The sequence below is a fragment of the Mytilus galloprovincialis genome, chromosome 8 (genome assembly GCF_965363235.1).
Source record: "Mytilus galloprovincialis chromosome 8, xbMytGall1.hap1.1, whole genome shotgun sequence".
In the NCBI taxonomy this organism is placed as follows: domain Eukaryota; kingdom Metazoa; phylum Mollusca; class Bivalvia; order Mytilida; family Mytilidae; genus Mytilus; species Mytilus galloprovincialis.
Window position 1 is genome coordinate 33169898 of NC_134845.1, and position 131192 is coordinate 33301089.

At 31.0% G+C, this 131192-nt stretch overlaps 4 protein-coding genes across 11 annotated transcripts; 1 reads left to right on the forward strand and 3 right to left on the reverse strand.

Moving 5' to 3' along the window:
• Positions 1-5042: 5042 nt before the first annotated feature.
• LOC143085595 (uncharacterized) lies at positions 5043-81059 on the reverse strand. 6 transcript variants are annotated; one of them, XM_076262052.1, is made up of 21 exons: positions 80702-81059; positions 68231-68304; positions 65909-65978; positions 60326-60435; positions 40616-40661; positions 33945-34637; positions 29604-29743; positions 26513-26702; positions 25023-25400; positions 23599-23723; positions 19750-19904; positions 16957-17489; positions 16311-16397; positions 15543-15765; positions 14520-14815; positions 13720-13886; positions 13138-13196; positions 12602-12750; positions 10517-11462; positions 9298-9462; positions 5043-8174 (listed from the first exon to the last, which is right to left on the reverse strand). In XM_076262052.1, the coding sequence occupies exons 1-21, from the start codon at positions 80807-80809 to the stop codon at positions 8149-8151; spliced, it is 4740 nt and encodes a 1579-aa protein (XP_076118167.1). In that variant the 5' UTR covers positions 80810-81059; the 3' UTR covers positions 5043-8148. The 6 variants fall into 6 exon arrangements, with proteins under 6 accessions (XP_076118167.1, XP_076118172.1, XP_076118168.1 ...); XM_076262057.1 differs by lacking the exons at positions 60326-60435; positions 65909-65978; positions 68231-68304; positions 80702-81059 and adding an exon at positions 58349-58367; XM_076262053.1 differs by lacking the exons at positions 60326-60435; positions 65909-65978; positions 68231-68304; positions 80702-81059 and adding an exon at positions 54532-54807.
• Positions 81060-90004: 8945 nt separating this feature from the next.
• LOC143085597 (uncharacterized) lies at positions 90005-99108 on the reverse strand. 2 transcript variants are annotated; one of them, XM_076262058.1, is made up of 7 exons: positions 99008-99108; positions 98242-98392; positions 93860-94053; positions 93145-93203; positions 92795-92905; positions 92379-92427; positions 90005-90868 (listed from the first exon to the last, which is right to left on the reverse strand). In XM_076262058.1, exons 1-7 carry the CDS (start codon positions 99013-99015, stop codon positions 90319-90321), a joined length of 1122 nt encoding a protein of 373 aa, XP_076118173.1. In that variant the 5' UTR covers positions 99016-99108; the 3' UTR covers positions 90005-90318. The 2 variants fall into 2 exon arrangements, with proteins under 2 accessions (XP_076118173.1, XP_076118174.1); XM_076262059.1 differs by having other exon boundaries at positions 92379-92423; positions 92791-92905.
• A 10157-nt stretch (positions 99109-109265) lies between these two features.
• LOC143085599 (uncharacterized) lies at positions 109266-116524 on the reverse strand. Of its 2 annotated transcripts, none has more exons than XM_076262061.1 (7): positions 116382-116524; positions 115323-115473; positions 114450-114643; positions 112329-112375; positions 111537-111647; positions 110887-110926; positions 109266-110285 (listed from the first exon to the last, which is right to left on the reverse strand). In XM_076262061.1, the coding sequence occupies exons 1-7, from the start codon at positions 116387-116389 to the stop codon at positions 109691-109693; spliced, it is 1146 nt and encodes a 381-aa protein (XP_076118176.1). In that variant the 5' UTR covers positions 116390-116524; the 3' UTR covers positions 109266-109690. The 2 variants fall into 2 exon arrangements, with proteins under 2 accessions (XP_076118176.1, XP_076118177.1); XM_076262062.1 differs by having other exon boundaries at positions 109270-110237.
• Positions 116525-123594: 7070 nt separating this feature from the next.
• Positions 123595-130690, forward strand: LOC143085598 (uncharacterized). The gene is made up of 7 exons (XM_076262060.1): positions 123595-123807; positions 126441-126628; positions 127007-127041; positions 127446-127487; positions 128311-128400; positions 128668-129276; positions 130016-130690. Exons 1-7 carry the CDS (start codon positions 123640-123642, stop codon positions 130309-130311), a joined length of 1428 nt encoding a protein of 475 aa, XP_076118175.1. The 5' UTR covers positions 123595-123639; the 3' UTR covers positions 130312-130690.
• Positions 130691-131192: the final 502 nt, after the last annotated feature.

Genomic DNA, 131192 nt, shown 5'->3' on the forward strand with positions numbered 1-131192 from the left:
ATAACAGATATGAAAGAACATAACCCGTGTCGTGCTAACAACTTGTTTTTAAATAAATGTGTTTAGTTCCGATGCAAAGACCCTATAAGTGAATCAATATTAACGCCAAAATATGCAATCTTCAATGACCTGACAACAGTATCGTAACTATATCCCTTCTTAATAATAAAATTGAGAATGGAAATGGGGAATGTGCCAAAGAGACAACAACCCGACCATAGAGCAAACAACAGCAGAAGGTCACCAACAGGTCTTCAATGCAACGAGAAATTCTCGCACCCGGAGGCGTCCTTCAGCTGGCCCCTAAACAAATATATACTAGTTTAGTGATAATGAACACCATACTAAACTCCAAATTGTACACAAGAAACTAAAAGTTAAAATAATACAAGACTAACAAAGGCCAGAGGCTCCTGACTTGGGACAGGCGCAAAAATGCGGCGGGGTTAAACATGTTTATGAGATCTTAACCCTCCCCCTATACCTCTAGCTAATGCAGAAAAATAAACGCACATTAAAATTCAGTTCAAGAGAAGTCCGAGTCTGATGTCAGAAGATGGAACCAAAGAAAATAAATAAAATGACAATAATACATAAATAACATCAGACTACTAGCAGTTAACTGATTTGCAAGCTCCAGACTTCAATTAAACTGATTGAAAAATTATGTCTTCATCATATGAATATCAGGCACAATCCTCCCCGTGAGGGGTTTAGTATATTTAAAGGTTTTGTTAGCTTCTGAGGTGAATACTGACATTTTTGTGCTTTATAAAGAATATTTCCATAAAATATTGGATGTGAAATACCTGAACGTATAAGAAGTCTGCATGTTGAGCTATATTTATGAATAATGTCCTTATACCGATGATAAAATTTAGTAAATGTTTTGACTAGTGTGTGATATCGAAAACCCTGGTTATACATAAATTTCTTTCGTTAAAATCTAAAACATTGTGACATACACGAGCGAATCGTACAAGTAGAGATATATAAACACCGTAAGATGGTGACAAGGGAACGTCACTATCTAAAAATGGATAATTAACGATAGGAAATGAGAAATCATCTCTTTTATCATAAAGTTTAGTATTAAGCTTTCCGTTAATGATATAGATATCACGATTGAGGAAAGGGCAGTGGTCATTGTTGGTATTAGATTTATTTAAAGTGAGTTCAACAGGATACGTTTCTTTATACATATACATACTGAAGTCGTCATTATTGAGAGCCAAAATATCATCCAAATATTTAAAAGTATTATTACATTTGTGTATCAGATGTTGTTTCGATGGGTCTTTGTTGATTTAAGTCATAAATCTATTATAGCTGACTATGCGGTTTCGGTTAATGTAAAACAAATCTTGGATTTTGTATTTATCGTACGTAAGCAGACGGCAATGTAAACAGAGGTGAAAATATCAAATAGTTTATCAAACTCTTAAGTCGAAACAAACAGACAATGCCATGCCATGGTAAGAAAATAAAACCGAACAAAACAATACCAACAGATGAGAATAAATTATTATGAAAAGTATAGTGGCCCCTCTCATTTAGAAAAGTTGTTTAAAATACAATGAATATTTTCCCCTTTTAAGTTAAAATCAAAGCGCTGAAGGCAGTTAACCAAAACCCCAGGCAAACGTAATTATGAAAACTGTGGCAATGTTGCTTCAACATTTAACATTCATATTATAGTACATTTATGTTTATCATGTTTAACTAATGAATTAATTATTAAGGCAAATAATGTATATGTTATCACGGTTTCAAAAGCAATGCATATATCAATGTATATTTTTTATGTTGAGTCTGCAGTGGTACAAGTTCGCAATGGTTGAAGTTGTTCTACGTTGGTTTTAGTTGACTGCTAGTAGTACAAGTTGACTTATTACGAACATGTTATAGTATTAATGGACTGGTTTCCCTGGGAAAAAACGCAGTTTGTGTTCTATAGTACAAAGGTTATGAGACACGAAACAGATAAATGTTCACTATTACAGGAATCAAAGGTGAGGTCTGACTGACCTGCCCATAGTAAATGTAAATGATTTGTTATTTTGTCCCATACATTAATATTTATGGTTTAGGGGTGGGGATCTCGACGGTTTTCAAGTTCTCAAACAGGAAGGGGTAGGGTGACCCTAGTAACTTCCCCTATATTTCATTTTATTTGTTATATTGTCCTATACATGAATATATATGGTTTACGGGTGGGGATCTCATCGGTTTCCAAGTTCTCAAACAGGAGGGTAGGGTGAACCCAGGGACTCAACCTATATTTCATTTAATTAGTTATATTGGCCCATACATTAATATCTATTGTTTCTGTGTGGGGATGTCAAGTTCTCAAACAGGAGAGGTGGGGTGATCACAGGAACTTCCCCTATATTACATTTGATTTGTTATATTGTTCCATACATGAGTATACTAGTATATGGTTTAGGGGTGAGAATCTTGACCATTTCCAAGTTCTCAAACAGGAGGGTGTACGGTGACCCCAGGGACTCCCCTATATTTCATTTGAAATGTTGTATTGTCCCATACATGAATATATACGGTTAAGGGGTAGGGATCTCAACGGTTTTCAAATTCTCAAACAGGAGGGGGTGGGGTGACCCAAGGAACTCCCCCTATATTTTATCTAATTTGTTATATTGTCCCATACATGAATATATCTGGTTTAGGGCTGGGGATCTGGCCGGTTATAAATTCTTAAACACGGGGGGTGGGGTGACCCCTTGCGACTTTCCCTGTATTTCATTTGATTTTTCATATTGTCACAAACATGAATATATATGGTTAAGGAATGGGGATCTCGACCGTTTCCAAGTTCTCAAACAGGAGGGGGTGAATGACTCCAGGGACTCCCCCTATATTTTATTAAATTTATTATATTGTCCTATACTTGAATATATGGTTTAGGGGTTAGGATCTCGACCGTTTCCGAGTTATCAAACAGGAGGGGGTAGAGTGGCCTAAAGGACACCACTTTTATATCATATGATTTGCTTACATTCAGGTATTATATAATATAGTTGCATTATTTGTGAAAATAAAGTAAGAAACTTCCAGCTACTTTAATTGACCCTTCAAAATTGAGAAAACATACCCCTTTAAAATTACAGTAATCTGTTTACACTTTAAAATCATCTCACATGCATTATCATCATTTATCACTGATAAAAGAAAATTTATACTGTGACCATGAACATATATATTGTTAGCTATACTGTTCCCAGCTGTCACATTGTATTGGATTTTGACATTAAAATTTGTCAAAAAGAAATTTTGAGTGTCTGTATAAAATAATTTCTGCTGTTTCTTTTTTTAACATATTTTCTTTTTTTAACATATATCTTTTGGTTTTCAATTCTAGTGTTTATATTAATTTACTATGCATAGATGTATTTTGTCACCTGTCTGGATTTTTTTTGTAGTTGATCGCCAAAACCCGGAATTAACATTATCCGCTTCCGGAATCAGATCCGATTTTGTAAAATGTTGTCTTCACGGCAGCCATTTTATTGTGTTTACAATATCGTTTTTGTCAATCAGATACTCAAATTTACACATTATTTGTCGGCTATTTTCTGTATAAAGCTAGCTGTTGAACAAAATGAACATCGCTGTCATGAATTAAAATGATGAAAATAAGTTTTTAGATCGTTTATTTGGAGACTTTGGTGAAAAGGTTTGCAAAGTAATTTCTTATTTTCTTTCAAGTGGAAGGTGACTCCGTCGGGCTTAGCTAGAAACCAAATCGAATTTCCGCGTGCAAAAGTGGAAGGTCGCGGACCTCGGACTACCGCTAATTTGCAACCCTGCCTCCAAATTGAAAAGATATGAAAATTTCGTCTTCTAATTTGGAATTGCCGCCAACAGCATGAACAGTTGAAATTGTTATATAATAGACTACTGATGTTGTACTACGTATTGATGACAAACAATATTCCTACGACTTTTGTCAGTTGGGAAATCTGAACTACTTGTCTTAAGAGATTTTCGGCGATTAAATATTTCATACAATTGTTCTTTGACATCTTAGCCAAAAGCACAGGTCATAATAAACTACACAAGGATTCCTAATGAGCACTACTTCCTATGTATAACTTCAAAACTTTTGGATGATTCGACGATCATTTAGGTTTTCTGGTCATATTTTTTATAATCCAGAATAAAAAGTATTAAAAAAGTATTCAATTAGTTATATATAACATAGTAGCCAGCTAGATAATAACGATGGCAAGTACTCCAGCATTTATTGGATGGAACACAAATCTAAGGTGCTCGAATAATGCAGCTAAACTGCTTAAAAACTAGTAAATTCATCATAAGATCATTAAATTAAAACATTTAATAAAGACCTGCTGCTTTTTATGTTAGTCTCGTCTTTTTAAGTATTCCCCTTAGTATGCAATGTTTGTTTCAAACAATGGATTATTTTCCTAGTATTTCCTTTGCTGTAAATTTAAAGGGGACATCCATTTTTTTTTTGTTCAATACAACTTTTTACCTGTTTTACCCTCAGTATTAATGCAGTATTTATAATCTAGGCTTTTACTTTTTTGGGAGTTTTTTTTCTTGATACCTAATTAGATCAAGTAGCAATAGAAGTGGGATGATATGAAAGGATATATATTAACAAAAGCAAAACAATGATATGTTTAGGTCTTCTATTCTTTCAAGTGTCAGGCTTCAAAGTAGTTGGTTCACTATCCTTATGTCCTGATTTCTGTGAAAGAAGTTGCAGCCCAACAAAAAATCAAAAATTATAACATTAAGTACATCCTGCACAATGAAAAAGCTCTAGCTTGAAAACTGTAGAAGTTGTGTTAGCAAATGGATATAGAATTTTAATCCATCAGATTTCTTACAAACAAAACTCACTTTATCCCTTTGTTGAATGTTTTGATTTCAATTGTATGTTCAACAAACATATCAATAACATAAAGAAGACTAGTAATGCATAAATCCCAATACTTTGACAGAATAGAGAGTGATTGGAATCAAGGCATTAAATGATACATTGACAAACTAAATATTTTGTTTATACATTTTATTATTATTTCATACATAAAATGTATTTGATATTATTTGCAATATTTATTGCTGCACTATGTCAGCAAGCTTCTGATTGTAATTAATTATAACAATATTAATAATAAATAAGCCAATACATAAATTGTTCTATGGCAATGTATGATATATATAAAAAGATCTTGATCTTTTAAAGGAAAACTTACACTAATATGTTTGACAACTTGATGTGATTCCAGATTCTGGTACATTGACTAATTCAAAAATACATTTTTTTACGTCTGAATGCATATGAAAGTATTCTTTTAGATAATTAACTAAACATTAACAAAATGCTAAATTTAAAAGCTGAAAGATAATACATACTACATCTTTTCACTTCAAATGCTATTTATATTGCAGTGTATAGTTACACATAATCAAGTTTTACCAAAGTATCTTTGTTAAAATATATTAAAGCATCAGACTTGTAAAATGTATGTTCTTCCAAAAGATCAAAATCCAGAGACAATGACATCCTGATTCTACAGGAACAAAAGATAAATGAGCAAAAATGGATAACATTTCTACAAGACACTTTGAAATTCTATTCCAGCAACTGATATAAATACTGTAGTCTATTTCATATCTAAAGACTGAAATAACATACAACTATAGTTTGTTATGATATGGAATGAAAAATCAAATTAAGTAATAACCTATGCAATATAATGGACCCATCTTTTTTAAATAATGAGGATTTATCACCTTTAAGCAACAAAATACTTATTTTCTAAATGTAGTAAATTCATGTTGGTCATAACAAAATAAGTTAGTTCCTGACCACTGTCATAATTTCTCATATATAATATACTGATTTAATTACAATGTCATGGATACATATTCTATGTCAACTATACTGTAAATCCTTAACAGCATTTTTTTCACTATTCCATCTGTACATATATGTTGCAAACTTTCACAGATATTTAGACATTTGCAAACTTACCAATTCAACATGCATTCCTCATTCATAACACTTTGTTTACTCTTTATCACTCATACATATCTTTGGAACAATTACTTTCAGTTTTATCGAGTTCATTTAAACTGTATACCAAGTTGACAATGACAAATTCATAGGTTTACTTCTTAAACAAGATTATAACTATTTTTTATATTGGTACACATTGTCTTCATAAAGGGAAACACCTACATGTTGATTTATGGAGCTAAACCCTTCAATTTGTTCAACAACTAAATCTGAGAACTAAATCTGAGACCCCAAATCACATTTTTCTTTCACTTGCAAACTATCATCCAAGACTTAAGCACTTATATTTATTACAAAAAATATATTCTAAAAAACAAATGTCCTACATTTTTGAAATCAATTAACACATATGGTTCCACTATACAGTCATTCCTCTGCACAGACATCAAATATATGGACACAAAGTGGATTGCAGCTTCCCATTTAAACAATATATATTAAAAGGAATGTTATTTTAGTACATTTAAATATACATAAAATGCTATTTATAAAATTTACTCTATGTAAAATGGAGTTAAAATGGAGACACAATCATGAATATATTGATATATACTAAAACATTCTACAGAGTTATACATGTCGTGTAAAAAATTCACATCTCACTTTTGATCACAGCTAACAATAGTTGTCTTTGACACATGTATTTATATATGCACCACTAGTCATATTATAGGACATACCACACATTTGATTATATATTTTCTCATAATGCTGTGTATTCACAAAGTTAACATCCAACACTTGGTCAATTAAAAACACATATAGTTATCCATTAAACACAAAACAAACAAATTCAAAGATTTAGATGAAGGCACATACAATTTTTATTGCATCCATATTTATAACAATCAGATATAATTCATTGGAAATAAAGCAAGAACTGAAACTTGTATACTGTGGATCATTATTATTCATTGGATACCAATTTTCTAAGATTTGTAGGTAACCAGGAGACATGAATTCAAATGTCCAATAAAATACAAATTTTCTATAGGAATATATGCAGACTTTGACAAATCACAAGATTAAATATCCATGAAAATGTATGTTTTCCTCAATCCAATAAAGTTGGTTTTCATTGAAAATAAATGAATCCACAGAAAGTAATGTATTTTATATTTATATATCAATTTAGATAAACCAATTATTAATATATATATATTCCTGTTTTCGTCCTCATATTTATTGTTTAGCATGCATACAAAAAATAGCCACTTTCCATTTTTATAAAATAACATTCATGACATTGTTATGATCTTTTTTGTAACTTATTTCAGATCACCTTCTAATTTTTGTTAATTGTTAATGTAGTCTGAAATCTGATTGCCAGACAGTTTGAGTTTTCATAACAATACTATTTACCTAAAACAATTTAATTTCTTTAGACCATAAAACCTTATCATACAAACCCAGGAATATTTCTGGATTTCAAAATATATAAACTCCTGGTTAACTGCTATATCTAATTCTTACCAAAGCAAAACAATGGGGCAATGGGGAGTATCAACCAACAGATTATAGAAAATGTGAACTGATATAATGTAATTGATCAGATAACATGTGGGTAACTATCAACCAATGAAAATCACCATTAATCAAAATATATATTCTGAGTTTCGGTCTCTGATCACGTTTTAAGTATGCAACTCTGGAATCTTAAAATATATGTTTTATTGTCATTTTATTAATTAATATTTTATATTATTTGTAAAATGATTTTTTCAATCAATGTCTTACATATGGTTTTACTAAGAATACTGTTTCAGAAATATGAAGATGCTGTCAGTATAAATAAAAGTATTTCGAATCTGTTTCTTTTTTGATATTGTACTAATCCATGTATGATTTATTGTGTTTTAACAGCACATTCAACAACCCCATGGTGATACAACATTTCTCAAAATTGGGCTGTACATTTATTCTGATGTTTCCACAGGAATAACCTTCCAGCTTCTGATAATCCATGGATGAAGACTTTTTCATGATATTATCTTGACTGTTTCTTATAACATATAAACATGATTTATCTTATATTTTGTTCCAATGCAGTTGTCATGGTGATATGGTGTTTTCTATCAAACTTTGCTGAATTTCAATCCAGCTGAAAAATAAAATATAATTCATATAAAAGAAATTCCAAAATCAGATTCTAAATAAAATTTCCAACATACTTGTACTTATAAAACCTAACATATATTTGCTTTTGTTGTAGTTCAGTGTTTTGTTTCTGTTGTTCTGTTGTTTTCCTTTTATAGTTTATGTGGTTTTCACCCAGATTTGTGCTTGCTTTATCAAATTATAACTATTGCACAGTGATATACTACTGTTGCCTATATTTGTCCTAAGTATTTGTTTCTAATAGCTTATATTTATGTACATGATGTATAAGCATGAATTACTTATTCACATAGTAAGATACATGATCATTTTTTCATGCTTTAATATATAATTAACATAAATAGCAACAAAATGGCTTCCAATATAGACACATTACCATGACAAAAATGTATGGATCCATTGTTATTATTCATCATGTTTATGGGATACTATTGTTAGAGGAATGCCTTTATCTGTCTGATCGACATATTATCCATATCTGATTATATTCATTTTCAGTAGAGCATGTAAAAACCATGCGTGTCCTCCAAAGGGAGATAATATCACAGTTCTTTGGAACTGATTAATTTAAGGTTTTTTTTAACATTTTTAACGTCTTCCTTACATGTTTTACTTTATTTGGTAGATTAATTACATCATACACAATATCAAAGTCACTACTGTAAATTCAACTAAGGCTTTTCTACCTCAGGCATAGATTACCTTAGCTGTATTTGGCATAACTTTTAGGAATTTTCGTTCTTAATGCTCTTCAACTTCGTACTTTATTTGGCCTTTTAAACTTTTTTGGATTCGAGCGTCACTGATGAGTCTTTTTTAGACGAAACACGCGTTTGGCGTATATACAAAATTTAGTCCTGATATCTATGATGAGTTTATTCAGAAACTATTGCCTGCATTTATAATTGAGATTTTATAAATGGACAATAATGGGAGATTAATTATTGCGATCTCAGGAAAATCTGCATACAGATATATGTATCAGATAAGAATGCAAGTTCTTATTATTGTGATACTCACTCAGTCACACATTATTTGCCTTAATAAAAACCTTGCTGTAATTTCTGAATTTACAGTATTATTTGATCATGCATGGCTGACCTTACCTTCCTCATTACTATAACAATTGCGACAATGTAGCTTGTTGACCCTAACTCTGACGTCAGCCCCTTGTACTCCATTACCAAGGGCGGAGTGACATACACAACATTTAAAACACTGTACATGGTAGTATAAACCTAGAGACTCTATCACCATGGCTGCTCCAAAACCTGTAAATATTCAGAATTCAATGTTATCATTCATGTTAACTTTAATAACTGACGATAAATTGACATTAATTAACGCAAATCTAGATCTTGAACAATTGTCACTGAGCTAAATCATTAGACTGTTTATTCTAGCATATTTTAGAATCATTAAAAATATTGCATAAATTTCAAAATGTATTGCTTAAAAATATCATTATGTATGCAACACACAGTCCTGTTAGATAATTTTCTGTTTAATGATACAAGATAAAAAAAAAAAAATTCATAGCCAAGCTCTGCAATATAATCATTAACTTTTTGAAGTCATATTTTGTTACACATTTTTAAGAGCAATAATTTATGACAAAGTATTAACATGATGAAGAAAACATTCTAAATGCTTCTGCTATAAAAAGGACTTGTTTGTGTCTAGCCTTTGACTGTACATTGATTTTCTGTTAAGATTAATTATTTATTCAAAACAATGGAGTTCACATCTTGATAACGAATGATAAAAAGATATAGATTTTTTCACTATTTTTATTAAATTCTTTCAATGCAGTAAAGAATTTGTATTTGTCTTTGATAGGGTATGATTCAAAACAAACCAATGGATAAGTCTTTAAAAACTTCTAAAAATATATTAAACAAAGCTATTCAAGCCATGTAAGCAAAAATACTGTTATGTTTGGAAATATATCTGATCTATATGAATTATATTTAAATAAATATTTTTTAAAACAATACACCAGTTCAAAATGACATAAATTACTTATTGATATAAGATACATGTACAACAGAAATACAGCATGTACAGAGTATACTGTAAGTCAACTTATTTTCACGATTTTCACAAGTAAAACAATAACGAGAAAATAAATCATCAAGAACATGTAGAAATTAGATCGTTCCTTTTACAACATTATTTAAATACCTCAAATAAATTTGAAAATCACAAAATTAAATTGCTGCCAAATAAAATATTCACAAAATTAATTTGGTTTACAGTTTTTATGATAAGTATTCACAATTACATTTGGTATTCCTTTCATATTAAATATATATTCCAACCTACCTAGCTCTTGACTACAATGTGAACAAAGCTGTTTCCCACTGACTGCTACAACTTGTTCAGCGTAACTTTTTGGCGATGAAGGTGAAGTGGGTGATGACACGTTTGATGGGGCTCTAGTTGATGATGAGAAATTGCTGTTAGAATTACGTCCTGGTTTTGGGGGTACAGGAGGCATAGGTTTTGGTTTGATATTTCCAATACTAAAATTTGCTGGAAGTGTCTGATTCAATTTGTTTTGAGATTTAGCACTAAACTGTTTAACTTCGTAACTCCTAGTATTCTGAGGGGACATTGACCCAGAAGGTTGACCATGTCTGTCGTTCTGCCAACGATTAGATAAAATATCACTCTTTGGTTGAATTGGTCCTGTTTGATAGCCAGACGTGTGACCAGACTTTCTCCGTCTTTCAGCCTCTTCTATTAACCAATGTTCATTAGGGCTTTCAGATCTTGAAGAATGTTTACTTCCACTATCATTATTTTGTATCCAGTCTTGTGAACTGCGAATTTTTGGTCTTGGAGCATAGTTTAAACCATGTATATCCTCTTTTGATAAATTGTCTCTTTGAACATGATTATCATTAGCATTATTTTGCTGTTCATTTTCAGGTCGCCTACTAAAAGGCTTTGCCGTCCTATTCATAGCCAACATATCCTCCCTTGACAAATTTTCTCGTTGCTGTGGTTCCTCTTTCGGATGACTAGATCTCCAAGATGAAGAAGTATCTAATGTTCTTGGTGTGGAATTTGAATTAGCGTAGGCAGAAAAATGGTGATTTTCTGGCCTTGACCTTGAATACCTATCACTTCCATGTTTATTATCACTATATGTATTATATTGGTCACTATTCCTATTGTCATTCTGATGTTTACTTAATTCCATCTTTTCACGCTCCATTGAAGCTTTCATCTCCTCAATTCTTTGCTTTTCCCTTTGAAGTTTCTCCTGTAAAATAATGAATATAAATTTTAAAATCAGTTTTTTACTTCAATCTGTGTACACCTGGTTGCTTGAAGTTCAGGTACTTTATACAAAAGGTATATTACATATTAGAAATTTTAAATAGTCAGAAAACCATGTTAATTTTTCAATATTGTGTTTTTGTCTAGACTAAGAACAATTTACAGCTTGTCGTAGGTTGGGAGAGCTTGTCCTTTCTGAAGGTCATTCATTACTCATGTAGTGAAATAATTATAAAATTGGTTACGAAAATATTTCATCATATTTCATAAAGATAATTTCAGTGCAATCTTCCATCCTGATAACTGCATGGTTATGTGAAAAATGCACTTCATTTCATTTTAGATGTTTATTGACATTCAATATTTACATTTACCGATCCTCTGTGTTTATTGTCAGTTTAATCGTCTAGCTTCATAGAATTGTTGAAAGTCATATATCAAAAGATAGTTTTTATAAATAAGTTTGTATATAACATGTATAACAAGTAAACATTTCGGTAATTATCAATTTTACAAGTACAAAGCTATGATTGAAATACAGGACCAGGTGCTTTATGCAAATTTTGGATGCATTTATTTATTATGTTATAGATAAACTTGAATAGTTACATAACATGCATGTTTTACAAGACAATCCAGATTCCAGAGACATTCCAAAATTTATTTATTTCCCAATAAAATGTACTATTCATGACAGCACGTGCATTCCATAACAATGTCACAGCAGTGCATGGGAAAACAAACTGCAAATTTCAAGTAACTCATAATTTCATGGTTGTAGCAAAAAAGCGCAATTTAAAAAAAATGAATGTTTTTTCTATAGAGTTGTAAGAGAATGTATCAGCCAAAATGTTTAGTATCCAGTGTTCCCATGCTTTCCATGAAATGTGCATTAGGCAAATCTTTAACAGCCTAATAAAATTACTAAAATAAGCATTCAATTCTTAATCCAATTTTTTAAACATGTGGGAAAGTTGAAATATTTTCTGTGGAGTTACATTGTTGGTGAATACACAATACAGTTTCTTGCTTGAGATAGGTTCAAGGGTTATCATACAAGTTAAGAAAAGAATGGTACAAATCAGTTTTCTGTAATAACATGAATAACAAATCAACATTTACCTCTTCCTCCCTCAATTGTGCCTCTTTCTCTTGGATTCTTCTTTGTTCTTCTTCCTCCCATTGTCTCCTTTCATATTCCATCCTTTCTTTTTCTTCGTGTCTAATTCTCTCCCTTTCAGCTTCAAGGTCATATTGCAACTGGTCTTTTTCTATTCAAAGTTTAAATAATTATAAATTTATCAATTGAGCTGAAAACAATGGGCAGGTTATCTTAATTCTGCATTTAGTGCAAAACTTATGACAAAACTTACAAATTATGTATAAACAACTCTTGCTTTCCTTTTATCAAAACTGCAATCTTATTCAATAATGTCTATATTTAAAAGACACAGAAACAGTTTTTAATAATGTCAGCAACTGCTATTTTAAATAATTTCAATTTCAATTATTTCAATTAAATGAAACCGTACAAGAGACATCTGGCTTTTTGCCTAATAATTACAATTTATAACACAATATCTGTTAATGATGTCTACTTTTACTGGGTTTTTTTTTGGTGTTTCTTTGACAAAACCAATCATAAGTATTAGATTTACCTTTGGAATTATTGTCTCCTATGTTGAAATGGAAGTTGTACTGTGGAAGACTTACATCACTAAAAATAAATAGAGAACATGTATGTATGTTTTAGTAAGATACATAAACAGAATTTTCCGAGAGGGGTGAAACATTAGCTTTGAAAATTAAAGAATCTATATGAGCACGCTCACATACCCCATGCCCCCACATTGTCACTGGGCAAACACAATCTGACCAGATTCTGACATGAAGCTGAAACACTAAAAATTCCTACAAAAGTCAATGGATAAAAATTTCTTGTGTATATCTACATATTATGTCCATATTATTAACAAAGTTTTATAATATGCTGTTGTGTGTTTTCAGAAACGATCATAAACCTTGTAATGATAAACTATTGCAGCAGTATGCTTTGGCCAAAATTCTAAGTTCAAAGTGTGCTCATAGACAAACACTTTAATCATAATTTCCTGTCAATATGTACATCTTCATAGATTGCTATAACTATTTACAAAATTTCAAGAAATTCTGTTCTGTAGATACAGAGTAGTTGCTATGACAAACTGTTGCAGTAGTATACTATACGAATGTTCACATACCTTTCATCCATTCTGTTTCTGGGATCTATAACCAGTGATGAACTAGAGGCATTGTTGCTCTGAGATGGAGCAGACATGTTAAAAGACTGTGAGGAAGGTTCTTGTGTAAATTCTAATATGACAGGCTGACCAACCACTGCATGAGGTTTAGCACCATTCATATGATTCTGAAATTTATTAATACCATAAATTGATGCTCAATTGCGTAAAAATACTTCTCTCTTGTAATCTAAAATTACTATGAACTTGTACTAAAGTTTCATCTTCCTATTTACACATTTTTAGATTTTTTTCAAATTACAATTATTTCCCTTTGGCTGTTATCCATAACATACAAGTATTGAATTAGAATAGCTAATTTTTTTCTGCTTGAACTGTGGATTCATTAGTTTTTTGGAGGTATGAATTTTCTAGGATTAGGAACAATTATATTTTCATGAATATTTGAGTTCAGGGTTTCAAAAGTTGCCATTCAAGCATTACAATTTTTACTAAGTCGTGCATTGTAATTTGTGGGTAATTCTTTCCAATGAATGACAAGCAGGCCCGTAGCCAGGAATTTCCAAAGGGGGGTTCGTTGGATTCATGAACTCGATTTTAACAGTCAAAATTTGAACAAAACGTTGACTGTGCTTATTTGATTTCAAGGGGGAGTTCGCCCCGTTCAGACGAACCCCCCTGGCTACGGGTATGACAACAATTTAGTTTCAGCTGAATAATAATCAATCAACAGCATTTTATGAAACTATCAAATTTTATTATAAATGAGAAATAATGGATAATATTGTGAATACACTAACCTGTGCAATATCATCCTCAGGAAATCTGGGAGAAGATGCTGTAGAATCGAGAGAGGCAGCACTTAATCTTTTGTCATCATTATTAATACTACTGCTACTGGAATACTCTGACCGTGGACGAGGTCTTTGCCATCTTCGTAGAATTTCTGGAGGACCAAAGCCTCCTGATGATTGGCTGGGACTAAGATCTTCATGTCTATCTTCTCTGTGATTTGTATGTACAGGTAGATCTATGTGGTTCACTTCAGGCTTTGTGGCTCTGGTGACAGGAATTTCTCTTACTCTCCTGGATGTGTCTAAAAAAAAAAATTATATATATACATTATATATTACTGATGCAAAATATTTGTGAATTACTATCAAATTAGAAAATTTGTTAACAGGAAAATCAGTATATTTATTTCTGAAGTAAATATATGATCCTGCACAGGTTTACGCCAAGGTTTAAGAAGTTCAGAGCATTTTAATTGACAAAGGGATATTGGAACATTTTGCATCTATCATTCAGACTTCTGTATGTATGTATGTGGTGTGGTATACACATTTCAACAAAAGGATGCTTTTAATTCAAGATACAAGAACTGAAAATGAAATCAAGATAATTGATTTTTGGTTGTTTAGAATTTAAGACTTTGTGTCGCCACAACTCGTGCTGCTAAAACTGTGTAATGTTTTCAAGACTTACCCTTTTTCACCTTTTTTTCTTTTGGTCATTGCACTCTGTTTATCTAGTATGACTAATACATTTGTAGTGCCCTTTTGTGTTTTCAGATATTTCAATGGTGGTTGAAACTCCTCACACATAGTTAGAATGTAGGTTCAATTTTCTTTTTTAACAATGGCTTTAATTTTTTCAGGTGTTTCTTTGTTATTCAAAAGAATTATTTCATATCTGATAAAAAGCTATGCAAATGACATTATTTACCATGCATTGTCTCATATTATCAAAAAGGAGTTTTTATATTCCAAATATAATTCTTTACTTATATTTAACACTTGCAAAACACTTTTTATAACATTTACCCTCTTCTGGTGGTCTTGACCTATGAACTCTAATTGTAGGTTTTTCTTCCTCTATCTTTTCATATGATGGGGAAGTCTGTTGCAAAACTGGTTCCTCTTTTGTGACTGGTTCTTCAGTCTTATTATATGATGTGTATGACCTATGGTAGGACGATTCCTCATTAGGTTTGGATTGTGGAATAATCTGATCTTCTATCGCAGCCTCTTCTCTTTCTGTGACTTTCTGATGAAAAAAATAAGACATTATTAAACATCCATTATTTATTTGGGTTTTCAATCTATTAATACAGCCATTCTCCACATATATAAAAAGGAATTTGTAGGTTTTACAGCCAATTTCATTCAGTGTGTAGCTAAAGGTAATATCTTTGGTTAGCTTGCTTGCTAGCTGAACCATGGAGTCATTATAAGGTTAGGTAAACTACCCTCCTTTAAGAATTGACTAGTCCAACAGATAACCAATCTATCTGTCTGTAGGACTAGGCTACTTCAAAAGGAGGGTAGTAAACCTTACCAAATAATGAATTTACGGTTCAGCTAGCAAGCAAGCTAACCAAAGATATTGCATTTAGCTACATACTCAATGAAATTGTCTGTAGCCTAATTTTTATTTAAGTTTGCATATCTGTTTACAAGACATCTTCCTAACTACAACTGCATATTTTATTTAAATACATATTTCTACAAGTTATAATTAAATACAAATGAATTGCTTCATTGTTATTTTCCTAATGAACTTTTTCACAGTAAATTTATTTTAATTTTTACCTCTTCATTTGTAGATGATTTTGCCCCTGACATTTGCTCCATGATCCATTCTTTTTCACGACCTAGTTCTGTCAGTATACTTGTCTTCTGTAAACAAACAAAAATGTTTTCATAAGTTTTTAGTTTTTTTGTAAACCTATTTTACTTTTATAATTAATTGACTTGAACAAGGTTTTTTCCAAGGTAATTATTATATTAATTCAGAAATGTTGGGTTCATTAATCATAGGGATTGTTGAAAAATGGACCAAAAAATGGGATATTAATTTAATATTGCAATTTCAGGAAATGCTGCATAGGAATAATCCGATCAAAACTTTAGGGTCTTTCATAGCTGACTTTGTGGTATTGGCTTTGCTCATAGTTGAAGGACATAGTGACCTACAGTTGTTAACTTCTATATCTTTTGGTCTCTTATAGAGAGATGTCTCATCACATTTTTTTTATGCAGACTTCATATATGCTCATTGGTAATTTTTCTGCAGAAAATTAGGTTATGGTAAAGGTCTTTTCAAATGAGCAGACAGGAACGTCTAGAGAGCTGATATTTAAAGAGAACTAACTTGGCTCCCTATTAGAACAGTGCATTACTTATGAAATGAAAGTTCCATTAAAAACATATAGTAAACTATGAAATAGTTAAATACCGGTTCTGTATCTTCTTGTGTATTAAAATTATAATTCGGCCTCTGCCTCCTTCGTTGATAGGGAGGTAGTGATGTATCCATCTCAGTTGGCTTAGGTGATGATTCTGTGACTTTTGTAGCTGTTGTTGTTATAACTTCCTCCTTTGGAGGAGCACTCTCTATAGTTTTCTCTGGAGATGGTCTAGTTCTTGCAGAGAATTCATGTGTAGATCTTGCAAATCGTGGTGCTTCATCTGTGGAGGAAGACTCTGTAGTTCTAGATGCTGGTGAAGGGTCATGTGACCTTAGTGGTGACTCTTGGGAAGATGGTGATTCTGTTCTACGAGATAAAGATGATGTTTGATATGATGACCTTGTCCTCTGTGTAGTTTCAGGAGTTGAAGGAGACTCAGATACCCTTGATGATGTTCGTGAAGGTTGGAATGTTGACTTTGTAGAGAAGGAGGTTTCTGGTTCTACAGAGGAATTTAAAGAAGGATGGAAAGCATCGTCATCTTCATCATCCTCCTCATCTTCTTCATCTTCTGAGTCCTCTATAAAAAATACAATTATATTTATTATTAAATTGAGGTCAAGATTAAAAAGAGGGCCTCTGTGGCCTAAGTAGTTATTACTGTTATCACTAGCCAGTCAACACTGAGGTTGGGAGTTCTAACCTCGCTCGTGTAGGTCCACTGAACTTCAATTTTAATTGACTAGGATTGTCAGTTTTAAGGTCAGTGGTTTACTCCGTGCACTCTGGTTTCCCCCCATGAAATAGCCTAAATGTGGTGCTTAAAAATGGCATTAAAACACCAAAAAACAAATCAAATCAAATCAAGATTCAAAATTAAATTTAAGGTTTTCAAACAGTACTTTTTTTTTCTATTTGCAGAAAGATCAATTAGAGAAATAGCTAAATATAAGTCATCATTTATAAAGTGTACCCTTAATCTTCCATTGTAGCAGCACTTATAATATCACTTATCATCAATCACTTTTATACAGGATATATATTGAAATCTTCATTTTAAAAGATATATAAACCAATAAATAATTATATACAGGTTAGAGAGCTTGCGGTATCTCCTTCAATAAATAATTATATACAGGTTAGAGAGCTAGAGGTATCTCCATCAATCATAAACCTTTTAGACACTCTCACAATGTACAAGGATTATTTAGATTTTTTAATACAGTCAAGTTTTAATTAACTTTTGTGAATTCTTCCATTATGAAAAATTAACCTTATTTTTCTTTTACTCAATAAATATGCATACAAACAGATATACTTTGATTTGCTATATTTTTATTGTGAGCAAACATATTCTTATATAGTTTCTAATTTTAATTTTGAATTGACAAATATGGTTCCGGAAAAAAGTGCATGTAGACAAAAATTAAATTATGCAAATAAATTTCAGAAGTTAAGAGAATTAAATAATTGTTTGTCAAATAAATCCAACATTAACTGTTGTTAAATTTGCTAACAATTACAAAACCCACTGTTGTCAAATATGCAAACTATTACAAAACCTATATATGCACTAGACAAAATACTCCCACAATGCATTTTTATCATGTTTATTATTTGATATCAGGATTCCAACATGACATGGTATTTAACTCATCACAATCTTTACTATTGATCATTAAGGTGTGGATAGCTTTTAAAATATTTTCAACATGTAATTAACTTGTTTTCAAGTCACACCTACACATTGTTTTGAAAAGACAGCATAATTAAGACTATGTAAAATAAATTATATGGTTTGAAAATACAACACACATTTTGTTTATCGCCATCTATGAATTTATGAATTAAACCTCAATTTACAGTCTAGATCTGCAGATGTCTATAATGTCATTCTAAAGTTTGTATATTTATAAATGGAAATATGCTTAATTCCATTAAAGTGTTATCTACTTAGAGCTCCTTTAGTGTTTATAACCATCAAAATAAGAGAGGGGCTTCATAATGTTGAGCGGTCTAAGTAGTGGAATTACTGAATCACTAGCCACTATCAACATTGAGGTTGTGCTCAACTTTGATGTTAATTAACTAGATTGTTAGTTTTCCTACAGAAGGTAAGTTGCTCTCTCCAGGCACTACACAGCTTCCTCCGCCAATAAAAACTGACTACCCCAAATAAGCACACAATAGTTCCAAAAATTATGTTAACTATCAATCAATCAAAATAAGTGGAATTGTTCCTTCTTCTAATACAGCTCTAGAACAAATTCAAAAGCTATATTATGGAAAGTTGCAAGAAACTGTTATGGTATTGGATTCCTTCTTTACATTAATAATAGTTTCAATAACTACAAGAACTTTAAGCTTATTTTTATATGTAGCTAAGATTTTGTTTGTTAGTCATTTTTTCTTAAAATTTTCAACAATATTTATTCTGTCAATATTTTACAAGGAATACCATAGAATGATCATCCTCTAGATTTTTAATGTTTGTTCTTCTATTGTTAGGTTTCTGTCTCATTGGTATGACCCTTGAACTTCTTTTATCTATATTTTAATAAATTTTTAACAGCAATGACATTGTAAAAGAACCAGGTTAACTACTTCTATATATATACCCATATTTCAGGTATAAATCACTTTATGTAACTAAATTTCATTTTGCCCTAGTCATTGGTAAATATCCATTAAAAATATACACCCAAATTAATGTTCTGAAGCCAAAATATTTGAAATTTTAAAGAATTTGAGGAATCTGTGTTACTGATACCACTTTAGATTTTGTTTGAAGTAAAATATCATTTCAAACATCATCCATACATGTATCTATAGTAACAAACCTGCATTATATCTCCTAACACGAATTTCTAACTCTCCTTTCTTGTTAGCATCATCAATGACCTTGCGAACCATAGCTTGTGTCATGATGCCAATATCACGGTTATTTACAGAAATTATCTCGTCTTTGGCTTGTACTTCACATACATCAGCAGCACTACCTAAAAAGAGGAAATATTATTAAATTAAAATTTTTGTACATGTACTATATGATTTAGATATTTGTTGTCACTTGCATTTAATAGTTAAAATGGTACCTTTATTTTTTTAATTAAAAATCTTTCCCTTCAAGCAGACGGGAATAATGTATTCATACAAACATGAAAAATATTTTTTTCATTATCAAGATGATGGTGGTTATTAATACATGTATATTGAATGTCAAAGGCAACATAAATCAATGTACAGCCTAGGATATAATCCCCTTTATATGCCGTTTTAACTTTTACTATGCTCAGTACCAAAATGCTTGCCAACCAAAGTTAAGGTTACATGAAGAATACTCATGGTTTGCATGTATATCATATAGATAAGGTTACAGCTCATAGATATTTCACTTTAAGGAATGTTTATTATGAAATATATCTTTCAAGAATCAGTACTATAAACTTTCTGAATTTTCAACCAGAATGTAATTCTATTATAGAGATACAAAGTGATTGAAAAGGAAATAAACGAAAAAGGGATTGTTGGTTAAGCTTGATAGTCCCAAAAACTGTTTTCAGATTTTCATACTAGATAAAAATCTCAATTCCTAGATTAATTCCATACATTTCAACAGATGTTAGAATAGAAAGTATCATTCATGTTTTTTTTTACAAATGTGTGGATCAGACAGGTCCTCAATTTCCACAGGATATAGCACTATTTCTAAAATGGATAGATTGAAAGTTGTTTTTATATGCAAGGCTAGCATTAACATATTTAGTTCATAAATTACATTATGTCAGGAAATTTTTGTATGTTCCAGATATGCATTTTTCATTTATATAGTATACAGAAAGATGAATGTTGAATCCTGGATTTCTTTTGATTAGAGTGTTTTGCTGTTTTATTGACAATGATTGATATCTATAACTTTAGCTTCTCCTTTTATCCCTATACAAACCGGTTTTACATTTGTTTGTTATGGTTTATGAACAAATATGCATGAAAAATGTAATATGACCGGAAAAAATATTAAACAGACAGATAAATGTTATAAATATGACATGTGTTATGGGGTGGTACACAGTTAATAAATAGGACAAAATATGAAACAGAAAATATAATGTGTATAAATATTTCCTAAGATTAATACAAATTAGCTTAACAAGTATTATTATAAATGGTGTAATGTTACAATGTGTTTTAGCCAGAAGTTATGTGACAAATAATAAACTATGCCATTATTTATTGTAATGTATGTTTCAGGTCTACGTGTAAACAAGTTTGACCTTGAGAGATAACAGTCATAGGAGAAAAAGTAGAATTTAAATTAATAATTGAAGAGAATAATTATGAACCTTAATGAAACATAAAGACAAATGAGTTTCTTATAGATACAGATTCATTCCGCGTTACAAAAAGATTGAAATTTATTCCCCTTTTCAAACTGGCTTTAAAAAGATTATAAAATAAAAATTGTTAGTTGAGTATCGTCAAGTGTTAAGTGACCTGAAATAAGTGAGGTCGTGCCCTTTGACCCTTCACCTTAGTTACCAGTGTTGGTAACTATGTCTACTCACCATTTACAAATATAGAAACCCCTGAATCTGTTTTGAATAATGAAATGACAATGATAAATACATGTATGATATCGTAAATAGAGGATTTCTGGGTTGTAACATAATGATTCATCTACATCTTACAAGAGCAAAGAGAGAGGGTGGAGATGGGGTTTACAAAATAGAGATTATTAAGGTGAATAAATATAAGGATAGAGAAGGATGGGCCTAAATCAGTGAAGAAATGAAGAACCCCTCCTAATCCAGACCCTCCCATAAGGCTTTATCTAGATTGATGAAAGAATATGGAAGTGTCTGAAATGAACTTGGAATGGGATTGGGTGTAGCTTCTATGGGCCAAGAACATTTTCAAAGCTAGATGCTATTTTCAATTTTGATATATTCTACATTTTTTTAATATTATAAGTTTCTTTTACTTTAAAAAAATTGAACACATACATTATATTTTCCCCCCAAGAGGCGTTCCCTGTCAAGCAGTGTTAATACCACGACTTAAAAGGTAGTGCAAACACACCAGGAAAAGTCATTATTAACCTTGCAAATGACCTTTATTAATAATATTGACAATGTTTTTGAAAAAAAACAAGACATGGAAATTCTTTCTTTTTGGCTGACTTGTACATAAGTTATATACTGTAGATATTGTTTTAGAAGACAAGTGACATGTCTTGGTCCTTGTACCTGGTACTTAATTATGTATGATCTATTATTAACACTCATACGCAATGTTTATGCCATAAGGTAGTCATAATTTACTCGTAAATATGTCAGACAAATATTCGGTCCAGTAGAAAAAAGTCACCTATTGCCCCTAAGAACAAATTAATATCCTTTTATAACATTTTTTTTTAAAAAGCAATACTTTTTCCTGTTTGTCTTATGCCACAGTTTCTAGTTTAAATCTAAATTAATATCTTTTCTACAGACACTTTACCAGACCCCGTCTTACTTAAAGTGCCATTGAACTTTTTCTGTCTCTTTTTAAATATATATCATGTATATGTTTTTAGTAAAAATATTTATAAATTTATGAATTCCTCTCTTAAAAATATTATCTTGCTTTTTTCAGTTAAGTCTTGACTTTTCATCTTGTAGCAATTAGAAAATTCAAACAATATTCACTCATGTTACTGGTGCATGAACTATGCAAAGCTTTAATCTTCTTCAAATGGCACATCTCTTATACATGTTATATAGCTATCTATATACAAAATAGGGTTAAATAGGATGTTCACTTATTTTTGTCTGTCTTAAGATACCTTAATCAAATAAATTAATCAGTTTTTATATGTTTTTAAAAATGTTAAGATGACACAAAGGCTCCAATGAAATATTTTTCTAATGGATATTCAGTTTCTTCACCTTTGGCGAAAAATTAATATAATGATGCAGCATAACTGAATGAGGAAAGTTTTTTTAAACAAAATTTTACTTATAAAAATATCTTCATTTACCCCTTAGCTATGATTCTTAGATAGATAAAAATATTAGAGGGTTAACATTAAAGATGCCCTTTTACACTTCTCTCATCCGTTTAAATATATATGATCTTTAAATCATAATTCATTTTTTTTAATACGAAAAAACTAAATCTATATGATACTATCTTTAACCTACATTAAAAATAATTAAATAAAGCCATCACATTTTAATAAGGAGAGAGATAGGACCAGTGCTTAAAAGGCATCAAGTAAATTTCTTAAAAGGAATATGCTTATAAAATAACAGATTACCAATTTAGATATGACAAAATGTAGTCAAAAAAGGCAATCTCGATACTTCCAGTTAATTTGTTCTTCTAAAATATCTTACATTGCGTACATGGAAACAGAAAATGTTTAGATGGACAATTAAGATATGATATAATGTCAATGAACAGGAAGGGATGATCTTGGATGCTAGTGAATACAACCATATTGGTCTTGATGGGACATGATAAAACAAAATGAGGCAATAAATATGTACTTATTACATGAAAATATGTAAATAATCTCCTTAACATAACATTCTAACAAACTTACACCAGAGTCTAAATATTTTTTGGACACAAAAAAGATTTGCTGATTCATCAATTTTCAAACAAAACTCAAAATCTGATACTCTGTTAGTATTCTTTACCAATACCTACCTAAGTTAACTTTATCAATAATCACTGGCTGCTTCTTGTCTTGTCCACCAATAACAGTTATTCCAAAACCTTTTGGATTGTGTGACTTCTGCTTTATTTTTATATCCTTTTCAATATAGTTCTGAAAAACAATAGCTTGAAATGATATCATTTTCCAAATTAACCCCAAAAGTGAACAATAAATGATATTAAAACATCTTGGAGACTAAAAACACTTCCATATTTGGCATACTTGTGTATAATGTTTGTACCACCACAAAAACAATCCAGACTTGATCTATCTGGTTCCTTAATCAGATCAACATTCCAGAGAACACAGTTCTATCCAAATCACTATTTTGACATCACGCTTCAATTAAATATGTCAGTAACAAAATAATCTGGAATGAGGATCATGATTTTCCAAAGAGTTACTTGGCATTGTTTCAATTAAATCAACAACAGATTGGACAAACACAAACATCCAAAAATGTTTAAATATAAGATGGGTGGATATATTTGGTTTAACCTATTTCATACATATAACATACTAATGTTTCGATTCGAGATTTAAAATTTAATCCCCTCTCTACAGGATATTTTTCACTACTGTGATATTACAATGTTACCATTGTACGATATATACTAAACACAGTTATCAACTGAACCAACAACAATAGTTTAACAAACTCTTTATAGGGAAAATTATGTATTCTCTTGTGGGGATATTTCTAAATTAACTGTTTCACTGAATAATGATTAACCCTGTAAATAGCTGGTTCTTCGTATGCTTAGCAGTCCACTGAGGTGGCTGTCTGTGGCTACCTGTGGCTGCCTGCAATGATCTAGCTGTATAGAAAGCCTTTAGAGAGTAATTTTAAATTTTAGTAATTTTTTTTATTATTGCAAAAATTGTAACTAGATAGGTTTCATCAAATTAAAAATTTGCAAATGAAATCTTGCATAATTAATTGTATGGAGGATTTGATGAAATCCAAATAAATGATCTTGTATTTTTGCTCATTGAAATGATCAACATTCTCTATATTAAATTCCTTAAAAGTTTTATTCTACATGTATGGTAATGCAATACATTAGTTTCCGTGACTGATCGTGTACTGGTTGGTAGATATCATTGTAAAAGAATAAATTTTAAAGTTTTTAATAAGTGTAGCTACTGCTCTATTTATCTCTTGATTAATTGCATAATGTGTAATTCTACGCCTCTCGTAAATCTGATGAGGCAGCAGACAATGATGACATAATTGACCTGCAACCTTTGTTACGTGTTTATCAGTGTATAAAGCACAATTTATTTATTAGGTGATACATGTAACTATATACGTTTCAATTTCTCATAGGTCAACTTCTGTCAATTTATTTACCGTGTTTACAGTTATTTAATACCAAATAATTATAAAACAGACAAATGAAATCATACCTTAGGCCTAGTTGTCTCAGGTATCTTTTTCGGCGATAACGTAGATCTAGCAGTTTGTGTATCTAAAATTTTAGGATCCTTAACTTTATCTGATTTTGCATCAACACTACTGAATTCAAATGATTTTCTTGGTGGTTTTTCGTAGACCTTTGATGTCTCATTGTCTTCCTTACTCTCAAAACTTTTCAACATACTACTGAATTTATTGGACAATCTTCTGGCACTTTGATTTGGTGGTTTTTCAGCGTTATGATTTTCGTCTAATGTTCGACTACTTCTGTTTTCTGTTTTTGATTTATAAGATGTATCCTTCTGTTCTTTGTCTCTATCAGCCCATGCAGACACTCCTGATCCCGTGAATGCATTGCCCATAGATTTCTACAAGATAATTCATGAAATATAAATACTATTTTTAATTAAACTATACCCTTGGTCAAATTTTGTTATCAAAGACATCATGATCAAAAGGCTACTTGTATGTAGGACTTTTCCAAGTTTAAAGATATAATGCAGAATTTCAAAAGTTATGTGGCCTTTTAAAGCTTGCTATGTGGTACGGGTTTTATCATTGTTAAAGGCTGATGGTGACCAATAGTTCCCCATCTTTTCATTTCTACTGAACTGTTTATCTTGATTCTTCAAAACCACTGATTTTTGGTTAAAACTTTCAAAAATAGTCATAATAAGGACCATTCTAAAGATATCAATTATAAGAAATTGACCCCCTTTGTAAAGGGGCTGTAAAGCAAAGGAGGCCTATATTTATATGTATACATTTATTTTTAGATAATTCTGTTTGATTCTAATGTAAATTGCAATCTCCCTTATAGCTGCATATTCTGTTTTTTCAGTATTTGCACAGCTGCTGTTTAGAAAAATACTGATTGAATAACAGAATATTATGGAACATCGCATGTTATATCAAATATAGAGATTCCAGACATTTATGAAGAGTAATCAAAATTTACTGCTATACATTCCAAGCATTTGGTTTGACAACTTTTAAGTGCATTTTTGTCTGCACTAATGCATAATTTATTGCAAACAATAGCATGACGTTGTATAGTTACATATGATTACAACGCCTTCAAATTTTATTATGTACTATAAAAATTTCATGTTAAGAATTGCAATGCATTTTTGTACGTTTTGCACTGTCATGGCATGAATGCAGCCTGGACAAACAAATTTTCCTGACATTGATGTTTCCAAGATTGTATACAAAGATGGTATGTTATTTGTTTCTTCCAAAGAGTTATGTCAATGATATGTAATGAATTATTTACACAAACAAAATCATTGTACATGCATGGAGGATATAATTTTACTTCATATCATACCAACATAATGAACATCTGTGCAAATTCTCTTTGCATATCTAATTTAAACAGGAATTGGAGAACTGATCCTTGGCAGATTTTTTGCAGTTAAACTTATAAGCAAATGTTGAAAATACTTTTTTTTTGTATTTTAGCTATATATAGACTTACTGATCTGCTTTTGGCAGATAACATTGGAGCTCTTTTAGGTTCAGACTCTGTTTGATTTCCTTCTATCCGAGACATAGCATCTGAAATTCCTGAAGCTTTGGAAGGGGTCTTCACATCCCATAATAAGTCTTCATTATCTTCTATAGGATAGAAATGTACTGGTAACTGACCAACACTTTTTCTTTTCTCTCTGAAAAATATCAAAATATTGTTCTATATTTTACATACTTGAGTGTAGATCTTATTTTTATCAGCTGTATTAGAATGCATAATTTTAGAAAATGCAGCTAGTTAGCAATTTACAGTCAAAGTATTTCTATTTGTTTGTTTTTTTGCTGTATGTTTGGTTGGTCCCAAAGACTTTTCTGTAAATTCAATAGGGGCATTTTATGCTTTTTTACAGCCAGGCATTTCATTATAGATCATACCTAGATGTGTTAGACAAATTGACAAATCTTATTCTGAATTTCATTTTCCCTATGATGTCACTCATTATATTTTTCAGTAAGAATCTTTTCAAAATATTTTTTTAGACCTACTTATTCAATAAAAGATTCATTGCTTGGTTATTTTTTCTCTGATCAATACAAGACACAGGAGACGCTACCCAAAACAAATGTAAACTATTTATGACTGTCTCAATTGTTTACAAGAGTCACTTTGACATCATTGTCACTACCAAACAATTTACAACAACACAGTAATCATCCTCCATAAATATCTCTGATAGCTACTTCAATCTAACCATACTTCATGATAAACCAATCAGACACAGGGACAACCTATTTACTTAACAATTCTCAGGTACGATTATCAAATATTTCAAAATTCTTACAAATCAATTTCATGTCTGAATTTATCCTTGAGTTACTTTGTTAATGAAGGGAAAGAATTTTCTTTTTACTTCCTCTTGTCTATATGATTTAATCAGTGCAGTGTTTATCTGACAAACAATGCAACAATTGACTATAAACTTTCAGTGTTGTTGTTATAACAACTGCTGAAATGTGAAAGTCTTACAAGTTTATGACTTTTTTTTTTTTGTTATGATCACATTTCAGTCATCCTATATGTAAAAGTTTCAAAATCTGTCACAGTTGATCAGAATTGATGAATTGAAAAGTTCATTTTTGAAAAAACATCTTTAAGCCAAAGTTTCTTAACTAAAAAATTACATTTCCTAGAGTATCTGAATTAGTGGAATTTCCCTAACTGCAAAATCCACAAAAATTAGAATCCCATGTTCATTAATGAATCCAAAGTTATTGTCCCAGAAAATAAAACAGTCTATATCATTACAATGGTTCTATTCAGTATTTTAAATCAAAACCTTGAAAACCTCAGATTTTTTTATCATATCGCTCTTCAACCCGACGACAAATAACAAAAACCTTTTACACAATAATGTCAAAAGTTTACTGTGCTGTCTGTGTCGTCCCTTTGTTTATTTATAATTATTGAACACAAAACATAATATATTACTTGGTAAATATGTTTAAAAATTATCCAATATTGAATTATCTGTGTTTAAATACAGTAATACCTTTATAACAATGGACCTATGGTACTGCTAACCAACATATAATATTTGTCCAAATAATAGGTACAATATTACTCTTAGTTAGTCCCCCGATACTTAAATCACCAAGGCTGAATTGGTCAGAAACCAGATTTTCGTTATTGTGTCAGTTTTTCATATTATTTGCAAGATTTAAGTTTGCAGATTTTTTTTTAATTAAATCAGAGTTATTAAGTATACATAAAAAGACTTATAATTAAAAGATACTATATATAACTGTAAAACGGACAATCCTAAACAAGTCAAAAAGATAAAAGTCAACCCCACAGTCATACAAGTCAGGTATGGGGTCCGTAATCACAATCTAAGTGCTGACAGGCTGTGATAGAGTAGAATAACTACTTGGACCACTCGACCACCAAGGTCTCCCTATATAATCTTTAAAAGTAGGGGAAATATTTTTTCTTAATTATCATATACATGTGCCACATGCAACATTCTTAGGTCAATACAATATGTGTACAGTCTATGTTATTAAACAATCATATCATACAAGCCAAACAAAGTCAATGCTAAGTTCCTTTTGAAATACATAATTTAGATCTGTCCTGATTGAAATAAGTTCGATAAATTCTTTGAGGTATTGATTTATGTTGTACCATGATATATCATGTGTATTATTACAATCATACATTCCAGGCCATAGGTTAAAGACTATAGATAGACTGATATTGAAGTCATGAATTTAGTCACATATCATGCATATTGTTGTCATTGACAAACTCAGTAAGAAGTCGAAGACAACAGGCTCCAATAATGTGTGACAATATATTAAGGTAAACTGAACTGTACAAGATTTTATAACATGTTAATTTTGAAAATAAAAAACTATAAGCTGTTAATTTCTGGGCTTTTTGTCGTAAACCGTTACTCAGTACTTGGAGTACAACATTTGTACTAGAAACACCAAATACAGCATTTTGATTGGTTGAATTGTGATTCTGAGTAAGTTAATAGTAAGTTACCATGGTTACAATTTTTTATACTGCGAGGCCTGTTATTTCATTAAAATTGATGAAAAGGGAATTGAGGCAAGTTAAGGAAACATTAAATGAAATTGTGCTCCTAGATTTGGGTTGTGACAGTTTGCTCGAGCTGACTGCAGAAACAGAAAGACATGATTAACTATGTCAAAACAATATTCAATAACTTTGAACACTGTGTGCTAAATCTTACATGTTTATGAATATTTATAAATCTTGTATTTCTTACAATTCTCAGACATTCATTCATAATTTATAGTTGTAATTTGTGATTTATTATGACTATTGAAGATTGATTGGTTTGTATATAACATGCAGAAATTTTTATCAATCATGCCCATATACAAAGTTTGGCTCTGATCTTATTATAACTGCTTTAATTGCACATCAAAATAAATTAAACAATTACACAGTACTCTATTCTTTTGATTATACTTTGACGCTGCTTATATCAAAATACAATAAAAAAAACTCTGGAATTGGGTTTAACACAAGCTCTAAAGCTAAAGAAATGTTTTCTTTCTCTCACCTTTCTTTTTTCATTTGATCATATGTCTTTGCTGGCTTTTTCTTTTCTTCTTCACTTTTATTTATATCATCTGCTCCTTCAACTCTTTCTATGGTAGCAGCAGAAACTCTCCGTCGTCTGTTTTTCCAACTTGATAAATTCTACAGAATAGATTTTAGACATTTATAGGGGTCAAACAACAAAATATACAAAAATATACTGCACACTATTTATGATGATGTAAACAATATTTATGATGATGTAAACAATATTTATGATGATGTAAACAATATTTTGGCAAAGTATGAAATAATTCTGTCTTTTATCATGTTTTATGATTTAGTCGGCTTCTCATCTGCCTTAAAATGCCTTAAGAGGGAATAATTAGGTGATGATAACATTGAGAATGGAATAGGCGAGTATGTCAAAGAGACAACAACTCGACCAGCGCAAAAAGCAGACAAAGGCCACAAATGGGTCTTCATCACAGCTAGAAAACCCTGTTGCCTGAGGCAGGCTTCATATTTTAGTAAGACAGCATCTTAACACCGTAAGTTTTAAGTCCAGATGTCTAGGTCCAGCAGTTGTCCAATTTGCATAGAGAAACAAAGAAAGGTCAAACGTATACCATGTTAACATTGATCATAATTCGACTCCACAATTTACACACAAAAATTGTACTATACATTTATAATTTCAAAAACATGAAAAATGAACAATTTTTTTTTAATTTCAAACATCCAGAAATATGTCTTAAATGTTATTTATTTACACAGACAATGACATAGTGATGCATATAAAATGTTAGAATCCCCCCACCTAAAAAAAAAAATAAATTCATAGACAATTGACAATGATTGAGTGGACTCACAACTTTCAGTAAAAATTTCTGAAATTTTGCAATAAAAATTCAAATAAAATTAATATATATATATATATATATATATATATATATATATATATATATATATATATATATATATATATATATATGGGAAGCACTGAATAAACCTGATTTAAGTCGGCTTAACATGGCAAAATAAATCATGCAAATTTCTTCTACAGCTATTTAGGGCTTTTGTTTGCCTTGACAAAACCACTTATTTACCGAACACAAACTATACATGGTGACATGTAATGGATTATATAATACAACATTAAAGGAACGTGTTCTTAAAAGAAGCTTGAAATTAAATACTCTGTCAAAATTTATAACCAACACGAAAACACACATTCATGACATTATAAGTGAAATTGAAAATTTTAAAACTTTAAATCATTTAAAAAGTGAAAATACAATCATAACCAGTTTATCTAAAAAGATTCTTTTGTGTTCTATTTCAATGCATTGCCAAGTTTATGTTTATCATTAGAAAACGCTATTTTTTCATCTAGTTTGGAAATTTATGCAAAAGATGAACCATGTGTTTTTATATATGTCATTGGGCCAGTTTACAGCTTAGCAACAGGCCAACCAGTCCAACCTTGTAAAACTTATATGGGGTCCATGCATGTGCATGTTATAATTTGTACAATAGCTCATAATCAATATACATTACACCTGATATATTTTCCTAAATATGTGCGTAAGGGTTTTGGCTTGAAATGATCATTTTGAATGTTGGGTGGCTGTCATATTGACACATGTTTTTAGTATGATTAATCCTTAAAATCTATTTCTCATCCCATATTATTTAATTACACTTGTAAGCGAATTTGGTATAATTCCAAGGTTTACTGGTACATGGTTGAAAGTAGACCAATGAATCATTTTATTTATTCAGCTCTAGATTAATGTTATGCACAGTCAGGGGACTTACTTAAATAAGTGATTTTCTAAATCACTGATTCAAGTAACATTATTTCCATAAAGGTTGGAAGTTAGAGTTGTCTTTCTTTAATAATCACCTATTTAAGTAGTACAAATTAATCACTAAAAGAAGTGATTTAATTTTATTGTAGCTTTAAATATAGAATACTAATGATCCAGGGACTAATTATGTTTATAAACTTATCAGAACCAACATCTGTGTTGTCTAGGATGACCAGGTCATTGCAGGTGATGACCTTGTACTGAATCTCGGATAATGACATAAAAATCACTTGTTTAAGTATCAGACCTCAATTTCCTTCCCAAAAATAACTTCTTTAAGTATCATTCTTTTAATAACCCCCACTAATTTCAACACCCCCAAACAGTGAAATTTTTATCGCGAACAGTAGAATTTTATTACATAATCTGAAAGATGAAACCTTGAACTTCACAGGAAAAATACTCCCACTGCTGGGAAAAATCTTTTAAGAAAGTATCAGTTCATTATGTAAAGCCATTATTATAGCATTTTTAACCGGATTTTTGTGTAGGGCGGGCGGCAACCACAAATGTTGTCCGTGCATTTACTCATGAAGCGTTCAACCAAACCTTTTAAAATTTTAATATGTTGTTACTGACAACAAAATGGAGGTCAAGGTCAATAATGACGATTTTGACTTTTACCGTTCAGGAGTTACGGTTCTTGAAAGTTTAAAAAATGTTGTGTCCGTGCATTTACTCATGAACCGTTCAACCAAACCTTTTAAAATTTTAATATGTTGTTACTGACAACATAACGGAGGTCAAGTTCAATAATGACGATTTTTACTTTTACTGTTCAGGAGTTACGGTTCTTGAAAGTTTAAAAAATGTCGTGTCCGTGCATTTTCTCATGAACCAGTAAACCAAACCTTTTAAAATTTTAATATGTTGTTACTGACAACAAAATGGAGGTCAAGTTCAATAATGACGATTTTGACTTTTACCGTTCAGGAGTTACGGTTCTTGAAAGTTTAAAAAATGTTGTGTCCGTGCATTTACTGATGAACCGTTCAACCAAACCTTTTAAAATTTCCTATTAGGAGTTTTGGTCCTTGTAATATTGATAAATGCCAGAACACAAATAAATGTTAAAGAATCCGGTTTACTGTCATTTTGACAGCTCTTATTTCAACTAAAATAGAATTTTCAGCTAAATGATAGCATCAAAGGCATAAACCTTGCTACTTAAAAGAAGCAAAAAGTTCATTTTTTTTTTTACTTTACTAATTAAAAGATATTATTTAAACCTATGTGTTTAAAATTTTGAAAAAACTACATAATCCCAATTTGTGACAAAACCTTGAATTTCCTACTCAAATAAGTGATTTAAAAATCACTTATTTTAGTAAGTCCCCTGACTGATGCATGTTATCTATCCATCTGACACTTTACAAAGTTTATAAGCATGTATGCTCATAAAACTAAAATAAAAAGACAACCCCTTACAGCATGTTTCCAATGACAGTACTAAAACAATACATGTCTATCTGTAAAAGTACAACTAATAAATAATACTAAGTGACTTACAAAATGACTTACATTTGCTTTAAATGATCAATGTACAAGGGTATTCCTATGAATTCATTTACAATGATATATTGAATTTTATTTTTGCTTGTCAGCTGTATCCTTTCCAGGAGTGGATCCAGTTATTTTTAAAAGGAAACCCCGTTCCCAACCCAGGAAAAACAGGAGGTTCCAACTATATGTCCCCATTCACATGCATTGATCGTCGCAAAAAAAGGGGGGTTCCAACACCAGGAACCATTCCCCTGGATCTGCCACTGACTTTTTGTCAAACTAATCATTCTAATAGGTTGATGTTTGATGATTATGTGATGAAAATTGTCATTTATATTGATACAGTAACACAGTGGCAGGTCCAGAGGGGGGTTACAGGGGTTGGAACCCCTTTTTTTGACGAACAATGCATGTCCCAAGTCAGGAGCCTCTGCATGGCCTTTGTTAGTCTTGTATGATTTTTAATTTTAGTTTCTTGTGTATAATTCAGAGTTTAGTGTGACATCCATTATCACTGTACTAGTATACATATTTTTTAAGTGGCCAGCTGAAGGACGCTTACCGAAGCGGGAATTTCTCGCTACATTGAAGACCCATTGGTGGCCTTCGGCTGTTGTCTGCTCTATGGTCGGGTTGTTGTCACTTTGACACATTCCCCATTTCCTTTCTCAATTTTATTTGAATGGGAACATACAGTTGGAACCCCCTTTATCCTGAATTGGGAACCCCTCTTTTTAAAAATGTCTGGATTCCCCCCTGAAACATATGGGTAAAAAAAAAGATAGACAACCACCCTTTATTGACTATTGAGTAAAGTCACACAGAATGAGTAACAGTGAGTAAATGGCTTGGACACCTATATAGTGGAGTCAAGAGTTGAAACAAATTATTCTGTAGACTGTACCTTTACAGGTTAACCAATTGGCTTAGTCATATACCAACCCCTTTAGTTACAGATTACTAATTCTGCCTGGTAAAACACTTACAGACTGCCAATCCTCCTCATCTCTTTCTATTGTCTTCCTCACTTGTTTTTCCTCCTTAACCATTGAAATCTGTTCTACAGCTTGTTTGGCTAAATCTTTCGACGGTTTTAATTTTATAAATTTTAATGGATCCTCTGATTGGCTAACCCTACGTTGAGTTTTAGTTGTTCTTGTAGGGATATCAACACTATCAGACGATTGCCTTGAATGATTCCCATGTGAATCGTCATAACTGTCCACTGATGAAGTCCTTGTGTGAGGATTTGACAAGTCAGGGGTACTTTGATGATATCCATCGTATGAATTTGTTTCTAAATTTGAGGACAACCTTAATTCTCCACTTCTGTTTAGGGAATTAGTGCTCCCATAGCGGCGCATGTCTGATCCCACAGGCATGTTCAGTTCTTCTGTTAAACTAGATTCTCGAGAATGACCGTAAGATCCAAAAGAATCATATGAACTATCACGATTGTGTTTTCTATCTACAGAATCACCCTGTCCATCTTTCCCGTCATGTGAACTATATGCACTAGAATATCCACTACATTCCAAAGAATCATGTTGTGCAGGCTTGTCTGATAAAATATCCTTTCTATGAATATGAACAAGGGCGGAAAATGCTGACTGATCCAAGTGTGGTCCACTACAAGTGGTCTCAACTATCCGTCCTAGCCAATAGATTGTTATAGCAACCTGAAATATATAAACTCGTTTCATTAACAATATTTCATATCATAATTCTTAGAAAATCAACTTGAAACACTTCAGTTTCTTGATTTTATCATACAATACAGTGAAAGAATTATTTCCTTATCAAAAAGTAAATTTTCTTTCCTGACTACATCATGTACATGGTAACAGTAACTTCTTAAATTAAATCATCAAAAATTCAATATTGACTCATATTTTTCACCCGTATTAATTAGTCCAGAAAATTTTGTACAACACTTCTTAATATATCCTTAATTTAGCATGTCTTTTGATGTTTATCTCTATAGACAATGTCTTTTTTAGATCTTCTTGTCTACAGCCTTTTTATGTGTCTTTTTTATTAATACACTGTGAGCCATTAAGTTACAATGTGCGATATTGTAATGTGTTCAAAGTATGTAATATTCTTTCCCTTCCCTGTCAAATAGCTAGCTGCTGCAAAGAGCAATACCAACAGATTTAATTATATGATAACCTTTAGTTGATCCGTTATGGTCCTTTGTTTGAACTGACAGCAAATGAATTTCATGCTTGCATGACCATAGCTGTAGCATTAAATGGAACCACCCTCATGTGCATGACCATATATGGCAATACAAAAACACATCACCAGCTGCTTTTTCTGATGAAACTGATTTGATATTCAGTCATAATGTTTCAATGCAAGATATTATCATACATCAAAATTAAAACTTGTTTTACTGTTATAGACCCCTATGTAAGAAGTATCATTCCAGATATCAGACACAAATTTAATTTTTTTTTTTTTCAAAGTAAAGAACTCCCAAGTATGAACTTTTATTTCTGATATCAAGTTCAAACAAATATAAAGTTTTGTAGTGAATTATTCATATGTCTGTATCTGGTGAATTAATTTTTTCACTATATGTTGTTAAGTAAATTTATAGCATGGGTTAATGAGTCTATCAAGTTTCCATCAATGCCCAACACAATACTATTTACTTTTATTGGGTGTGTAATCTTAGAATATCTTGTTCAAAATTGTGCATTATAATTTTACTGAATACAACATTTCTGCATGGATAAAAATTATTACTTTTGATGTTGTTCGACATACAAAAGGTCCCGAACATTGTCTTGTGAATCAAGTTTTAAATCACTTTTATTATCAAATTTCCCCATATACTGCAAAATTTATGCAGTCAAACCAAAGTATCATTTTTATATAGAAACCACACAGTACAGTTGACACTTAAGTTTACAAAAGTGGAAAAGATAAACACATAAAATAATGTGGAATAATAATTTTTTTTATATTTTCAAACTGAAAATACTGAATTAAATTATAATATCATTTTAAATTGCACCTTATTAGTCATATAAACTTAGTATAAATGAAACATTAAAAAACTTGTCTCTCTTTGGCAATGACTGATCGATAATGGGTGATCTATGCCAAGTTTGTAACCTTACCCCGGTTTGTTAACATAATAAATCCAACACCTTTCCATTATCAAACCAATTAAAATCAATAGATTATGTTAACCTCTTCAAATTTTAAAACTTTTATGAACTTAATTTACACAAATGTTCTTATGACAGTCTGATAATACACCTAGCAATGCATTGTGGGAATTACAAAGCAAGCTTCTGATCAATCGAAATTCCTTGATAAACTGCTGAATCATGATAACTGTTTAGAAAAAAATGACCAAAATATTTATGTAACTTTTAATACTGTGTACACAAACTAGGAAAAAGTTTTCTGTTTTTGTTTTCAGTATAATAAACTTGTCAGATACGCGCTGAAACAGGATTTTACAGTCCTAAATGATTTTGAAGTTGCATGTATGAATAATTCTGGGGAAAAAATAGTGTTTTCATAAAGTTTAATGTTGACAATTACACTGATATTAATACCCTATAATACACTGTTACAACCAAGTTTGATGGTGCCTTTTTCCCATCGGCTACAGAATAAACATTTGTTAAATACATACTTTTCAGTTATTTCTTATTTTGGTTACATTGTTACCCATGTATATGTCTTTAGCTAAATCCTAACTTGTCATTCTGCATGACCTTTCTAAAGAAAAGGGCTTCAATAGAAAAAAAATTGGCTTAATGTCTGTTTCTCTATAATGAACAAGCAATTTTTGTTGTAAAACTAATCAAGTTTGTACTGTGGATGTTGTTTTTTTGCTATCAATATTATTAAGTCACATTAATGACATTTTATTTGAAGTCTGCAGGATACATAACTAAGAAAATAAGGACTAATTACCTAAGAAACGCAGTAATTTCTATCATTTTTAAGCAAAACTGTGTCTACTGATTTTTGGTCAAGGTTTAACTGTTTACTAAAAATCATAATCACATTTATATGAGTGCATCTTGTTTTTAATTTTGTCAAATATATTTGTATTCATTTTTTTATCATCATGCCTGAACATAATCTCAATTTCTGAATAAATTTATATCTATTCCAGAAAAAAACATACCACTTATAAATTCAAGTAACAAATCAGAATACATGTAAACCCTATTAGTTATAAATTTCTTTAAAATCACTAGATACAAAACAATTCACACATTTAACATAGATTTACAGTTATATAAAATGGCAACTCTACCTTTTAATGTCAAGGAAACACCTTTTATGTCCCCAAAAATCACCATACTTAAAAAGTTGTTTATTTCACCGATACACAAACCACTGAATTTACAACTACTGGTATGGTTTGGATTGTAACAAAATAAAATGGTCTGATCTCACACAGAAATAAACATTCGGTAAAATGACATAACGTAAAAATAGCCAAGCGAACTAATGAAATCAATTTACATTGAATTTCAATTTCCTTTTACACATTCCGAAATCAATGAACCAGACATGACAGAAAATATGCTGACATATAAGACAGTTACAAGTGCACTTTTTTTAACAACAGCTGCAAATAAGAATTACCTAACCCATTCAATATATCATAGGCGTGTCACAAATTGATGTAACAGTCTGAAATTTGAATTCCATTCTTAAAAAAAATATGCTGGCTTAGTTAAGTTTGTTTTGTTATGATTAGATGATGGTTTCAAGAATATTCTACAATTACATGTGAGTTTTTTTGGAACAAAGAGCTTAAATCCTTTACAAAATTCAAGATTACATAAATAATTCTTTAAAATGATGGCTACAGTTCACATGTCTCCCGCCTTGCATCTAATATTTCCAAGGGGCATAACTCTTTTAAAACAAGTTGATCCTCCACCATTTTAGAACTTGTTCGAGATATTGCTGATATTAACCTATAGTATAAGTTCTTAATGGGTTCCTGTTGCTCAGTCTTTGATTTTCTATGTTGTCTTTAAGTACCATTGTTTGTCTGTTTGTCTGTTTGTAATTCTTAAATTAATTTTTCTGCCATGGTGTTGTCAGTTTATTTTCAACTTTTGAATATCCCTCTGGTATCTTTTGTCTGAGGCAGAAATGAAAATGGGACAAACAGAAAGACAAAAAGCCAGATAGACAAGAACAGATTATCCATGGTAACATTTAATAACCACATAATAAAAAGATATCTATGATGAATGTATTGATGAGATAAAAGGCAAAAACAGTACAAATTCAAACACAATTAATGAACAGTCTTCTACACAACTAATATGTATGAACTGATAACGTGAACCCAAGTAAATAGACAAATATTAGAACAAATTAAATTTTGGAACAAAAGTATATGATTTAAAACTTAAGTTTACATAAAACACTTGTCCCCCATTTTTCAAGTACCTAATCTTCAAACTATAACCTTGAGTACTAATATTTGTCTGCATACATAAAATAGACACTTCTTGTGGTTTTGATGGTGTCAATTGCTAAATGGTCCTTTAAAATTAATTGAAATTCATGTCACAATTTCTTCATTATGTGCTTGACAGAGCAAATCTACCAATTTTCAATTTCACAAATCTTTTAATTGGACAGCAATAACTGTACCCCTGTTACGAAGGAATGTGAAAATTGCAGCCTTTTAAAATCATTCAAGCACAGCTAAACTTCTTGCATAAGATATTAAACCTTTAAAACGATTTATGATATAACTTTTTTTGAATAATTTATGATAAACACCTAATGATTACAAATAAATATGAAGTTTTTGGTTTTTCCCAATTTTTTAAAGACACACTATTTCAAGGTTGACAAAGACGTATGTCATACAGATCTCTATGGAATCGAGACATGCTTTATAATACTAATAATATGTTGTGTCTTTTATCAAAATGTACCAATGTAGGACTTCAACACAAAAAAGATGTAGTATGATTGCCAATGACACCCCCAATGTTACTTTCCACAAGAGAAGAAAGGATGTAGAAGTTAACAACTATAAGTCACTATGCAATCTTTTAAATAAAACTTTTTTGATATGATTGCCAACAAGACATTTTAACCAGGAAATATTGCAATTAAAAAGTGTCCCAAGATCCTTTCAAAACAGTAAACTACCGGTACTTATCAATTTTGACTGTTACTTTTTATTCTACTGAAAAGAACCCAAGTTAAGTACCTGCATGCGTCACCTTACATTGATGAAAGCATATTTAAGAGAATAAAAATGTTCCTAAAATAATAAATTTTGACTTACAATGCTTAAATTTGGTGGCCCATATTTATCCTAACTCATAACACTACCGATAATACAACATGTTTTCTTCAAAGGATACCATAGATATGAATAAGTAAATATATGTAAAAACTTATAATAATGTTAATATAAACATGCAATTTTGCAGTTTTTATATTCTTGAAATTATTAGGACTATATACAAACATGAACAGAAAGTAAATTTACTCAGAAGTTAATGTGCTTCTTCCTGAAGACTAATGGACAAATAATGTCAAAATTAACATTTCTATAATACAAAAGAAAATACAACCTTGAAGCTAACTTAATTTCCTACTACAAGTGCATAAAAGGTTAAGTATTAAATAATAAAATGAAAAATGTCTTTTAACTCTCAGCTATTTCAGTTAACATGTAAAATAAAATTCTACCTTAATGCTTTGAAAATTAAATAACTCGCGGACCAACAAGTTTTTATTATTATTTCTTTGGTGCAACATGCATTTTTTGGACCGACTACAAATATTACAATCACATCAATCTAAGGAGAGACAAACTTTCTACAGCCTATAGGCTATCTCTCTTTACAAAAGTGCATTCAATATACAAACAGTACAAAGAGTGCATTGGCTATCCTTCTATGTAATTAATGCATGGCTATCCTTGATGTAATAAATGCATGGCTAAATAAATTGAAATCCTGTTTGTGTCGAAAAAAAATCATACCTAATAAATTACACAGTTTTCGCACTTTTAATTCACAATAATCTTTTAAAACTATATAATGCAAAATAAAAGTGTTACAAAATCATCAGTTTGTGTACCAAAAAATCATGCATTTACAGATTACAACCTGTATTGTAAAATGCCAAATGAATAAAAAAAAAAAAAAAGAAGCTTCTAGTAATAAACTGTGCATGGACCTATAATTTATGCCAAAGGACTACATAAATTTTCTGAGCAAAACAATTGCTTCACCATCCTGTTTAAGTTTCAGTCACCAGGGCTATAAATATGTCATGGAGTATGAATATGAACACTGGGTCTTTAATAACAGTCTCTATTACTTCTGACATAACAAATTTATTTTATCAATGTTTAACGATGTGATTTTTTAAATAAACAGCTGTCTAATCCCAATTTGTTATGCAATTTCAATTTTAAGCATGCAGAGAAATTAAATGTAGTCCATTTTTAGGAATATTAAATGTTCTTCTCAAACAGGAAGTGATTATTCCTTCTGGGTTTGTTTTTTTTTTTTTTGTTTGTTCTTTTTTCCAGATGGTACTTACATGTCTCTTGGGTTTTTTTTATCTTTGAACTTTAAGGTAAGGTAAAAATGTAAAGGATTATATATACTCTAATTTCACTTACGTTAGTATTTCTTCGTCCAACTTCTTGCTGCAATGAGTGTTCACTTCTGAAATGACAAAACAAAGGTCAAATTGAGTCTAGTTGGAGAAAGCATTTGTTTTCCCATTTGTTTGACCAAAGACCTAGTATGTCAACAAATCTTTGTACAGCTCCATAGTAGTATAGGAATTTGTACTAATGGTTTCGTTTATCTAACGGAGTCATTTAAAACACGGTACATTTCAAAACCTTAACTCAGGTGACTTTCATTTTAAGTTTCGACCTTAATATGATAATCCTTTGGATTTTCATCTCTTGACAAACAAATGGCATTAGACTGACTTTTGTTGGTCAAAAATAATTAAATACAAAAATAATCCATGGATTAGGCTTGAACAAAGACCTATACTTAAAGCCTATTGTCAGTTCAATATGCTGTCATTTTTATGAGCAAGATAAAACAAAATTCTCATTTTTATCGTTCTTTCACAATGAGCTGTCCACTTTGTCAATGAAAATTGAATTTATCCAAAAATTCCTGGCAATTATTAAACATTTTTAAAGTTTCTTTAATTTTAAACTGATAATCTACACAGGATTTTGGATAGTAGCAGATGAACTAAAATGTATTATGCAAGGAAGAAAACTACAGATAACAAAGAACTGACTATAAAAAGTTTGATTTGAACTTTAGATATAAACAAATGAAACATTATGTTTAAGGAGAGACTTGGAGTCAAATGCAGCAACACATTTAAATTTTGTTGAGGTTATTTTGGGTATAATCCTTTTGGAATCAGTTTACTACTCTAACTGTTATAGTGTAGGAATATTAGAGGACTCAGAATAAGGATAAATCAACAAGAATATATGTCTATAGTCCATGGATGCCCCACTTGCACTATCATTTTCTATGTCAAAACTCTAATTTGGCATCAAAATTAGAAAATCAAATCATAGGGAATTTTAAGTTTCAAGTTGATTTGACTTCAACTTCCTCAAAAACTACCTTAACCAAAACATTAATCAAAACTGTAACCAGAAATGGGACAGACAAACAAATGAATGAATGAACAAACAGACAAACAAAAAGACGCACAGTCCAAAAAACATAATGCCATTAAGTGGGGCATGAAAACATCCAAAAATATGCAAATGTCAAGGTTTGCAGAACATGCGTCTTCCAAATGAAACCAAGATGCAATGTTCTTGTAACACATTCTGCAAGCCTCTACTTTGACTTGTCCACACTGACTGTCTTTTTTTTCACATATGCATGTATCAGTAGTGCAATATTCTATGTCCTGTAGCTAGACCATGGTGCTCCAATAACAAAACCTTCATGAGTCATATAGACAAATTAGAGACATTGTGGTCAACTTAATTACTAATGTGTCATTATTACTATTTGAACAACACAACTGTGGTTAGCCATGCCTCAGAAACTTGTGATCTGTGTGGCTCACTAACATAACAGCTTTACGTAACAACTGACCACATAGACAAACGATTATTAACCACAATTCAAATTTTACTCACATAAACAAATAAACCAGAAAAATCTTAAGAAAATTTAGATGATTATCTCAGACCTATCAGGAAAACCTGATTTGGATATTGATAAACTATGACTGGCTAAAATTCTTTATCATTTATTTACAATGAAATCAGAACAAAATGTTTCATCACCTCAGAAGGTTAAATACATGTATCTGCATGCCGAAATTCTTTGTCATTTAATTAAACTGTTGTAAAAATACTTTACGTTTGATTAAGTATTATATTGAATGCATATTATTAATTATTAAAGCATGCTTATTTACATAATTTTCACTTTACTATAAATCACACTGATCGTTACATTTTTATCCCACCGCAAGTTCAATCTTTGCATATTGAGTCAATTTTCAATTCTCTTTTGATGACAACTCTGATCTATGTGTCACATACAAAGCTTCTATTCCCAGCAATAGATATACAATAACAATACCAAACAAAGATGTGGTATGATTGCAAATGAGACAAATCTCCACAAGAGTCCCAATAGTGAGATCTATTTGTCCCATACAAGGCTTTTGTTCCCGCAGTGATTGATATACAATAAAGATACAGAAATAAGTGGTATGATTGTCAATGAGACAACTCTCCACAAGAGACCAAAATATGACAAGTAAATTAACAACTTCAGATCAACTTCCAGCCTTCAACAATGAGCAAAGCCAATACCACATAGTCAACTATGAAAGACCCCAAAATGACAAACGTAAAATCAATTCAAACGAAAAAACTAAAGGCTTTTAAATTATGTACAAAATAATGAACTAATAAACAAATATGTAGCGCAGTAAACAAATGACATGCACTGAATTACAGGCAACAATGTACATATTTATATAATTAGTCCAAAAAAACATTCAAACTAAAGTTAGTTATTATGCCCTTTACCTCTTGGAAGTTAACTGAAACTTTTTATCCACAATTTCAATAAATCAGTTTAAACAGAAAAAATGTTACTACTTGACCTCTGACAGAAGTACATTCCTCTTAATATTTCTTATCTTACAATGTCAATTTGTACAACAAAACATCACTGTCACATTCCAAGCCTGTCCATGTTATAATTTACCTAGCAGGTAGAGTGGCCAAGCCAATTAATGACCACTTCTAGTCTTTTTCACCTTTCAGTGTCCAGCTGGTAATTTAATGGTCAAGGTAATGGTCAGTTATATTTGGTCTCAAGTAAACCAAAAATATAGACTTTTTTACTATCAATGTGTCTATATTATAACATTGTTGACATATTTTGACCACAGATAGTCATTAACTATCAGTATCTTAAGTAATTAAGAAATTTATTAATTAGTAAATTATTATAATAGTGTTGTTGACAAATCAGTTTCACAATATATCATGTGACAAACAGACTAATTAAAGTAACTGATGAATGAATGTCAACTTTGATTCAATTATTTTTTTGCTGTAATGTGTCTGAGAAACTTTTTTTTAACCTTGACCACAATAATTTATTACTTTTTGTTCTCTATATAGACAACTTGTTTTTATTTTCTTTCAGATGTAAACTTGAACAAATGACTTTACATCAGTTGTATAATTAAACAAATTACAGCTTAGTCATTTTTCTTATTTTATCTTTCTGTCTTGTTATAAAATAAGTCCCTGAGTTTACCTATGTAAAATGTCACTAACAAAGTGACAGTAATTTGTAATAGGATAATTATAATAACAGAGCTTCTGTACTATAAAAGATAATTCATTAACACTATACAGTATAAGACCCCATTTTCTTTCTTCCTTTTTCCTTAGCTCTTGTTTTCTATTACAGTGAATATAAAAAACCATGAGTATGACTTTGAAGAACAGTAAGAGGTCAATTGAAAATTTCAGCTAAGTTGATTCATTGATAATATTTTTCTGGCCAATAGTTTTTACTTTCTCTCTACCTATTAATACAGTTTTTATGATCATCACCAAAAACCAAACAAAAAATGAAAATTATGGTAATTATAGAGTCGTTTTCATAATATTTAAAAGAAAGCAAAATGCAGTTATAATCCCAATGTTCAATCTTGAATATAATGTAATTAGGTTGGTTGACAGTACGAATCATCCATAATACTCTAATGATGATTGTGCAAAAGTTTGGTTCCATATGGCCCAGATTTTTTCAAGGGAAGACTTTTGTAACAGTTAACAGGCAATTACGATGACAGACAAAAGACAATGGAGGCCACTTGTGATAGCAATAAATAAATAATGGGCCAGGTGAGCAAAATCTTTTTTTCAAATGTTGCAAAATATACAAGAGCAAATAACTACAAGAATTTAAATGGTGCTTTTAAAACTGTTTATAATATACACCCCTCCCCCACTCAACACAGCAAGAAAAGTTAAGAAGTGATCCTATCCATACTTATTTTTCAATGAATTCAAAATCTTTAGACATTGAAACTTCAGTAATCTGGATTTAAAAAGTTATTAACTGTACATTTCGGATATGCTCTACATGGTCAAATTTAAAACACATCTCACCTTATCATAACAAATAACCACCTGTTTAATCATAGGTTAATCTGTAGGCTATTGATGAAATCGGTAAAAAATCAAGTCTACAAGTTCTGACAAATGTACCTGTCCAAGACATTACAATATATAAGGTTGATTTTATGTATTGATAGGTTTTAATATGATGTTTTGGTGTGACCTTATATAGTTTTATCCTCAGACATAGATCTATAGATATAGAATCAATATTGGATAGGGTTATTATGCAAGCCCACATCAATTGATCAATACAGGTAACATTCCAAACATTTTTAGAGGCCCTTAGGGGGTAATTTTATAAATTTTAATGAAGATGTCATCAAATCATTTGCAGATAGTGCAAAATCTTCTGTAACGTTCCTCTTTTAGTAAAACCTAAATAATATATACATGCTTGTTACGCCAATGAACATTCAATAATAAGTTGAAACTTTAATTACGTCGAAGCCCCTCCCACTTTCCTTGTTAACAATTTCTTCTGTAATAATTCCATTAAAAAATATAGAAATGGCAACAATATATGGAAAATTCAATATCTATGTCTTTAATGACATCAATTTCCTTACAGAAAAAAGCAATCACAGCAAAAGTCACAAAAGAATCAGTGAACCTGTAATTTTTATTTCACTTACTGATAATAGTTAGATAACACTACCCTTACCTGACAAAAGAAAGGTCCTGCCCACATTGAAAATCACTGATCACACCTATCAACACCCGATTACCAAATAAAGCCTGCCGAAAAACTATAATTAAATTTCTCCACACCTGACAACTCTACACTGGTAAAGTAATTAACAAATCTCAGGTATGATTGTCAATTCTTTCTATATTTACTGAACAGGTAAAATATATGAACAGACATACATTTCTGTTGTTAAAATCCAAAATCAAAAGAATTTTTACCGTTACCCTATATACCTATGTGTTAATTACCATACCTGTAAATACAGGATATGACATCACATGAGGATAATATGTAGATATATATACATACTTACCTTTGATAAGCATGTTTTACACTCCAATCAATGCATGTGATACAATAATATTGATCTCCAGGTAAAAAGACATTCTATATTTTCAGAAAGAGTTTGTACAAATGTAAAATTCATACCATAATTGGCTTAGAAACTTAGAAATGTGTTCAATTAAAGACATAAATCTCAGTGGACTGAAAAGAATGCTGTAAAAGTCTTTCAACATGCAAGTTACTAACAGCAATTTATCCTTACAAATATCTCGACAAGGTTATAGTTCAATTACATCACTTGTAAAGGGATCCATCTAAATATTACATAATGGCTCTTTCAATAAATATTGCTAAAAACTTTTAAAGATTTCTAAATCTAATACTAATGAAATAGTTGAGTTTTTGGTGTCCATGGATAACTTTTTCATGTATCAAACACTTGAAAACAACATGGTGAATTTATTTATTTGCATTTAATTGGAAGAGTTAATAACAACCAGACAAGATACAATTTTCTTGAAAAGTTCCATAAAGTTGCTTCAAGGAATGTCAGAAGTGTAACAGTTTTCTTGTTTACCCTATAAAGTTTTTAAATGTATATATATATAATCACCAAAAGCCCAGAAAAAGAGAGTCAAAAGATTTCCAAAAGACATTCAAACTCATTTAAGGTGGTACCCAACACTTGCACTAAAATTAATTTGACTCGTTTAATTTTCATAAAACTTTGTCAAAGTACTTACTTTGACCCTTTAACAAAAATATAAAAATTTCAAAAAATTTTAACCAACCGTTTTGTCAGAAAAATTACACTGGTTATATAGCAGTTTGACAAACACCAATTTTGATCATTGAGAAGCTTAATATTCCTTTTTCAACACAACGTAATTAAAATGTTTAGCTGACTTTACAGATTTATCTCCCTGTAGTGTTAGGTACCACGGCTTAAGTGGAAAATAAACTGAAAATGCCAATGCTAAAAAAGTTAAAGACAGTCAGACAAACAACAGTACACAAAACACAACATAGAAATCTAAAGACTGAGCAGCTCCAAACGAACCAAATCTTAAGGTGATCACAGGGGCTCTGAAAGGGTATGCACGGTAAAATGTGCCTTATATCAGAGGAATTAGATCTTTTCTCAGAATGAATGGTAAAGTTCAATAACCTTGCCCATTCACAAGTTTGTTCATTTGTAAGTCTTCAACTTTCATCACATTCTATTCAACAAACTCTGTATTTATGGCTACAATATGCTAATATACTCAATGCAGACAGTAACTCAGCACATGACCATAAATTGTTATCAAAGTGAGGTTACTTTTCTTGGTTTTGTTTTGTTTCGTCTTTTTTTCTTTAGAACATTACACAGTTCATTTCAAGGCTTACAGATTAAGTTGTCATTCTTAAATTGTAACAAAAAAAATTGTTTTCTAAAGGACTTATTTTGTGTACTAAGTCTTATTGTTTATGTCAACACAAACAAAGTCATGAAAGTACAACCTTATAGTAAATGGGTTTTAACTCGCATTATAAAGTTTTAGTACATTTTTATGACCTAATCTGATTTTAGAATCTCATTAACGGACCATTACATTTTTAAAGGTGCGTAACTTTTACTGCCAAATAGGTAATAATTTTTACTGATGTCAATTAATTTCAATAACGTTTATTATTTAGATATACAAGATAAATGCAATTTGAAATTCCAGCATTGTCAATGGTATCCAATAAATGTCTACGACCTTGATTTAAACTATTCTCCCCCAACATGACCTTATTTGGTAATCCATCTTAACTGGTATCAGTAAAGCAGTTTATAAAGTATGCACAGCATTCCAAAATACAACATTTTAAAACCCCATTAACATTTCTTTTCATGACAATAAAGTCAAACTTTTATCTTCTTTCATTTTAAAAGGATAATAACATATTAGATCAGATATTTTTTGTGTGGTCTTAATGGGGCATGTTTGACTTCCATAAGGTTTTAATGTAATATTTCCATGAAAATTTGCAATTATGCAAAATGTGACTAGGATGGAGAGTTGTCTCATAATTGTTTCTCATATTTTGTTACGGCACAGAAGGGTGGAGATTTCAACATGAATTTGACTCTTGATTTTTGAAGAAATGCAATAACCATTTCTAAGAATGGATATGTTACTTATATATATTCTAAGATTTATACATAAGTTCTTTAGCTTCCAATTCTTTTCTGTTCTACAAGCTTGCCTGGTTTAAGTTCTATAGTACTTTTAAGTAGCTTGCATAAACCTATAATGACAAAGCAATGCATGATAATTACAAATCACTTACAAAATTAGAACAGCTTATTTTCACTTCTTAAACAGTGAAAGCTTGCTTATTGAATAGGAATGTCTGTTTCAATTCCATACCACAATATGATAAGAATTAAGGAAGCTTAGCATTTATAATATCTGCAAATACTGCCTATCAAAACTACTTATTTTCTATATTTGTAGCTAATATCACTTATCATATGACTGAACAGACAATAATGAAAACATTCTGATCACTAAATGTATATTAACTTGGGATAAGTGGAATTCCCACCTGCCAAATGCGATCTTTTTTCTAGAAAAAATTCTTCAATGCAGTTTGTAGCTTCATTTTTTAAAAGTCACCATCAGGTCAAAACCACCCACATCCAACTTCAATATAGCACTACAATCAATTATTTGTTGGTTAGACAAATTTCAATAATGTGGTCAGTAGTCTTGTCTGCATACCTGTCATCAGCTGATTGCCACAGGTAACATGACCTCAATCATCACCTTGATTTACAAGAAATTACTCCTTAGCATGACATAGTCTGGTAGTAACCACCAAACAAAACATCTACTTGGCGGAAATTGTCAATAACTACAAAAATTCCAAAAGGCAATTATGGTGAATTTTCAATGGAAATGTTCTCATTAATTCATGTCCAAAATACAATATTGGTATTCATATTTTCTGAAGTATAAAATGCAATTTCAAGGTCAAGTGAGAAAGTAAGGTCAACATTGTAATTGTTAGAAGATCAAAATGAAATATTTACTCTTCAAAAGCCCCAGCATTTTCCAATTACTTCAACAAAGAACTTTTACTCATAAAAACATTTGTAAAATAAAATAAAAGCATCTATTTTCCAAAACATTATGGATTCATAGTAAGATCACAAGAATCTATTAACCATTGTTAATAAAATGTTATTTGGTTTGATACCAGTAACTAAATGTCTTTTTTCCTATGGTTATACCCAGCAAAGGACTACATTTATCAGTTAATTATAGCAACAACTTTCATCTTTCTTAATAGGGTCTATACATAGGCAGATAGTGGCCTTTGCTGTTTTTTACTCTTCGGTAAGGATTTGTCTCATTGACCCATTTACTGTTTCCATTTCAACTTTATATACATTAAACACAGCCTAATTTAGACCTTGATCACTATAGCTATGCAATACTGTAAATTCAGAAATTATTGCATGCATTTATTATTGTGATTTTATCATTTTAGACCTATGCGGATTTAATTTTTACGATTTTCAGAAAAATCCTGTTTAATTCAAATGAAATATTTCAAAATGTGAGTTAAAATAATTACGTTTACAACTCTGTCGCATTTTTCGCAATAATTTCTGAATTTACATGTATATGTTTTTCCATAATCATTGACCCAAAATCAAACAAAATTATGACTAGTCTTTTTGAATTTTTTTTAAGAAAATATCTTACTATCAAATTCCTGTAAAAGACATTTGTGTCACATTATAAAATACATTATGAAAAGTACATGGTGATGTGCAATTAAACGTCCTGTTAACCTGTCGAAAATGTCACACCTGCTTCCAAACCTAAGTAAACTGTAAACCGCAAAGTAAACAGTATTATGTCAATAGGCTAATAATGACTCACACTTTATACCATATAAAGCATCTAAAGTGTGACCTTTCACTTCTGTCAAAACAAGTTACACCAAGGTAAAACATAAAATTTAAAATGATAAAAAAATCCTATTATGTGACTGAAATGATTCTATACATAATTTTTTTATTTAATTTCCACATTTATTACCCATTGAAAAGCTGTTGTGTAATCATCCTTGGGCTTTTCATCAACTCTGCAATTTTAACACATCATTAAAATTCACTGCAGGGCTTTTGAGTAAAGAATTATGAACATTAAGATTCCTTCAACAGTAGCAATGGGCGATCATAAGATTTTTACTCAATATATAGAAACCCCAATGATCGTTTTTCTACTTAATCAAATATTTAATGTGGTACAATAGTGCCAAATATCGGGATATGATTTCATTATGTGTTACATAAAAGTGACAATCAAAGATTGATTGTTAGTTCTAAGTATTTGAGAAATATTTTCAAACCTACTTGCCAAAATTTGAGAGTGTGAAAGCTAAATATGTACACTTTCACATTAGAAAAGATTAAAGACATCTTTTTAACTGAATACAAATAGTCCAGATCTTGTATCACATTCCTATTTCAATGACAAATAAAGAAACAAATGTGTGAAATTTTTTTCGTAACATCAATTGAGCCTTATTAATGCGATAATATCTTCACAGGATTAAGCTGATTCGGCAAAAATGCTTTTTTTTCATGTCAAGATTTACAAGAAAATTTCATTTTGAAATCAAACATTTCATTAGATTTTTTTTTCTATTGCATTATCAATCTATTTATTTTTTTGTATTTCAAATAAATTTAGTAATGTGATGAAGTTTTCTTGTATGATCAACAAAATTTGTATAAAAGAATCTCATTTTAAATTCACTAACCCAAATCATCCACTCTTCTCCTTCACATCCATTAAAATAAACAATCAAAGTGCTGTTACCGGGCCACGTTCACTTGTATTTTTGTCCATCTGATGAGTTGAGCCTTTTTCAACTGATTTTTATAGTTCGTTCTTATATTGTACTGTTATACCACTGTCCCAGGTTAGGGGGAGGGTTGGGATCCCACTAACATGTTTAACCCCGCCACATTATTTTGTTATGTATGTGCCTGTCCCAAGTCAGGAGCCTGTAATTCAGTGGTTGTAGTTTGTTTATGTGTTACATATTTGTTTTTCGTTCATTTTTTTACATAAATAAGGCCGTTGGTTTTCTCGTTTGAATTGTTTTACATTGTCTTCTTGGGGCCTTTTATAGCTCACTATGCGGTATGGGCTTTGCTCATTGTTGAAGGCCATACGGTGACCTATAGTTGTTAATGTCTGTGTCATTTTGGTCTTTTGTGGATAGTTGTCTCATTGGCAATCATACCACATCTTCTTTTTTATATTGTAAGCACAAAAGGGTACATATTGTGTTAATCTATCAGTGGAAAGTAAAATTAGATATTGCATTGTCAATAAAGCATTGGATGTAGTTGATTCAACAACAATTCTGGGCAATGGGAGATAACTCCAATTTTTTAAGATGACTTTAACAATTACATCATTTATATTTTTAGAACAGATAGTAAGATTCCTTCACCTTGCGAAAGTTATGTAATTATCTTGACAGGTGTAACATTGTTTTGTGATTTGAATATCTGACAATATATTACATTGATAAATTTATGGAAATGTTCATTGATAGGATATTTAAAATGTAATGATCAATGCACTATATTTTGTGTATCAAAAAGGTAGTGATAAGCCTTGGAAGATTTAGATATCAAGTCAGTAACATAAGGTTCTGATTGCATTTCATGCAATCTTAACCCAAAAATTAAATGTGTCACAGATTATTTCAATTTAATTTACATTTTTATGCTTGAAAAGCTTGAAAAGCATTGCTGAAGCTTAAGACTACCTACTCAAAACATTTTAATGATTTAAAGATTTATCTCCCTTGACCCCTTAATCTTTATGTTGCTTCCTTATATATTTGCTACTATTTAAATTTTAATGCAAAGAGTACAGTATTCTTAAGAATTAGTGTATTACCTGTTTTCAATTATTAATGAATGGAATAACTCTATTGTTACATAATTGATTTAAACAAAACAATCTTGTTTTTGGCCTCAATTTTTTTCAGGGTTATCAATTTTAAAGAATAGTAGAAATAAAGGTCTTTATAGTTTGTAGTCTTTCCTAATCAAAGGAATATAAACGCCTTATATGTATATATATAATAATTATATGCAATATTATATATGTGTCATGAAAAGTTTGTTATTACATGATCTATTAAGGATTGGTATATCTATCAAAGAAAATTTGATATTTTGTCAAGTTTGTTTCAAAGCTATCACCCATACCAAAACATGCAATTTTAGACAATTAACAAGTACATGTACTAATTTAATCTTAATGTGCCAGATCAGTGAGCTGAAGGGAAATATATTTTTGTTGTTCAGAACTCATCCTAAAGCAAACATTCTGGCTAATGACAAGAACAAAACTGACTTTGACTGTGATTAACAATTTAGCTACTTGGAAATATATTTATGTCACTCAGTTTAGTCTTTCAGCAAACACACTGGCTTTTGACAGATGAACAAAAAAAATGCTGACTTTGAATGTTGTAAACAATTTAACTTCTTGGAAATATATTTATGTGGTTCAGATTTAATCTTTTAGCAAAATTTCAGACCTTATGATAGATGAGCAAGAAAAATACTTTCTTTAAATGTGATTAACAGCTTCAAACAAAAACAAAACATTCTCTTAAAACCTACATCTCTGTAAATTATGCACAACAGTTATGGTTATTCTGTGATACATAATAATAACTTTTATTTCTATAATTTGTCAAGATCCCCCACAGACCAGTGACTACATGGTACCTGGGTACCATATATCTATCATACTAAAACTTTACACAAGTCAATATCAAAGTACATTATGTAGGTTTTTCAGTATTTAAACCATGAAAACATGCAAAAAAGATACATCAAACATCACAACAAAGGTGGTAAAACTGCTTTGATTTCTCACCTTTCTCACCTAGCTGTGGAACACCATGTAATAACATTTCATATTCTGAGCATCCTCTAAATCCAAAATGTGCACAATATTTTGTTGGAACATTTATCAAATAATTAAAGCTTTCAATTCATCTGATGACAGACACAATTGAACAATTATGTCTCAGATATTGCAATGTGCTTTAGCTACAGCCAATATGTTAGCTCTAACAACAGTAGATGCATTCTAAGCTCCAACTGCAATTATTATTTATCGACAGCCAGCTCTTTATTAATTACTATTCATGATAGAAAAATTGAAAAAAAATATTCCAATCAAATAATTTCATTTCCGTTTGTTTTTCTTTAAGCAACAGTATTCTGCCTACATATGACATGTATGAGGCAACTTTAGGTGTCTTGTTCAATTTTCAGTGGTTATCATGGTTATCATTTTGGTAGTTGTATGGTAGTGTCAAAAATTTAATTTTACGACATATGATCACGATCAGCATTAGGGGAAGGTTTGAACACCAAAAACATAGGATTCACCTTACATTTTGTGCCTGTTCAAAGTCAGGATGTTTTGTTTACATTTTTGTGTCTACTTGTTTACCAGATGTGTTGCGTTTTGGTTTAATCTATCCAAATTTTTGGTATTTTTTATGTACTACTGTATTATTTTGTAATCCAAGTTTTCAGATAAAATCCTGAAATGACTAAATGATGAACGCCATTAAAAATCATAGTCCCTTTATGGTAGTATTATTACCTGTAAATGACATAATTTTCAAGTCTTCCACTACTTTAAAACACTAGTTCAAAGAAATTATCCCTCTTACACATGTAAATGGTATTCAAGTGTGATCTTAGTACATGTATACAAATAGTTCCTTTAACATCTATATGAAATAAACATAAATTTTGAAATCTTAACCACCATAAAGCAACTAAATAACAACTTTTATTGGTATGATCAATTTCCTTTAAATGACTAAACATCAACCGAAAAAATATGCAAAATCAGCAAAGGTGCAAAAGTATTTAACGTCACACTTGCAACAGTGATTTTTATGGGTCTTTATGATTCATAAATAACTGATCAGCCGAAAGGTTTATATGTGCCTGCAAGGTATAATATTTAATAATACATGTAGCTTAGGAGGTATTTAAGAAGGTATAACCATTGAAATAGACGACAGGTGTTTAATATCAAAATAACAAAATGCTCGTTTAATATATGCACATTTTCATATGGAATATATGTGCATTTTTTGTGCCATGAAACATTTAGCTGTTTTCATGTTACATATAGACCAAAAGGCACCCTCACAGCTAAGAGGCTTTTGCCTTTAAATTTCAAAAGGGTGTGATATGCAATAGTCTTGAATCATTTAGTACTTTTTATATTTTGACTTGTTGACACCCACAACTAAGAATTAATTAAGTCTATATATATATATATATAATAGACATTTTTGTTACTTTTTGAATGATTCATTTTGATTTAGGTAATATTTTTGTTATCTTAATTCAGTGTCAGTTTAAGTTTTCATTGAATATAGGGATCAGTGAGTGAATCAAAACATTAAAGTTAAATTTAGAAATAAAATAAAAATATAATGAAGAGGATTATTTTTAGAAAATATTAAGAGTCCATAAATACTCTGCTATTTCTAGTTTCAAGCGTTAATTCAAATATAGAAAAATAATATACAAAATATACAAAAAGCACAATAAATCCCCCCCCCTTTTCCCATATAAAGTTAAAGTCTTTTTTGTTTGACTCACCGTGTGGTAATATGATGTGTTTTCTACATAATATTTGAACAAGTAACTGTAGTCCCATTTATTTACATACCTAAGCTTTGATGCACTTTGTACATTTATACTAAAAGGAAATGAATCTAGGCAACACAAAAAAGATACAATTTCACAAAAATCTACAAAAATATAATTTATGACTTAACTTACCCTTAAACAAATTAAATCAACTTTGATGTCGTATAAAATTCCAGCCAGCACTATCTCTTTCCTTGAGGGAATAAACCACACTACTTCAGTTCTCCCCCAACAACTTAATTCCTCGATAAAAAGGTAGATCACATAATATTGTCAACGACAAACGTCAGATAGTCTATAGGTAAGAATTAGAAGAAGAATATAGTCCGAACATTCCTTCTATTGTTTTGTATATGTAAAGAATACACAAGTACAAGATCAACTGACAAAATACAAACAATTAAATCCCGCTAGCTTCAATGTTTTCCCATACTTCACCGAGCACCAAAGGAACATGAAAACGTATTAATGTATTGGTAAAATCATTTTTTCCCTTAAACAGCTCCCCAACCATTCATGCAGAACAAAGTCGTGTGATCAACTATTTGGGTAAGGGACCATAGTATAATCATATTTGCAAAGACGAATGCAATTTATTTCTATACAAGGACATTAAAACCTTGCACAATATATACTGAACAAAAACAAAAAGTAAACTTTCAAAGTGCACAATACACTCCATTGAAGACGAAAATTGTGTATTCATCTGGCGACGTCTAAACATGTTTTTTTTAAAAACAAAACCTTCATTTTTCTTTGATGGTTGATTAATTTAAGAAAATTCCCCTGTTTTTTCATTAACCTATTGATATGTGATCAGATAGGTAACAAGAATTAACTTTAACATTACTGTGTTCTAGCTAGTTGCCCCAAGTGAACATGGATTTTCTGTCATATTAAGTTAGATATAGGTATTTGGCATGAATACATGTGTAAATGATGTAACATTCTACAAAATTTCTTATAAAATTTTACATGATAAAATTTAAAATGGAACGCCCATCATTTAAAAATCCAAACAATATTTAACGATGTTTCATGACAAAACATGCATGTCTAACAACCTATTGAATGCATGTAGTGTTTCTGATTTCAACATGCAGTTGAAAATGATGTACCATTTGCAATTTTATTTAGGTTTCTTGTAAGAGGGACAGTAAGAATTTTTTTCAGGCCTGGTATTCCCTTTAGTGCCTTCATTTTTAGGGAATTCAGGCTTTACTCCTATTAGGATTCTGGTGTTAAAGATTATTTTTTCAAGATCTAAAAAAAAATGCTTAATGTCAGGGATTTGGGATACAGAATCTTTTTTTCTGAGAAATTCACAATTACAACCATTCCTAACACCCCCACCCCCTCTCTCTTTTTTTCTCTTGAAAGATATTAAAGAAATCTGTGCTTTGGTCACTAAATGTATCTTAAATACGCCAACGACTTTCTTAAAACTTTGATTTTAACAAAATTGATCAAATATTTTCCAAGCTAACTTCGTTTTTTGTAGTCCTCAAGTATAAATTAATATTTTCTTTAAATTTAAAGCTGAATCATAAACATCGAGGAAAAAATGTTTTGAAAATTGGCCAATGAAAACTATCTACTATCTCTTTTTGCCAAGTTCTTTCAAATGAGGATAATTTTAGTGGACCCCAAATACATCATAGTGTAAAATTCAACTTGAATTGAACAAGCAGTCTCAGAAGATGATAGAAATGTTGTTTTCAATAGAATATCAATGAAAACTACATCAGGCTAATTGGTGACCAGATTGATTTAACTACATGTATTAAATTCTGTATAAGTTTGCAGTAATTTATAATATATCAGCAGCCAGAATAAAAGTCATCATAATGACTAAAATGGCTCATTATAATTTTTAGTGTCTTTTTTTAGTGTCTTATCTTCTTCAAAATAACTTAAAAGAAAGCTTAAACATCTCTAAGTACAGATTAATTTGTCTTTAATTCAACAATCTAAAATCGACATTAAACAAATTATTGTCATATTTGATTCCAAATCATTTTATAAACTTCATGCAGGAGGAAATCCAACTTATCTATACAAATTTGTATTCTATCAGACTTAATCAAAATAACTAGACCATGTTGAGTTGAGAATGCAAGTCAGATTAATCATTTATTCTTAGCATATAAATCTTAAATTCCTTTGACAACTGAGAATTTTTATCATTTATTTATTAGGGCTAATTGTTGATATCCTAGTAGCATAGTCTACTACATTCATACTGTAAGAGACGTTACAGAGACTAACAGACTAAAGCTTTTTAAAATCAAATCAAATAAATCAATTTCAAATGGGACAAAATTTGAAAATTAAAATCTTCACATTCTTACAGGAATTCAAAGACTTAAACATGAAAACAAAAACATAGAAATGAAAAATGAAAAAAAAAAACCCAGAGAGATTGGTAACAGAAGAGAAAAATAAATTTACACAAGCAAATAATCACAAGTACTTGGGGAATAACCCCCTCCCCCTTTTTTTTTAAATTTTTTAAATTTTTTTTTATTTCTTTTCAGTAATTTCAAACATTTAACCAGTTCCATGAGCTGGTTGATTTCTGGTTACTACAAAACATTTGGAAAAATATCTGTGATCATATGGTCATTATTTTATATTGATGACACCTTTTTTAAATAACTGAATCCCCTATTGGTCAATAGTTCTTTAATGAACTTTGTCATTGCTGGGATAAAATCATTCAGCTTCTTATCAATACACAACACATTCTTGAATACTTTAATTTTGGATGTAACGCGTCTTCTGATTGGCTGACGTTATTTTGTTATCAGATCATAGACATAATTTAGTCATGTGACCGTGACGTCATCAACGTTTTTTCAAGGTTTTCTACGGTTTAAAATGGAATTTAGAATTAAATTATAAGAAATGACTGTAATATTTTTTCTGTCTATTCTAAATAACATAAAAAATGTGGTGTACACTGTTAAATAACCCGCTACGCATGTTATTCAGTGTGCACCACATATTTTATGTTATTTCTTCATAGACAGAAAAAATATTACAGTCATTCCTTAATGAATTTATACTAATAAATTTTACACATAAACATAAAAATAGTTTATATCTATATCCTGAAGAGATTACTGGACATTACTGTTGTATGTAAGATATTTTGACAAATAAATTCCCTTTTTAAACAAACATTATAAACTTAAGAAAAGTGGTTACTGTTAAACTAATAATGATAATTATCTACATTTGTGGATGGTGCCCACCAGTGGCGGATCCATGGGGAGGGTTCCGGGGGTTGGAACCCCCCTTTTTTGGACAATCAATGCATTTGAATGGGGACATATAGTCCGAACCCCCCATGGTCCTGGGTTGGGAATCCCCCCCTTTTTAAAATGGCTGGATCAGCCCCTGCCACGCAATTACAATATGCACCAATATGTCCTTCTTGTCATAACTTCATTCACAGTTGAGACAATTGACAATATTAAGAGCCTTTCTTTCAATCTACTCAATAAAAATTTACAAATTCCAGTTTGCCGTCATGGCCCACATTTACTTATCATATTTTTCTTGTTACTAAGCATAAAATTAAACCTGAAAGACTATGTTCTGTAAATTTAGGATTTCAAGTTAGTATGCAAAAAATGTCTTTTGACTGTTTTGTAAATCTTTAGATGTTAAGGCATAAAAAAATTGCCTTTTCATGGAAATATGATTTCGTGGTTTTGGAAAAATCAGCATACAACGAACCTGATAGAAAATTTGTATTTTGTTGATTATTGAAATTAGTTTTTCACCTGTACCAACGAAAACCACGAAAAATTAATATCCAATGAATAATAATGAAAACACAGTGTATGTTTATACTGATAATGAGTACTAATATATTATTAATTTTCAAAACTGAATCTCTTTACCACTTGGTAAGTCAGATTGCGGTACAATGTAATCCTACCTTTTATAGCTTCCTTAACCATTACAAGCCCAGATACTTATATTTCTTGCTAGGATAACATATGTAAAATGATTAAAACATCTTCAAGCTGAAATTATACACTATAATAGATTACAGAAATGTGCTTGTTATAAATGTAATTACCATTGAATGCAATATTCATTATTCATGTTATTAGGTAATTCAAATCTTTACAAAAATTCTACAATAGTTTAAATGTAACACAAAAGTCTCTTATTAATGCTCTAATTATCAAAGCCATTGACCAAACACTCCAAACCATTTAAATAATACAAACTACCTTAAAGGACAACCTGATTAGGACTAATTCTTGATGAGAAATGACACAAAGTTACACAACAGTTCAATCTGAGGTTACAAAAGGGGAACCACCAACAGGGGATAATTATACAGCCCTTAACTTAGTCTAGTAACCAGAATTATAAATGTTCTGCACTCAGTCAATTTAATGTATTCATTTTCCCCCGTAATTATCAAACTACAAAAAGATATGTACAGTGAAAAATGTTTGCCCTTTATCTGGACCCCACATTTTCCCCATTCAAAGAACTCCTAGCAAAAAACTTCAAACGATTTCAAGTTAATCATTATTACAAATATAGAAATGTCATTATTCAAACTTTTCAATATAGCTAGACCTAAGCAATTTGACCAATCAAGGACAAGGTAGACATTATTCACGATTTAATAAGTAGGTCCAATCACACGCTGGTTCCCTCTACACAGAATATATGACCTTTGATGTCATAATCACACAGAACCAAGAGACCTCCTATGGGGTGGTTATCAGTCTGTTGTTCTAAAAAGTGTCAATATTGTCGTTTTAACAGTCAATTTACATACAACTTTCAATAATGTCTGAATGATTTATTTAATAGTCTAAATGCCAATCAGAACACCAGGTGAGAACGTGAAGGTCTTTACATGCAAGATTGTTCTAGAATTTTTTTTTAATTCAACAAAGTTTTTCCAAATTAGATTTCCACTGGCAAAGAATTTTATATAACATAGTACAGGTAAGAAATGAATGGCATTCTCAGAATTGTTTTACATGGAACATAGTTTGTAAATCTATACCAGTCAGCAAACCTTAGTTCTCCTATTTTTTTTATAGAAAACCCAGTATAGTCTCATGCTAGCATTATCACCTTGCAAGCAGAAAGTTAGTGTAAAACTTTCAAATTGGTTTTCCATGTCTCTGCACTGAGCATTGTACTTCATGATCATGAATAGTTGTAAATGCATATACATGTATATATTTAAATCAAGGAACAATGTATTCCAGTGGAATTACAGTGGTAAAACTTTCCAATGTTATTCCAGTGGAATCACCAATTAAATGCCACTGGAATTCCTAATTTTATATGATTTACCAGTGGAATTCCAATGGGTCACTGGAATCTAGTGGAATTTCAGTGGAATCAACAATATTTCACTGGAATTTCGATTAACATTTTCTATGGAGATGTCACAGCATTTAGTTGTTAAAACAAAATGGTCTGCATGGAGCCTTGTTTAGTGTAACAGCATGCTAGTATTGTACCAAACATGGTTCTTATGCATTTTTCATCCTGTATATGCTTTTTATATTTGACATTGGACGTTTAACGTCTATGCATGCTACTTTAAGAAGTTAGGTTGATACATTCTGTACTTCTTTTGCTTTATAACATGTTAAATTGTGCATAATTTAGTACGATATATCTTTTTACTAAAGCTGTTCAAATAAGGCAATGTTTTAATATAATCAAAATCTCTAGTAACTTATTACTTTGACAGTCTTATTATATAAAGAGTTGAAGCCTTTTTCAATCTTATCCAAAAATAATCACCGAAAAACTTTTAAGTTATAAATTCAAACATTAAGATATATATTGCATCTACATGTGAACCAGATATTTTGGTGAATTTCTTTTCAACAAGTTTTTTTCCTCTTATAACTGACAAGTAACTTACTGTGATATTGCTCTCTGGGATAAATCTTCAAGGTCACAGGGGTCAAACAGCTGATTCTCTTTCAGTCCAAAGTTCTTTTTGCAAGCATTGAGAAATACATTAATATTGTCCTGAAATATAAACAATTTAAAAACATATCAAAATAAAATAATGTATTTTCTGTATAGTTATGTATATCTATTTAATGGATACAGTTCTGCCATATTTGATCATATTGCAAACACTACCTTACTGTTGTATATGTTATGCCACAACATAATTCGTAATCATATCAGATCCTTATGCTTACAATAGGTTGCATGGTCTATATTTATTTTTATCATTTTGACTGCTTTTGTCTTTGGACCCCAACAAACACACTCTTTAACATGTTTGAAATGTTCTCAAATAAAATTTGGTTCTTCAAGAAAGACAGATGACAGCACAGGAAGAAAGCAACCCATACTACTACACTGCAGGCAAGTCTGCTATCACATATTACAAAAGTACAGAGTCAGTAATTTTCTTGATGGAAGCTGGAGAGAGTTATGCAAAAATGTAATCTCAAATGAAACAATTGAAGTAACATGTATTAAGACCCATGCACATCTGCTATTATTATATAAAGATGACAAACAATCTTGAAATTGATCTTTTCAATACAGATGATAAACTTTTGTAAAAGGATAGTGCTTACTATAAACAGAAACAGAACTCCTACTTTTTTTAAAATGCATTTTAAATTTGAAAATAATTTAACTTCATTATATCAGATAAGGCCACCCTTTTAAATCTTTTTAAATAAACAAGCTGTGTTTGCACTAAATTAATGGTCCATGGTGTCAAAAATGCAGTCTACTTTTGTACTTTTGTGAAAAAAATCTATTTACTTCGAAGTTTCAAGTTCCGCTATCTGATGTAAATTTTTTAAATCTCCGATAATTGACATGTGCATAAAAGAATGATGTATTGTTGCATTGTCAACCGACACAAAAATGCAGTCGTTTATTTGTTAAGGAATACGCAGTTCATGACTTTTTATCCTACGCTTTTATTAACAAATGATATGCTGTAATACAACTTGTCTCAAGAAGTATTTCTTTCTGTTTATTGGTAACCTCATATTTTTCAAAACCTAAAAGAAATTTTATATTTCCTCAAAAATTATTATTTTGTTAATTTTACTGGAAGTTTTCCCTCTGTTTTAACTGTTTTTGTTCTTTGACCCCAAGAAACACCCCAAACAAATTTGACCTTGAATTTTACATCAATGAGACATTTAGGTGTGCCATCCTGGACATGCAAACTACAACTTACAAACTAATTATGTGGATTAACTGTCAATATTATAAAATAAAGAAACAAAATTTGTATGGAGACTAAATTCTGAAGTATTCTGAGATATGTTATAATATATTAGATCAAATAGAGCAATGATCTTAATGTATGATGCATGGTTCCAAGATAAAATATACTGAAGAACATATTAACCTGTTATAATAAAAGGTGTTCCAAATCATAAAATTTCAACAACATGCCAATTGATATACAAACAATGACAAATGATTTGTATATTAAACCTTAAATAATTATACCCCTATTCTGTTTTATGAAAAATATACAATTAGTTTAGTGATGATAGTTTCACATTTAATTTCAAACTTTAAAATTCAATAAAGATCTAAGGATTGTAATTAAATATTTACAAATATCCACATAAAATCATGAAATATGAAATATCATTCTTTGAGATCTGCAAAAACATAAACAAATTCAAAATAAAATTTAAAACAAGAAAGTGTCCCAAGAACACGGATGCCCCACTCGCACTATCATTTTCTATGTTCAGTTGACCGTGAATTGGGATAAAACTCTAATTTGGCATTGAAATTAGAAAGATCATATCATAGGGAACATGTGTACTAAGTTTCATGTGGATAAGACTTCAACTTCATCAAAAACAACCTCAACCAAAAACTTTAACCTGAAGTGGGACGAAAGGATGGACGAACAGACCAACGAACGGACCCACAGACCAGAAAACATAATGTCCCTCTACTATCGTAGGTGGGGCATAATATCGTAGGTGGGGCATAATGATCTCATTGGTGGCCTTTGGCTGTTGTCTGCTTTTTAATCGGGTTGTTGTCTCTTTGACATATTCCCCATTTCCATTCTCAGTTTTATCACATGGTATATTTTAAAATGTAATTCAAACACTGACACCAGCTACTATTTATATTTTATTTTTGTAACAATTTGAATAATGAATTGACAACTTGCAGAAAATTAGTTAAGAATTAAAACGATTTTTTTTTTGTAGCTATGTGAAAATTAAAAGATGTGATTGTCAATGAGACGACTTTCCATCCAGGACAAAAAGAAATAGAAGTAAACAGCTATATTATTATGGATTACCATACAATATTCAGCAAAACCCATACCACAAAGATTTTGCATGAATTGTCAAATCAAAAAGTTTAATTGGTTTAATATTATTTATATACAGGCACTTGGTCTTCATGGAAATGAAATATTTTAAAATGAGTAAGTTTATAATACTGCCTTATTCTAAATTGTCCTGAACTTGTTAACAAATCAACACTAGAATAAAACATGGATACATTTAAATCTTTTATTAATATTCTGTCTCTTCACAGCTTTGAAAATTTCTAATTACATTTTTGAAATACATAAAGGAAAATTAAAAGCTAACTTGTTAAGTTGGTAGTGTTTGATTTAGATAGATTTTTAAAAGTATAAAATGGTTTCAAAAAATAGTCAAAAAGGATCTTCTGAATAAAACTACATCTTTGAGTAGTTTACTTTTATCTTTAAAAATCAAAAAGATTTTCTGTCAATAGAAATTCAAAATGAGTTCACTTTATTCAGTTATTAAGTATATTTGCATATATATGCTAAGCTTGTTTCTGACTTAACAAAGATCAAATGTAAGTAAATGGAGGTCAGTATCCTACAAACTTTCAATTTTGAAGCAACCTGATAGCCTCCCTTTCATCATGAACTACAGTTTTATAGAAAACTGCAATTTCCGGTTAGTTTTTAAACATATTTATTTATAGTGGATTGGGAAACAAGTTATTGCAACTTGTATTAATCCCTTTCCACTTTGCGGGTGCAAGTGCTGCCTTGTAGCGGCATAAGCCTGCTGTTTTTCGAAATCTACAAGGTTGTCTTGCTATGTGCAAGAGATATGGCTCTCTCTTAACACTAGTCAGCCATTTATCGACCCCTTCAAACGGACTATTATCATTTCCTGAAAACCATAGTTGCAAATGGTGTCGAGGGAGTCCCTGAAATTTTCTCCCCTGATCGGGGATCCAACCAGGCACCTTTGAGTTTTTAGTCAGATGCACTAACCACTACACCACAGCTCTCTTTCTGTGGTCATAAGTTTCCCTTGAAATGGTAACATTTTGGATTTTTATATGGTACTAATCTTGTTAAAATAAGATCTCAGCACTTGCTTCTCATTTTTGTTGAGTTGTTTACGTGTAATGCATGGCACAAGTGTGGATAACTAATTTTTATAAGATTGGTATTGTACACTATAATAAAATTGTTAAGAAAAAGGTCTTATCCTCCATCGATATATAACTGCATCAATTTCAAGGGAAACTTAGGACCACACACAGAAAGAGAGCCGTGGTGTAGTGGTCAGTGCATCTGACTAAGTGAACTTTAAAACCCTTGCATACTAATTTTGTTTATATAATGTTTCAACCAACACAAATAATTCAAATGGTTAAGGGGAGATAATTCATTTTTTTTTTTAATGAAAAAAACTTCGATTTCTTTAACATGAAATTTATAAATTGAATAAAATGTAAACCTCAGGTCATTAAACTTACAGTACAATGTACTTTTTATGTAAAATAAGCAGTTAAAAAAATTTAACATTAGAATATATTATAGACAGGAGCAATCAATCATATTCTTACTATAACCTAAACAACATTCTTGAGCTGGGCTGAAACGAACCATTTGTGATGTAATTTCTATCATAAGAATTTTCTCTGGTCACTGACACGCTGATGTTATCATAAATTCTTGTAGTTGTTAATCTATTGAAGAAGTATTAAACTGCATAATGCGTACTGCTTCATTGATTTTAATGAAGTTTTAATAGGAAATTGAAAAAGAAGAGGATATTTGGTGAATCTTTGCCATGTTTGCATTATAAAAATATCATGAAATACTAGAAACAAGCCAGAATAATAAAGGAATAGTGCTTGTATGAGTGCTGTTCCTCATTTAAAGTAGCTAAAAAATCTTAAATATGGATCATTAAAAGTTCACAGACAACTTTCAATATCTATTATGAGGCAGATACTGATTCCATAATATGTTCATGGGGAAACAACTCATATTACCTAACCGTAAGTCGTAATCCTCAAAATATTATAAGTATATACCTTGTAAAGGCTGTTTGTTACTATATTCATACTTTCATTTCATGTATGTAAAGTTAACGCGAAGATTGTGGAAGACACACCTCATAATATTTGTTTATATTGATCATATTTGTATTGTACCTTCTGAAATATTAGTCTGTGTTTTAAACAACTAAAAATTATCAACTTTGAAATCAGAGATTATCCAAATGGTAGAATCTTAGCAATGTAATAAATTTTATCTAAAACATTCATATTGTGTTACTGATGTGCTATGACATACATCAAATATTATATATGAAAACAGATTAAATGATGTCTATACATAATAATTGTACATAAAAATAGTGTTTCACAAAATATTTAGAAGCTAATGTGATGGTACGAATCTGGTAAGGAGTTGTTTTACACATTTGGTTTGGTTAATGAATATTTAAAGGGTGGGGAATCATAGACTCTTTCATTTCAGTTGGCTATGCTTCTTTTTATAGGTGCAAAGCAAGCCATGGTACTTAAGCTGGCCAGAAGAAGGTTGTCAGCTAGTGAGGATAATGATTTGAAATCTTTTACAAAATACAGTTAGAAATTTGATCTCATCAGTCTTGGTCAGCAACCAATTCAAAGGAAAGAAGTCTTGAGCAAAAATTGTTCTTGCTCTACAGCTATAGAATTGAGTGACAGTCCAACAACGTGTCTGTGTAAAATCAAAATCCTACATAAATTCCAACTGTCACCATATGAACCACACAGCACTAACAGGAGTGTTTAGGGTGATATCTTACATGTGACGTGTTCTGCTCTTTTTTCGGGGTTGTTGTCTCTTTGACACATTCCAAATTTCCATACTCAATTCTACCTTCAATTCCTGTTTATATCAAATTATAACTGGTTCTAAATTGGTTTGTTTTAGTAAAAGAAAATTAAATATAGCTAAAACATTTCAGCGACTTTTTTTATTGTCTCCCTTTAAAGGACACTTATAAAACTTTGAAAAAGTGTCCTCATATTTACAATAAATATATACAGGACAGAATTTAATAGTATTTAACATGAAATTATGTGTGATTGAATAGACACTTTTTTATAGCATTTGACACATTTAAATACACAGTGTATACCTTTTCTGGGAATAAGTGTCCAAGCGGACACTTTTTAACAGGACACTTTTATGGCTCACAACAGTACTTACCAATCCAGCCAAAGGTGTGGGCAGCTTGTTAATTCTTTTAACTGAACCTGTCTTCAAATTGTTCAACAACCTTCAAGTAAACAAGCATTGCTTAAAATGTTGTTCTGATTTTCAAAAACATAATTCTGTTTCTATATGAAGCTAACCTTTGAACCTATCACATGCTATTTTGTAATTTTCAAATTATAGGCATGTGGTTTAAAGTATGACTATCATATAAACATTTTCATTTGTACATAAAATGATAGTCTTATAATGTTATTACAAAATGTACTTGATTATGTATTCAAGTAGATCTGAGATTATAATACCCAAATGAGACACCAACTGTATTGTGAAGTATGTGCATGCACCCATGAAATACCCTTTAGAAATTGTCCACATGCATCTTATCGGTTTAATGTCTATGAATCATACTTTATTATTGTATGTTTATAGAAGGTTGAATTTTGACATATGAGAATTATGATGATATTACAGAATCTATACTATTAAACGAGAAGACCTCATTTTTGGTGTCGCTTCTCCTCCTTTCACAAGAAATTAATCATCATGCCTCTGTGTCCTATAGGTAACATGTATAGTCGCATTTGTCATCTATTCGTATGATCATTAAGTTTGGGTTATTTTGGGATAAAAAACGAAAAAGAATGCGTCCGGATATTTTCCCGTCATTGGACAAAACTTTAAGTCAGATTAGACTTCCGGTTCGTGTTTTTCTGTACTTCGAACATACAAAGACTATGAAATAAAGTATATGAATTTGCTTTCTGCTATCATTTTGAGTTCTAGCATGTATCATCCTTGCTTAACGTGTTTCAGTTTGGGTTATTTTGGGAGGAAAACGAAAATGAATAATATTTGCTATTTACTATGAATTAGTTTACAGTAGCGGATCCAGAACTTTTCATACGGGAGGGGGGCGTTGACTGATATAAAAGAGGGGGGGGTTACTCTCATGCTTCCCTATTTAATCAACAATCTTTTTTCAACGAAATGGGGGGAAAGACCCCCCCCCCAAGCCCCGCCTGGGATCCGCCTATGCTTTACTATTCATGGCGTTCACTGATGTATATATATATATATATATATATATATAATATATATATATATATATATATATATATATATATATATATATATATATATATATATATATATATAAGTACCTTTGACTTTTGATACCTCTCCTGAAATTCTCTGTATTGAGTAATTAAAGTATATGCATGTTCATAGAGTACAGAAAAACAGAAGGTATAAAAATCTGTATTTGGAAAATAGGAGGAGGGCAAAAAAATGTGCCCAGTCCCTAAGTACCTTTGAATTTTGATACCTCTCCTGAAATTCTCCAGTCAGTATATTTTTTTTTACAGTTCAAGTTACATACGCTCTATTTCCCCGCGATTTCGCGGGTGTGTTCTAGTATTATTATAAAGTAAATGCTTGATATCACTTTTATATAGGACTTTTATAATAAGGACTATAAGTACATATTTACATGAAATATAATTCTCGAAAATATGCAAAATGTACACACATTTTTAAGTTTGCAGAGAGAATCAAAGCAAAATTAAAGCATTCATTAAAAAACATCAGTTGTTTTATAACTGACTATGCGATAAGCGCTCTGCTCATTTTTGAAGGCCATACAGTGACCTATACCTGTGTATGTGTCATTTGGTCTCTTGTGTCCCAGAGAGGTGTTTCATTGGCAATCATACCACATCTTTTTTATATACATTTTTGAGCTTCCATTGGGTCTAAAGTTTATTCATGAAACTAATTCCTTAAATCCATGTATTCTTCTGTAGTTATATTCAATTTGGACCCATTCAATAATTAATGCTCAGGGAAGACCCTATGCTATACCACAAATTATAACAAACCTAGTGGACATTGACAGGACATCCAATTACAGTTAAGACTTTAATCAGTCTCTTACACTATTTCATATGAACTGCCAGTATTTCAAGACTTATCATGAGTTTGTCCATCAGTAAAAGCAGAGAAATCAAGACAACTTTACACAAATGCTAGATAAAATAATGCTAAATGGTGGGACTTCTTTAGTTTATCAAAAATGTATACCTTATTTTTTTACATAAATAAGGTCATTAGTTTTTCTCGTTTTACATGTCATTACGGGGCCTTTTATAGAAGACTATGATGTATGTCCTTTGCTCATTGTTGAAGGCAGTACTGTGACCTATAGTTCTTAATTTCTGTGTCATTTTGGTCTCTTGTGGACAGTTGTCTCAATGGCAATCATACCAAATCTTCTTTTTTATACCTTATTATTTATTTTATATAAGTGACACTTACTCACACAACAGTACCCCATTCTCTAAGGATTTTCTAAAATCATCTGGGTATTGGAATTTCTTTCTGGTCACAGTCTGTGAAGACAAAAAAGAGTAGGAGTTATCTCCCTTTTACAGAAAAATCATGATTGTTAGGTATTAGTGATGGTAGAAAAGATGTTAAAAGAAAAGACTAGAAAAATGTCCTAAATTTATAAGTTTTGTATGACATTCTTGTATCAAAAGAGTTGAAGAGGAAAAAAGAAAGAAAAAAAGGATCATGTGTAATATTGACATGAAATTTAGGACTTCTGAGCTACACTAATTTGATTTCTATAGGCTGAATCATTGGACACTCTTTGCTTTTTAAATTTCTAATAATCATGATAATAATTGATTTAATACAAGATGTCACATAATGTATATAAATTGAATATTAAAACACAACAATAATAATATCAAATCACAACCGAAATTTAATTGATCATAGTGTAAACAATAACTGATTTGACCTCAGTAAAACATCTGGTGTCAAATTAGCATACGAAACAAATATATATACTGACATTTAAAAGAACTATTTAGTTTTGTCACCTATACAATGTTCTTTGACAAATGACAACAGTAAATTGATTGATAATTGATAACTTTTCATGGCCACCTCTATGCATATTAATATGAATAAAAGGAATTTAAACTGTTAAATATTAAAGATATATATGAAACAGCATTCCATTTACACAAATAAAAGACCCAAAGCTATCTGGAGGTCAACTATACTGTCTTTAACAGTTTAACGTGGTGTCTATATAAAATTTAATTTAAATAATTTGACCAGTGTCCAGAAAATTCAAAGATTTAAAACAACAAAACATTTGATAAGATCTAAAACATACATATATACCTAGAAAATACAACTTGTATATTGTTGTTTGGCAAACTTCTTTTTGAAATTACTGTAACAAATAACTTGTAGCACTCTACATTTTGTACTTTGAAATAAGGAATGTTTGTATAAGTTCATAAACCAGATATATAAAAAAGAAGATGCGGTATGATTGCCAATGAGACAACTCTCCACAAGAGACCAAAATAACACAGAAATTAACAACTATAGGTCATCGTACGGACTTCAACATGTTCTCACTCTTACAATAGTTAACAATATGATCCTCAGCTAATATATTTATATATCAAATGCTTGTGTATATTAAGTATGAGACAGTTAAGCCAAATTTTGAACATGAAAAAATCTGCATCTCAACCAACCCAAAACATTACATTGAAGCCTTCATAGAACCACTAGCTAGCTAAACATCTTATTTGCCCTCATTTAATTAACCAAATTTTGATAATATTATTGAGAAAAAGAATATCTGATTTTTACTGAGATTCTCATCTTTATATTTTATTTAGGTTTGGGAGTGTGGAATTTTCCCGCTGTGTGGAAGACCCTTTGGTGGCTTCTTTGACATATTCCCTATTTCCATTCTCAATTTATCTCATAAAAAACCACATAATTAATTCATATCAAATTCAGGCTATTCCATTCATAACCATCATTTAATTACATTAGATACATTTCACTAATACATATACTAGTAATTGTTCTTATGAATAAATTCCTTTCATTCAGACTTTCATTAGTTGTAATGCAGTACTTGAATCAATATGTTTTATTCATTTGCACACACGTTTTAATTGCCTGTGCATGTTTTTTACATCATCTGATGAATATATACAATCAGCACCAAACTTTTCTACTTGTAAATTATTGAAGCTGCATTTTACAACATCAATCTCTCAGCTGTTAGTTCTGGTGAAGAGTTAAAATTACAAAAGCATATATATATTGTAAATATTGTTGTGAACAAAACTATATATTTGTCTTGAAAAACTAATGTAAATGAAGCAGAAACCACAGGCTTTTCAATGAATGAAAAGTTTAACAACATAAAAATTGGTAACCCTGCAACAAATGAAATTTCTGTCTTTTTCCAAATGAAGTTTTAAAAAGATTAACACTCAAGGCTATTTCAACGTCATATGATAATTCATATGGAGATGTTGAAAGATTGCTAATTAAATGAGATATTCAATCAGAGACCAAATGACAAAAATGTTAAACATCTATAAGCCACGATATGACCTTTAACAATGAGCAAAAATCCATTCTGTATCATAAGCAAAAAATGTTCCCATCATGACGATAGTGACATGACATTGCATGTATATATATAGTAGTAAAAATAATCATGACACCATCAGAAATATAAAAGGTCTAATGTTTTCATTTACATTTTACACATAACTTGTTTTTTTCATTGCAAGTTAATGCTCATTGTTACTGTGTACATGATATAGAGTTTTTCAGTATGCAAATTAAATCATCAACATGATCAAATACTTTTAACCTTATGATCTCCCTATATAATAAGCAGCTGGGCCTGTATTTTGAATAATATTTTTCTTATAAATGATCCTCTACATGATTTGTCCTGAATAAGCATCATTTAAAGTACTTGCCACTGGACGTGTTAGTAAACAACAATCAAATCAATTAAACATGCATGACCAGATTTAATTAAAATCAATGTAGGCTTATAAAACCTCAAGATTGGATCATGATGTATTGTAAATGAACTGACAGATATAAAATCAGAAGGTATGGACAGATGGATAATGCCATCATCCAATGAAACAGCAAAATTTGTTTATAAAAAAAGCTTAAATAACTTAATTATAAGTCTAGAGAACCTGGTAAATACCCAAGGGATATTTGATATCCACTCTGTAACCTAGCTGTTAACCTTCAGGACAGGGTCATTCTAATTTAGCAATATGAAAATAGAAAAATAAACACTGCTACAATAAAATTGAGAATGGAAATGGGGAATGTGTCAAAGAGACAACAACCCGACCAAATAAAAAACAACAGCAGAGGGTCACCAACAGGTCTTCAATGTAGCGAGAAATTCCCGCACCCGGAGGCATCCTTCAGCTGGCCCCTAAACAAATATATACTAGTCTAGTGATAATGAACGCCATACTAATTTCCAAATTGTACACAAGAAACTAAAATTAAAATAATACAAGACTAACAAAGGCCAGAGGCTCCTGACTTGGGACAGGCGCAAAAATGCGGCGGGGTTAAACATGTTTGTGAGATCTCAACCCTCCCCCTATACCTCTAACCAATGTAGTAAAGTAAACGCATAACAATACGCACATTAAAATTCAGTTCAAGAGAAATCCGAGTCTGATGTCAGAAGATGTAACCAAAGAAAATAAACAAAATGACAATAATACATAAATAACAACAGACTACTAGCAGTTAACTGACATGCCAGCTCCAGACTTCAATTAAACTGACTGAAAGATTATGATTTCATCATATGAACATCAGGCACAATCCGTCCCGTTAGGGGTTTAGTATCATACCATCATAACATATATGAGAAGAACATAACCCGTGTCATGCCAACAAATGTATGTACTTGTAGTTGTAGTAGTTGTATTTTCAATGTGCTATCTAAAATGATGACCACTCTCCAAGAATCACAGGTTTTTTTTTAACCAAGACACAAATTCTGGAAGAGAACAAACAAGTCTTCACAATTACTCCTAAATGCTACATGCTTACCAGAAAGCAAATACATTTTTAAGCCTTTTATTGGTTTGACCATCATGACAATAAGGACTTATGATTGCAATCAATTGGAGCCCTCTAACTATGCTATGTGCATGAACAGACCACTGAGGCTGTTTTATGAGTATATTTAAGAACATTAAACAGTCAAAGTTTTTACTATAACAAGTATCAAATGTACCAGCATTTAAGTTTGACCTTCCTAAGCTTCCCTATTATATTTCTGGATAAATGCTACACATTTTCTTCATTTTCTAAGCTCAATTTCCACCATGTGAAATTTATAACTCTTCAAAGTTACACTTCAAATAAATTCTTAGCAATTTGTTAATCAAAAACACTTCCTCATAATTGAATGAAAATATAATTCTCTAAAATATATATGAAAGTACATTTTGTAATCTTAGCCTTATAATATAAACATCTTCTAAAAAACAGTCTGATTCTTGTAAATTCAATTATACCTGGTATATTATAAACTGCTGACTAACTATAAGAAGTATTTAAGGGCATACCATACAGTTACAGGGGAGGTAATGACGTTGCTAACGTAAATTGTTATTTTCGCAACGTCAAATGGTGACTTATCGGGAATAGATGCAGTTTTCGGCTGATTTTTATCATTCAAATGATTTAACTTAAAAACAAGTTCATGGACTTCTCTTTTTTTAAAATGACATTTGGTTTGATTACTTTAGAAGATTTTGTGTACCAATTTTCATGAAACGTAAATAGTGCAATTTTTTTTTTTTAATTTGGATTATCAAACAGCAAAAAATGACAGTTTTTTCCAATATTCATGATCATTTGATTTATTTGAGTTATTTGTAAAACTAAAATGTCCAAGTTTATGCAATATTTATATAAAACATAAATTACAAATAATTTAACAAAAAACAGATCATGTTTATCTTTTATAACAAAAAAGTTATGTATTTCTATCCAAAGGAAAAATACGTCCACAAATCTGTATTTTTAGGAAATATCTGAAATTTGAACCTCAATTTCCTCAAAAAGTAGCACATGAAGGTATATTTTTTATTACATATTTGATTTAATCAGGTAAAAAATAGCCTGACATGCAAATTTTCATCAAAATTTAAATACGAGGTCAAAACTGTACCCTTTAAAATATTTACAAATAATTTTTTGCAAGAGTGGTCATGATTATATTTTCAACAGGTAAGCAGAGATTATCTGTAACAATAAGTCAGTGATAATCTCAGAAAATTATTGACTTTAATTCAAGTTAAAGTATTATGTGAAAATTGTCACAGCTTAGTACAATTAATCTTAGTATTATCAACACTGTAAATTTAAATCTGAAGTTATAATTAAATTTCTATTTAGGTTATCTGTCCCCAATATTGATTTGACATGCCGTAATTGAAGTTAAACTAAATTTTCATGGTAACCAACAATAGGTCAGAGGAAATCAAACAAATTATTAATATAACTTAAACTCATTGTCAATAGCATTATCATACTAAGAAGTAAAATCATACATGTATTAAATGACAGATTGGTTGATTGATTGTAGATATATTCTGGACAAGAGCATTGGTTCTGTAAAGTGGGATGATAGAAATGAAGGGCAGAAAATGTGGAAAAGGGAGAAGATTTGGTACCATTAAAACATCTAATCCCACTGCAATTGTTTACACCTGTTCTAAGTCAGGAATCTGATGTTCAGTTGTTGCGTCGTCTGTTTATGTGGTTCATCATGTTCATACGTTTCTTATTTCTCGTTTTTATATAGATGAGACTGTTGGTTTTCCTGTTTGAATGGTTTTACACTAGTAATTTTTGGGGCCCTTTATAGCTTGCATGCTGTTTGATGTGAGCCTAGACATGGTGTTAAAGACTGTACCATGACCAGTAATGGTTTACTTTTATAAATTGTAACTGGGATGGAGAGTTGTCTCATTGGCACTCATACCGCATCTTCCTTATATCTATTGCCACTGGAAACTATTGGTGTTTTGTAGTTACAGAGGCATCAGTCTGTCTATGGACTCCTCAAAAAGCAATTAACAGAAGTAAATTCCAAGAAAATAAATCATCAATGCACATGTGTAATGATGTGTTTAAAAGTCATTTGATGGGGGTGTTGGATAATTGTTGACCCTCAGTTTTGGATGACAGAGTCAGGATAGGGTGGAAAATAATTAGATTGCCACTGGAAATAATGGTGTTGACAGCTATAATAAAATGGGCTGAGGGTACCAGAATGGATGAAATTGTTGAAAAATCAGGTTGATTTTAGGAAAAGGAATACATAATATTTAACATATATAATACAAGTTGCCCTCTGCACAGCAACAACCAATCAACCACAAAAGAGAGAACCCCATCTTTTCACATTATCCATCCCATCCCTCAGAAAGATTCAACTTGGTTCAATGACCTTTTAATCTGTTTAAATTGTGTATTCTCTGTTACCTTCCACAATCTAACCTGTATCATTGTCAGAAGTCATAGACAGCTAGCCTAAAGAAATTGCTTTCAGCACATCAAAATGGCAAAAATGCCTAGATTTCACATGATCATGATATTTTTTAGGGGAGGGGGCAAAATAATTAACTACTGGTATTCATTTTTATCTGTTTCTATGCATGTTTACTTATTTTCACTTTGGAACACAATCGTTTCCTGAATTTTGTGAAGCAGAAAGTATTCATTTTCAATTCAACATAAATATGTATTTCATAAAATTTTAAAGTTATCGTTATTAATAATAAATTGTTTTTGTTTAGTTAAATATTGGGTAGTCTATTAACATGATTAAGTTGATATATTTGCATATTTTAAAAACAAAATTCAGTACATGTATAAGAATTTCAAAAACCTATTTGGTAATTGGTAAATTTAGAACAGACTTTCTGAAATATGAAATTCAACTAATTTGATTGTTTATCTTCACATAGATTATGTGAAGCCTGATTAAACAAAGTAATTTTGTATTATCTACAAATTATACCTATTTTCCAAATCACCCTAGATATAGTAATCTGTTTGTTTATCAAACAACTATGGTCCTATCTTAACTTTGTAAATAAAGTATGTTCAAGTCAGTAAACTCTGTATACATTCTTCTATTTTGTTGACATAAGTATTTACAAATTAACAATGCTCCCCTTTGAAGTGAAGTAAACCAATACATTTAAGCTACAAAATACACAAATTCCTTCTCTTTTTTATTTGAAAAACAGAGATTATTAACACCTTTGCATGTCAGCAATACTTTACTTGTAATGTGTATTGGGCATTATTTGTTAGGCCAAAAAAAAGGTTATGTTTCTTGCTTCCCTACCTATGATTGTTGGATGCCTGACAGTAAAGGCCATTCTGACCCTCAACTAAGATTGCAGTGAAATGAACTTTATTTCAATTTCTACCCTATATATTTTTCAACTAACCAAGTTTTCATTGATGGGTCACCTACAACAGATACAATCCCTGGAAAATTTAGATAATCATGATAGGAGTTTGGTCCGGAAAGTGACTCTTAAAAATCTGCCCAGCAGAGACAAAAGATTTTCTTTTATTTAAAACCCAAAATCCAATTTCGATTTTAGAAAGTGCATGCCACTCAGGCGATGAACTATAAATGTATACACTTTAACTTTTACTTGTGTTAGAATTAAACTAGTCTGCCAATTACCATCTAAATCTCCAGACCAAAGTGTAGCAATATAAGTGAATGTGACAGGGGTCGAGTTTATATTACATGTACATATTGTATTAGAATCTGATATCATGAATCTATAATTTGTGATGTACTTTTAGTATGTAAACAACCAGATGGGGTAAAGACAAAGCCTTCATTATCCTCAATGTTCATGTAAATTAAAGAGGATGTTACTCTGTCAATCAATAAGACAATTATTATTAGCAACCAAATGTCAAAATATTTTCAAAAAAAAACATCTTATGAAAGAGCAACAGGCAATATTTAACATTATAGATGGGTCTAAAATGTAAACTAGATTGCATCTACCTGCTCTTATTTCTAGAAGACTAATTATACTGGTATCAGGGGCGGATCCAACCATTTTAAAAAGGGGGTTACCAACCCAGGATAAAGGGGGGGGTTCCAACCATATGTCCCTATCCAAATGCATTGATCGTCCCAAAAAGAGGGGGGTTCTAACCATATGTCCCCATCCAAATGCATTGATCGTCCCAAAAACAGGGGGATTTCAACCCATGGACCCCCCTGGATCCGCCACTGGGTATAGTGTACTGTATGACACATAAATGTATTATACTATATGGTAGAGGAGGGACAACACTCTGCACACGGCAGGCAGATTTGTCTTATATTATCAATAGGTCGCGGAAATAACGTGTCATTTATTACAAGCAGTCTCTGACTATGAAACATGGATGAAACATGCAAAATTTTCAGTTACCATTATCATCCAAAAAAATATTTCATAGAAAGGTACAATTAAATCCTATCAGATCATTTCAAAGAGCTACACCTTAGTGTACTATATACTATATAGAGGCATATACTTTGTGCCACTTGTATGTTGTCTCCCCTCCCCCTTTTTTTCAAAGTCCAAATTCTGCATTTTATTTTAAATAGAGTTGTTTTTCGTACATGTACAATGTATGTTACTACATTATCTGATTATATAATTAAAAAGAGGGATAATGGAACATTAAGGAAAAACAGTTACTTACATGGATAAATACAATGTAACTAACTGGGTGTTCTGTTTGTACTGAAATATGGGCCTTTGTCAATTATTGTACATTGTAATTGTGTTTGTGCCAATAAAATAAAATATTTGTAAAAATTTTTGTTCAAGGTTTCAAACTGCCCCTGTGAGATGATAATGAATAATTCATGAATATGCATGAACATTTCATGAACTGTTCATGAACAGATTTCATGAACAGTTCATCATATCTTCATGAACATTTGATGAGCAATTCATGAACTGAAAATCGACAGTAATGTTCATGAACTTTAATGTTCATGAACAATTCATGAACAAGAAAGGGTTCATGATCATTGTTGTTCATGAACATTTAAATGTTCATGAACCTTTCTTGTTCATGAATTGTTCATGAACATTAAAGTTCATGAACATTACTGTCGATTTTCAGTTCATGAATTGCTCATCAAATGTTCATGAAGATATGATGAACTGTTCATGAAATCTGTTCATGAACAGTTCATGAAATGTTCATGCATATTCATGAATTATTCATTATCATCTCACAGGGGTATTATTTACTGTCAAGGAGAGGATTCTGGGGGGGGGGGATTGGAACCCACCCTTTTTTAGCAAGATCAATGCATATGAAAGGGTTTATAGTACATAGTTTGAACCCCACACCTTTTTTAAAATGGCTGGATCTGCACCTGTACCCACCCAATATTAAAACTAAAGTAACTATGCGTCAGATATAATAATATAAAAGGATACATGTAAAGTTTCTGCTTCTTTCTGTAATATTTTGTTGTCTCTGTTCTTCCAAGTAGAATCGCTGAATAAATGTAACTAAAATCTCCACGGAATCTGTTTTACTATCAAAACTGGCAGCTCCATTTTGATATTTAATCATTCAATCCCCTAAAAGTATAAAAAAAAAATCCACAAAGAATCACTTGTTCTAGATGTTTTAAAGCAATAAAATTCAATTGAAATGTTGTTGCCTGTTTATACACTACATCTGAAGCTGTTAATGAATCAAATTCATTTCAAAACCCTCCCCCTTTTTATCCCCTGAAGATTATAAAAACTGGCTACTTATTATTTTCACAAAAGAACAATTCAAACAATTCAAAAACTATAAATTTTAGGTAACTACCAATAATCATATGTGGAAACAATTATTCATTTTGTTTATATAATTAAAAATAAATTTTCAAATATGCTTTCAGACTTTCTGATGTTGCTTTGCTCAAAGAAACCATAAAAAAATTATATTTCCTCAACAAATTATATTTTATAATAATATACACATGTCTGTCATGTTAAATTAAATTTGTAATGCACTTATCTGAAATCTTTCTGACTGGAAATGTCTTTTCCGTGTTTCCATCAGCGTAATCTCCATTTTGGTGACGTATTACCCAAGAGTGCACTTATGCTGACGTTGAGACTGTGACAATCTCGCCCCAGATAATATCGGCCAGAAGTTGATCTGTGCCGTAACGGAAGTATGAAAATAAATCAAGGGTGTCGCAAACAAATATTTATTAATATGCAGTTTTATTAAGTATAATAAAAAAAAAATCTTTAGTTTAAACGGCACATGGTGCATGTGAATAAACAAGTGGACTCACTTGGAAGGTATTTTTAGGGCCGAACTGTTCAGTACGATTAAAACCACGAGGTCAAGGTTTGTTTACATTGTACATACGTTGAGAAACGTCTGTCGTTGGCATATCTATCATTGATCTGATATTTTTCTAAGTTATTTATATGCCGGACGACAATTAATAGAAAGGCACATATGTGAACTTGGAGAAAATCAGAATTTACATCTTTAGCAGTTTAGGGAAAGGAAGAGTAAAAAAAACCTTCTTGCAGCAAACCAGTAACAGCAGTGACAGTCCCACACGCAGTGTTACCAGTTACTAAATCATCTATTATTCATACATAACACATGCATATGACAGATGAACATTTCAAGAATTTCAATGATCAGCTCGTGATTCATCAAAACTTCATGAACATTCATAAAATACTTTTAATGAACATTTCATGAATTTTTATGAGCAGCTACTGATTCATCAAAACTTCATGAACATTCATAAAATACTTTTAATGAACATTTCATGAATTTTTATGAGCAGCTAGTGATTCATCAAAACTTCATGAACATTCATAAAATACTTTTAATGAACATTTCATGAATTTTTATGAACATCTAGTGATTCATCAAAACTTCATGAACATTCATAAATACTTTTAATGAACATTTCATGATTTTTTATGAGCAGCTAGTGATTCATCAAAACTTCATGAACATTCATAAAATACTTTTAATGAACAGTTCATGAATTAAATTCATGAACCTTCATTTATGAATTATTTATGAATTTTCATGTACCATTCATGAACATTCACGAACCATTCATGATAGTTCATGAAGTCATGAATTTCTTCTCGCCGGGGCTGACCACATGATCACCCTTGGCCCCATGCAATGTAAAATACAAGGTGTCAAAAACATATATGTTATGATGTGACATTTGGCCTTGACTTCAAACTGTCAACAATACCATATGAATGAAGAATTTATGTACAAACAAAAGTACACCATCATTTTCTTTGCAATTGAGCATATCATTTTATTTTTAATTTGATAGGATATTATCTTTACATTGCTGGTTTCTGTATTTGTCTTTATTCAGGGACTTTCTAAAAATACTATAGTATAGAAAGTCCCATTGTAAAAAAAGTCACCCCTTTAGGCAGTTATCCAGTTTACTGGTTTGATCCCCTTTATACTTGTCCATTGTATTTCTAGCTATATCATTAATAGTCTTCAAAAATGCATTTTTACACTCACTGTGTAAAACTAGGGTTTCCTGTCACATGCCTGACAAATATATATATGTTTTAATTCAGGGTTCTTATATATTAAGATTACTAGTTTCCTCAGACTAAAAGTGTACGAATATCATGTTCTAAACGTGTAACTACTATTTTCAACTTAGTTCAAGTGTATACAAGAGAGTTATTGTGAACGATTTATTTTTTATATTCCAAGGCGACAGCTTGTATTTTTTCCATGGCAAGATATATCATAAGTATTTTATTTTCCGTATATATTATTATACATAGAGAATAATACATGGCAAAATCCGTATCATATGTCGTATCATCCCGAGACATCAATATCAGCCCAAGGGCCTTTAGGCCCGAGGGATGATATTGGTCGAGGGTGATACGGCATGTGATACGGATTTTGCCATGTATTATACGCTTTATCATATATTTCAACAGAAGAGTATTATATTATATAAACTGTTTTCTGATCCCGATAGATTAGCACTGGGTTACCTTCAGTTCTGCTTTTGTCTTGGTTCAAAGCCTTAAAATAACTGCTTATACAAAGCACCTGGGTTACCTTACCATTTGCCTGCTGCTGTTTTAAAAATATTTTGTTTATTATTGTATTTATTTGAGTGTTTTGTATTTTTTATAGTTGCATTTAGTGTGCCAAAAAATATGCAAACTTGATGTTCGTGACGTCACATACAATATGAAAACTTGACGTTCGTGACGTTACATACCAAACAATGACGTCATTAAAAAAAATGACCCATTTTGAGGAAATTTTTTCTTAAGCAAAAAAAAACAAAAAACTTTATGTAAAAAAAAAAAAAAAAAAAAAAAAGGTATGCGATACGGGTTTTACCATGCGATACGGGGTATGCGATACGGGTTTAGCTATGCGATACGGGATATGCGATACAGGGTAGTTGATACAGACTGGAAAAACATCCTTTATTAGATATACAAAATAGCTGTATTTTGTACTAAATATATGATAAATGGTAATATAGTAAATTTTGAAATGAATCATAAGAAATTTCATTTAAACAATTGCAAGCATATTCATAAAATGATGAATCAAATTTATATGTTGCATTTCAGTACCTATGCAGTTTGTTTTCTACACCGTGCATCAATTCTTACACGTGCATAACCCAGCGATAATCTAAAATAAAATTTATACTACACAAATCTCTGAAATATAAAAACATCTTTATTTTGTAAACATTGAAAAAATAATATTTCTACTGCCGAAGGCAAATTATGTCAAGAAATCTAGGGCATAATATAACATTGATGAATTTTGGATTCTCACCTGTATCCAACGTTCAGCTTCGTGCAGCGCAAGTTCGGTGAAAAATTCCTGTTCAGTATCCTGCCTTAATTTTATATTCCAACTTTCATCATTTTCTTCGTTCGCCATTGTGTCCAGGTTTGTGGTCAAGCTCACACACAGTAGAACATTGTCAGGCTGTAAACAATCTTGTGATGATTACTCGAGCATGAAGACATTCCACACTAGACTACCTGCGCCAATACATCAATCAGTGAACCGCAAACGTTACACTGACATGACCACTTACGATCGCTAATTTTAATCTGGTTTGTGTATTGTGATATGATTTCAAGTAATATGAGATAATCTTTAACAAAATGTAATTTGACAACCCTTTGAAGTGCGTTCACACGGAACTACGTAATTACCGTTTTTTGTTCATTATCTTACAAAATTTATCACAAAAATAAGTTTATTAATTAAAATTTTTATACGCAGTTTATCATTATGCAATGCAAAATCATCTTATTTTTTTGTAAGTGATAACCTCAGGGGTTAACTACTCAAAATTTTAAGTTTTACCAGAGACATATTTATACAATGAAATATATATACGTCTGGTTTTACACTTAAAAATTCGGCCTATATTTATGTGGGAAAATGAAATTACTTAAAAAGCATTTCTGAAAAAGCGGAAACTTAAGATCGGAAAGAATTATAATTCATTTGATATTAAATAGTTTTTTTTTAATCGGCAAAATAATTATCACTGCACGGCATCTTTTCTTCGAACCCTGGTCCCACCTCTAAAATTGAACACAGATGTATAACCTCCATCACACTTAAAAGAGGGGGGGCAAGGGGGTCCCAATAACAGCAAAACAGCAAATTGATTTGGCTTATAACAGATAACAAGGAATTAAAATGGACAAAAACAGATAACAGTAAATGAAATATTAAAATTAGTCAGGTCCTTGACAAATCCAGTATTTCTTATTACGGGTATAATCCTTTGAAGATCTTTGAAATGAATTCCATTTTCTATAAACATGGCTTTTAGAGTTTTAGAGAAATATTTGGTATATTCTTGTCCGTCCGTTGTCAACATGTCGGACATTAACTCAAACACTCTTTAACCAATTTACATAAGACTTTGGGAAATTGTTTATATCTATTGACGCCAGCTCCCTATCGTTTTTTTTTTTTTTTTTTAATTTAGATTTTAAGTTTCTGAGTAAAGGGGTTTTATTCAATAAAAATGGTGTTTTTTTTCCTTCAGTTTTCTGATAATAATTATCTCAAAAATCCTTTCACAAATTTGGAAGAAATTTTGGTGAATTGTTTATATCTATTGACATGAGCTCACTTTCATTTTTTATAAATTTTAGATTTTATGTTTCCAAGTTAAGGGGTTTTATTAATTAAAAAGGGGGAATTTTCTAGTTTTCTGACATAAACACAAGAACGTTGTCAGCAGGTCTCATGAAACTTTGCTGAATTGTTTATATCTATTGTTACAAGGGCCCTTTCGATTTTTATGAATTTTCGATTTTATGTTATTCAGTTGAGGGGTTTATTCATTAAAAAAGATTGTATTTTCCAGTTTTCGGACAATAACTCAAAAATATTTTCAGCAGTTCTCATGAAACTTTGATGTATTGTTTATATACATGATATATATTGACTGAAGATCCCTTTTCGATTTTGATAAATATCTGATATGACATTGAGAAGTAATCGAATATTTCAAAAAGGCGATGGGCGTATCATGCGCTCATCGCGTAGCTGTTTATTTGTTATAGAATACTTTTTTCAGCATTTATTGTTGTACAGTTATGGAAACTCACACATGCTTGTAACTTAACTAGTCTGTAATTAAATTGAGAATGGAAATGAGGAATATGTCAAAGAAACAAAAATGATATCTAGTAAGAGTTCAAGGGCAGTTATGGTATCAAAGTAGGTCCAATTGACATAGTTCTTGTGTTTGTTGCTACTAAAATATGACCTAAAAGAGTTTGAATAATTATATTCGCATTCTGACTTTTTTAAATGCCCATTTAATGAGGTGTGTGAATTTTTCTGAATAAGACTATGAGGCAAAGTTGTATATAGGGTAGAAAAATCAAAAGCACCAATTATATTTAAAGCATGCAATTTAGCAAGTACCTCGAACCAATTTTGACACTCCAAAAGTAATTTATTCCACTATTTCTAAAGGCCTTATTTGAACATTTTTTATCAGATTGTACCAAGTCTACTAGTTAGTAGAATACATAGTAGCTTAATAGGGGTACAATGGCTTGAAGACGAAATAAATCTTTGTTTGTAATGAGTTATGTGCAGCGTCGGAACCAAGAACATGGTGGGAACTTTCATTGTACAATGTATTTGGTTCTGCTTTAAAAAGAGCTGAGTCTATGTACCATATAGTATAAAAGGTTAACTGGTTGTAAGGACCTAGTCCTTAATTGAGATCCTTGCTAGATATTCCTTTTTGTCATATTAAGAATTGTTCTTATTTAATATGTTCGTACAGGAAACAAGGATCATTACTCCTCATACAAAAAAAATAAGATAATTCTAAATAAATGTTCCAAAAAAAATGGAATTAATTACAAAGGATAATCGTAAGATACATGTGTATACTGAAATTGTCCTGGACCTCACTTCTGTGATGGGTATAATTATGTTAATGGAATCCTTCTCCGAATACGGGACCAACATATTAGTAGTGGTAGACTCCAATATCTAATGATCATCAACTTCTACCGATTTTGGCTGTCAAAAAAAATGCTACCATTCCAATTTTCAATAACAGCTAACAGCAAATATATTTTCAGAATAACAGATAACAAAGAATTAAAATGCCCCATAACAGCATAACAGCTAAACCCCTTGCCCCCCTCTTAAAACTGTGGCAGGTGCAATAAAATGATACAATACTGATCAATACTATCATTCAGGTCCCTTTTTTAACATGCTATATATATATATATATATATTTGCGACCAATCCAAAACTCTTTAATTCAATGCATTTTTTTTCCATTTTTGCTAGCTAGCCTATCCATAATCTTTATAGCAATTTAAAAAGAGGGACGAAAGATACCAGAGGGACAGTCAAACTCATAAATCGAAAATAAAATGACAACGTACGTCTTGGCTAAAAATAAAAAAGACAAACAGATAAACATTAGTACACATGACACAACATAAAAAACTATAGAAAAAGCAACACGAACCCCACCAAAAAGTAGGGGTGATCTCAGGTGCTCCGGAAGGGTAAGCAGATCCTGCTCCACAGGTGGCACCCGTCGTGTTGTTTATGTGATAACAAATCCGGTAAATAGTCTAATAAGGTAGGTCACATTCATGAAGGGGAAGGTGATTGTAGTTACGACGTAAGGAACATATCCGATATCATTTGTGAAACGGTTATTCCATAACGGTCAACCAACTCGTGATGGCGTCCGTAAAATTTACGAAGGGATGATTTCAATTAAAATGTGCGTGAAAGATAATGTTTGGAAAAGTAAATTTAAAAGTTGCAGTTGCACAAACAAGCAAAGTTTATCAAGGAAACAATTATAGACAACCATAAGCTTAAGATAACGAACAGCATCATATATATGACCAAGCAAAGGAAAACTGAAGATAACACGACAACAACAAAAATAGAAAATAGAAATATCAATAAAAAGCAAATGTAAATAAGTAAATATATGCATTATAGAGACAGAAGAATTCGTTCTAATTAAAATCATCATTCTTTCTTCTTCACATTACATTTTTTTGGTAAATATTATTCTTTTTAGTATTAATACTTTAAATTATATCCGTGATAATAATGATAACGTATTGAATGATAGTCACGACAACAAAATAAAAGGATTGACTGATTGTCCCCAATTCCCCGGCTTTCTCTACATTCAATCCAACTTCTCGCTCGATCACCCCCTTTACTCCCCTTCCCTTCCCTTATTTCTACGCGAAAATCGGTTTAATATCTTTTCCTGCATATCCTTATTTGTAACTCATCCTTTCCCTGGCTATCGATCCTGACTCCCAATTTCATCCCTCCTGACTCTCAATTTCATCCCTCCTGACTTCCGCTACCAACACCTTTTACTGTACCCATATTCACTCACCCCTGCCCATCACCTCAGAATACAATAGAAGAGAAAATGAAGACCCGGTATTTATCGTGTTTAAATGAAAACTTTTGAGGTATATCTTATATCTAAGTGATAATTTGAAGTTTTCTATGAAGTGTTTTAAGACTGTGAATATGATAATATTTCAAAAGTTGTCGAAGCTCTCAAGATTAAAATTGAGATGACAAATCAACGATGACATATCTTGAATGTTGACATGTGCATACATTTATATGCAACATAATTAAGTCTTTCATGTGCTCTCTTAACGGCAATAAAAAGTTATAACACTTGATAATATGCATTTTAACACATGTTAGATGATTCACTAAGTCATGTTTTACATTTAACAGACAATACATATTTGAATTGCAACATGAAATGACTAAGAGCATTCTTTTTTAACGCTATGTATATCTAGTTTAAGTATGAAAAGCGTAAACAGTCCCAGTCTTATCGATATAATTGAATAGAAAATACTTTAAAATTACCATTTTAAGACATTTATTTTGATGTCCTAACGTCTTGGTGGGGATAATGTCGCTCGCAGTCGTTATGTTTTATGTAGACATATAGTGTTTTGTTTTTGTGGGGTTTTTTTTTTTTGCAATGGGGTTGTCAGTTTTCTTCTATTTACTAGTTTTGAATGTCTTTTAGTATCTTTGCATCTATAATGCTTCTATAAATGTAAAGAATTAACTTAATTTCATAGGTTAATTTCACCACTTATATGCCAATCCTGTGTATTAAGTCGTATTTCAGTGATTTTACTTGTCCCGTTCAAGGTAATACCGGCGTCACACATCAGCGTACAGCTCCGACGTACACCGGGAGTGGTAAAAAATCATGTACGCTGCCAATACGCTAGTAATTTTGGAGGCATTCAAACCTGTCAATCATATCTGTATTGTGTGCACAACGAGCTTTAAGCGTGTATTGGGCGTACGAGAAGCATACCTAAGCGTTTATGGGACGTTCACGTACTAGAACGTATGTTGGAGTATGCCTGGCGTTTGTCTAGCGTGCAACTACGTATACCGAATTTGTCAATTTTCTCTGTACGTCTGGTGCACGCCGGTCTATACGCCAATGTGTGACGCCGGCATTAAAGAGTAATATTTTGCCAATCTTAATACACATGTTTGTGCAATTTAATATATATATATGTGTACTTGTACTTGTATATATATATATATATTGTCTTATCGTATATTCCAGGCTGGTACTTGCTGTTTTGCATTTTTGTTTTATATTCAGACTATTGTGCAATGTTGTGGATATCAATGACCGAAAGAAAATCGAAATATAATAGTAATGTACAAAAAACAGATTCAGGGAAAATAAGGGAAATTAGTCTCCAAAAAAGTGGTCCGAAAGATACAAGAGAAGAGTCAAACTCATAGATCGAAAATGAACTGACAACGCCATGGCTAAAAAATAAAAAGACAAACAGACAAATGATAGTAAAAAAGACACAATATAGAAAACTAAAGACTAAGCAACACGAACCCCACAAGAAAAACTGGGCTTGATCTCTGGTGCTCCGGAAGGGTCAGCAGATCCTGCTCCACATGTGGCACCCGTGGTGTTGCTCATGTTATTACAATCCCGGTAAATAGTCTAATAAGGTAGGTCACATTCGTGGTTAAAAGGGAATAGATAGTAGTTACGACATACGGAACATATCCAATATCATCTGTGAAACGGTTATTCCATAACGGTCAACTAACTCGTGATGGCGTCGGTAAAATTTACGAAGGTATGAATTCAACTTGCGCATACGTCCCTGTTTTGACAATAAAACGTATCTCCATAAAAAATATCTATGCTACCAAAACTGCCTGTTACTGTTTGGTTTAGGAATACTTCATTATTTATACTGTGTCAAATATATGTTTGTAATGTCAGCATGTCGAATTGTAACCATTACAAAATAAAACAAAATAACTTCAATATATGACGCATTAACGGTTTCCTGTTCTCGTTACCTATTGTGTTGCTATCGAGTTACTAGACAATTATTCAAATTGCAAGTTCAAAACAGGTTAATTTTGGGTCTTATCTTGTTTTTGAAATACTTTTGACCTGTAGATGTTTTGGTGTTTTGCAAAATACTTTCTTTTCATTTACGTACAGCATGTCATTAGGTATTAAAAGGTAAAATCATAAAAATACCGAATTCCAAGGAAAATTCAAAACGGGAAGTACCTAATCAAATGGCAAATTCAAAAGCTCAAACAAATCAATAAAATGGATAATTAGTGTCATATTCCTGACTTGGTACAGGCATTAACTTATGTAGCAAATGGTAGATTAAACATTAACATAGAGTTATCTCCCGTTCTCCAAATTTGATCGTGGCGTGTAACTGGATGTGTCCGTCGAAGATTACTTTTGTACTATGCAGTTGTCTATTTTTTATTGTTCGCTCATTCTTTTCTATTTTTGTTATACCGTTACCTATTCATTTTCAGTTTCGAAAATTATTTCAAAACAAAAATTTAGAAGTTAATGATCGTTAATTATACATGCTTGTTTAATTATTTAAAAAGTGTACATATATTGATTATGAAGTAAGCTTCTTGATTTTGATTAAATGGTTTGATCAAATGTCAATACATTTGTTACTTATGAACCTATTCTTTGAAAGACTTTTTTCATATCTTTATTTTACATTTTTTTCATTACAACAATTCACGAAAAAGTAACTGCACGCTCATATAAATATATGGCCAAGTTAATTGTTGATAATGTGTGAGCAAGCTTTTCCAGAACAATTCGACTGGGATATATATATATGTTAACAGAGAGATTTCATACATCGTCAAGGGTTTTTGTTAGAGGAAAACAATATATGATGTAAACCATACCCGTAGCCAGGTGGATTCGGGGAGTTCGTACAAACCTCCCTTGAAAACAAATAAGCACTGTTAAAGTCAACGGTCTGTTTGAATTGTGACTGTTAAAGATGGTTAAAGTTGAGTTCGCGAGTCAAAATATTGAAATTATGACAGTGTTTTACAAACTCGACTATGTTATCAGGTGGTTTAGGCCCAAAACGAGATGTGAATCTGATATTGAATAAATTTGAGGGATAACCTAATTAGAGGAAACAGTTCGAGCCTTTGTTGTTATTTTTTTCGTCGTTTTTGCTTGGTGTTACTATTTTGATTGCTTCTGTGGACTCTGTGGAATCCCTTTTTCATTTCAATTTGATTTATAAGATAAATCGGAAATAACCCTGAGTTGTACATAAATTTTCTTTAGTTGAGTTCGTCCTCCTCTCGGCTTTATTTTTCTTAAATCTTTCAAATGTAATTTTTTATGTTTTTAAAAAAGATAATATATATATAATAACTTCATATGTTTTGATAATGTTATGTGTCTTTTCGTTTGTAGTTGTAAATCTTTTTTTTTCTGTTGTATTCATGTGTTATGGTAAAGATAATAAACCACCCAGTTCATTTATTAGATTTTAATTTGGGTCAACTAAATTTATACGACATATTTGGTTTAAAGTTTGATTTAGAATACACCGAAATAGCTAGATAATACATTTTATTATCTAATTACTACCACAATTTTATATTAATTAGTATTGTAATTTTCATTGTTATAAAATAATTGTTATATCATTTTTACAAACCTAATCTTGAATTCTATCCTAAATCTATCCTATTTTGGGGAAATTATAAGAAATTCAAATGTGACGTCACTTTGTGTGTTGATCTCTTTGGCTAACTCGGCTGTGAATTATTATGTGCTGGTTTGGGTTGTTTTATGTATCCGTTTTTATTCTGTAGTTAGTCACCACTTCGGTGTTATCATGTATATCTATTATATAGTCATTTTTATAAATTTACTATTTGCAAAAATATGAATTATTCTTAATAAAAAGGATGTTCTTATCCCAGACAAAAAACCTAAGCCGTATTAGGCACAACTTTTTGGAACTTTTGGTTCTCAATGCTCTTCAACTTTGTACTGGTTTTGGTTTGATAATTTTTTGATCGGAGCGTCGCTGGTTAGTCTTGTGTTGACTAAACGCGCGTCTGGCGTATTAAATCTAAACCTGGTACCTTTTGTTAGCTTTTATTCGTGTGTTTATCTGTTCCCTATGTTCTCCAATTTATTTGTATTGTAGTCCTGTCATGTAATGTTGGCATTTTAATGTTATATATTTAACATTGCCGTAAAAGCGGGAGGTTTGGCTAACCACAAAACCAGGTTCAACTAACCATTTTTTCTTAAAATGTCCTATACCAAGTCAGGATATTGACCATTGTTATATTATAGTTCGTTTCTGTGTGTGTTACATTTTAATGTTGTGTTTCTGTTGTGTCGTAGTTCTCCTCTTATATTTGATGTGTTTCCCTCAGTTTTAGTTTGTAATCCGGATTTGTTATTTTCTCAATCAATTTATGAATTTCGAACAGCGGTATACTATCGTTGCCTTTATTTATGTCTTACAAAATAATATATTTTCCGATATACTAATGATTTTGTATCCGAAAAAAAGATGAAATTAGCTGTATTAAGCAAAACCTTTCGGAATTTTAGGACCTCAGTGGTCTTAAATTTGGTTATTTTTTTTTCTCACCTTTTTTATACGAGCTGATGAATCTTTAGTAGATGAAGCGAGCATCCGGGGTACACATTTTATTCCTGGTATCTTTTGGGGAGTTTATTACTGATTTTTTTCTTTACACACATTTTCGAAATGTGCATAAATTGTATATTAGAAATACATTCTGTCTCTGAGCATTTTGTGCACAACCACCGTGTACCACTCAAGACTCGCCAGTGACGTTCAAAACACAAAAGTTAATAAAGCAAAAAAAAAAAAATAATAATTAAAAGCATCAATGACTTAAAATTTTCAAAGGTTTTTCTAAAATAAGCTAAGGTAATCTGGGTAGAAAATCTTATGTATTTCGAATAATTTAAATTTATGTAAACAGTTAATTTAGATATCTGACCATACCAATGCTATTTAACGTCAGCACAGATGTGCTAGACTGGTGATACTCCCGGGAATGAAACATCCCGGGAACAGTGAAGTCTTTGTGTGTAACTCTTGTTAGTTCCTAAATCGTTATTTTAAATATTTGATAAATGGCTGAGCAGCAGATCGCACATCATTAAACGATAAATCGTTAAAAAAATGAAATAAGATAAAGATAAAATAGCATAAGACATCTTTTATTTAAAATACATCCCCTTATTCAATAACAAAATATTAAAAAGTGATGCAAACGTATAAACATCACGTCTTTTATCACTATGCGGTGTCTTGAATACATATATTTTAATTCGAAATATGAACATATGTTATTCACCAAAAAATATTTTAATTCGAAATATGAAAATATGTTATACACCAAAAAATATAAGTCATTATATTACCACTTATACTCCTACTATTACTACTTCTATTCAATACTTAATTATACTAATAATAATACAATTATTAAATTTAAACAACATTATCAACACGAATTTAGTGATTCGAACAATCGTAGCATTTGCAGAAGTAAGATGGACTACACTCTTTATCGTGGTTAAACATAGACCCGTTTGATAAAATGCTACAATTAGATCTTTTAAGCATACAGGTTTCTGGGTATACTGATTTGTCATTTCTTTCACTCAAGAAAGTGTCTAACACCAACGGTGAACCTCCAGTGCTCAATGAACTTTTACTTACATCATCTATTGACGAATCCAATATGGCCGCACAGCATAATAATGGACTGTGTATTTTAGCACAATTGTTTGAAAATTTGTTTGAATTTATTTCCTTTATTGATGAACATTGATTATTTGATGATACTTCTGAGTTACATTGAATTTCCCGATTTTGGTCATTATTTGATGCAACGACTTTTGGTGTTGTTTCACTCCCTGGTGACAACTGTTGTGAAATTGTGTTACTGGAGGTAGGAATATTTATAATTGTGCTCTGTTTTTTAGGTACGTCATATGTGCGATCCTCGTCCTTGTTTGATGGTGATGTACTTGATCTGTTATCAACAACAACCAGTGGTACCCTGTCAAAAACAAATTTGGTTCATAAGAAGATTATCGAATAAAGGCAATAGTAGTATGCTGCTGTTCAAAGATCATAAATCGATTTAACTTAAATAAATCCGGGTCACAAACCAAAACTGAGCGTAACACGTTAACTATTAGAGGAAAATAACAGAACATCAAAAACACTGATCTGCTTCAAAAACAAACGCCAACATACATACAAACGGAATAATTGATAAAAACTGCCATATTCCTGACTTGGTTCAAGACACTTCAAGAAAACAATGGAGGGGTTGAACCTGGTTTATTTTTTTCTCTCGAAAAACAGTACTCGAGGTGGTCAAAATTTAAAGTATTACTCAGCAACTACCTTTTTTGTAGTCTTTATTTTCTATCATTTAAATGTTTAAAAACTATTTATATTTGGAATTGTGTTAAACTATCGGCTTAGTTATTTCTCCAATTTTAAAAGTTATAGCACTATGATTACTTAACTGCAAAGAATTAAACGTTAAAGGTTCTTTTTTTTTTTTTTTTTTTTTTTTTTATTATTTATCTATATGTTCGCATTCCTGATCTATTAACCTCCTATATGTATCAACTCACTTCAATTAGAACGTAACCAGACTAATAGAATATGAATATATTACAAAATTAAGATTATGAAATACAAAAAAAAAAAAAAAACACAAAACAAACAGCATCATTGAAAACCGAATCTTAAATCCGATATATACAAAAGGTGTGGGACCTTTGTCTTAGTCAAGTCAAGTACTAAAATAATTGATGACTACCAATTTATCTTTTAGATAAAGTAAATAAGGGATGGTACCTGGGACACCCACTAAATACGTCTGACACACATATACATGTACTTGTAATATAGAAGATGGATCACATTTCATATAGAAGTAATGTTAGTAATTTTTTGCAATTAAATGATATATCAAATAACCTCATAACAAAACAAAACAGTCAACACTATTCCATTTGAAAATAGACAATACGAAAATCTACATTACATGGAATACACATGCTTGCGAAACACGAACTAAAACTGGGAATGGTATCATGTGCTCCAAACTCGACCGTAGTTGATGTTACTAGCCCCACTTAGGTTATTTAGAGCTTGACATGTGATATTTGCACGTGTGTTTTAATGCCAGTTAACCGACATCTATGTGTCTTTTGGAAAGTGCGTGTCTTTGATTGTTGTGTCATTGACGTATTATTTACTGTTGGCAAAAGTATGAATTATTCGAAATACAAAGGATTTGCTTATCCCAGGCATAGATGACCTGAGCCGTATTTGTCACATTTTTTTTTGAAATATTGGTTCCTCAATGCTCTTTAGCTTTATACTTGTTTGAATTTCTAACTAATTTGATCTGAGTGTCACTGATGAGTCGTATGTAGACGCGCGTCTGGCGTATCAAATTATAAGTCTGGTACCTTTGATAACTATTACCCACATCATCTATTAGGCACATACAAAACAAGAGGTGTCTTTCTGTTCATTACACTTACCTTTGCATGGAATCATTACACTCTATGTTATTGTTCATGGTACAGCTTCCTGCAAAAATAATAATCATAATTTAAATCATAATCATATAATCATTATAATAATTCTTTTCATAATGATGATGATGATGATGATTGTTAAAAAAAAGTGTACCAATGCATTAGACTCTTAATGGTTTGTTTTATATCACAGATTTGTTTTTGTGTTACCTTTAGCGATGACCAGACTTAACAGAAGTTTTAACTTACATTGAACAACAGTATACATGAAAACAGCATGATTGCAATTGCCATTTAATATACATACTTTATTATTTTCTTTTTCTTTAAATAATATTATATTAATTGTTATTTGTTTATTCGTGTTACTTGTTTATCCTATCTTATGTCTATATACTATATGAATGTCATACACTTACCGTCTTTTGATTTGTACCTTCTTCGTTGGTAAATAAAACATAACAAAACTGATGCTATTACCAAACATGAACCAACCGTAGTTACAACTAGGGTTATCAAAATATGGAATTCTGAAGAAAAAAATTGGTCTATGAATTAAAAATTTATAAATCTGAAATAAATGCATGCAAAATAATTGTTTATTGCTTAAAATAAAACTTTTCTCTATTTATTGAGCAAAAAATTGTTTTTCGCACTTATAAGGTTAAATTAGTTATTAACAATTTATTAACAATTTATTATTTTTCATGATATTTCAATAGACGTTAACGTTGATTTCACAACTACCTACAATTTTTTTCTACACTACCTTTTATTTTAAGAGACGTGGGATTTGCTTGTAGACTGCCTGTTACTGGATGTTCCGTCCTGAAAATAATAAGATACACATTTATAGATCGGCCATGTTTATATTATTACCAAAGTACTTTTTTGGACTTGATTTACAATGCTAATGTAAGAAGCAAAATTAATAAGAGACATTTTTTTGACATCTGCAATTCAAGAAAAGTAAAAATCTTCAATATTTCAAAGTTATGTTAGTTACAATTTTGACATTGCTGACAAAAGTCTCTTGAGATATCGTGATGACATCATTAAACATGTCGAAAGTGGCGTGTGTTACCTACATTACAATTCTTACAAAACTTATCAGTGAAATAAGCTAAATATACATAAAAAAAATCCAGTTTCTCTCTAGAACAGCATTATAAGTGGTAAATTTTTTCCGTAATGGGTGGTTAAATCAAATCTGGAAATGATGTTTTTGCTTACAAATATCTTGCTAAAAGCACAGCTAATGAGTATTGGAAAGACGCATGACCGGCATAAATAGCTAAAAACTACGCATCTTTTGTGAGTTTTTGTACGCATTCTAAATCAAATTGGTTATTTAGACAAATAACTTTTTTGAAGATTAATAACTTTAAATTTTTTTATTTCATTCCTTTATTGCAACAATATTTTGCTCATATTTCAATTTCATTGCATATACGTATCATACTACTTCTTTTATTTGGACTTACTTGATGATAGAACCACATGTTACGTCCGATATTGATGTGCATTGTTCTATTTCGTAACGATTCTGTTGGGAACAGTTATTACATGGTTTGCAGTCAAAATCCCGCCGGTCATTATAGAATCCATTACTACAAAGAATACATGGTGTACAGGTAAGTGCTCCGTGTTCTTGGTCCCATTTTATTTTTTCATTAACCTGAAGTAAACAAATAAAGCTTAAAAGTAAAATCACAAAAATACTGAACTCCGAGGAAAATTTAAAATGGAAAGTCCCTAATCAAATTGCCAAATCAAATGATAAAACACTTAAAACAAATGAACAATAACTGTCATAATCCTGACTTAGTACAGACATTGTCAAGTGTAGAAAATAGTGGATTAAACCTGGTTGTATAGCGCTAAACCTCTCACTTGTATGACAGTTGCATCAAATTCCGTTATATTTACAACGATGCGTGAACAAAACAGACATAATAAGTAAAATAGTCAATATATTGTTATAGCAGTCATCACTGTGTTGCATTCTCAAAACAAACAACAAATTACCAAAAAGCACAAAAAGCATCTATCAAATTAAAAAGAAAACATTCATTGCTTCGCGTGATTGACGTCAGAAATGTAAACGTCACATAGGAAGAAATGAATACTATTTAAAATATTATCTGAAGATTTGAATGTTCAGTTGAGAAAGAATACAAACTAACACAGAAAAATATTTTTCATTCTATGAAGGAGTTCTTCTCCCAATGTCCAATTCATCTGTTGTTTTTTTAAAACATTTTATCCATTGGGAATATGTCAGTAAGGAAAACTGAACTACTTGAACACCTTCTGATATATTCTGACACCAAAGGGACAGTCAAAATGATCGGTAATACTATGTATGACGTACATAAACGATCGACCCCAAACAATAGTTTGGAAGACACTACCAGCAACATCAAATCTACTGAATACCTCAGGTTCTCAGTACTGCTCTACTATCCGCATTCATTGTGTTTCTCCTGCTAAAAGCCGTTAATGACACATAACCGGTGTCCAAGCAGCATTAAAATAGGATTGTTAAACGTTTTAAACCATTTGAAGACACACAAAAATACAAACCATCGGTGCATGTAAAATGTCTTGATTAAATGGCGGAATGTACAAATACAAAATGATAAGTTTCCAAGGACAAAGGATAGATAATGAATAAAGGCAACAGTAGTCTACCGCTGTTCAAAATGCATAAATCGATTGAAAAAACAAAAACAAATCCGGGTTACAAACTAAAACTGAAGGAAACTCTCAAATATAAGAGGTTTACTACGACACAACAGAAAACGTTTAGGCTACAGTGGTGTACAATTGTTCAAATTTCATAAATTCACTAAGAGCGGCAAACTATATCAAAGAGATTCTTTAAATGTCGAAAACAAACTGACAGTACCATGGAATAAAACAAAGGCGACAAAAAACACAACATAAAAAACTAAAAACTGAGCAACACGAACCCCTACCAATAAAACGGGGTTATCTCATCTGATCCTCAAGGGATACAAACAAAGCAGAAACAAATCAAGGTATAATCATAGTCATTAACAAATAACACAACAGAAAACTATGGCAAAATGTATCATGACATTTATGAATAAGCACTAGTGAATTATTTGTTTAAAATGTACACCATTCAGTCGGTTTATTATCTTATTGTGAACCAGCAAACACACTGATCCAAATGAAAAAAATGTTTTTCTATGCATTTACATAAACACAATGCTTTCTCAAATTTAAGTGCAACCTTCTCTAGATTTTCAAAAAAGTACCAGGAAACAATTAACAGCGCTACGATAATGTTACATAATTTCTCAATTTATTCATTCAATGCGTTCTGAGAATGGATATCGCTTTTATAAACTTTAATTTTCATATACAAAGGTCAAAGTCATTTATAAGTAACACAAAAGAAACATTTGGTATTATATTTGTTTGCGAATCTATTGAATACCTCACAAATTTGTTTGTTATGATTTAATGCTGGTCATAAAACATAAACAGTATATGTATAACATATTTGTTTTTTTGTTTTTTGTGATTAAGATTATATTACAATGTTGAATGCTGTATCCCTATTTTTGATTTTCTTTTTTAACTGATATGTCTTTTTGTTTTGTTCACTCATCGTTGTCAATATAATGAATTTTGATGCGACTGTCATACAAGTGAGAGGTTTAGCCAGCTGTAAAACGAGGTTAAATCCACCATTTTCTACATAAGAAAATGCCTGTACCAAGTCAAGAATATGACAGCTGTTATCTAATCGTTTGATGTGTTTTATCTTTTGATTTTGCCATTTGATAAGGAACTTTCCATTTTGAATTTTTCTCGGAGTTTAGTATTTTTGTGAATTTACCTTTTCCTTTTACGTCGATTTTAATTAGCAAGTGAAAGGTCGAAGTAATTACAAGAAATTATATAGTGTATCGGTGGAAATGTTGTATTAGAGGATTTGATTTTATCTCGTATCCAGTGCTTTTTACTGGAACATATTGATCAGTAGACACAAATGGCTCGGCACAATTTTACATCAGGTACATCATTATATTGTAAATTAAGCTATACAATAACTACAATAGCTATCGAAAATGCGTTAAAGACACTTTTAACAAAACTGATAAAAAAATAACCGTTTCTGCAGTTTATTGTTAAAGAAGAAAAGGTTGAATCTTTCGTCAAATTTGAATGAAAGGCATGTTCATCGTAAATGTAATGAAATCCTGTCAGTATATTATATCCCTCAAAATGATATGTATGCAATCAAATAATCTGCTTGACATGCCTCAAACATCAAACAATAATATGAAACTAATTCAGTAATACTTCCTTAAAATCAAGTGTAATAGATGCTAATGCAGTATCTCTAGTTTTTATTGCACTTTAACATATCCCAAGAAATATCTATCCAAGAAATCAAAGGAGGACATATTTATTGGAAAGACAGTTAACAAGAAATCACACCATCTTCTACAAGGTGGTTCAATTACCAATCAGACATCAAATTATCAAGTTTCCATTCTGAATACTTTCTTTAATAAAGTATAGAATAACTTAAATAAATCGCTCAAATATTCACAAATATGTAAAAAAAAACAGGAGTAAACCTTGCATTCACGCATTTAAATCGTCCCAGTCAGCACCCATCAGTAGTGTGTATCGTCATATTCTTGGAAATCAATAGTTGTAAATTATTTTATTTCTTACTACCTATTTCGGGAACTAACATTCAGCTGCTTTTAGATTATATAAAATGATTCAAACGCTTACATGAAATACATCATATGAAAACAGTTAAGTCAAATCCGTCTTGGTTACTTTCACTAAATGCGATCACCTGTAGGTATTGTTAAATATTGTTTGGATTGAGATTTTTGTTATCTATCATATACTAGTTTTATATGAGGGTTAAATGCTTAATGTGTTTATGTTACTTTGGGAAGTCCCCTGGTCGATTAAAATATCAGTTCCAGTTACATATAAAATCTAGTGTCACCCTACCCGTACATACCTTATACATGTGTGTTTTACGACGGAGACACCAGTATGCAGTATTCTATTGTCAACATATCTTGAAATTGATTATAATTGTTATTGAATATAAAAAAGAATATGTGGTATGATTGCCAATGAGACAACTGTCCACAAGAGACAAATATGACACAGAAATTAACAACTATAGGTCACCGTACGGCCTTCAACAATGAGCAAATCCCATACCGCATATTCAGCTATTAAAGGCCCCGAAATGACAAAGTAAAACAAAACAAACGAGAAAACTAACGGCCTTATTTATATATATAAAAAAATGAACGAAAAACAAATATGCGGTGACCTATAGTTGTTAGTGTCTGTGTCATTTTGGTCTCGTGTGGACAGTTGTCTCATTGGCAATCATACCACAGCTTCTTTTATGTAACACATAAACAACCGACAACTGAATTACAGGCTCCTGACTTGGGACAGGCACATACATAAGTTGATTATAGATTCTTAGTTATATCCGACAAATATATGAACAACTCGGGAAATTGAAAATTTGACAAACAACATAATAAACAGTCTATTATTGAAGTCTGTGTGATGATGATTGAATGTCTTTTTTTCTTTCTTTTTTGTGGTTGGCATGCTGTCTTATTTACGTACCTCAAATATTTGTTATCATCCCTATATACTAAAAATCGGATGAACTTTTTGTTATTGTATACGAATTTACTGTTTTCTTGAATCAAATCAAAATGTTTTCAACCACACTTTAGATCTATGAGTTTAAATGTCCCCCTAATATCTTTCGCCCTTCTTTTATAAAGACGTGACTCAAAATTGCACGACCATACAAAAACAATCTTACTTTTACAGTATCCTTTCCTAGTCCACGTAGACAGCTGTCACACTTTGCACACATTCCTAGCTGAGGGTTGTAATACGTATTATCGTCTGGTAAACATATTTCAGCAATCGCCAAACCAACACATACCATGATAATGCATATTTGACGGTTACTGTGTAAAAAAATATCAAGTTAGTGAACAGTGAAATGCATAAATAACAATACAATGTACATTGTAAGACTAATAATCTTTAGTGACAATGCAATTGTATGACGGGTAATTGTTGTAAAGCAGGACATATAATGTCGAAGTACTAAGTAATTCCTCGAACTACTTAAAATAAGCAAGTTACTGACCAAAACATTTCGAAGCCAAATAAATCGTTTTTGAAGCACAAAAAATAATAGCAAACTAAAATATAATAGAATAGACAATCGTCCTGGATTGATCATCACTATAGTATTCGCAAGACCAGATTAAGTTAAACTATCACTAAATAGTTAAAAATACAAGCATACAAAAGACGCTTTTTCATGGCGCACATCAGATATATATATATATATGTCTTAAGAAATATTTGTTAAAAAATATTTTTAGACTTATGAATAAAGTATCAGATGCATATGTATTCAATTTAGAAGAACAATATCATTTTAACATAAATTAATTAAAGTCTTTGAATAGATATTCATGATATCAGCTGATTATTTGGAAAAAAAATTCCAATGACAATTTTTATATAAAAGCTGATATCAAACCCAAATTATGTATTTTTCACCCACTCACCTGATCATTTTGCAAACTGATGGATCACACAACCTTCTTGTAAATGAGTAAATGTAAGTTTGAGAAAATGTGTGAGAAAAGATTTGATATATTAAGCAGAATTTCCGCATTGATAATAACACATAAAAGCAGTCACGTGTTGTATAAAATTAAAGCCAATACACAACGTCATGTATGTTTATACTTCCTAATTTAGTAAATAGTTAAGAGAGACTTACGTTGAAATTTAAAAACCACCAATCGATACCTGTATCTTATTTAGGTTATATTTTGAAGATAAAAATAGCCCGAAAAACACCTATAAGAAACCCCCTTGTGCAGTGCTTTCTGATTCGTAGTAATCCCTGTTACTACGAAGCATTTATCTTATCTTGTTTGACCTACTAAATGAGTTAAAAACAAACACTGTCACGAAGAGTAAACAATTATATAACAGTCGTACCTCTTTAACAACAAGATATAAAAAACTCATTTACTATGCAAAATAGAAGGGTAATCCCCACTTCACCTGTGTGCAATTACATTAATGATCATTTAAATATACCAAACAAACTGGTGCACACCGATTTTTCAAAAGTCGCTGAAATATATGCTGGTTGTTTAATTGATTAATGTCACGGATCTCCTTTAATTATTTGATCATAATTAATGTTATGTGGGGCAAACACAGGCGTATAATTCTAAAATTACTTTTGGGTAATCTTAACTAAACGTGTTGTTTTTGTATAGTCTCAACTCCGGCTATTTCAATTAAATCACTAATAAAAGTTTGTTATAACAAAATCACTAGTCCGGGAATTCATAAATGAATGTTACATTATAACCCTAGATCAAAGTCCAACAAAAGTGCAAGTTTAACTATCCAGACATTATAAATATGTCATAACATCGTTTAACCGATGTCCATATCTCGTAAATTTATCTTGTAAAATACTATACGAAACAAATGAATAAACAGAAATGGAAAAACTGGAATGTTTACCAGTTGTCGTTTCGCTTTTGTTTAACGATGCTGTTTTCATTTAAACTATATCAGCATTTTGTCATTAATTCTAAAAGTCACCCAACATTGCCATATCTTGACTTTCTTGCATTGGAAGTATAATAATATCAAGATATGGCTACACATGTAGATGCCGCATGTGTAGCAGGTTCTATCTACCTTCTGGAACACCTGATCATGAGATCATTCCGACTATATATGGAGTTGGGGTTGCTCAGTCTTAAGTTTTTCTGTGTTGATTTTGTTTACTATTATTTATCTGCTGGTTTTTTTCTTTATAAGCCATGGCGGTGTCCGTTTATTTCGACTTACGAGTTTGGATGTCCCTCCTGTTTATTTCGCCTGTCATTTACACTTTATGAACATATGTTTCGCACAAAATGAATTTATCAATCAAATTCATCGATTTTTGTTTATTTTACATAATACAAAAAATTGAAAACAACACATTTTATAATTTCTTGCGCCCGAAGCGCTTTTCTGGATTTACTTTTATCAGGAACGCTCAATGCCAAACATTTGAAATCCGAAGATGTATAAGTACCGTTGAAGAGCTATATATCAAAAATACCTAAAATAAATAGCCAAATTCATCTAAAGCAAACTTTGCCTGAGGAAGTTGAAACCTTAGTTTCTTAATAATTTATAAATATATAAACGGACAATTTTAGCAAAGTTTTTCAATCATGTCATTACAATGATAGTAATAACGTATTATATTCAAACAGACAGTAGTTTATCTCATTTAAAATCTCATTGATCCATTAGAAAGATGCTTATCATGATAACAAACAAACAAAATAAGACACATATGATAATTGAGAATACTAATAAGTTTGACTCCATGTACAGAAACAGGAGTCTAGACATCAGCGGTTTCTATGCATTTTTATTTTAAGGTCGACTAAAATCAAAGTTGGATTTCACACTTGTAATGTATCTGTATTAGTCTCCTATGAATTGCCATTCTATTTCACTTAGGTAGTGTTGCATATATCAACATTGCAGATTGAGAATTAATGCACGTGTTGTGTAAGAATTTACCAACTTACTGCACATTATACATTCAAACAAGACTAAGCCCTAGCTGTTGGAAGTATGGTATATGTTCTAGAAGTACGGTTACATATCATTATAATTCAATTTTGGATGTAACGCGTCTTCTGATTGGCTGACGTCGTTTTGTTATTCATATCATAGACACAATTTTGTCATGTGACCATGCCGTCATCAACGTTTTTTCATGATTAACACCGGTTTAAATTGAACTTTAGAATTAAATTATAAGAAATAACTGTAATATTTTTGTCGTCTATTCGAAATAACATAAAATTGTGGTGCACACTGTTAAATAACCCGGTACGCGCGTTATTCAGTGTGCACCACATTTTTTATGTTATTTCTTTATAGACAGAAAAAATATAACACTCATTCCTCAAATAACGTGTTATGTGTCAATGTAATATGGTGTCTATAATAAATGGCTCATTTTACGCAAAACAACAATTTTTAATTAGGTTTCCTCTCCAGGGGCATCGCCAACCCAGTATTCAGTATCTCAGTGTGGACATGAATTATCATTGACATGGTCATAATTATATACTAACTGTTTACAAAAATTATTAGTTTTATTGATGAATAAAAGTGTTACCTATCCCAGGAATAGATATTGTAAGATGTAATTGACCGGGTTTGTTATAAAAGAGGGACGAAAGATACCAAAGGGACAGTCAAACTCATAAATCTAAAACAAACTGACAACGCCATGGCTAAAAATGAAAAAGACAAACAGAAAAACAATAGTACACATGACACAACATAGAAAACTAAAGAATAAACAACACGAACCCCACCAAAAACTAGGGGTGATCTCAGGTGCTCCGGAAGGGTAAGCAGATCCTGCTCCACATGCGGCACCCGTCGTGTTGCTTATGTGATTACAAATCCGGTAAATAGTCTAATTCGGTAGGTCAAATTCATGAAAGGGAAGGGGATTGTAGTTACGACGTGAGGAACATATCCGATATCATTTGTGAAATGGTTATTCCATAACGGTCAACCAACTCGTGATGGCGTCCGTAAAATTTACGAAGGGATGATTTCAACTTCACCATTTGGAACTCTTGATTTAATAGCTTCCTTGTGAGCAGTAACCCTCTATCAAGAAAATCATGATAGGAAATGCAAGCACGGGAATATCGTATCAATTGAGAGATATATACCCCGTATGCAGGTGCTGCTGGAATGTTGCTACTTAGAAATGGAAAGTTCACAATTGGAAAGCTGAAATCATCTCTTTTGTCGTAAAGTTTTGTCTTCAACCGACCCTCATTGTCAATTTCTAGATGTAAGTCAAGATATGAAGCTGACTTAACTGTATCTGTAGTATCCTTTATCTCCAATTCGATGGGATAGATGTACATGAGCAACATGACGGGTGCCACATGTGGAGCAGGATCTGCTTACCCTTCTAGAGCACCTGATATCAACCCCAGTTTTTGGTGGGGTTCGTTTTGTTTTGTCTTTAGTTTTCTATATTGTGTCATGTGTATTATTATTTGTCGGTTTGTCTTTTTCATTGTTGGCAATGCCGTTGTCAATCTATGAGTTTGACTGTCCCTCTGGTATCTTTCGTCCCTCTTTTAGCAAAATCGTTTTGAATTTTGAAACTTCCGCGCTCTTCAAATTCATACTTATTTTAACCTTTTGGCTTTTTTTTAAGCGTCACAGTTAAGTCTCTTGAAGGTGACATGCGCGTTTAGCATTCACAATTTTAATACTGGCATCTATAATGAGTTTGATTTATAAGCTCTTATACCTATTTCGGTTATCAATATTATATCATAAACAGTGACTTATGCAAAATTTTATTGATTTTTCCGGGTTCATGTTTTTTTAGTCCATTTTGGTTTTAATATGTCTTCATCGTATGTATTTAGGTTTGGTTTTTAAATTATTTGGCTTCATACAGAACATCACTGAAGAGACCTTTTTCGTTGAGATGTAAGTCTGGTTCAGTATATTTTGTACCGTTAATGTTACGCTGGGTCGATAACACTGCTAGAGGATTGTTAATCCCCGAAGGTATCAGCTTCCAGGCATGAACATACGTAAACTGTTTAATTTGTTTGTTATAAAGATTGTTTGTATGAAGTTTGGGGTTTTCACCGAAAAGAAGTTTGGTTTAGAAATGCGTATCTAGTGCAATTATCGTTGCCTTCTAGGCATGTTTTCATAGATGTTGAATATAGAGTTTAGCGACTTTACCAAGACCAGATGATTCGAAATATCTGATTATATTATTTATTAAGATTACATATAGATGAACAAGACGGCCTTATTCCCGTTCAAGTGGAGAAACGTAACATAAACTACAAAATGTATTACATTAAAGTTTAAGCAACAACAATTACATCGCATTTTTATTGAAGTCAATTTTGCTTTGTTTAGTTATTTTTTTTTTCCTCTTTTGGTTGATGAGTCTCCTTCTGTGATTATAATAGATATTGGTTTTTATCCTTATATATTTATTCTATTTCACTAGTAAAACCAAAAGTTATGATATTATACTTTAAGTAGGATTAGAATATATCATAACTGATAAGCTACTAAGGTCATAAAGGGTATTATCGGCATTGAAAATAACTTTAAATGTAACTTTGTAAGTCAGTTCACAATTATGCAGATATCCTTTGTCCGATTATTTATTCTTGCGATGATTCAGTAAAAATGAGGAAATAAACAAATCATTCATTTTTATACTCTTACACAGAAAGAATTTGTATAATACACATGTACTTGATTATTATTATGTAAGGCAATAATGACACATCTTTTTTTCAATGTACATGTATCACATTGCTTCTCGCTATTTTTAATTGACAACCATATAAATAGAACTTCGATATCTCGAAATGGCTTTAACTTGTTGCGTCTTGAAATATCTTATATAAGATATATAGCAACATTAGGACAAGAAATATTAAATATGGAATACCATCAATCTTCAATATTTCAGATCAATAGTTAAATTATATGAATTAAAGCAGGTATGGGGGGCATTTTTATATTCATACTAAGGATTTGTATAGTATAGTTTACACATCATTGTTTATATTATACACGCGCATACTATTTATTTATTTCGTTTCCGGAGTTCAATCTGACAAAATAAATTATCAATTCAAAAGGAGTAGGGGCTTTAATGGCCTAAAATGGCCCCAGATTTACAAGATAATAAAAATTCTAACAGAGCAGATTTTTCTCCATAAATTATTAGAATATGAGTAAATGATTTAAAAAAAATGTTTTTACTTAACTAAAAAAGGTTCAATGACGTCACAATGGTAGGTGTAAATGACGTCATTATTGGGAAAATAAGCAAAAATACCGAAAATTTGATGGTTTTTCTAAATTTTGACCACCGCACCATGCTTGCACCAATTAGAAATTTTAATATTTTGACAAGTTCATACATATCAAACTTCGGATAAAAAATCTTTTTGGTGCAAGGTTGGTGCGATAGTTTATTTTATAGTCAAGCGGAGCAATAAAAAGCTGAAATTTGCCGTCCAAATTGGACCTTTTCATCTGACAAAGTTTAGTTTATACATTCTTATGCCTATAGAAACTTATTTTTTTAGTTTATGAATGTAAAGTGTATTCCTAATTATATATTTTCTTAAGTATATCTAGTTAAGTTTCTTTAAAAAAATCCGACAGCAATGACCTTCATGTGTAAGGCAGTCAATAACAACTTTGAGGACATTTTTTTTTATTATGAAATTTTAGATAGACCCTCAATATAACAAAATCTGTACATTTCTGATGTTTTTGCTAATTATAGATTCAAAATTTGTTGTTTGAATGGGGCAATCTTCTCTCTCTGGTATTAGGGTCAGATCCATGATTTATGTAACGAAAAGGGGGGGGGGGGGGTATTTTACTTAAATTTCCATAATTGGCGAGAAACACGAGATTTATTTCGAAAATGATCCTACCTATATTCCAATTGGATGTGTCTTTGTGGGGAATCTGCATAGAGAACAAGTTCTTAAAAATTTGATGGTAAAAAATGGTAACAGCATAAGGTAGACTATCCATATATCCGTATAAACATGTAGAAATATATAATTATATAAGTACGCCTGAGCCTGTGACAACTCTACAACAGATTTATCCATTGTATCACCAGCAGTGATGGTGATACATGGCTATGTACATTATGTATATACAACTCGTCTAAACATCAACCCAACAATGTAAGATCTGTAAATTTGCAAATGTATATATATATATGGATTTATTGATTGATTGTTGGTTGCTTAACGTCCAGTGGCAAATATTTCACGCATATTCAGTACGAGAACAAGTTCACAATAAATACAATAGGTAGGTTGATACAATAGAGGTCATCTGGGATGAAGGTCGGAGAAATTTGGACTGCCACCGGAAAAAGAGGGCATATTGGATAGGGACAGAAATTTTGCCTTGCAACAGGCCACCTACGGACCCCTCAGAGAGTTGTTGCAAGGGTTCTAAACGCGCAAAGAGGGTGGCCCTCACTTTACACGAGGCATCGGATTTAACGTCCCCCTTCTGACCGGACGTGACTGTGAACTTGATACATCCCGCACAGCCAAACGGACGCCCCACTTCGGCAAGTGTGTTACTGCCGGTCTGGAGAAGACCAAGTGACCATATTTCTATACCCCAGTCACCCTTGGGGATTATATATATGGATAATTGACCTTTCCATGCATAGAAACAAGAGCCTGAAGTCTGTAAGCATACTACATGTCTGTTGCCCTTTTAAAGGTTATGTTTTGAATAGTTTTATAATCATGCGTAAAAATGAAGTGTACATTTTAAAATGTGAACCGGCTTTGTTGTTAAGCCCCATTTGTGGGCATTATGTTTTCTGGTCTATGCGTCTGTTCGTCTGTGCGTATGTCAGTCTGTTCGTCCGTGCATATGTCAGTCTGTTCATCCGATTGTCCTTGTGTCTCGCTTCAGGCTGAAGTGTTTGGTCAAGGTAGTTGAATCTGACATCAGACTCAGACTTTTTTTGAAGTAAATTTTACTGTGTGTATTGTGTGTTTGATTTTTTTCTACTTTGCCTAGAGGTAAAGGGAGAGGGGGTTTGAGATAGCAAAAATAACATGTTTAAATCTGCCGATTTTTTGGGCCTGTCCTAACCTAGGATTTCCTGGCCATTGTTAGTCTTGCAATTTGGGCATCCATGTACTAAAGACACATTCTTGTTTTCAATAATTTTGATGAATATATAATGAATATTGTCATGATGATCAAAGACCAAGTCATACGACACTAAGATTAGTAAAGGCGAAAAGTAAACTAGTCACATTGACAAAAACTACAAAAAAACAAATGATATATATATATATAATGAATATAGCAAAAATCTAAGAATACAGATTTATTTGATATAGTAGCATGTTCCAGTTTTGTAATTCTATAGATTGATACGGTTATAAGTCTGGACGACTGAAATAGATAATAGAAATAAGATGAATTTCGAAAAGTCAACCCTAACGATCCTTTACATAAGTCTAGAAGGGGAGGGGGTGTACTTCAATACTTAATTGATAGGGGGTGCAGCTGTTTTGTCACCTTACCCAGTTTTACATTTTAAAAATATATACCTTTTCATAAATTGCGTAGGAAAAAAAGTTATATCATATATATCTGATAGTTTTCTTAACTTTTCACTTAATCAAGCTTAAAAAGGTGTAAATAGAAGAGCCCCCCTTCAACCCCAATCCCTTCCGGAAACATAACTACTGCCATGGAAATACACTGACTTTGGAATGTGTCTGTATCTATTTATTTAAAATAATCAATATTAAGATTTCTTAGCGCTAAATGTGTCTTGCCTTTATATCATTCTTCTTGTCGCTGATAAGTGAGACCCAACCCAGCATCAGATGCACAATCTGTATATATCAGCAATACCCGGTGTTTTATTTTGTTTGTTCCTGTTTCAATATTGCTTCCCCCCTTAATATTTACCTTGGAGTTCGTTTCTTTTTACAATTTACATCTTAAATTGCCTTTCTGTTTCAATATATTTAAAATTAAATCTTGTAAATAGAAAACAAATCGCGGTTGCCATGGGCACAGATATGTTGCTAGGGAGAAACAACAGTGAATTTGGCAAAAATGTGCAATTAATTATGTTATATTTAAATAGTGTACAAGTGTAAAGTTCACTACATGCTAAACAGGTTCAATTTCAAATAAAGATATATTAAAGCTGTATAATAATCATATTTGATGAATTTAACCCCGCCATTTTAGTGGTTGCTAGGCAACAGAATAAACGAGCTAGACCCAAAATTCGATTATTTTCAGAAGGTCTATGGTATAGACTTACAACATGACAAATTAAATGAAATTTGGGGGTGGGGCCAAAAATGGCCCTTCTAGCCCCTAGTCCTTTTAGCGTTTTATTTTGACAATTTTCGATAATCAATTCGACAAAATCTTTAAAGTACACAATGTAAACGTGACAAATCCGGTGATGAAGTCTCCTTGAAATTAAGTACTTATTAAGTGTTGCAATCCGATAAGACTTTTATACTAGAGGAGAACCAATAGTATTCTATTTTTATTTTAAAAATTAAATATAAGGAAGTTAAATTGTGTTGATCATCAAGAGTTTATTAAGTGTATTGATTAATACTATGCTTTTGTTTATTTTAGAATTAAGGATACAGAAGAAACGTGGTTTTAGAACTTATTACCCTTCTTAAGAAATTTAGCTCCCCTTATTTTTTTGGCAATATTTGAATTGCGTAATCTTGAGCTTTGTGGACTATTATTTGTCTATTTTTCTAGTTTCTTTTGCCAATGTGCTTGCTTGTCTTTCTTTCATAATTATTTAGAAATTTTTAATTGATGTTTATATTAATGTTTCATGTTCTGTCCGACTCGGCTTCTGTTAAAATCATTATTTATTTAGGTGGACGATAAACATTTTATTACTAGATTTATGATGTCTGTGGTAGAGACGGCAATGTTTTCTTAACCGTCTCATGACTTGGTGCACGGGTTAAATTTTCAATCTTTGTCAGGTTTATTCAGTCAGTTGCATTGATAAGATAGTAACAGTATAGAAGTGCAAACAATTCAAATCAACGCAAATATTCAATTTGTCAAACTCTGAATTACCAACATTTAAGAAAAGTTATGAATTACATTACCATACTTTCTAAAAGAGGGAAGCAAAATACCAGAGGGACAGTCAAACTCATAGATCGAAAATATACGGACAACACCATGGCTAAAAACCTCTGCCATTAACAAAGAATTCATGAAGAACATTTGAACATGGGAAAAGTAACTTGTTTTTGATAGGAATATATACAATTGTTCGGGTGAAACTAGTTTTTATTGGTACTTCTTTTTGGAGTTTAGAATCATATCGTTTCGCTGTTAAGGATTGATGTTCTATTTGTTATTCGTAATAGTTTTGATATCTTCCATTGACAATATCGAATCTGTTTTGGGTGAAACTAGTTTTAATTGGCACTTGTTTTGGTGTTTGGAATCATATCGTTTCGCTGTTAAGGCTTGGTGTTCTGTATTCGTAATATTTTTAATATCAAGGTTTCCATTGACAATATCGAATCTAGAAAATATAGGTACAAGACAAGTGACTCGAAGCGGTTTCCTTGAGAAGATACTTTTTTGTAGTATCGACATATAACATCATGTATTTACATAATTTTCCCTCATTTTCTATTATCCGTTGATACACTTACACATTATTAAGAAATTAAGATTTTCGCTCTGGCGAACTCAACCTTAGGCGTATTTGGATAATTTTGTTGCCTTTTTTTATTTATAGATCCCTCAAGCATTCACGTATTTATACACCTGTAGCGTTTTTGATGATGGTAGATCAAGAAGGTCGATGATTCGAACGCACCAATTTTATAAATTTGTTTTTAATAATTGTTAGTTTAAGAAAGAGAATGGTCAGTCGCAAACCATGAGTTGAAGACCAGATAAAGTCACCGCCATTTAAGAAAGAAAATACACAAAAAAAACACGGTATGAAAATAAATACATTAAAAACAAAAGACAGAGTAACGAGATTCCAATTTTTGTTAAATTTGAAATTTAGTATAAATACTGTTTACAATAATCTTTCTTTAGTATGAAAAAAGTATGAAGATGTTGTTAATCAAAGTCTTGTTTGATTTTGTAGATTTGTTTATTTAGAAATGATAAAAATACAAGGAATAATACATGCATATTTCAACATAGGAATATTATTATGAAACATGTGAAATAACTGGGAATATGTTATAGTGAATATATGACAATTAAATTATAACCCTGGTACATTAGATATCTTCAAGGTCATAATAGCTTGTAAGAACAAATGTTAATAATTCCCTTTCTTAAGGTGGTACCCAACACCTTGACTAAGGTTTATTTGGCTAGTTTAAATTTCATAAAATTTTGACAAAATATTCACTTTGACCCTTTTAAAAAAAATATAAAAAAATCACTTTTTCGGAAAAAAAATAGCAGTTTAACAATCATTTTGATCATTGAGAAGCTTAGATTTCATAAACAATAGAACGAGGTTAAAACGTTAAGCTGATTTTTCAGAATCATCTCCCTGTAGTGTTAGGTACCACCTTAAATTAAACTGTAGTATAATTACTTTCACATTTGGATATATACAGATAGTTCACATTACTATTTTTTAAATGAGAAAAGTTATTCAAAGGTCTACAATCAGATATTTTAACATCACGTGATTCAATTTTTGACAGAGCTGTATTTTTATTATTTGAAGACCTTTCTTTCAATAATCTTTCTGATGATGAACCCACACTATCGCAAAAGTAGGAGCTTTTGCTGACATCCTCAATGGACGGATCAAATGTGGCAGCACAGCAAATAAGGTTGTTTTTCTTTACTTTTGTCTCTGCGTGTTGTTGATGAAAAAGTGTTTCTCCTTGATTAAGATGGACAGTGGTTTCCCGATCTTGGTGTTCATTTGTATCGTCAACGCTGGCAACAATCACTTTCGGTGTTGTTTCGCAGTCACAAACACTGTTTCTGCTGTTGTCAGCAGTGGTGGAGAGAGTATTTGTTCTTTCCCGGTTTGAATTTAAGCTACCATTTCTTTCAAACCATTTCGGACCACTGGAATTTGATTTATTATCAAGAACAACCAAAGGTACCCTATACCATAAGGTAGAATATGTATTATCAATAACAACCAAAGGTACCCTATACCATAAGATAGAATATGTATTATCAATAACAAACAAAGGTACCATATACCATAAGGTAAAATATGTATTATCAATAACAACCAAAGGTATCCTATACCATAAGGTAGAATATGTATTATCATTAACAACCAAAGGTACCCTATACCATAAGGTAGAATATGTATTATCAATAACAACCAAAGGTACCCTATACCATAAGGTAGAATATGTTAAATAAAAACAATGATTATTTTCACAAAATAGTTAAATAAGGATGATTATCAAAATTTCTTCCAGTGAATCGCATGTATAACTTGTTTCGTTCACATACATAAATTGTGATGAACGCATAAAAATCATATGGCTATTCAGTTTTTTTCGCGTTTTTTTTTCCAGATAACAATTATTACATTTTTGTAAGTAGGTGGTATGATTTTTTTCTAAGAATTACCGTTTTATTATACCCTGGATCTTATGTGAAACATCTATCATAAGAAATAATACACACTCATACAATCGACGTTTTATAAGTTATATATTTTTCTTTCTTTATATATCCAAGATATATTAAAAAAAAACAAATTCAAACATGTTTGTCTAGTTTGACAATAACTTACTTCTGTGCAGATCCTGAATGGTTATTCATTGCAAAGTTTTCTGAAAAACGGAAAAATATATATACAACTGTAACATATTTGTTATTTGAAAATTAAAAATAGATCCACATTCCCTCAAAATCTGAGAAACCCTTACATGCTACCTTACTACAAAAATATCTTAAAGATCTAAATTGATGTTAAATATATTTTTGCATTTAGCTTTTACATTCTGTAAATTCTGAAATGATTGCGAAATGATGGGTGATAATCGCAGTACTGAGAACTCAAATGCAGACATCTGAGACATTTATGTATGCAGATTAAAAAAAATCAATAATAACTCTCGCATTTTAGTTGCTTCAAAAACCCCATAATGCATGCACGAAATAATTAAGGAATTTACACTAACTTAGAATTGTACTTATTGTAAAATGTTCATATGTCAATTATACCATTAAAGCACCATCAAAAATGACATGTTAGTATATAAACGGAATAGAATATATCATCATATTTATATATGTATTCAATCGATATGAATTTGAACGGATTGAAAAAATACCATTTGTGGTTTGTCAGATAATGATTGCATATATAGATACACTGATATATAAAACCTTCCCTTTTATAAGACAAGTCTTATATGAATAATTTATTAGAACACTTACTCTCAGACTGCTTCAACTTTTTTTGTAGGAGTAGCAAACATACAATGATTGCCAAAACTACCACAACAGAGCCAACGGCACCGACCACCCATGCAACCAAATACGAAGGCTCTGAAAGAAATTACAAGAATGAATAAGACGATAAATCAGTGTTTCACAACCAAATTGAATTTTTTTTAATGCCATCATTAATTTGAATGTATAAGGTATCTCTGTCATTTTGCATACAACGAATTAGCTTATAAATGGTCGTTGCATTTGAATTGGCATTGCTGACTCACCATGATGAATTACACCTCCATTTTGGATTTTTCTATATTTCTGATAATTATTGTTTTATATTCTGCAATGACCTGATTGTTTTATTTTTTGTTTAAATCTGGAAACATTTCTTTTAAATGTTAAGGGTTTCTTAAATAATATCCATTTCAAGAATAAAGAAATGTTCATGAAATCATAATTATTTGATGATAAAATAGCTTCTCACATAATGTGCGATTTACAAAACGCATAAGAACCTTTTGCATTTCATTTAACTTAGAAAAAACTTGAGACAATTATTAACTGACTTTAGTACGCTAAGCATAACAACATAATAATTGTTTCTCGAATACCTTGTGCCAAAAAATAAGATAAAAACAAATGTTATGCCCGACATGTTTTTGACTAAATATTTATAATACATGTACATTTTTAAGATACCAAGGCAGATTTCTTGATCATTAAATATCATTTTATTTCAAACTTTAAGACATATACACAAAAACGTCTATATAAAGATTCAATTTGTACCTGAAGGGATGGATTCTCTTGTGCTGTATGTTACAGGAACTTCCGTTCTGTCAAACATATTTAAAACACATGATTTAAATATTGGTTACAATTTGTAAATTTTTATTTTAATGCTCACATGGTAATATAAGAACAGCTTCCTGCAACAAGAAACTTGATGAACCTTCTGTTTTTAAACGTTTGTAATCCATCGATCTTTCACTGCCGTGTTTTTCTTTGCACCAATATATCTGTATTTTCGGGGATTTTTTTTAGAAATCATGTTCGTTTTTTTCCGTCTGATAGCTATAATTCTTAATTTTAATTTAAACTGACTGCAACAATATTTATCCAACAGTCAGATTGATATAATATTATTATTTTGTGTAACATTTAAGTCAATAGTACATCTGATTATTTCGTACGGTTATAGGGTTAATTTTCCAATTATTGGAAATATTAGTAGACACAACCATGGCCAGAACCCCTCCCCAAAAATAAGCGAAACAAATCAGGACACACAATCACACACACATAACTACGTATGAACAAACCAAGACCCTGAAACGAGTTTTTTTTCGAAACATCCCCAAAAGCTAAAAACATATTGTAGAGAAAGTTCTTAACTTTGGAGTAACCAATTATCTGCGATGATGAATGACATGATTTCAGAGAAAACACATTCTTTCAAAAATTGCATTTTACTGTGAAATCTACAATAAGGAAAATGAAATATGACCGTGATAATATATTCTTGCAACCAATCCCATTCTGCTTTGTCACCATTCATAAAAAAAAATGCAAAAAATACTATTCAAAGTTAAAAACTTCCTGAAGTATACTACTATTGAAGTGTCAATGACCAGACGAACTTTAACTTCCTAGTGTGGGAGTGTTTACATATCAGTCTTTCACATTCAAGTTTTATCATTAAACAGGGGGAAAATATATCTGAATTAATTCATAAAGGCAACCGAAATATACTGAAATAGTATTGCTCTAATAATCAGGAATTGAAAACAGCGATGTTATTGAAATTGAAATAAAGCCTTAATATTACAGTTTTATGTATTATATCAATCATATGTCCAGTAACTTTATAATTCCACTGTACTGTTCTTTTTTGTAATCCATTTTAAGCGTTATATGCTGTATTGTATTAAATAATTTCAGTATTTGCAGTATACCTCATAGTAATGTATTTTTTTATTAATATTTTTTACTTATCTGGAGAGATTTCTCCATTATGCAGTATGCCTTCTGTTCATTTGAAAGTCAAATTACACTTGCCTAGTGTCATTGGATCAATGTGAATATGATATTAATTTTTTCATGATGAGTTGCTGTTTTTGTTCCGGCTGTCTATTGTCTAAATTGTTTTTAATATTGTTCTGCAAATGTTTGATATGATATATTTTTGCAAATATTTTATAGGATATTGTATTTGTGTTATACGCCCTAAAATAAATAAATAAAGGCAACAGTAGTATATCGCTGTTCAAAACTCGTAAATCGATGAAAAAAAATCGAGGTAACAAACTAAAACTGAGGGAAACGCATTAAATATAAGAGGAGAACAACGACACAACATTACAATGTAACACACACAGAAACGACATAAGCATTAGACAAAATCCGATGAGAATAACAAATATAACATCAAAACCAAATACATGAATTTGGGATAGAGAAGTACCGTGACACGTCTTATAGTAATGTGAATTTACACTCAAATATAAGAGAAAACAAACGACACAACAGAAACACAACGTTAAAATGTAACACACACAGAAACGAACTATAATATAACAATGGCCAAATTCCTGACGTGGTACAGGATATTTTTTTTTAAAGAAAAAAATGGTGGGTTGAACCAGGTTGAACCTGGTTGTGTGGCTTGCCAAACCTCCCGCTTTAATAGCAACGTTCAATATAAAATTAAAATGACAACATGACATTACATGACTAAAAGAGGGACGAAAGATACCAAAGGGACAGTCAAACTCATAAATCTATAACCTACTGTTGCCAAAATCTGATAATATATCGCCAGTACAAAACTACTGTTCCAAAATCTGATATTTTATCAAAAGTACAAAGGTACATGATCATGGTTTACCTAACATATTTTTTTTAACTCACATAATGAAGTCTCCACAAACAGCGTCTCTTCTTTTTGTGCATGACAGCAATTCGTACCGATTCTCTTGTGAGCAGTTCTTGCATGGTTGGCAGTGGAATGCTCTTCGATTGTTGTAGTATCCATTCGAACATGGAACACAAGGTGTACAAGTCAATGCTCCATGATTTTCATCCCATCTGATTTTTTTATTGACCTTTGAAAACAGAAATATTCATGCAAACATTTGAGATGTCAATACAGTAAAGTTATTCAGACAATGGTTGTGTTTGAGCTTTTGATTTTGCTATTCAATTAGGGACTTTCCTTTTTGAATTTTCAGAGGTTTTTTGGTGATTAAATTTTTCAAAAATGAGGTAAATATCAGTGCTTCGATAATGTCATAATATAATTATCAATTGACTTTTTGGACATATAATATAATATAATATATCTGCAAATCATTTTTAGATTAACACAAAATGGTGCTGTATATATCTATTTGTAATTGTATTTTATTCAAATTTTGAAAATTAGTGTATCCTTTTAAAATATGATATCTATTGTAATTTCAAAGTGTGTCATTGTTTTTAGAATTTTTTTCATTCAGTTAAGATTTTTTTTTTAATTTCCAAATATATCTTCGGGAAGGAATGCTACTAACATAAGGTATCATACTTTTTTGAAAGACACTTATTTACGGAAAATGAAGTGTACAGCTTAACATAGGACAATTATGTGCAGCATTGTGAAACTATTAACAATACCTGCATAAAGGTTTCTTCCGTAATCTAATTTTAATCTATTTGATCAGAAATATATTGATGTTAAGTCATTATTACTTCAAAAATAACTATTTACGATAACATATCAACAACCATTATTAAGTGACTTACATTAACTGTATCCTTTCCCGCTCCACGCAGACAACTGTCACATTTCTCGCAAGTCTCTAACTGTCTGTGGTAGTACACATTGTCGTCCGGCAAACACAATTCAGCAATAGATGATCCGAGACAAAGAACTATCCCAATAACATGAACTATGCTGCAAAACACAAATATGACAATGCAAATGGCTTTTCAAACATAATTTCATTTATCTTGACGGTCCCAATTAGCCATCCGTCATCTTGGCCTTGTGGTCATAAAACTTTGGAGTACGACTTTTGTAGACAGACTTAGAAATCCATCAATGAAATCTCTTGCTTCAGTGTGTCGAGCACAAATGTTGAACTCTGAGATATACCTTGCAGAGCCTTTACCTTTTGTATTTATTATAAATTTGATACGTCCTAAAATGTATGAAATGAAAGTCACTGAACGTTTACCTAGCTTCAATAAAATCATTCCATGTGTAATACTGCTGATATTTGTACTTCCTCAGTAAAACGAAAAACATGTATATATATTTTAACGCACTGTTATTATTTGATGTGAATGTGGTCTGCGAATTTTAAATTTGAATATATACAAATATATATTTATCTAAGGTTTAGAAGCATGGAACCAAATATGATATTTCAAAAACTGATGAACACTTATTACAAATGATGTTCACCTCCTCGTACTTTTGTAAAACAAAATTTAAAACATCCTTGAACATTGCACCGGTTTAGTTGATGAATCTCAAAAGTTTGTGTCTCTTTAGAAACAAAGATAATCATAACAGTAAACACCCTTGATATATAAGTTTAATATACATATTGTAAACCAGAATAAACATCTAAATGTTTTACAAAGTATGCAATGTACCAATATCAGTTCCTATCCATTCAATATCAATTTATGTTCATATTATTGATGTTTAATGTCTACTTAATCACTGATAATCTGTCGAACTGTATTTTAAAATTTTGCATATATGTTTTTTTTATTAAGTGTATATTATTATATTTTCATAATTTGAAGTAACTTGTTTTTAGATTAAAATGTTAATCTGTTAAATGTGCTGACCTGAGCATGTTGTCGACTATGTTTGCACCACGACCGTCATCCGAATGTGCTTCAACGCGAATAAGCTTATTTAATAAAATCACAACTTGAAATACTTTTGAATTGAACTTTCCGCTTATTTACGAAATAGGAAGAGATTTAATAAGTACAAGTACATCACGTGACAACATTTTATCTACTTCCTATTAAACTATATACATGTATTGCTGTACAAAGCATTTAAATAGACCAATAAAAGCCGGTGATTATTTTTGATATTTATCGTGATAAAAGTTATACAGGTGCATTGGTATCAATAAAGCCCCTTTTAATGTCAGATGATATATATGGCAACACAGATGTACTTATTATTACAAATAATATTTGTACTCAAAGGGTGTTTTAAATAATTTGTTCACATATCAGTATATGAATGGTTATGGATTTTCACGTTACAAACACATTTTCATTAGTAATGTTAATATCGTAAGTTTTCAAAATCGGACTAACGAGAGAATAGACGACAAAAGTTAAGAGCTCGCTGAATTATTCTTTCTATGTATCCTATAATTCTACAAAATTCTTCAGAATTCTACAAAACATGAAGATAAAAAATAATATAACGAAAATACTAAACTCAAAAGAAAATTGTAAACGGAAAGTCCTTAAGCAAATGGCAAAGTCAAAAACACAAACAGATCAAACGAATGGATAACAACTGTCATATTTCTGATTTGTTACAGAGATTTTCAAATGTTGAAAATGATGGATCAAACCTGGTTTTATAGCCAGCTAAACCTCTCACTTGTTTGACAGTCGCATACAATTTTATCATATTGACAATGATGTATGAACAAAACAAACAGGCAGAATTGTCATTGATATGGTCATAATTAAAAATGGACTGTTTACAAAGAAATGCTTAGGCTTTTCTACCTCAGGAATATATTACCTCAGCTGTATTTTGCAAAATATTTGATCCTCAATGCTTTCCAACTTCGTACTTTATTTGGCCTTTTTAAAAATTTTAGATTCGAACGTCACTATTGAGTATGTTGTAGACGAATGCGCGTCTTGCGCAAATACAAAATTTCAATCCTGTTATCTATCATGAGCTAATAAACATAACAGGTAAAAATGTCAAACAAGTGATACAGTAGTCAACATTGTATTATTATAATAATCATTATAAAAACAAGCAAATATGTCGACAAAGATAAGAAAAAAACATATAAACAAAGCATATTAGCAAAAACGAAATAAAAGAATACAATAAAATACCATAGCAAAATAGCATAACGACGTGATGTATAAGTATAGATCCACTTCAAAAGGATATTGCAAAAAATAGACTAATTGTCATTTTGGTCTCTTGTGGAGAGTTGTCTCATTGGCAATCATACCATATCTTCTTTTTTATATAACCACTAAAAGTAATAATTTGCAACGACAACTAGAAGAATACCATTACACTTAATCAAAAATATTGACAACGTCAGTACTTATAATGATCAATCTATACTTCAAAGCCATCGTGTATTGTTTGTTAAGTTGATACGGATTTTTCATCTTAGTCTTGGTATCTTCTCATATAGATTTTTAGAAAAAGGACGAGACGTTTTTTTTCGAATGAATCTGAAAATGGAAACATTAAGGCTTTTTTTAATTGTATCAACGTTTTTCATTGTGTCATAACAACGTTAAAGGGAATATAGATATGTAATTGAATGTATCATAAATATAACGTCCATTAATCAGCTCATCGACTAGAAATAGTTTAAACCCCAACTACTTTTAGTGTGGCTATCAAAAATCCAGAACCTGGTTAGAAATATTAATTTTATTTATCTACATTTTCATATGTTTACCCTTTTAAAGATTAGAAATTGATCTCTGTTAGTAACAGCAAGACGACTTAGAGCTAAACATATGGACCCATACCATATGTTGGCTTCTAGATTCATTTTTGTGATATTGGGTTGTAATCTCATTGACGGACGACTAACATGTTCAATTGAAATACAAAATTTAAGTGACATTCCGTGATCACCTGTTTTTAGTGAATGTTAAACTGAGCGCTCAGTAGAGAATAAAGTGACTGCGTTGATGAACTAGCTATTTCATAACAAATATTACAATGTATTAGGCAGTGATGCTTTAGAAATGGCTATGTACTATCGTAAGATATATAATATAAGACGGCACAATGGGTAACGTTAAAGAATTTTAGTACTAAACTAAGAAAACAAATAATATGTCATTTTAGAGAAAAAAATAAAACAATACTTAATAAATAGCATGCGTTCTGGTTTAATCTGCAATAGGAGATGAACGCTCAAAACCGACAACGCTATTAAAAAATTATCAAAATTTCATGCATAGTATATTTTGTTCCACATCTGGCTTTTTACACAACTTTCAGCTGCTGATATTTTCTCATTATAGATCATATTCTGGTCATTGTTTTCATTCCTCCTTATAGCATGATAAAAAATTGTTTGCGTTTTGTTGTCCAATAGGAGGTAAAAGATAAATTCTGCTTTAAAGTAACGTCAGGCATAATTTACTAACGTCTCCTATAATTTTGGGACGTCACAATATACTTAGTTATATACTTTATAAATACAAACCAGGGCCTCCAGAGTTTGCAAAAACAGAGCCGGGGGATCCAAATAGTGTCACCGCCATTTTTACATTTAAATACAACAAAATAAATATCTAGTATATTTTATCTATTTTTGATTGCTATATCATGAATTGTCTAAAACTGTAATTTTTTTTAACAAATAAAATTGCCTTTAAGTTCAACTTCATGTATTTATAGGTCAGGAAAAATTATCTCTTTAAAAGTAGTTTTGTTGGTACTCTGCGATGAAAATTTAAAAAGGTTAATGTTAAGTACTTGTGTTATGTATTGTTCAGGAAATACTTGAACTGCTTTGTTTAATTATACTTTAGTTGACTAAATATCGTTGTATGTATGTATCATACTTAATCGTTGACCTATATCTGTTAAAATCTATGTCATTCGATTTGTGGTGGAAATCATATCTCAATTTTATATTGATCACATCGATTGGTTAGTGTTTGACTTACGTAATATATGCAAACATTGTGACCTGGGCTACTTTGCAATGACAAAAGTGATATTAAAGAAGGACAACAAACTACTTTTCTGTTTTGCTTTTCTTTTGATCTTCATTATCAGCAAATAAAATTAAAATCAATTCAATATACCACAAATATATAGGACGATGACATGTGCTATAATTTTTCATTCTCTCATAGCATAATTTAGAATATTTCATGGCATTACAGCAATCGTTTATCTTCTCTTGTAGTGAACCCCTTCTTGATAGGTAGGTTTTGACTTCGTCAGAAGACAAAATAATTCAATGTTGATGTACGTTGAAGGCCTGCTACAAACGATTTCGATCACAAAAATATGCGTGTTTTACACATTAAATTTAGATTCATCAAATATCAGTATACTCAACATCCATAAAAATTTAAGGGATTTAAAAAAAAAGCAGAATCACAAAAATACTTAACTCCGTGGAAAATTCAAAAAGGAAAGTCCCGAATCAAATGGCAAAATCAAAAGCCAAAACAAATTTGTGTACGCCAGATGCGCGTCTTGCCAACAAAAGACTCATCATTGACGCTTGAATGAAAATAGTAAAACACGCAAAATAAAGTATGACATTGAACACATCAAATAACGAAAGATTTTACCAATAACGGCTAATTTTAAGTTTTTTAAAAGTGCATTTAAAATTAAGACCATATTATTGATAATATTCGTCGGCATAGAAGTACTACTAGGCTGGTGATACCCTCTGGGTAAAAAACCCTACAGCAGTGGAATCGACATAGTTGTTAATAAAACTCATCATAGATACCAGGGTTTAAAAAAAAATTGTTAGATATGCGAGTTATGTACCTTGCGTTATATCAAGGTATACAGCTAGTCTTTTTTCATAGACAAGTGTCTGTGATCAGAGTGATTCGCCCCCTCCCCATCCCCCATCAATGACAAAACGTTAATTAATGCATGGAAAAGCATGGAAAAACAACTTATGCTACACATGAATACATGTATGTATTTGGATGGCAGAGAATGCATGAATAGCTGGACGCGGATATTATCGACGCATTGGATATCGCTGCTAGAGTTCAGATTATCTAAGTCTCTGTTTAATATCTTGATTGTTTTCTAAATCTATTGATTATATTTGAACATAGGTAAACTAATCTTGCTGTCATTTATTCTAAAACAATTAATAAAAAAACAAATCTACTAGACAAAATTAACTACACCATGTACACGTCTGCAGCTGCATAATATTCATAATATCCTGTCGAAATGCACATCTGCATACTTAGTATGTCATCACACATTTTCATCAATTATATTGTGTGGTTTCAGAGGTATTATGCTGACAAACTAATGAATGTATATAACATGTATAATGGTAAAATTATAAATCCAAAGGAATAGAACAAAAATTTGCTTTCGTAAATTTGCAGATTTAACATTGTTGTGCTGATATTAAGAGAAGTTCTGAATATAAATGTGCATTCAGCCGTGCATCATATATTTTTCCTATACTAACAATGCATTCAAAACATGAAATTGTTAAACTATATTGCATGAATAAACGAAAAAACATAAAATAGATAAAATTAAATAAAAACAAAGCTTCAAAATAATTTATTAATTACAGTTATAATAGTATGATAATGAAAATAAACCAGATATAAACTAAACAAGCAAATAAACAAGCAAACACAACAAACATGCAAACAATATATAATATCACGCATTCAGCCCGTCCCGAATGTCAAGTCAATCCTATAGGATAAGTTATTTTTAGAAAAGGTTATTTCCAGTTTCTCTATTGTTGCCGGTAAGTCGAATAATTTCTCTTTCATTCCAATTATATTACATAGATTGCTGCTGCGTGTACCGAACAGTAAGAAATGGAAATATGATTACATACATAATCTAGAATTAAGTATAAACGTTTACATTATGTTTTAATTGTCAGATTTTTAGCATGACATTTTTGCCATGTGAAGACGTCACGTGACCAATTTTATGACGTAATACCTGATTCATACTTGCTGTACAATTTATAATTTTTGACCGCACTGTATTGTTTATAAAATCATTTTGTTTTGATGAGCGTTATCAATAATGTTTATGTAAAAATATCAAGATAATCAGGTACGTATCGGCTTTTATAAAGCCATTATGGGTTCATTCATTCGTACAAGTGACAGGATTAGAATTCCCCTTTTCTATTTTTAGTTATAGTCACACAAGTGCTGAACATGCAGAAGTGTGTTGATTTCAATTCTGTAATAACTAGCGAATATATATACATTTATAGTTTGCGCATGTTATATACAAGTCCTTTCGGAAATATTTTTTTATTTGATGTTGTTTAAACAAATCACATTTGAATGTTAACATCTTGATGGGGAGGGGGCACTTCAATCTTTTTTTGTACGGGTGAGCAGTGAGACATCAAGTAGCCAACCGTTTCACTCATGTATTTTGTTTATCAAAAATATGTACCTAGTCATATATCAATTAATAAAAAACAGACCTACAGATATATTTGGATATTTTTCATCTTCTGGTACATTTGTATAGAGATTGTTTTGGGGGTCCCGCACATCAACGCAATCGTTATATTCACACCTTGCTTTTCCAATAATATTGTCTTAAACACTTTCCTCTATTTGCCCCTTTTATATCTTTCATTATGAAGCAAATTTCAACTTCAATCGACAATCAAATGTGTTTGGTCAGGTGATTGTAGTTGAAAACATCGCGTTTGTCATACATTCTAGTCTGAGGACGTCCATTCATGTCAACGTCATTGTCAAGTCGATTATTCAAATACAAAACAGACCTTCTACTTTCGGTTGTATCCTTGGTATTAAGTTCGAAATCAGTATGATATATTTTCTTTGTGTTTTTTTAGAATGTTCTGTATGAATTCTGCTTGATATGAGTCTGAAAAGCCATCATTTTGGTGATATTATATCTGTGAAGGCGTAGTCAAACACACATGGAATTCTAAAATTTTATTTGAAGACTATCTCAAATCGCTATAAATTACAATAAGCAATAAAGAAAAACAAATAATGGTTAAATGGTTATCAAAGAGACCAATATTATAATTTAATACGCTATACGCGCGTTTCGTCTACATAAGACTCATCGGTGACGCTCAGATCAAAATATTTATAAAGACAACAAGTACAAAATTGAAGAGCATTGAGGGCCAAAAATTCCCCAAAGTTATGCCAAATATGGCTACGGTAATCTATTCCTTGGATAAAAAAAACGTAGTTTTTCGAAAAATTCAAAGTTTTGTAACAGGAAATCTATTAAAATGACAATATAATTGATATACACACTCACACACAAGCAAACATTCATAGCCATATAACTAATTATTAAAATATGTATAATGTACTAGGGAAGAAAGGACAAGAACAAAGAGGGATAACTCTATATTATAATTCTAATTTGTACCTCTATTATCATGGTCTCTTCTTGGTTATATTAGATATTCAAATACAGACTAAATGTAACAAAATTTATCATTTTCTGATACAAGAAAGCCTTTATTATACGTTAAAAGGTCAAACATTTGAATAATGTTTGGTAAATCAAGAACGCATACAAATTATAAAGTGATATATATATTTTTTATAGCATCTGATTGATACCATTGCTAGTCCCCAAATGTATCATTTGCTGAATAGTCTGACTTGGTTAATAACATGCAGTTCATAAATTGTCAGTTAATAATTAAGTAACTAAGGTTACGATTCCACCAGACAAATCTCACCTCAGATAGATTTGGCTTTTATTTTAGGTTCCTTTTGGTGAAAAAGCGCTTGAATATTTTGATTTATATGGGCCCTTGGCTTTGAACTGGTTTTGGTTTTGAGCATTAATGATAAAAGTAAATCCAACGAAGCGTTTCGGACGGAAAACAGAAACATAAAGTTTCATTATCATTTTTGTAGGAAATAATACATGAGTGATGATGAGTGATAACACTTAGAACAAAATCCATTTCATTTCTATCGAGTTAAGTGAAGTGTTAACATTCTTCTTTTTTTGTCATTTTACAAATGCAGTGCAAAATAACAGGTTAACAGAACAAGTGTTTGATCTAGATAGTTTTTTTTCATTGAAAATTAGAATGAACTTGTAATTTCTCTTTTATATTTACAGATATGAATCAGTAACATGCTGATTATCCAGATAGTTTGTGTTGTGTGTTTAACAAGTTTTACCACAGTTGCCTCCATGACATTGCGCTGTGATCCTTTGGATAATGTTTCATATCATAAGCAACTTAACGAGTGTATCCAATGTGAAAAATGTCCTGTTGGCTTCGGGAAAATAACACTAGAGGTAATAAAATTCACCTGGAGAAATCTAGATACAGCAAATTCCAACAAATAAACTATAAAAAATGTATAACCTAAAATTGCAACGGTGAATGAAATTTAAAGAAAAACTTGAGTAAATAATGACAATAAATTGATGTGAACAGGCATTCATTTTGTGGCATTATTGTAGAATGGAACACTTTTGAATAGTGTGAGCTAAAATATACAACAAAAAAGTGTCCTATCAAACATAACGAGCAAATGAAAAACATATGAATTGCATAAAAACTTTTCCATATCCAAATTTATATTGCTTTTTTCTTTTTTTTTTATAAAATTTAATAGTAATACCATATAGCTATAGTATACATATAAGTTAATTAAGATATGTCTGGCTTATGCACGCACAGATAAAATTAGTGTAATTATTGCAATATTTCTTCTTTTTATTGTCATTTGAAAAATTCGAAAGAATGTAATCGTAATTTATTTATTATTATTTATTAGACTGGACAAGATTTAAATGAACCAAAAAGGTAATGATTCAAACCACATATGTTTCTCTTCGTTTCAATATCGTCTTTCTAACTATAATGCTTCTTGTAAATCAAATGGATAGAGAAAACTAAATCGTTTCTATAGAAGTCTAGTACCATATAGGATTATATTGTTTTATGAATACCAATTCTCTGTAACAACCAACAAAGTTGATGCACGCATAGTCTCAGATTTTCTTAACATTTTGTTTTTTGTAAGCTATCAATAAACAAACAAATACATTTTCCACGTTAAAAATATATAGGTTAAATTTATTTTAGCTATACATTTGGTTAATGTTAACAATATAAATATCTTTTTATTGAAGTTTTCAATGACTTGTAAAATGAATTAATATTCCTCATGCGCCAGCATACATGGTCGGGAAACTTACTACCAAACAAATATATGTATATCCCCTATACAGGCGGGCACACTTAATCATGTCCTTCAATTCATTTTGATAGTCTTTATCAATACGTTGGTATATAGTAGGTATATTACTTACTTACTTACTCTCTTCATCCCCAGTGCGACAATACCACAGTAGTTCTTAATCATTTACTTGTTGCGGTTAATTGGGCATCTTCAACAAAATGAGTAAGTAAAATGTCTCGAAAAAAGGATGAAAGGACTTTGTAATACTAGTATATGATAAAGGAAGTTAGAGGTATATCTACAATTCAAATCCAGATCTTGAGGGATGAATTCAGTACAAAATCTCAAATTGACTTCAATGCAAACCTTTTTTATATACCATTAATTAAAGTAGAAATGAAGTCCATCTTTTCTAACAATCAAAGTAAAGGGTCATATGATTTTCTGGGGGCAATCCACATGGCCTTGTTTTCAAACTCTATAAATTCATACAACATTCGAGCTTGATCAATCTGATAATTCATTTCAATCATTATCTTTTAATCAGTGGTGCACATGTTTTATTGTTATCCAGGAATATTATGACAGTACTAAATGAATTCATGTTAGGAAGTAAAAAATGCATTCAGCTACAACCTGGAAAACTCTGAGCAGTTAATCAAAGTTGGTGTCTAAGGGGAAACCTGCTCAAACAAAGCGAATCTTTTGCGTACATGTTTAATTTTTTATGATTGCAATATTTCTTCAATTGCGACATAATCGAGAGAGACTCATAACCGGACTAACGACAAGAACCTCTGCATGGGCAACTCGTTATGCAGGATCTGCACACCTCTCTGGAACACTTGAGAGTAACCTAACTTTTTGAGGGATGCATGCTGCTCAAACTTGATTTTTCTTTCCGCTGTTTCTAAATTGATTGTTGGTACACATATTTTCTACAATTGTACATTTGTTTATGTAATGAATTGAAAAAATTGTTTGCAGAGCTACATTTCTTTTGTTTTTGTCTAAATTGTGTTGCATGTATATAAATTGTTTACATGCAAAGCTGCACATGGCTTTTGTGTGTAACTCACTAACTGATTTATTTTAGGTGTCATGAAGTGTTCTTTGTTTGACTCATTTTTGTTCTATTTTTGTAATGTTTAGGTATTACTCTATGCATGATACATCCTGAATGTTTGACACAATCATCAGTCGCAAGCAACAAATACCTCAACATCTTGAAATTAAACATCTAAAAAAAAAATTTAAAACAAATAGATTAAAGAACTGTCATTTAGAAAAATAAGTAAACTTATAAAAAGTTATCTACTGACAACTGAACTTATGGAATTTGATGCTGTATCAACTACATAACAATGCGTATTTGTCAAGTGTATGATTCACACTGTCATTATGTTATAAACATAAGTTATGCTGAAATTTCAATCGTATAATTTTTTTTATAATTATATATATGCCATCAACATGATAGCATACAAATGAAAAAATAAAAAAATAAATATCAAATAATGACTACTAGTATGTTGCAATATATCAAACTGGCATAACTGAATGTGCATAATATGATGAGTCGAATGTACAGTATCCCTCTATTTAAACTTGTATCTCCATTTTCGTATGATTTTTGGCTGTAATTAGGTCAATGATTTTAAGACATATTTTGATCTCGGATCAATTACACCATAATCATTTTATCTTACTTTTTCCGTTTATGTTGTTCGTTACCAACAGGAATCTGACATTGTAGTAGATCCACCATATGGTTCATCCAGCTGTATACCATGCCGCCCGTGCAAACCAGGGTATTATAGTGATGTACATGCATACAAATGTAAACTATGTACCAACTGTACAGAGTTAAACAAGTCTCAGCGCATGTATTGTACTTCAAAAGAGGACACAGTCTGTGGAGAACTGCAGTAAGTTAGTAGAAGTATAAATCATCCAGTATATTACGACAAACACTACAAACGGTTCTGGATCATATGTGTTTACTCATAATTGTATTTAAGGATATAGTTACTCAATCCTAATTTTTCTGTGTATTGTAGTATATTTGTTTCTTTTAAATGCTGTTTTTTTTCAATGCCCCAATTGATTTATTTTTACTTCAGCAAATTCAAAGCAGATTTGATGGCTCTACAAACGTTCTCGAAGTTATGCGTTTCATAAAGTGATGAGGTTACTAAAAGACAAGTGCTTGATTGACCAGTTATTTAAAGAGAATTAACATACTTATAATAATTTATGTACTAAAAATTGTTTAATTGTCACTTATTTGTAATATCTATTTTAAGGTTTATAGCTAAAAAAGACAAATCTAGGAGTACTGGTAAGTCTTACGTATTAATTCAGAGGAGATTGGCATCTGACAAATAAATCTTTCGGCAAAAAAAAAATGTTTCCATTGCGAATAAAACTGAGATTAAGATATCAGAAAATCATCTTTTAACACCAATCAGAAAGAAAGATTTAAGATAAGTTTCGATTGTATATTTCAACTATAAAAAATGTAATGGCTAATTATATCGAAACAGTAAAATATTTATAGCAAAAAACTTGGAGTAAACATAACGAAATTTCAGCTTTATGAAGTAAACATTTTATGTTTTTGATGAAAAATTACTTATTTGTTTAACTTGATTTACGCAGGCATCTTTAAATATACAAATATTCATATGTTTTCTTGAACGTAATTATGTTTTTCAATAATTTCATTATAAATATGATTTTCAGATAAAAGTGACGGAGATACGCATTCTGATGGATTACAATCAGGTATACCTACAATACTGTAAAACATTGTTCTTTGGTTTGCATTGCAAATTTTCATCTCAAAATAGTAGTGATTATGGTAACTTGTAATACTTACATGCAAGTAGGAGCTTTTACAAGTACTATAACTGCAAATCATCAATAGAATTTTTATCACTAGTATATAGAAATAAGAAGATGTGATAAGAGTTCCAAGGAGACAAATCTCCATCTAAGTAATTATGTTTAAAAAAAGAGTAAACAATGATAGGTCATGTGGTCTTTTTGTATGGTGATATTTTCATGTTTTGCCGATTGAATCTATTTATGAATCTTGGAATAACTTTTAGGCTAGCCAACTTCCAATTTATTATTTTACGGCTGTCATATAATCGTTTAAAACTAATGGAATGCAATCATCCATATTATGATTTGAAGTGTTTTATATGTTTATGCTGTTTATGCGACTGTCATATTGGTGTAAGGTTTATCTAGCAATAACACCAGGTTTTATCAACCATTTTCTACATATCAAATGTATGTATAACGTTAGGAATTTGATGCGACTGTCATAAAAGTGAGAAACAAAATAAAAAATGGAGTGCCAGAAAACAAATATCACGACAACATACCGGAATGAACGGTATTTGATAAATATTTAAATAGGAGTAGACATATAAGTATATAAAACCTACATGTAAGTGCAACTTTAACATTATCTTTACGAATATCAAGACAGAAAATTACAAATGTTTTCAAAAATATAAATTATGCTTTTTTTCTAGAAAGGAATTGGATGTGATATATGATAGTTTCAATTTATTTTATTTTCTTTCCGTTTTTCTAGAAGCAATTGCAGGAATTGTGTTGGCATTGGTAATAATTATTATAATTATTACTGTTGGTGTAATTAGATATAGATGGAAATCGAAAAAAGGTGAGTACTTAAAAACAATTGACAAAGTTAGGCGTTCAAGAATAGACCAGAAAGAAACAGATAGCCGTATCAATATCGAATGGCAAGCCTCTGCACTTGTCCCGTTTCTAGAAAGAAACATGTTCGTATGTAGAAATTTTAACCCTTTGAAAGATTATAAATATACGAGCATGTACAAAACAAATGGATGCAAGAAGTTTATAAATGCAACTTTCAGGGCTCTCAGATGATCAAATGTTGAAGTGTTTTTCTTTTCTTTTCTTCTAGCTCAGCGTAGACATGCTGTACAGGCAGAAGCTGGACAATATGGCTCTTATGACAATATGATTTGCAACTATAGTCCTCGCCGAGAGAGAGGAAAACAATGTACTTATGAGAAACTTGATGAACGAAATAATCACTGTGACTCAGAAGGTGAAGAAGATGATGAAACAAAAGCATTAATTCCACCATGTGGGCGCTTTCCGTTCAGACGAAAACGGACGAGACTTTTTACATATCCTTTCAGTGAATTAAAAGCTGATGATTCAGAATCTGATGAAAATATATGTGATATTGAACAAGATTCAAGTTTAAGTCTTTCAAAGCGGTATTCGTATCCTGATGTGAGTTTTGCCAAAGTATCAATACAAAACAATATTCTAGATTCTGGTATAACAGATTTTACATCACGACAAGAACCACACAAGATTCTTCTGTCTTTCAATGTTCCAGATAAAAACAGAGTGATAGAAAAAGTGCAAACATGGGATTGTAAATATAATTGGTCAGATAAGAACAATCACAGGCGTACTGTTTCAGCATATAACTTTCTAGAAACACATGCAAGTGGTCAAGAGACTGCTCTCAAGAAAGTTCGGGGATGGGAAAACAAAGGTAGTAATGGTATAATGTATACAGTTACTTTAGGTTTCGAGTCAACATTGATGGAATAAGACATTCGACATAATTTTAAATTTAATGGGACCACATACAGGCAACAGTAGTATACCGCTGTTCCAAAGTCATAAATCGATTCAGAGAAAAATAAATTCGGATTACAAACTAAAACCAAGGGAAACACATAAACTTTAACAGGAAAACAACAAAATATGAGAAAAACTGAAGTGCAACAAAAACAAAAACGACAATGCAACATACAAAGAAAATAAAACAATAAGATAACAACTGCCGTTTTCCTGACTTAGTACAGGACATTTAAAGAAAACATGAGGTGTTGATAAGCTGCATGCATGCAGACGAATGACATACAGCAGACAAAATAGGCGTTATAATTTAGATAATAGGACCCCTGTTTTCCGATCGTATTCTTAGATACATTTCAATAAAAATCTTAATGTAATTGACCAAAGTCATCCGTGATGAAAGTAACACGCATTTATTTTAACTGATTTACATGTTAGGTACATGCTTGACAAGTGTAAACAACCATGAAATAGAATAAATTCTCCTGAAATAGATAGAATAAATAATATTAAAATATCAACAGGAACAATGATGGAGATTGGTTTAAATTTAAGAACATGTTTCTCTTTAAAAACACAAAAACGTACAGTTTGATCCTCTGCAAAATCATAACACCTGTGTTTACTCCAAAATATTATTTTTTTTATAGAAGAGCTGTCAACAATGTTTATGAGTAAAGTAGCCCGACACCTTGGACCACGATACAAATTCCGTAGTTTTTCCAGAGAATTAGGATTGTCTGACACTGATCTAATGAATATTCAACAGAACTACAAGGATGATGTTGTAGAGCAAGGATACCAAGTTTTACTGAAATTAAAACAAAAAGAACTGATACAGACAGAAACTGACGTTATCAATAAAATTCAGGATTTAGGTTTTAATGAAATAGTTGCCAAAATGAATAACCATGCAAATATTACGGTTAAAAGACTGTGTGCTTAGTTATTGAGCATATCAATATTTTATAATATTTGTTTACAAATCGTCTTTGTTTTTGTTGAAGTTTCTGTTCATGTATATGTTTTTGTTGTTTTTGTCGTTTATTTGGGTTTTTTTATGCAAAAATCACAGATGATTGTTTTGAATAGATAGTTGCTCAAATTATATACCTTTTTATTATAATTGAAATTTACTTAATCGGATTATTTCCAAGAATTGGTTCACAAATGTTTGGAATTCTTTGTAAATAGTGTATTCCAAAAGTTTGATTAATATTTCTCAGCTTTCTTTTGATTTATTTGTAATGTTGATCTACATGTTTTTACTTTTTATGGGCATTTCTTGTTTTACTCTCATTAAGTTCATATTAAAAGAAGTTTTTGAACAATGTGTTTTTCATATTCTCTAATGAATAATCAACAAATGTCCTATGAATGAACATGATATTGATGGGATCGCCATGTGATCGATGGTAGCCGCATAACCTATTGAAATAATTTATGAAAGTGTATTTTGCTGTCAACGATAGGAAGGCAGACAACTATATAGCTAGACCTAAATCTTAAAAGTTTACACTATTCATTAATTAATTTGAGTCTTATCTTCGAGTGTGTATTTGCACAGTACTGCTAAAAAATATGAAAAAATCAACAGACAAACAATAGTCCTCCAAACACAACATAGAAAACTAACGATTGAACAACACGAACCCTACCATCAACTAGGGGTGATCTCGGACGCCTCGGAAGGGCATCATTTAGCCCTTTAAATCACTTTTGTGTTTTTGTAGATATGGTGGGCACCTTTCTTTTGACCAAATACCGCTTAAGTCCTTATTATTCTAATTTGCCTATGGAATATATTAAGAACTAAGTTACCATTAG

Bases quoted from the DNA above. Each gene is read 5' to 3' on its own strand.
- LOC143085595 (XM_076262052.1), bottom strand. From the start codon at position 80,809: ATGGCGAACGAAGAAAATGATGAAAGTTGGAATATAAAATTAAGGCAG. The intron at 34,638-40,615 runs GTAAGTGAAATT...TATATATTTCAG, and splicing joins TTGGACGAAGAAATACTAAC to GTTGCTATAACAATCTATTG. The intron at 23,724-25,022 runs GTATGATTTCAT...ATTGTTTTTCAG, and splicing joins CTGAGACAACTAGGCCTAAG to AACTATATTGAAAAGGATAT.
- LOC143085597 (XM_076262058.1), bottom strand. The intron at 92,428-92,794 runs GTAAGTGTATGA...TTATTTTTGCAG, and splicing joins AAGGTACAAATCAAAAGACG to GAAGCTGTACCATGAACAAT. The intron at 90,869-92,378 runs GTAAGTGTAATG...TGTTTTTGACAG, and splicing joins TGTAATGATTCCATGCAAAG to GGTACCACTGGTTGTTGTTG.
- LOC143085599 (XM_076262061.1), bottom strand. The intron at 114,644-115,322 runs GTAAGTCACTTA...CTGTTTTCAAAG, and splicing joins CGGGAAAGGATACAGTTAAT to GTCAATAAAAAAATCAGATG. The intron at 111,648-112,328 runs GTACAAATTGAA...AATTTCTTTCAG, and splicing joins AAGAGAATCCATCCCTTCAG to AGCCTTCGTATTTGGTTGCA.
- LOC143085598 (XM_076262060.1), top strand. From the start codon at position 123,640: ATGCTGATTATCCAGATAGTTTGTGTTGTGTGTTTAACAAGTTTTACC. The intron at 123,808-126,440 runs GTAATAAAATTC...CGTTACCAACAG, and splicing joins TCGGGAAAATAACACTAGAG to GAATCTGACATTGTAGTAGA. The intron at 129,277-130,015 runs GTAGTAATGGTA...TTTTTTTTATAG, and splicing joins TCGGGGATGGGAAAACAAAG to AAGAGCTGTCAACAATGTTT.